The 144179-nt window shown below is 42.2% G+C and overlaps 2 protein-coding genes and 2 long non-coding RNA genes across 8 annotated transcripts; 1 reads left to right on the top strand and 3 right to left on the bottom strand.

Moving 5' to 3' along the window:
- Positions 1-15609: 15609 nt before the first annotated feature.
- On the bottom strand, positions 15610-21411 carry LOC133628051 (uncharacterized). Its single transcript, XR_009820497.1, has 3 exons — positions 21326-21411; positions 16367-16456; positions 15610-15675 (listed from the first exon to the last, which is right to left on the bottom strand). It is a non-coding gene; the product is annotated as an uncharacterized LOC133628051 (long non-coding RNA).
- A 7845-nt stretch (positions 21412-29256) lies between these two features.
- Positions 29257-38266, bottom strand: DLEU7 (deleted in lymphocytic leukemia 7). The gene is made up of 3 exons (XM_061994305.1): positions 38247-38266; positions 37978-38156; positions 29257-30078 (listed from the first exon to the last, which is right to left on the bottom strand). The coding sequence occupies exons 1-3, from the start codon at positions 38263-38265 to the stop codon at positions 29872-29874; spliced, it is 405 nt and encodes a 134-aa protein (XP_061850289.1). The 5' UTR covers position 38266; the 3' UTR covers positions 29257-29871.
- A 3410-nt stretch (positions 38267-41676) lies between these two features.
- Positions 41677-71966, bottom strand: LOC133625241 (uncharacterized). Its single transcript, XR_009818550.1, has 3 exons — positions 71848-71966; positions 55068-55244; positions 41677-42614 (listed from the first exon to the last, which is right to left on the bottom strand). It is a non-coding gene; the product is annotated as an uncharacterized LOC133625241 (long non-coding RNA).
- RNASEH2B (ribonuclease H2 subunit B) lies at positions 71112-115591 on the top strand. 5 transcript variants are annotated; one of them, XM_061994286.1, is made up of 11 exons: positions 71112-71259; positions 84026-84097; positions 86924-87031; positions 89281-89357; positions 92007-92124; positions 97056-97120; positions 98338-98443; positions 101393-101489; positions 102347-102389; positions 107663-107743; positions 113622-115591. In XM_061994286.1, exons 1-11 carry the CDS (start codon positions 71196-71198, stop codon positions 113652-113654), a joined length of 864 nt encoding a protein of 287 aa, XP_061850270.1. In that variant the 5' UTR covers positions 71112-71195; the 3' UTR covers positions 113655-115591. The 5 variants fall into 5 exon arrangements, with proteins under 5 accessions (XP_061850270.1, XP_061850279.1, XP_061850262.1 ...); XM_061994260.1 differs by lacking the exon at positions 113622-115591 and adding an exon at positions 109687-110429 and having other exon boundaries at positions 71113-71259; XM_010201597.2 differs by lacking the exon at positions 113622-115591 and adding an exon at positions 109687-110429 and having other exon boundaries at positions 71114-71259; positions 101411-101489.
- The last annotated feature ends 28588 nt before the right edge of the window (positions 115592-144179 follow it).

Below are 144179 nucleotides of genomic sequence, written 5' to 3'. Positions count from 1 at the left end.
AAGGTATTAGGAAAGACTTATTCACACATATGCTTCCTTTATTGATGAATGCAATTTTGCCTTCACCAATTTTTTCCCACGTTTCTGTTAAATGAAGGAACCTCTTATTACTTTTGTTTATAATTACTCATTTGCTTTCATGAATTCTCACACAAAGTCAACATCTCCTCCAACATCTGAAATTATCCTGATACATTCAAATCTCTTAAGCATCTCTTAAATATAAAGTCACTATGGCAAAGGTCACCTCAGATTTATCTTCCCATGGAGCAGGTGATTTTTAATAGTCTCTGTAGGTAAATTGCTCTGTAATACTCGGGTGAACAACATGTGCCTCCTTTTGCTGCTTGTGATGTGTCTCATGGAACGATTTATTTCAAACACTACTGGCTATGTATTTATGAGCAATTTTTCAATCTCTAAACACTGAAATTCCTGTAGCAGTCATGGGCCTTTTTTTCTTTTATGATCTGTACAGTACTACAAAGGAAAAACAGATATTTAATAGACCAATTTATTTCCTTACATCTTTATTTTCCTTATTGCTTTTCCACATTGTGTCTACATGATCTTTTTCCTGCCACATCTTATATATTGTCACTATTTTATTCCTAGTTACCTTCCCTTTCTGTTTTGTGGAATTTAAGTACTTTGCTCCATGCAGTAAATGTCTTCTAAAAAACTTTCTTTCTCACTATGATTTTTCTGCCTTTTCTTTCTGATCTCTGAAGTCTGCAAGAACCTGACTCCTGAGATAATTAAAACTATCCTAGTGTTTATTCTATATAAAAGGTATATTAAACATCATTTGCCTGGACACCTTGAACCACAGCTTTTTATTTTACACTACTAGCGTAACAGCACACAAAGCACATATAGTTCACAAATGTGAAAGGCTTAAGATAAAAAAACAAGGTATGAGAAAGACACACTAATTTCAAATGTCATTTTCTTCATACTGGCTTTCAGTGGTGATGATTTTGGTTTTTGCCTAAGCATGTAGTATCTAAGCAACTCATTGCAGTTGTTTAGGATGTCATCACTGTTCTGTGTCCATTCTTATCCCCTTTTGCTCTTGTGCTGACTGGTGAGATTCACAGACAAAGCTGCACAACTCATAGTCATATGCCCTTTTCGTTTTGAGCCTTGCTTAACATGCCACTGACATGGGAGTAGACAGCTGGCCTGAGAGCATGCTAGAAAAAAATAATAGTGTTACCTCTCAAGTGTGATTTAATTGCAGAGAGGAAGAGCACTCAAACAAAAGCTAATTTTATTGACACTGGTGGGGAAAGCTCTATTCTGTGGAGCTGAGTGTGTAAATGGTGGTTAAAGTAACCTCTAACAAGGAGGATCTTAGTACTTAAATAATGGGATCATGAGGTCACATGAAATCCCCTCTAAGAAGGCAGACTCTTTATATAAATCATGGGAGCATAATCTCTCTGAAAAGTACAAATAACAAAGAAGGCTCAGTACATAGATGGTGGGACCACAGGTCATTCAAGTTTAAGTCTCCTCTAAAAAAAGGGGGAATTCAATACCTAAATACTGAGAGAACGGTGTCGTTGTATACCATCATAACAATAAGGAAATTATTTTTAAGATGGAAAAAGCAACCCCTTTTGCTCCTCCATAGAAGTCTGTCATCAATTCTGTGACATGCATTTCTATACATATGTACAGCAAGAGCTGCCATGCCCACTCCCAGAGGCTGCCTGAGACGTTGAGACATTAACAACTTCTTTCTCTGTGTGAAGATGTATCCTTCTACTCAGGACTTACACAAGGCACGTGGTGTCCACGCTGTTTCACTGTTCCCCTGCTTTTTCGCATTCTCCCTCCCTGCTCATGTCACAGCCCTGTCTTGCTGCACTCAGCTTGCAACCTTTTACAAACAGTCCTGACTCCATCATGTGGCAGCTTTTATTTGTTCTGAAATACTGCTGGCTGCCCTGACTCAAGGCAGAGGGACTCCCAGAGCCTTCTCAGGATCATCACATTGCTTCCCAGTGAGATGCATAGCAGTAGACACTGTGGCAAAATAACGGCAGTTGTATGGGAGCCTTCCCATAGCACTTGATAGAATTAGCCATCTGTTCTCTAGACAGTAAGTCAAAGATCTGTCGTGGATGTGCCCTTTCTACAAGAGGAACACATTCTACATAACTTCTATACATTATGGTCCAAACTGCAAGGTGGCATCATGGGAGCCATGGAGCCTTGGGATCTTGATCCTGAGTCTTTCCCAAGAGATGCTGCCAAGATCTTGGGGAGTGATGTGCAAACCAGTGAGACCTGGGTCTGAATCCATCCACTGCATTTCTTTGGAGAGCTCAAGTCTGTTTTCAGATTATATTTGCAAGACCAAAGTGCTCGTCTTATCCTATGAATCATCTTGCTATGCAGACTATCACTTTGAAGTGAGAGCATTTATACTAAATTTGAAACATGTTATAATGTGAGAATAAGATTATGCACAAATATTCTCCTGTTGTGGTTTAGGCTGATTAAGGGACAAAAGACCATGACTGGCCTCAAGTACCGAGGACCTGAGAATTGCTAAAGGGCAGAGAGGGCTTAATTGCTGCTTATGGTCCAGGACAAAACAGACCAAGCTACTCAAGCATCCCCAAGCATCTTGGGGAAGAAAACAATTTAATCCAACACCAACTAAAGCATAACCATAAAACCCCAAAACATAACAAACACAAAACAACACAGAGTGATACAACGATGAAGAGTACAACCAGCCCTATAAGACCACCTTCTCCCCACCCCTCCTCTCTTCCTGGGCTCAGAGCCCCAATCTCAGTGTCTTTATCTCATCCCCTACTGAATGGCTCAGGGGGGCAGGGAATGGGGTTTCAGTCAGACTATTCCTGATGGCTTCTACCGCTTGTCTCTCCTCAGTGCAAATGGGCTCTGCACCAGCCCTCCCTGCAAGTCTGTGGGGTACCTCACACACACAGCAGCCCTGCCCGGGCTGCTCCAACATGCATTTATCCCAAAAGCTGCAGCTCCTCTCTGCCTCTCGTGTGGGGCTGCTCTGCAGCCTGCAGGCTCTCCAGCACGGCCTGGGCCATGGCCGTCTCCCCGCACAGTCCCTCGCCCGTCTGAGTGCACTCACACGGAGCTGCTGGTGGCTCTTAGTCCTGCCATGGCCCTGCATGGGTTGTAGGGCTACAGTCTGCGTTCTCACCACAGTTTGCAGAGGAGTCTCTGGTCTGGTGCTGCTCCTTCCTTCCTCCTTCTCTGACTGTGGGGTCCGTGTGGTCGCCTCCATCTTGTACCATTCTTACACCTCCTCCCAAGCACTTCAAATTCCCATCCCTAAATAGTGATGGCAGAGGTGCCAGATTGGCCCACCTGGGCTGGAGGTGGATCTGAACCCAAGAGATGGAGGAAAGTCCAAGAACTCTTTACAGAGTCTGCACTGCAACCCGCTGTCCCTGTTACCAAGCTCCTTGCTAAACCATGACACTTCCTATAAAATGAAGTCTAATTGTTTTATTGCATGTTCACAGGCAAAAATTATTACATTTTTATATGTAATGTAGTTACATCCACATGTTGCACTTAGGGAGAGATAAATCCCATTGTGAATGTACCTATGCATCTTCATCTCAAATGGGCTCACTTATAGAGATATAAATCCCACTGAGGAGCACAAGTTCTGACAGGTCTGTTATGTCTTCTGCAGAAGTGATTCTGTAAGGCCAAAGGGATGTCTTTTATCTTGAACAGAAGCTACATTGGTGTGAGAGTTAAAGTCCCTCTCTGCTTAACAGGGTTTCGTGTCATTTGAAGCACTTATCTACATATATTTCTGATGAAAATGCTGTCTTGGCTTGGTTCAGCAAAGACAGCTGCAGAGGAAAGAAGAGATTTCCATTGTTAAAATAATATTGACTCAAGCTTTGATCATATAACATGTTTTCACAACTTCAGCAAAATAGTAATAATATATGTGTATGCATGTATGGAGTATTTGTATGTATGTACATATGTAAATGGGCTTTACATACTCTTCAAATCTATGCTTTTAAAAGGAGACTGATCTATTAGTCCAAGATGCTGAGAACCTCTGAAAACACAGGCCACACATATCCTTTTTACATTTCCAGAACCCGCTGAGGCCTGATTGTGAATCCACTGAAACCAAGAGCAAAATGCTCAGTGACTTCCCAAGTACAGAATCAGGCCTCCTCTGCAACCGCAGCTGAAATATTTCAGTAAGCTTCACTGGAGCAGAAAAAAAGTGTGGCAGGCTGTCTGTGTGGGGGCGAATTTTCAAGTTAACTCCACGGTCACAGGAAAAAGTGCCGTTCTGGTTCAGAAAAGGGAAAATGCAGGCTTTGGTCCAGTGTGAGAGTGTGTGGGTAGCATCTCAGGGTGTCAGTCTTCACAGTGATTCCAGCACAGATCTTCAGATAGTTGTGTGTTTAAGTACTCTTTTGGACAGGGATTAATTGCTCCTGGTTTAAATCATATGAAATGGCCATGGGTACAAGGGTTTAATCCACAATTAAAGAGATTTGAGACTCTAACTAACAGTCCGGTGTTACTTCGACATCAGTTTTCACTTTCATTATATTCCATATTGTGGTGATTTAGCCAGATGTCCACCAAGTCATATCACTCCCTCTCCTGAACTGGACAGGAGAGAGAGAAATATAATGAGCAGTTTGTGAGTCGAGATAAGGACAGAGAGATCACAGTGAAGAAGTTTTTCCTTGTGTTTCTTTGAAACCTCTTATGTTCCAGCTTGTACCTGTTGCCGCTTGTCCTATCGTTGGACATCACTGAGAACAGCCTGGTTCCATCCTCCTGACACCCACCCTTTATGTATTTGTAAACATTAATGAGATCAGCCTTCTGTCTCCTCCAAGCTAAAGAGCCCCAGCTCCCTCAGCCTTTCATCATAAGGGAGATGCTCCACTCCTTTCATCGTCTTTGTGGCCCTGTGCTGAACTCCCTCCAGCAGCTCCCTGTCCCTCTTGAATTGAGGGGCCGAAAACTGGACACAATATCCCAGATGTGGTCTCACGAGGGCAGAGTAGAGGGGGAGGAGAACCTCTCTTGACCTACTGCCCACAGCCCTTCTAATACACCCCAGGATGCCACTAGTCCTCTTGGCCACAAGGGCACATTGCTGGCTCATGGTCATCCTGCTGTTCACTGGGACCCCAGGTCACTTTTCCCTACACTACTTTCTAAGAGTTCATTTCCCAATCAATATCGGTCAATATCATGGTTGTGTGTTGGTAGGAACTTTATTCCTTTCCAAAGAAGTTTAGAGAACACTTTGGATCTGGACTTGCTTGTGTGGCAGAAAGGTGAACCAGCTCTGCTCATATTGCCCCTATTTCTACTCCTGGAACAGGACATCTTGGCATGATGTGAGAAGTTCTAGTCCACTGGTGATTTTAGGGTGATGAGATGAAAAAAGCTGAGAGAATGCAGAGCTGACTCTCTAATCCAGGCAGCTGCAGGAATTACTTGTACAGCACTGAGTTTAAAGTATTTTTGTTGCTCATGTCTCCAACAGCTGATCAAGCTTATGAGTTTACTTTTCATTGTCCACATTGTGGTTTAACCCCAGCTGGCAACCAAGCAGCATGCTGTCACTTGCTCACTTTCCCCTCATTGGGATGGGGGAGAGAATTGTCAGAGCAAAGCTGAGGAAACCAGTGGGTTGAGATAAAAAGAGTTTAATAGATAAAGCAAAAGCTGCACATGCAAGGAAAGCAAAACAAGGAATTCATTCCCCACTTCCTCACTTCCCATGGGCAGGCAGGTGTTCAGCCATCCCCAGCACAGCGGGGCTCCATCACGCGTAACAGCGACTTGGGAAGACAAACACTGTAACTTTGAATGTCCCCCTTTTCCTTCTTCTTTCTCCAGTATTCTATGCTGAGCATGACATCCTATGGTATGGGGTATCCCTTGGGTCAGTTGGGGTCAGCCATCCCAGCCATGTCCCCTACCAGCTTCCTGTGCACCCCCAGCCCACTCACCGCTAGGGTGAAGTGAGAAGCAGAAAAGACCTTGACTCTCTGTGAGCACTGCTCAGCAATGATGAAAACATCCCTGTGTTATCAATACTGTTTCCAGCCCAAATCCAAAACACAGCCCCATAGTAGCTACTGTGAAGCAAATTAACTCTATCCCAGCCAAAACCAGCACAGTCCGTCATAGGCTCAGTCTCCAGTCTCGGGCTGAGTGCATAAAACACATCTCTTGGCAATCCCAAGCCATGGAATCCAACACCTTCCTCCACCCTCAGAAGTTTTAAAATATTGTTTAGAGTCTTTTAGTATTCTGTTTTCAATAGTTGCACGGTTTTTGGCATGTGACACCTCTATTGTTTCAAACTTACTTTTTACAAAGACATGCCTGTGATATACATAAAGGGCATTATATAGATTAACCTAAATCATAAATAATTTCAACAAAACATTTGCTCTTCAAGGCCAAATCAAACTCAAGAGAGGCTGACAGCATAAACAACCACAGAGGCACAAGGGGTGAATCACGTTCATCCTATAGGAGGCCATTACTGGTTTTCACCACCAGCCTGTGAGATATCAAGACCCACCAGACCTTTTTAATGAGCAGAGGAGCAACTGCCTCCAACTTTGGGCTCTCAAGCAACTTCTTGGCTGCATTTGCAGGATGTGGGTCAGCAGGTCTGAAGATACAAGAAGGAGCCCAACCTTGGCAGCACTGGGAGAGAGGCAGCATGTTGGCACAAGTTCTTCTGCCTCTCCCAATTGAATGTGCAACCTTCAGGCATAAAACTATTGTTTTGCTTGCTGGGCCTTCCACGGCAGCTGGGCCAAGCTTCCTTCTAAGGAGCCAGGATCTGTAAACTTATGGAAGTTGCAGGGCCCGGCAGGCTGTCAGTATTTTCAGCTGGATCAAGCCCAGAACAATTTTATTTTCATCAGAAATGTTCCCTGGCCCTACCACATGTGCAAGCCAATATGAAACCACCACGAAGGCTCCCTCCCCCAGCTATCTTACTTAGCTCAAATTCAGCTGCCCAGCAGAACTGTTTCTTATCCGAGCCCTTAGAGACAGGAGAGGAGTGCAGAGATTTAATTATAATCTTCCTCTCTCTCCACCTCCCACAGTACATTAATGCTTTTCATTAGCCAAAGCCAAAATCTTGCTTTATAAGCTGCGAGAGCTGTCTTTTAAAAATACGTCTAGCATTAAAAGAGTTCTGAATGGCAGTAACAGCAGTATAACCCCCACATTCACAGGTGTGGGAGATTCGCTAGAGGATTGCTGGTGGAGAGGCAAGTTTTATTTGAAAGACATCTGATTCCTATTTCTGTCCATTGGCTGATTATCCCTTGCATTACAGCACTTCTGTGCCCACTGACGATTTCACGTACCCGTCCAAATGAATGAGAGAGAAGCATCGAGATCCAGGAGCTCTGGATGATTTTTATAAGTATCCAGATGTTTAGATTTTTATCTGAAGCTTATCCAAAAAATATGAGGCCACTCCTAGCAGCAGTCTGACAAATATCCACAGCCATTTATTCCGTGTATAGGTCTAGAACATACACTCATATGGACACACCGCTGGAGTCAACATCTGTTGACCTCAGTGGTATAGAAATACAGGTAAATCAATTTTGCCTTACAATTACAATGCAATTTGAGCGACACAATTAAGTCATCATCTTGCATTGATGGAAAGGTTCTAGGGAAATATAAGGCACTGACTTAATTGTCATTGCCTTAGAGAATGCAGAAAATTATTTTAATCTCTGAAAAATTATAGCTTATTTCTGGTATTTCCCCAGAAGGAGACTACCCAAAGGTCAGAGGACACTATGAAAAAGATGGAGACTAGTTCCTCACTATATCTGGTTTTCTACTCTGTTTCTTTGTAAAGAAAATATTACTTTTCTCCTCATTCACTTGCCATCTGCCAGCTTTAATGACATAAATAGGCAAATGAACCTCAGCAAATCACTAGGGTGGCTTCAGGGGTATTTGGAATCTTCCAGCAGGCAGCTTCGTTGTGCCGGCTCTGTGCAAACATGTAGCATCTGGTAGGAAATCCTCATGTGTGAAGAGCTGACAGCCTGCTTGAAAGGAAGAACAACACAACAAGCAGCATAATAAATACCTGCCTCATCAATAGAAGATAAGTGAAAAGGCCATGGGATTACATGGATTACAGTTGTTGGTTACACAGATTAACCAGGCAATTAAAGGCAGCAGGAATAAGAAATATCCTTCCAAGAGAAGGAGCTGCCATTGGGCTGCAGGCTGAATGTAGCCGTTCCAGCTGTAAACCGTTTTTGCCGCAAACACAAAAGTACAAAAGCTGAAGGAGAGGGAGAAGGCATTGGAAGAAATCCCACAAACAGGACATGCTTTCCTCGATTCCTCGAGAAATTGTACACAGTTGACTGGGGTCTTTTTTATGTACATTTTGATGGTTTCTTATCTTACACTTTAATAGGAAATCTGTTGAATGTCTAAAATGCCTTTTGGCAGTCAGACCTTTTGTTGCTGATCTCTGAGACTTAAAAAGGGTTTAACTTATCAAGAAGCTTTGGTGTAGATCTGGTGCAGTGAGTAGGTTCATTTGGTTTTTAAATGCTTTCTTTTGGATCACTTTTAATCATCACTTACATTGCATATGGCCGTTTATGCATTGACAGGTTGATGGGGACTTTAATGTACGTAAAACTTTCTCTGTCAGGACTTATGCCTCTGTCAGATTTTATCCTGCAGTGGAGAGGGTTCATGTACAGTTGCTGACAGATAAAATAAGCTTCTCCAGCAGCTGCAGCTCTGCCTCCCACTGATTTTTTTTTTTTTCTGCTCTGATCCCGTGTCCCCAGCTAAATGCTGAGAAAGCACAGGCGGCACCGGGGGCTGTGCTGGGACAGGCAGAAGCACAGTGACAGACCTGCAAAAAGGAGGATGAGTTAGCCTCACCATGGACATCTCCTGTAGTCAAATACCAAATCGTGTGATGTTTCGTTTCTCTCTTTAGCTCCAGCTGCAGGAGATAGGCAACAGCAAAAAAAATCTTACTCTATTCTAAACAAAAGTGAAAATTTCCATCCCAGATTCCTGTGGAGAAAACTTAAAGGGCAAAAAAATTACTTAAAAAAAATTAAATTCACAAATCACATAAAACCTGAAAAAGCTCATGAATTTTAAGCCTGTCTCAAGATCTTAAGGAATGGAACCATGAATTTGAAACTCCCGGTTTGAATATAGGGACCTGCCCTGTGTCATAAGGGTTTTCACAAACCTGATGCAATCGCAGAGTTGAAGTATGCAGATATTATATCTAAGATGAAAAGGTGCCCAGCATCTGTCATTCCCAGAGAAGCCAATGGAAACTGCACTCAACTCTGAAGGATAAGGCCTTTAATCATTAATATGTTTCCAGATCTATAAAAAAATGTTTCCTAAATACTTTATTTCTGCAAGAAATTCCCCGTTGGCAAGAGAGTTTTCATAGCTCCTTAAAGACCTATAAGGAACTGTGGAAGAAATAAAGTGGGGCTTTACTTATGGAAATCAGACCTACTGGAGAGCAACTGGAAATGTTTTTTTATGAGTCTTTATAATGGAACTACAGTAGCAGTTCCATGTTGATTTTTATTCTAAGACCCTATATTTTTTTCTTCTTTTTTAAGCCAAATTTTTTCCCACCTGAAACTTCATGTGTGGTCTCTTGGCAAATAGGAATATTTTTGGAAACTTTAAGGCTTATCTGATAAGCCTTTTTTAAGTAAGGAGATTGGAAGACCTAGAGATATTTTACTTCTTAAAGATCTTCAAACCTTTCCTCGTTCATTTGGAAGTCAAAATCTGCTTGCACTAAAAAAAATTCCATTTTGTTTTTATATTTGCCCTTAATGAGATACAGCTCGTGAACATATTTTCAGTAATTTCAGTGGTACTGAAATGTTGGGGTTTATTAAGCTTTCTGCAAAGGTAACTTTGATAAGTAGAATAAAAATAACATTAAATATGAGAGACTATAGTGATAGAAGATCAAAATAGTACATATAGATGTGTCAACCATCACGAGGATGGGGAACAGCGTAGACAACACAGTGTAATGTATACTAGAATCTTTGAAATCATTAAGGTGTTCATGTGTATTAAAATTATGTTTAGCATTTTTGTAAATAATTTGTTTCAATTTTACCCGAACTACTGCTCATGTCTAATAACTGGTTTCCAACAGTAGCTGAGAACTGGTTTGTTCTATCACTGACTTGGTACGTTAGTGGCAGTTTTTGTAGGGACAAAATAAGAAAGGGTAGTTTCAGTAACAGCACCATACTGAATTTTTACACAGATCAATCAAAGTGGACAAAAATTGAAGCAGCTCATAGATGACACACTAGTGTAGTCACACTGTAGTGATACTTTGAGCTACCCTGAGTATCTCTGAAGAGAGCTTTGGGGCAGAGGAACTTTCTACCTGGACAAGTGTGGAAAAGAGTACGTAGCAGAGACACCTATTTTCCATTTTAAAATGTCTATGAGTACAATTCTAGCAAACAAGTAATGAGGTTTTGATAATGGGCACTTTTAACTCGTGATACATGACCTGATACCAGATCTGAGCTCTATTCACGACTGCTTGTTCCAGGCTTTCCTCCGTGGTCATGACTGTGGCTGTGTAAACTCTCAGGTGCACCTCTACTTCAGCATACTGGATTGCTGATTCTTCCTTCCCCTTCTTAACATCTTTGAAGGACATTTGAGCCCACAGAGATTTCACCTCAGTTTCCATTAAGGTTGCTTCTGGAGAAATTCTGTGGCTTTTTTGCTACTTCATTTTGTTCAAGACAAAAATGGTTGAAGATAGTGACTAATTTCATCTGTGGAAAAAAACAGCCTTTGTCTCAGCAGATAAATGCCACTTCTTCTTTCCAGGTGCTCTCTTCTCCTTCCTTCCTGTTCTCTCTTCCTTTTCCTCCTCCCACATTGATAAGCCCATGCCTATCTGTTTGCTTTACTTTCTTCAGTAAAGAACTTTTCCTTCCTCCCTCCCTTCCCTCCCTTCCTTCCTTCCCTCCCTTCCTTCCTTCCTTCCTTCCTTCCTTCCTTCCTTCCTTCCTTCCTTTCCTTCCTTTCCTTCCTTCCTTCCTTCCTTCCATTTTTAACGTCTTTTCTTAAACTTTTAGAGCAATTTATGTCCAGAAAGAAGGGGAAACATGGATCCCCTCTTCCAATTAGGCCATTACACCTATCATGCATACAGTAGAGTGTATATCCAGGTTGTGCAGCAAAATACTAATCCATCAAATTATTTACAATATGTAAATATGCTATGCTGAGTAGGAAAGGGATTGCTTGCTTGTGGACTGTAAACTTTTGTTGAGGTTTGGTGATGATGGAGTGTAGGGGACTCTGTCAGTCTGGCTCCCTGTCCAGCTCTTTGGTCACCATCATGGAGCTCTCCTCCTCTGTCCTCACTCTGTAAGGTGTGACTGAAGAGACCGGGGGCTGTAGCTGCTCAAATATGGCTCATTATAAATTCTGTCAGGTCAAAACTTCATTTCAATAAGAATGCAACTACTGTAATGGTGAGCTATTATACCCAGGGTAACAATAACTTCAGCAGCTCTGTAATTGTTTCAATGAAAGACGCTAACCACCAAAAATAAGAACAATGTCAGTCAGGCAGACCATATGTAGTAGGTTGGCTTCTGATACAAGGGTTAACTTCCAATCCTGATCTCAGTCAAATAAATTAGAAGTTTCACAGATGCTGAACAACAGCACTTTTTCCTTCTTATCCATCTTAGCATTTCTCATTTTAATGAAGACCTGTAGCAGAAGTTCCAGTGAGTAACGCAAAACTTTTTTTTGTTCCCAATCTTTCTGGTTCAAGTAGAGATGAAAAATGTGAGTAATCTCATCAGAGTCTATTTTCATATTTTTCATAAACATCTCAGCAGTATTCAATGCTTTTGGTGACTATATGACTCATGCTTGTGGAGATTCACCCTCCTTTGCTAATCACTATTTCTGGGATTTGATCTGTACACCTTGACACAGATTGAGATACCCTTTTCATGCTATGCTGCCAATGATAAGGCAAGGCCATACAACACATCCCATATAGCATCTTCTTAAATGTCTGCCATTGAATTTTGCTTTGAATTTTGCATCAATTTCATTGCATCAATTTCAGTGAGCTTGATACCAGGTCTTGGACAAGGGTTTGGAAGGCAGCACTGAGTTTATAGCTAGATGTCATGGTAATGACTATGACATTTGTGGTAGGAATTGATATGAGAATCCAGGTTTCCATGACAAAAGATAAATATGTCATCTTAGGTACAGGTAGGGCTTGGTGACAGAATGTATAAACTTACTCAGAAATCCTTCTACAAGTGTCTCATGAAAGGACTGGTGTGTTGCATATCATTTTAGCTCTCATGTCTGTACTTGTTTTCTGGAACAAATTTGGGGTATTTAAAGGCAAATTGTATGTGAGGATAAAGTGAATAAGTTCACTTTAGGTCAATAAGGTGCCTTTAGGTCAATATGCTGCATATTGGTGCCATCCAAGAATACTGAAGTCAAGTTTTGATGCTATGATGATCTAGATTGCTGATTTATAAGCTATTGATACACCCAATAAACAGAAGAGTATTGATGCAGAGGTAGTTTAGGTTATATATTCTATGAGGGATATCTGTTGTAGCTTGGAGAAAGGTATTTACTTAACAAGAGGTACTGAAGATGGTTCTGATAAATCCAGTAATTCTTCAGTACCCACCTCCTCGTCAGATATTATCAGCTTGCCAGGATTCCCTAATTTGTGTCTCTTGCTAGACGAACAACAGTGGATAAGATTCCGGGTTGTACAGCTTTTTTTACAGCTGTTTGGGAAGAAATTTGAGATTATTGTTGAACTCTAAGGTGAGGGGCCACATGGGATCATTCTTGACTTTCTTTTAGTCAGTAGCAGCAGACAGTTGTTCATTGTCTTCATTGCTACAGGTAGTTACCGAGGTTTAGAGTTATTCTATCTCCTCCTCTTGATTTTGGCTTAACCACAGGTAAGCCAGATATGGAGACCTAGTATTAAATGGCTACTCTTCTTCAAGAAAATAATACCATTGCATGTATTCTGTGGGGAATTCATCTCACCAACTTTAGCCATCAGATTTTAATTTCTACCATTCCAAAAGAGAGGCACAAAGTAAGTGGGACTATCTTCCCCCTTGTGAGTGCCTGCCTCTCTGGTTGACTCCAGAAGGAACCTAGAAAAGCAGCTGAGACCACCCTTTGGAAGCAGAAAGGGGATACCATCATGTCCTTCAGGGCATGGACATGGCAAACTGTCAATTCATTGTGGTTTAACAATTTATTCATCATCTACCATAGTAATTGATTGTGCGCATGTTTCCAGCCCACCCAAGTTAAGTGCTCACTTTAACCATTCACTAGAGACACTCATTAGGCTGTGGTAACTTAATCACCTGTCAGTGTCTATTCAGACGTTAATTTTTCAAAGCATATGGTCATATTCATAGAATCATAGAATGGTAGGGGTTGGAAATCAACTTTGTTCCAGAAAGCCATCTAAATATTGGTTAATACTACACACATAGAGACACAAAATCAGAAAAATGAGAGAAGGCATAGGGATACAGCTCCTCTTTGTATTCCAAGCAAACCTTTCAAGTAAGGAACAACACAAATGTACAAAAGTAATAGTATCTGGCTTTCCTTTTGGTGTAAAGTCACTTTCTGGAAGGAGAAATGCAATAAAGCTATTGAAATTTAAAAAATCATAACAGCCACATGACATTTTTATTTGTTTTCAAACAGGAGCTGTGTGGCTCTGGGAAGGGATAAACTGACCTTTCACTTCTGTGCTCTCCAGCTCCAGTGTTGCCACAGGCCTCAAGTGATTATTAGTCTATTGGTCTCATCCAAACCCCGGCACATGTTAGCCCACATTGCAAAACACCAGAGAATTTGGCACAATCGGCAGTTTCTGCTCAAGAGGGGCCCAGCACTGCAACAACAGAGGTGTTAGAGATCAGGACTTGGGAATGCTTGTTGAGTTATGTGGGAAAGCGAAGTGCTCGGTCTCTTGCTTTCATTGGGACTGCATTCACTTGCACAAAATAAACAGAATGTGTACAATACAACAAAAAATTATTTATGTCACACCAAACGATACTTACAAATAAAGCAAACAGCTCCTTCCTCGCCACCATTCATTCAAAGGTCACAGCCTGCTTTTTAAGCAGAAGTTTAGCTGTGCCGGTGAAGCACTGTAACATCATTCTTATTTTACAGATGGAAAAACTGAGGCACACAGACACCTTCCTATCCAAGACCGCACAGGAAATCTGTGGCAAGACCAGCATAGGCTCCTGATCACTGGAGTCTCCGTGTGTCAGCATGTGGGGAGGACCACGGAGCTCACATGCACTCACTTGCCTGTGGCCAAGCAGGAGATGAAGAGAACGCAAGCAAAAAGTCAGTGTGTCACTTCCCTGAGCCACAAAGCTCCAATTTGAATACAAACATAAAAGCAATGAGACTTTTCTGATTTTTTTTCCCAAATTTTAATAGTTTCTTGGCACCAGAAGTCAGTTTTACACACCGAAGAATTGTATGTTACATGCTCTCATTTCCATTAATTTGCACTGTCTCTAATGTGGAAGGTTTAATAAGAAAAGCTGTAGATCACAAGAGTCTCAGGCTGATGTTGTTCTCTTAGCACCATGTGATGTCAAACTGTTCTAGCTGAAATGAGTGAATGTCCTTTCTGCCACTTTTTTGCAGGTTATTATTTTTTCCTGAACTGATACTCACCTTACTTCCTCTTTAGAGCGTCTGAGCTGTAAACCAAGTTAGACATTGTTCTGGGTCCCAGGCTTTTGGCTACAAATGCAGTTGCTTTGAGAAAAACCAGGCGTCCAGTAGAAACGAACCCAGATGAAGCAATGTTGGTGTGCTGTGACACAAATGGCTTGCATGGGAGTGAACCCAGAGGAAAACTGGTCATTCCATGACTGAGCACCTCCCTGAGCCTTCCACAAGGCTGAGGACATTGCAACAGGTCCCCAGACTATCACTCCTACAAGCCATTCTTGCCCCTCTTTCCCAGATGTCTGATCAAATGTGTCAGGCTGCTTTTAGGGACACCAGTCTCCTCCTCCACACCTTTCACGCTTTGAGGGCTGTCTACTAATTTGCTGTTTGCTCTCTGTAGAAACGCTGTTGTGAGTCATTAGATCCCATGTGTTAAAAAGAATGACTTGGATGCCTGCCACCCAGTTACCCTGCATTATAATGAGCCCCATTAAGAGGGATTACTGGCTGAGGACACAGCCACGCTCACTGAGCACTAATCTGGTGTTTGCAGCAGCATGGAGCTGCAGGACTTCTCAGGGCTTCCAAGCAGTTCGACAGTCTTTGGCAAGGGGACTGTCCACTGGGGGACAGAAAGATGCGCTTATCCTTAGAAATTGTACTGGACACCATATCTCAATGATGTACCTTCTATGAGCTTTCTGCCTGTGAGAAACGGGACAGGAAGCAAAAGGATGTCACTGAGGACTTGGAGCAGCAAACAGGCTGCCTGAAGAGTGGGTTGGGTCTCCAGCATGTCCAGGTAACTGTAGTAGCTCTGTCCTGCAATGTGAAGAACAGAATCACAGAATCACACAATGGTAGGGATTGGAAGGGACCTTTAGAGATCTTCTAGTCCAAGCCCCCTGCTAAAGCAGGTTCACCTAGATCAAGTCACACAGGAAGGTGTCCAGGTGGGTTTTGAAAACCTCCAGAGAAGAAAACTCGACACTCTCCCTGGGCAGCCTGTGCCAGGGCTCCCTCACCGTCACAGTAAAATAGGTTTTCCTTATGTTTAAATTTTGTGTTCCAGCTTATTTCCATTACCCCTTGTCCTGTTACTATATACTACAGAAACAAGTGATGCCCCAGTCTCCTGACATCAATCATTTGGACATTTGTAAATATTGATGTGATCCCTCTTCTCCAGACTAAACAGGCCCAGTTCCTGCAGCCTTTCCTCATAAAGAAGATGTTCCAGTCCCCTGACCATCTTGGTGGCACTGCATTGGACTCTCTCCAGAAGTTCCCTGTCCCCCTTGAGCCGAGGAGCCCGGAACTGGACACAGGACTCCAGATGAGACCTCACCAGGGCAGAGTAGAGGGGGAGGAGAACCTCCCTCGACCTGCTGCCCACACTCTTCTTGAGCACCAGCAGAAAATATTATGGGAGGAGAGAGCGTCCAGGAAAAAAACAAGTCAGAGAAAAGTCACTCTGCGACAAAGTTTCTTAGTGCTGAAACACCTTACTCACTTTTAAAGCCAAAGCACAGTGGTAGTGTTAATGTTGCTTGGGTTAAATATGTCACCTTCTTCAGACAACCCTGAGCAAATGAAACGCAGTCTGAAATGAGAAAAGTTTCCCAAAGGTGAGTTCAGAGATCACAAAACATGGAGATGGAAAGAATCTATTCAATCATCTATCCCATCTTTCTGCCAGTTCAGAATTACTCCCCATGATGTTTTTAACATAGCTGCTTTTCTCATTAAAAAGAAAGAAAAAAAAAAAAGGTAGGGGAAGAAATACCTAGAAATGGTCTATGAGATTTTCTATCAAAAACTGTTTGATTCCTTGATTAATTCTACTGTGTGCTGTTGCTCTCTTCAGATGAGTTCAGCATGTGAAAAGATGAAGAGTGAACCAATATTTTCTGGAGCAACTCTTCCACCATCTGCAACATCCAGCAATTGGAAAAATCTTCCCAATATTTGGGTTGCATCTGCGTTTTCTTAACTGTATTCATTTTTTCCTCCCTTTTCATGAAACTGAGGAGTTGTTCTTCCACTATTCTATGTGGTTATGGACTAGCCAACATGGAAAGTGCTAGAGGTCTCCTCTATTTCAAATATTACATGCAGGCTGAGACACACCTTTGCTAAAATAATGGAAATGAGCCATGAATCTAAAAAGTGGTTTGGATGGTGTAGTTATGAAAGAAATCATCCTGTTACACTGGAGGGAAGAGGCAGACAAAGACTGTTTTTCACCTCTAAGAGAGGATTCTGTGAGTCTGACCGTATTTTTTCCCCCATTTTAATTTATGTCCTTATGTTGCAGAGCCTGCATCTCTTTTAAAATGTCTGCTTTGGTACTGCAGTGTGTTTCAATCCTAGCACAAGTTTCCTGTTGCTCTCTCAGAGTCTAGATGTCCCAAGGCACTTGCAGGGCTCCTTGATGATGCAGATATTTGGGACAACACTGTTCATGCAAAACCAGAAAAGTTCAGGAAAATTATGACACCACACTGTCATGGTTTGACATGACAGCCTTTTCTGGTAAGGGGGAAGGGGCTGCAAAGATGGCTCCTGCAAGAAGTTGCTCACAACTCTCCCCAGCTCAGAAAAGGCTCACTTCTGGGGCTGAGCCAATTAGACGCCTCCACGATCACTTTTTAAGAAGAAGCCGGAAGGGGAGGTGTCTTCCTCCATCTTCTTTCTTTCTTCTGCCCCTTTTTCTCTTCTTCTGGCTGGTGGTGGTGCAAGGAGTAGGAACGGTGAGAGAAACAACCATGCGGACTCCAAGGTCAGTGATGAAAGGGAGGAGATGTACTGTAGCAGAGACTCCCCTGCATTCTATGGAGAGAACTGGTGAAGCTGAGATTTATTTTCATTTCTTTAAAGACCCCACATCAGCGGGAGAGACTCATTTTGATAATGAGCCCGCATCAGGGGCAAAGACTCATTTTGCTAAAGCTGACCCCGGACCAGGGGCAGCAATTCACTTCATTAAAGGCCCCGAGCCAGGGACAGTGATTTTGGCCGGAAGAGGCCTTGTCCCGAAGGAGGGGCCCTTTATCACTATGGCCGGAGCAGGCCCTGTCCCGAGGAAGGGACCCAATATCCACAACTGCAACTGTGGGGAGGAACCCACGACAAAGCAGCTCATTAAACTTATGCCCAGAAGAGGCCTTGTCCCAAGAGAGGGACCTTGCAACTGCAGAAACTGCAACCGCGGTGAAGAATCCACGCCAGAGATATTCACCAAGGACTGTGTCCCGTGTGAGGGAACCTGTATCGGCAGAAGCCACAGCTGCTGGGAACAACCCACACCAGAGAAGTTTGTTAAGGACTGTGTTCCGGGGGAGGAACCCCGTGTTGGAGCAGGGGAAGAATGCCAGGAGTCATCCTCATCTGAGAAGACAGAAGCGGCAAAGCCCATCTGTGAGAGACTGACCACATCCCCCACTCCCTGCCCCCCTGAGCTGTTGCGGGGGGAGGAGGTAGAGATATCGGGAGCAGTGAGCTGGGCCCGGGAAGAAAGGAGGGATGGGGGAGGGAGATCTTAAAGTGCTGGTTGTAATTTTCTCATCATCCTACTCCCTTTTTGCTTTTATTCCGTTCTGTTTCTTGTAGAATAAACTTTCCTACTTTCCTCTCTAAGTCGAGTACTGGAGTCTGTTTTGCCCAGAACCATAATTGGCAGTGAGCCCTCCCTGCCCTTGTCTCAATCCACAACAATCTTGCTTATCTTTTTACTCCCATTTCACTGGGTCCTCCGCCATCTTAACGAGGGTGGGGGTGAATGGGGGCATCGAGCAAGAAACTGTCGTGGTGCTGTTGTGCTAGCTGGGCCAAACCACGACATTATTGGCGCCCAACGTGGGGCCCCGAGTCTGTGGGACTTGGAGCATTACAGATTAAATTTGAGACAAGGATACTAATTGGGAGTGGTAACGGGCAAAACATGAACTGTACTGCTGACTATTGAGGTTTTAAGTGGTTCTACCTTTGGTGAAGGGACGAGGGGTGGATTTTTAACACCTCCTTAAAAAGCAATTCGTGAAGGCGAGGGGTGGAATGTCATGGTTTGACATGACAGCCTTTTCTGGTAAGGGGGAAGGGGCTGCAAAGATGGCTCCTGCAAGAAGTTGCTCACAACTCTCCCCAGCTCAGAAAAGGCTCACTTCTGGGGCTGAGCCAATTAGACGCCTCCACGATCACTTTTTAAGAAGAAGCCGGAAGGGGAGGTGTCTTCCTCCATCTTCTTTCTTTCTTCTGCCCCTTTTTCTCTTCTTCTGGCTGGTGGTGGTGCAAGGAGTAGGAACGGTGAGAGAAACAACCATGCGGACTCCAAGGTCAGTGATGAAAGGGAGGAGATGTACTGTAGCAGAGACTCCCCTGCATTCTATGGAGAGAACTGGTGAAGCTGAGATTTATTTTCATTTCTTTAAAGACCCCACATCAGCGGGAGAGACTCATTTTGATAATGAGCCCGCATCAGGGGCAAAGACTCATTTTGCTAAAGCTGACCCCGGACCAGGGGCAGCAATTCACTTCATTAAAGGCCCCGAGCCAGGGACAGTGATTTTGGCCGGAAGAGGCCTTGTCCCGAAGGAGGGGCCCTTTATCACTATGGCCGGAGCAGGCCCTGTCCCGAGGAAGGGACCCAATATCCACAACTGCAACTGTGGGGAGGAACCCACGACAAAGCAGCTCATTAAACTTATGCCCAGAAGAGGCCTTGTCCCAAGAGAGGGACCTTGCAACTGCAGAAACTGCAACCGCGGTGAAGAATCCACGCCAGAGATATTCACCAAGGACTGTGTCCCGTGTGAGGGAACCTGTATCGGCAGAAGCCACAGCTGCTGGGAACAACCCACACCAGAGAAGTTTGTTAAGGACTGTGTTCCGGGGGAGGAACCCCGTGTTGGAGCAGGGGAAGAATGCCAGGAGTCATCCTCATCTGAGAAGACAGAAGCGGCAAAGCCCATCTGTGAGAGACTGACCACATCCCCCACTCCCTGCCCCCCTGAGCTGTTGCGGGGGGAGGAGGTAGAGATATCGGGAGCAGTGAGCTGGGCCCGGGAAGAAAGGAGGGATGGGGGAGGGAGATCTTAAAGTGCTGGTTGTAATTTTCTCATCATCCTACTCCCTTTTTGCTTTTATTCCGTTCTGTTTCTTGTAGAATAAACTTTCCTACTTTCCTCTCTAAGTCGAGTACTGGAGTCTGTTTTGCCCAGAACCATAATTGGCAGTGAGCCCTCCCTGCCCTTGTCTCAATCCACAACAATCTTGCTTATCTTTTTACTCCCATTTCACTGGGTCCTCCGCCATCTTAACGAGGGTGGGGGTGAATGGGGGCATCGAGCAAGAAACTGTCGTGGTGCTGTTGTGCTAGCTGGGCCAAACCACGACACACACGTATTACTCAAAATATCCTGTTAGCATATGTAAATGATAACCTGTGCAGGGCACAAGTGCTCTCCATGTTCACTCTGACAGTGGGGCAGGTGTCAGCAAGGGCCTGACTTCTTACAGAGTCTTTGAGACACCTGAGCCCATGCTACAGGTACCAAAGCCACTTTCATGCTGGTGAGGTGTGAAGCACTTGATTGTCAGTGTGACATCAGAACCAACAAAGTTGTATTTTGTCTACTTACAGTAACAAAAATCAAAAGCTTCTTGCTCTGCACATCTCTTGCATTCCTTTCAGTGAAGTGAAAGAATGTGTACAGAGTCGTGCAACAAGCTGTCTTATCAGCTTCAAAAGCAATGGCCCACACAAGCAAATTTCCCTATGACACAGCCTTGGTGTTTAATCAAAGGTGGAAGAAAACAAGAGGTGTTTTGAGGGTTTTTTTTCCTCCAAAGAAAGCGCTTCAGCCACTTCCAGAATGGGTCTGAGTTTTGACAGCAGCATCTACCCACAGACAGAAGGTATGAATTGCTTAATTATCTGTGAAGATTATGAGAGCCATGTCATGTCTGACTCACCAGCAGTTATTTAAAGAGGAAAATCAAAATGATTAGCAGCTTCTTTTGGAGAGTAGGCTATTCTAGCTTTCTGTCACATACACATGGGTATTGCTATGGTTCTCCTGACAGTACTGTTGCACATCCTCGCTGGTGTTCAATAGTCGGGGGCCAAACAAAACCTAGGGCTTGGGCATCATAGTTCTACCAGTCTTCCAAAGGACAATGTAAAGAAATAGAGGAAAATCTGGAAAATGAGAACTACGGAAAAAAACACAGAATCAAAAAACCCAAACCAAACACAATCCAAGCAAGCAAATAAAGTATTTAAGTTAAAGACAGTTATTATAGCACTATTCATCTTTCCTTCACGTGATTTTGTGTGTAAAGCTTTCAGCATTTGCAGACTTGCCATGAAAATGAGCAAGGCCAGCAAGGCCAAATGATACTCCATTTTGTGTAGTCTCATACTGCTGACAAGCAATGAGCTCATTAGTGTGACTCTGAACACAAAACTTACCTGTTGGATGTCATAGGAGAGCGTAAGTAGCACAGTCTTGCTGAGGAGCCTGCAGCTTTGCACCAGTTGTAAGGCTCCTCTTCATTGGTTTGATAACTTCCTGCTAAGTAGAGGTAGATCATAGAATCATAGAATGGTAGGTGTTGGAAGGGATCTTTAGAGATCATCTAGTCCAACCCCCCTGCAGAAGCAGGGTCACCTAGATCAGGTCGCATAGGAACACATCCAGGTGGGTCTTGAAGACCTCCAAGGAAGGAGACTCCACAACCCCTCTGCTGTACTGGTACATGTTACCACTAGCTATACTTGTGGTGCCACCAAATTAACTATGTGATTAAAAAAAAACCAGAAACCTGTCTCTTGACATAGTTTTAATGGTTAAAAAAAAAAAAATCCTATTTATAGAGGGGGCATAATTCAAAAACCGGGCTGAAAGCCTCAGACAACACCTTCCAGTGCTTTGAGAGTTTTGAATACATTGTATTTGAAAACAGACTTCCTGTAGTGTTTGAGCCCCTCCCTTTTCAATCCCAGCTGGTAAGAGTGGAAGTGGGCAGAAATTTAATTGCGATTAAAAATGTCAATAGTTGACTTGATAGTTTTGATATTCCGAAAAAGGGCGAGGGGGGGTAGGGGGGGAGCAGAGTGCAGAGAAGTTTCCTCCTTTTATTTGTTTGTCCGTCTGCCTTTCTCACACACCCCCTGTCTCCTCCCTCCTCTCTTTCACCCGCCTCCTTCCATAACCCCGTGCCCCAACCCCGCCTCCCCCACGCCCTAGCGCAATGTCCTTCTCTGTCCTCAAGGCCGCAACGCTCTTTCTTCTTTCTATTCCTCCCACCTTTTCATCCCTCCGCCCCTAATTTTTCACCCGCCGCACCGGCAGCTCCCCGCCGTCCCCATCCCCATCGCCACCCCCATCCCCATCGCCACCCCCATCCTCCCTTCCCTCCGCCGCCGCTCCCCGCCCGCCAGAGCGAGGCCCCCGCGCAGCGCCCGCGCAGCTCCCGTGCCCCGACGGTAACTCGCCAGCGCCCCCCGCCGTGCGCCCGCCGCAACGGCGCCCCCGCGCCGCTCCACGCAGCTCCCGCGCCGCCGCGTTTTCGGGCAGACAAGCGCCAAGGCGCCGAGGGGCCGCGTTCCTCCCCTGGGCTGCTCCGCACAGAGCAGGGTCTGGCTCGGACAGCCCAATAGACAGCGGTATTGCCGGCGTGCGCTCCGCGACCCCTGCCCGCCTCCCCGGGGGATGCAGCCACACGCTACACAGCGCGGTGCAAAGGACATCGGAAAGGACGCTGGTGAGATTCCTGGGCTGGCTGTTCGCATCGGCTGCTGAGCCCAGGCCCACAGGATGGGAGGGATCGGCCCAGGGGCTCGGCTTGCGGCGCGGGAGGCGGCTGAGGTACTCTCAGGCCGGTTTCATCGAACGGGTAGCAGCTGTAAGTTGCCGTCTCTGCGTGCAGCAGCTCCTCCTCTGCAGAAGAGCAACACCTCCTACCGTCTCCCCGGCGCAAAGCAGCGGGCGGCAAACACGGAGCCGCGTGCTCCACAAAATAGCACCAGAGCTGCTCGTTCGGTGAACGTTGCCTGTTCTGTGCATGTAGTGGAGCAGGAGCCTTCAGATAAAGTTTGTAATCATGGAAGAAAAAATGTGCAAAAGAATATGAAGGAAAAACCCTTTCCTGTGAGGGTGAGGGAGCCCTGGCACAGGTGCCCAGTGAGGATGTGGCGTCTCCTTCTCTGGAGGTTTTCCAAACCCACCTGGACACGTTCCTGTGTGACCTTACGAGGTAGACCTGCTTTAGCAGGGGGTTGGACTAGATGATCTCTAGAGGTCTCTCCCAACCCCTACCATTTCTGTGATTCTGTGAATCAAAGTCTGGCAGGAAAACTTACTGCTGACATCTCTTCTTGTCATCACTTGCTTGATGGCACTGCTGTAATAGTGCTCTTTGCACACTGTCTTTCTGTAATGGCCACACAGCTAAAGGACAAACCAGAATGTACTGTGGTGGGCTGCAATTTGTAGCACATAACTAAAAAAATTAGCAACCTCCACATTGTCTGGAGTGGCCTAAAGTGACAGTTGCTTTTAAGCAATGAGACATTCAGCTAAAAATTGTTAAAAATATTCAATTTCTAGCAGTAGAAATTTAGCCGGGCATGAATCTACAACCCAGTATTTGGAGTTGGCTGTGAAGTTTAATGTTTGACACAAAAAAACCAGCTGTGCTTGTTAGAAGACGGTCATCAATTTGGAAGCCTAAAGCAGTCTTGGTGTGGGGATTCACAATTGCAGGTGCACTGCTCAAAGCTGAGTGACAGATCAAATTTATTACAGGGATATAAAAAGATTACCTAGATGATGGTAGGGTGAGGGAGCCCTGGCATGGGCTGCCCAGCAAGGGTGTGAAGTTTCCTTCTCTGGAGGTCTTCAAAACCTACCTGGATGTGTTCCTGTGTGACCTAATCTAGGCTGACCTGCTTTTGGAGGGGGTTGGGACTAGATGATCTCTAAAGGTTCCTGCCATTCTATGATTCCATGACAGGACTGGTCAAAGCAAAAACTAACATCTTCTGGAAAAAAAAATGTCCCAGACTTTTCTGATTTAAATCTCATTCTATTTCAAGCAGCTAAAATAAAATGCAGGGCAGTTAAAATGAGTTTTATTTAGGAAAACATATTTACTGAAAAATCATTAACCTCTTTTATCATTTATTTTTTCAGTCTTGAAAAATCATCAATATTTAGATTGTGGAAATAAAATGCAAGTAGTTCTACACCTGCAATAAAAAGGGAGTGTGTGTATATTTTTATTGCGTTACTATATACGTTTTCTATTTTCCTGGACAAGTGCTTTGCCCCATGTGTTAACTTGAGCCTCGTGTGCTGAGTATAATAGGAAAATACTTTAATCATACAGAATCATTGGTACATTCATGCTCAGCGCCACTTTGCCCATTCATCTTCTTATTCACTAATTTCCTGATGTAGCAAATGTGTCTTGTGCTTGAAACCTGGCACACTGGTGGGAAACATCCCAATCCACTTAGACGCTGCTGTAGGAAGACCCAGTTGAAGCAACAGAGTATACATTCAAAGGCTGCTCACGTGAGTAGGGATTTGAGTCATCGAAGCCCAAAAGGATTGGTAAGGAGGAGGAATCTATTTTATCAGATGCCTGGTAGCAGGAGATGTAAATACCTAACCCAGATGAACAGACTGACTTTGTGGATGATATGCACAGCACTTGTGCTAAATTGGGTGGTGTTGCTTGGAAAGCACAACAGCAAGGAGAAGACACATATGGAAAGCTCTGAAACGTAGGTGCTCCAGAGAAGAATGTTGGGATGGGTACATGAAATCGCAGAGGTGCAAACAGTGTTCATTCTCCATCTGAACCCAAAGTGGAGTATGAAAAAATAAGCTTTTTCAGGTGTTGGCAGCGGTGTGTGTGACACACGAGCTGGTGACATAGCCGCCATGGAGCGAAGGCAGCAGGTTCCCTTGCTTCCTGTGTTGGAGACAGGAAGATACATTTCAAGCTGTTCTCTCTGATGCTCTGATTTTTGTCTGCTGCATGGCCAACATGACACTCTGAGGAGAGCAGCTCACACTCTGGCTCAAGGGCTGTTTGCCATGGCAGCAGTTGGTCAACCTGCCCAGGCCACAAACTGTGAATCCCTACCCCAAGGGCATGTTGGATGCTCATCTCTTCTATCACACTTCACCTCTATTAAGTTGTCATCAACATTCTCTAGGAACCTCCTGGACTGTGTGTGCTCAGCCGAGTGGCTTAGATGTCATCTACCTTGATTTCAGCAAGGCTTTTGACACCATCTCCCATTATATCCTTGTGGAAAAGCTCAGGCAGTGTGGGTTGGATGAGTGGATGGTAAGGTGGATCCAGAACTGGCTGAAGGACAGAGCCCACAGGGTGGCGATCAACGAAGCCAAATCAAGTTGGAGGCTTGGGGCCAGTAGAGTTCCACAAGGATCAGTTCCGGGGCCAGTCTTGTTCAACATCTTCATCAATAACCTGGATGAGAGGACAGAGTGTACCCTCAGCAAGTTGGCTGATGACACCAAACTGGGAGGACTGGCTGATTCCCCAGAAGGCTGTGCTGCCATTCAGTGGGATCTCGACCGGCTTGAGAATTGAGCAGAAAGGAACCTCATGAGGTTCAACAAGGACAAGTGCAGAGTCCGGCATTTGGGACGGAACAACCCCATGCACCAGTACAGGCTGGGGGTCGAACTGCTGAAGAGCAGCTCTGCAGAGAGAGACCTGGGAGTCCTGACTGATAATAAGCTGACCATGAGCCAGCAATGTGCCGTCGTGGCCAAGAAGGCCAATGGCATCCTGGGATGCATCAAGAAGAGTGTGGCCAGCAGTTCAAGACAGGTTCTTCTGCCCCTCTCCTCTGCCCTGGTGAGGCCTCATCTGGAGTCCCGTGTCCAGTTCTGGGCTCCTCAGCTCAAGAGGGACAGGGAAATGCTGGAGAGAATCCAGCACAGGGCCAGCAAGAAGATCAGGGGACTGGAACATCTTTCATACAAGGAAAGGCTGCAGGAACTGGGGCAGTTCAGCCTGGAGAGTAAGTGACTGTGGGGGGATCTCATTAACACAAGTATTTATAAGGTGGATGTCAGGAGGATGGAGAGACACTTTTTCTGTCATGTCCAATGATGGAACAAAGGGTAATGGACAAAAGCTGGAACATAAGAGGTTCCACTTAAGGGAAAACTTTGCTGTAAGAGTGAGGAAGCCCTGACACAGGCTGCCCAGGGGGGGAGTGGAATCTCCTTCTCGGGAGGTTTTTGAAACCCACCTGGGTATGTTCCTATGTGACCTGATGGAGGTGAACTTGCTTTGGCAGGGGGATTGGATTGGACTGGATGATCTTTAGAGGTCCCTTCCAACCCTTACCATTTTGTGATTCTGTGATTCTATTAAGGTATGGTGAAATGGCGCTTAGAGTCTCAAACATACCAAGGGGTAACTTGATGTAAATGTGCAGCTGCACTGATCTCCTGAAATGGGGTGTGTTGTGTGTTTTGCAATTAGAGTGAGCTAATTGTATGTGTGCAGGCAGTTGCCACAGCTCAGCTGATGGGTGGTAACTTATTAAACCACAGTAATGTGAGGACTTTGAGTCATGAAACCATACCCAAAGTGTTTGCAGACTCAGTACCTGAGAACCCATTGCTTTCCCGTTCCATTGCACTGTCAAGGAGGTGAATTGAAAACCTGTACTGTACAGTCCATTGCAAGATGAAGTTTCCCCAAGGGATTCTCAAATTTCTAGCTGGAATTTCAAAGAATTTAACAATGTTTTCTTTTTAAATGACCTCGAATCAAAATATTCATTTTAAGTGGGAATGTTTGGGAAAGAAAGAGTTCTGGAAATTTTCAGCATAAACACTAATTCTTGTAAAAACCCATGAAGAGTCATATTCAGAAGACTTGAGTTTCCCCTAAGTCTCCAGGTCTTGTGTTTTTTACCTACTAGAGATCTCTGCAGGCCTAGAGCCACGTGCAAGGGAACCTTTTCAATTTGGTGGAACTGTGGCTGGAGTATTTTTGGGGATGTAATGCACTTTTTAATCTGTAGCACTTGCTAGTTTCTTAGAAGCTTGAAGAGAACATTACCTGCTAAATGCTTTCGTTCCTCTGCACTCAGTCATTCATTTTGTGTGCACATGAACATGATTGGGCAAAGAGAGTCTAAATCATAGAATCACATAATGGTAGGGGTTGGAAGGGAACTTTGGAGATCATCTAGTCCAACCCCCCTGCAAAAGCATGTTCACCTAGATCAGGTCACATAGGAACATGTCCAGGCGGGTCTTGGAGACCTCCAAGGAAGGAGACTCCACAACCCCTCTGGGCAGCCTGTGCCAGGGCTCCCTCACCTGAACAGTCAAATAGTTTTTTCTGATGTTTAAGTGGACCTTTTGTGCTCCAGCTTCATCCCATTACCCCTTGTCCTGTTGCTAGCTACTATAGAAAAAAGGGATGTCCCAGCCTCCTGACACCCACCCTTTAGATATTTATAAATGTTAATAAGATCACCCCTCAGTCAGGATTCAGGATGAGTTGTTCCATCGCTTTTCCAGGGATGGAGGTGAGGCTGACCGGCCTGTAGTTTCCTTGGTCATTCTTGCCCTTTTTGAAGACTGGAGTGACATTGGCCTTTCTCCAGTTCTCAGGCACTTCACCTGTCCTCCATGATTGCTCAAAAATGATAGAGAAAGGCTTAGCAATCACATCAGCCAGCTCTCTATAATTTTTGAACAAAAATCAGCCTGTTGTTTTGGTTTTTTTTTTTCAGAGCCCACCCAATGCCAACCCTGTTAGCAACACTGATGGTGGGAGCTTTGACCTGGAGAGTGTAGCTCAGATTCTGGCCCTAGTGAAGCCAAGGAGATCTTGCTTTTGATCTTCAGACCAAGGTTTCAGTGCATTGAACTGAATACTAGTGAGAGGTATAGAGAGTGCCCAGGGAAGCTTTTCTTTTAAATTACTTTTTAATTAAACTGGAGATAAATCCCTTTGTGCTGACGGTTAATGCCCTGCTGAAGGAACTGGAACACATAAGATGGTGCTTGTGTGTGAAAGCAGATTGAGTAAACTAATAGAAACAACTGTAGAAAGCCAGGGAGCAACCTCTCTAAATGGTAGGAAATAACAGAATGGCCCTTGGCAGCCAGGACAAGAGGTGTCTGAGCTGCAGCGGGAGGCTGTCATGTCAAAACCAGGGTGAGGGTAAGGAAGTGATGGCACTGCTTTGCATGCTGCAAAGCGAGGGGACTTCGGAGCTGCAGCTGCAGCTACCTTCACCCAGGTTTCCTCCCCTAGTCTCTCTGTTGCCCACACGTCTCTCCTCCAAGGGAATAACATTAGAAAAATAGCCAAAATACTCCTTTCACAGGACTTCTGCAGGCCTCTATCCCTTCACAGTGAAAGGTGATGCCAGTGACAGTAGATACACACTCCCCTGTACCGCTGTAGGTATGCGTGTAACCCCTTTGTGTGCATGCCCTGTTTGTTTGCTGTGTGCTGTCATGCTCAGCGTTGCCCTGGAGATCACAACATTCTGGCAAACACCAGGGTGTTCTGCTCCCAGCAGAGCACTTTTCCCTCTTTGCTTGAGGGAGGGAGTCACACTTTAAAAAAAAAAACACCAAAAACCAAGGAAATATCTGGTGCTGGCCTGACCTTCATGGTTTATTTCTCCCCATTTCTAAATGCATTCGAAGCTGAGACATCTCATGCACAATTTCAACCCAGGGCAGCTGTCTGCATTCACTCTAAGAGCCAGTGAATAAGCGTTTTGAGGTAGCCTTAATTATAGCTGTGAGTGTGACACCAGCGTAACATTTAAAGTGTGAACATAAAATATGGCAAATCAATCAGAGTACGGAATCATGCTCGGAAAGTATTCAGCTGATGATCTTCATGATCACACACTAAAAAAAAAGAAAGCAAAAAATAATCACATGTGGAAATTCACTCCTCCAGCCAATGGAAAGAGATACTTTTCTATCTCATGGTCTACAAAATTCCCTCACCTACTACCCAAATCGCAGTTAAAAGGAGCTTAATTTATCCCTTTAAAAAAAAAAGAAAGGGTTTTACAAGCCGTTATTCCTGCTCAGCAATCACACAGACATTAAATCTTATTGCAAAAAGAGGGGGTGAATGCCTCTTCTCAGCATTACAGCTGCAGCTGTTTGACAGAAGTAAGTGACTTCATAAACCCTCTTGATTTGGCAGTAGGAGAGCAGAGTTTTATGCTGTCTGCTGCACAGTCACAGGGGCTGAGAAAGCTTTGCAAAGCAGTCTTCACAAATGTTTCACCTCAGTTTATAAATACCTTTGCTTCGCCGTGTTAATGCCTCTTTTGCTTTGCTTTCCATTCACCTCCACTGGATCATCTACCAGGACCTTTTATTGCTTTAAAGTGATTGATCCCACTGGTCCCACATATTTTTCTTCTTTTTTTTTCTCTTTTCTTAAGGGAGATACAGCACTTTCACCTTTCCACTGCTTTCTTGGCTTATTATGGCAAAATACAGAAAAGATGTAACAGACTGTCTTTGTGGCGTAATCAGACTGTATACCTTCTCGTGAAAGAGCCCATACTTAAGCACTGTATTTTCTCTGCCCTCTCAAGTGTCCACTCCATAATGAATTACTTGAAAACACATTTTTTTTTCTGAGCTGTGATGAAAACAGAGAGATTTGGGATGACTGTCTTCTCGCCCTTCACATTTTCTGTGTTCATTTTGAGACCTTACTATTTCGTAAGGAATATCGGTTCCTCCAGAGCAAGTTCTGGAGATGTTCCCAGCTCCCACTGGCGTGACTTTGGTATGAGTTTGTTACGAGAAGGCTGTTCAGTAGTTTGCAGGAACACCATCTTCCTTGGGAAGTCTTCACTGATGTAAAGTCAGTGGGAAATCTTGCTACTGTAAAGACTCCAGGATGCACCTTTCCAGATATCTGTTATTTTTATAGGACCAGCACAGCTCGCAGGCTGTTTTACATTGCCAGGAGGTTTCGCAGAATTTGTCTCAGAGCAGATCGGACGGGGATGTAAGATTCTAGGGGGAAAGCTTCCAATGAACAAATGAGTTTCCCAATGATGGTCTTCAAACACTGGTGGGCTTCATGTAAGTCACTCTCAAATTGTTGACTGTCTCTTTGTAAAGCCATATGAGTACAGATATTTCTAAACTCAATGCTATCCTAAAAGTAAAAGCAAAAAAAATTGAGTGAAAAATAATGCTCGTCTAGTTTTCTAGGTGTGGTTCCTAAACAGAGACTTCCTAGTCATGAATGTTCAACTCTGATTTAATGTGAAACACCTTCAGTTTTGAGATGCATGTAGTGCTACCATTAAAAACCTCCATGAGCTGTCTTGGCAGGCAGCCTTGCGTAGCAGTTTCACCTACTCACTTTTAAGGGGTGCTTTCTTCCCCAGGCATCAATAAATACTTTTTTAAAAGACTGTTTCTACCAGGCAGACGTTTTGTAGCCATCCTCATGCAATTCAGCTCCCCCTACCGGGTAGAAAGGTAAGACCTCAGGGGAATATTGTTATCCAGACATCTCGGAGAGTTCCCAGTGACTCCCAAGGGCATTTTGTGATGGCAACCCTCACTGATGCATCATTTCCATGAGCTGTCCTTCATCTGTGACATAACTGGGGTCATGACAGCTCTGTCTGTTGTCCACTGTAACAAGTGAGGAAGACTTCCCAGTCCCCTAGATGTGGCACGGCCTGCAGCATAAGGAGCACTGCCCTAAGACTTGCAAAACCATGACATGAAGGGGTATCTTATTGTTTACAAGTATCTAAATGGTGGGTGTCAGGAGGTTGGGACACCCCTTTTTTCTATTGTAGCTAGCAACAGGACAAGGGGTAATGGGATGAAGCTGGAACACAAAAAGTTCCACTCAAATATAAGAAAAAACTATTTGACTGTTCAGGTGAGGGAGCCCTGGCACAGGCTGCCCAGAGGGGTTGTGGAGTCTCCTTCCTTAGAGGTCTTCAAGACCCACCAGTTCATGTTCCTATGCGACCTGATCTAGGCTGACCTGCTTCTGCAGGGGGGTTGGACTAGATGATCTCTAAAGGTCCCTTCCAACCCCTACCATTCTATGATTCTATGATGATTCTATGGCATCGTGCTGGGGAAAACCACAACACTGTGCTAGGCAAATGCTCTACAAGGGGCAGATGCATTCCTTTATTCAGTCAAAGCAACATCATTGTTTGCCATTCATGGAAACCCCTACCTGCTGTGTTTAGGAAAAAAAAAAACTAATTGGAGCCAGTTTTCCCCTAAGGAGATGAAGTGCTGCTGGCTGTAGTGCCTTGCAACCTTCTGCTTGCCATTGAGCTGGGCCAGCACTGGTTTGAGAGCACTGTGTGGAGGTGCACATTGAACATGTACATTTACACAACTACTGAAAGAAAACATTCTCCCCATCTACTCCTACCCTGAGGGTAGAATCAGAGCTTTAACTTGCAGTGGTTCCCCAGCCTAATTTGCTCTAGGAAAGGGCTGTGTCAGCACAAAGGTTAGGAAGACCTGAGTGCTGGGAATGAGCATTTGGAGGTGAAGAGCCTCCTTCTTCTGACAGCAGGATCAGCCTCTGTCATGCTAAAATTTATGTGCAAACGTGAGCTCAGTCACAGCCTATGCCTTCATGAGATCTCATGAGCAATGAATGCTCCAGGACAAGCTGTAGGGGACAGGGGAACCTTTCCCTGTAGCACATGGTAAACAGTAGATTTTGGCACCTCTTACCTTGTTCACTTGATGTGTTTACTCTTTTAGTTACTCCCAACTTCTGTTTTTAGCTGGGAGGAAATTGAGTTTCAATGTTATTCTTAAAAGCATGGAGGTTCAGACTTACTGTGGGTTTTACCTTTGCCTAGGCAACCCCAGCTTCACAACAGTAACAGCAAAAAGGATTTGCAGTTGAAGAACTAAAATGCGAGTTAACATCAAAACTAGTGCTGAATGACTGTCCCAGACAGCAAATAGAAGGCATTCATTATGGAAATACAACAACTAGCCATCCAACACCATTCTTGGGCCCTTAGGTATTGTATGATAGTGGTTGTGGGTTCTGCTGCGGCAAGGTGAACTAACTGCTCTGGTATGCCTCAGTGCCGAAAAGCTAGGGAGTCCTGAGTCAGGAGGTTAGCTGAAAAGCAGCCTTTTTCACATATATTTCCAAAGTTTCCCTTTTCAGAAAGATTTTGATGTTTCCTTTGAAGGTCACCTTTCAAATCTGTTCTGTAAAGTTGCCTTAGGTATAAAATCCTTACTCAAATATATTAAAAGGTCAAATAAATTGCACTAAGTAAACAAGCTAGCTTTGCTAGCTTTTGCAGGTGTCCAGCACATGGGAGATTTAGGATACTTGACGGAGAATAAAAACTTTACTTATCTCTCTCCTTTCAGTAAAAGCGGGCAGTAACTAACTGAAGGAAAAGAAAATGCTTCAGATGAAAAATTCTTTCCGTTTTAACTTCAGCAAATAGGGCCCTTGTGAACTGAATAGATAGAGAGCAACAGCTCCTGCAGTACTTTGCCATTTAAGAGAAGGTAACAGGAGTATTTGCAGTGATTTTATTGTAAGTGTTCTCAACTGCAGGACAGGAGCAGATCCTCCCTGCAGCTTTCATTTGTCAAGATCCATATGCTTAGACAGATGAGTTCATAAAGAACCTCTCCAGAATCAAAACAGCATGGCCTACTAGTTTCAAAGCTCTCTAATTTATGACTTAAAATTTTCCACTGCTCTGGGTCTGTTTCATGCAGTTGTCACTCAGTGGCAGGCTGCAGTTTCAGGATGTTTCTGATGGCCCAGCTTTTATTTTTGAACCTTAACATAAAACTGATACCGTCCACGTGAGTTGCTTTGCATTTGTGAGGAGGTCACTTTTTATAAAGGCTTCCTTAGAGAAGATGCTTTCTTACATCTTTTATTTTACTCAGAGGTGCCAATCTGACCCATCAAACAGATTCCTACAGCTGGCTTTTACAGACAGCTGCCTTTTTCTTCAGCACGCTCAATTTTTAGACCCCGGCCTGCTGCCAACCCTCAACATTTTTTCTTAATCTCCACACACTCTGGAAGACAAAATTTCCACTGAAGGCAGAGTGGCAGCGGTGGTGCCCTGGTCCAGGCGCTGGATGCTCTCCATGATCATCAAGCCAAAATCTGGAAGTAGGGGCTGGAGTGCCAAAGCTCCTAATGTCCATTCCTGGTAACTCAGTGCCTCCACCCCTACTGACCTATTTTATATTTTTCCAGTATAAATTCTCAGGTTAGCTCAGCTTCTGGAGGAATAAAATGGTCGCTTTAGAAAGTGCTTCCTATGGCATTCCTTAGATGCATGAAAATCTAAGCCGGGGCTGTATGTGGGGTCAGTGGGAAGCATTAGGAACAGTTTATTTGATGGCTGCTGTAGGATGAACTGAACCTGGAGTGCCTCTTTCCCTCTGACAACCTTAAAGGGAAGACAGCTTGAGCAGCTGTCTTTGGGATAACTCTGTGTGGCAGAGAAGCCTCACCTCCAGTCTATATCCATCTCACTTGATGTTTTCTGAAACAGTTGCATTTGGAAGATATAATAATTTCCTGTAAAGTTACTATTCCCGTGGAAAAAAAAATTCCCCCAAGCCCCTAATGTGTGTAGTTCATTCTGTGGTTTGCTGCTGCAGAGCCTCTTTCTAACACAGTAGGTGCAGATGCATGTGGAGTGCAGCACTATCATATTAATAATATGGAACTGCCTAAGCATATTTCTTCTGGGCTTCCAGAAAGATCTTGGAGGCAATTCCTCCCCTGAAGAATTCCAAATTGTCCATTTGTCAGTATTTTAAAAACAGCCACACAAGTGAGAGTATTGATGCCTACGGTTTGCAAAGAACTTTATCAAGGGCGAGGCAATTTTTTTTCCAGGATCGCTCTTCATATTAATTACTTTAAAGAAATGAACATTCAAAGCTATTAAGTCCAGGAACAACTTCATAATATCAGCGTCTGCAGAATGAAAAACGTGCATGCTGGCACATTTGTTCAACTCGTGGTGGCAAGCGGGGACTCTGCTGCTGTTTTATGCGAATTCTAATGAAAGCAATTTATTTCTTTTCCATCACCCCTAAGCCTTTATTTATGAATCAGTCTTCAGCTCTCTCCCATAAAGAAGAACGAGTCATTTTGGTACTGAGAACTAATCTCTGATTCACATCAGGAAATCAGCAACCTGAAAACAGGGTTATTAACTACCGTTAGAAATACCATCTAACAACAGCCACATGTTCTGTATTTCTCCCTCAAAGTGTACGAATTCCCTGTGTGAAGAGCCTTGGGCTTAATGCTGGGCTGAGCAGGTGGCAGAGATGCCTGACTGCACCAGCCCTCACTGCTTTTCTTCTGAGGAGCAGGACATGAGGAAGAACTTTTTCACGGAGAGGGCTATTAAGCATTGGAATGGGCTGCCCAGGGAGGTGGTGGAGTCACCGTCCCTGGAGATATTCAAAAGATGCATAGATGAGATGCTGAGGGATATGGTTTAGTTTAGTGATGGGCTTGGCACTGTGAGGTTAGTGGATGGACTTGATCTTAAAGGTCTTTTCCAATCGTAATGATTCTATGATGTCCAGGTCTTCCCTTGTGTCCAAAGTCATTGATGCTTGATGCTGTGCTGTTGTTTATCCTGCAATAAACTTGTGGTTTCTCTTTCGTTCCCCAGGGAGGAGTTTCAATATCTAGCAGAAAAACAAAGCCCATGGCTGGCACCACTGTGGGCAGGCTTAGAAGAGACAATGCACCATCAGCCCTGATTGCCTGTGGAAAGCCTGGCAGTATTCATACCATCTTTTGAGTCCCAGTGTTGTCACTTGCTCTCAGTACAAATTAAGTGCCACTGGGCTGACTTCATGGCAACTGCACTGTTTCACCCTGACAGGAGATCCAGGACAGGGGAACTACAGGTGGATCTGCACGTCTGATGATGCTGCTCCTTTTAGCTAGATGTGCCAAGCCTGATGCCTCAACCTTCTCCTCCACACTGGGCAGGCACCACAGCAGCTTAGGCATTGAGCAGTGGCACTATAGCACAGGGGCAGGAGAAACTTGCACAGTCAGAACTGTTTTTACTATCCCGCCCTGCCGATCTGGCACCTTTTAAGGGCACTATTTTCATTCCCCCCTTAAAGAAAATACCATGGCTGTTTTGCAAATGGGATGGCTATTTTAACTTCTTAGCGTGATTTGTATTCCATTCCCCGCTGGCTGCTTCAAGATCGGCTCAATCCAATCCACTACACATTTCTGATTTAGTGCTGTCCCTGCGACCCCTCGGTAACTCCAGCACAGGAGACAGGATGTTATCAAAAAGCTGGAGTAATGCATAGCTGCACCTGAGCACAGCCAGGGCAAGCCACACGCTGCTATTTCGGGAAGCTTTCATACCTTGTATTTTTCCTTTTCAAATGCACTCACATTGCTGCTTAAAATACAGAATCTCAGTTGAAAAAAAGAAAGGGAAAAAAAGAACGTTCTGTTCACCTTGGTAGTGTGTAATTACAGGAGGGAGAAAACATGGACATTAGTATAGGATGCCTTTGTGGAGGCAGGAGGTGTGAGGAGTTTGCTTGTGGGTGCAAATGCCAGTAAGCAGCTGGTTAGGCAGCAGGGCAACGTGATCACCTGAGTCTCGGGACTGGGGAAAGAGGCCTGTTGCCCTTCCTCACCTTCATGCAGATCTTTCGTCCATGTAGTCTTTTTGCAGTTGTACTACAGGTAAAATCAGTAAGAATGCTGTTGCTGTCACTAGCAACGCATTTGCTCAAAATTCTCGTGAGGATGTCAGTTTTGGTCAGAAATTAACACCCACCTTTTTACTGCTGAGGACTAGCACTGGTTTTCTCAGTACCTACAGGAAATGGGATGTTTCAGGGTTGTCCTTCCCATTCCTTGAATCTATTTTTTCTTCTAGCCTATGTTTATCTGTTAGGGAACGTTTTTATAGAGTTATTTTTTGAACCAGTTCAGCTGGTAAACCAGTATGGATACCATAACATAGTAAAAGGAAAACAAGGAACAAGTCCAAAACAAAGGGAAAAGGAGAAGGTCAGGATTGTCAAGAAGGAAATGAAAGAGACCAAACTGTAGGAATAAATGAGAAGGACCAAATACTGGTTACCAGCATGAGTGAGTGTCTCTGAGACGTAAACCCAGAGTTTTCCTTCAAAAACAGTGAATGGAAGGGCATGCTACCAAGGGCTGCATTTTGAAGGGACTTTGGCTAACTCATTGCCTTAGAGCTTATTTTCAAGGGCTTGTTCATGTGAATTTATGAACAGGTTATAATATAAATGGATCTCTTGGAATCCAATTTACTTCAAATCTGGAGCAGTGAAACTACTTGCAACTAACGGGGTCGATTATCCGTGACACAGGTTCTGAGAAAACCTAGTGCAAAATTTATGTGACCTCTCTGGAGAAGGGAAGGAGAGAAAGTCCTGGAGTTCAATGGGTCATGATAATGTGAAAAAAGTGACCTAACCTAGCTTCAAGCAGAATAGGAAAATCAGAACCCAAAGTAAACTGTATTCCCAGTGGTATCTGAACACATGCTTTCATACAATTAGATATTAAAGTAGTTCTCAGAAAGAAGAGGAAGAAAATAAAACCTTCATTGGGGAGGCCATATTTCATCAAGCTAGCATTTGTACAAAACCCAAATGTCATTAGCCGTGTTTGTTTTAAATTACAAGCAATGAAGAAGTCTTACTGGAAAACTGGTATTGCAAAAGCCCAACCTATCACTGTGCTCTCATTTTGGAAGAATATTGTCTAACAATTTCATTTGATTTTTAACACTTTCTATGTCATGCATAGCTTCCAACATTTCCCCTTCCTTCTCTAGGTTTCTTTATTCCCAATGGACTCTTGTATATTCCTGGAGAGTGACCGAAATGTTCAAAGGTTCCTTCTGATTCTTGGTGACTGAGTTTATGAGTGAGCTGTATCTTGACTTGAGACAGCTTGGGTTTGAATTTTAACAAACCATGAGCAATCACAAAGCTGGCTGTACTCAGTACATGTGAAAATATTATCTTGCAAAATCTCCAATTCGTCACAAAGATACTGAGAAACCAGAAGTCACAACAAAACATTGTTCACAAACATTTGTACACCAGATGAGACTTTAAGTGGCTATATCTTTGCTGCTAGGGGATACCCAGCTTCCAACATTGTGCTGATTTGTGTTGGGAAGGTTGGCATAAAAGCAAATGAGCAGATTCTAGCTTTAGCTCAGCTGGCCCAACAATTGGTGTTTACTACTAATGGGGTTTCTGTGGCATGCACCTTTGATAGTGAAAATCAGATAAGAACTTCCATCTTGTTCTAGATGTTGCACCCAAGATGCACTTTAAGGTAAAGGCCTTTTGGGTAATGCCAATGTAAACTGACTTGGAACGAGACACAGGAGACATATTGGAGTTCAACAACTAAATCCATGAATTGCAGGCCCTTACATGGGCTTTTTTCTTAGACTTCTTCCTGGGGCAATATCCATATCCATTGTATTTATTGTAAAATTCAGGATTTCTTCAGGTATACGTTCATTGGGGCTCATTTGCTGGATTTATAATGTGTCAAATGGAGCAGCCATGGGCTCTGTCAGTTTGCCATGTTTCACCTGCAGGTTACCAGTCATATCCTGCATCTCCAGTTGGATTTTGGCTCTTTTAGAACTGGAGAATAGCTTTATAGTTTAAGACTTTATGTACGGTTATAGAAATCTAGACATATAAAGCTGGCTTCTGAAAAAGCTCTAAATAATCTTTCCAGGCTACTCAGCGTGTCAGTAAGCCTTCATCCTGCCAAAGAGTGTTTTTATCCCCTAAACCCCCATGATGCAACTACACTGAACTGTCAGTAGCTTTCTGTTGTGCAGGCTGAAGGCTTAAATTACTTAACTGAAAACTAATGTAAATGAAACTCTTCCAGTCCTCATAGTAAAACACAGCACATGCAATTATGGGTGCAGTCCACTGCCCTTCTGCCAAAAGCCCAAGATACATGTATTTCTGTCTCTCACTTACTTACTTTTGGGTGGAGAGGAAGAGGATTCTGCTCTAGGAGAGGGAGCAGGAGAGTCTGTTCTACTTGTACGAGCTGGGAAGTTGCTTCTACTAGTCGGGACATCTTGCTGTGCAGAGCCATCTCTCGGAGTGTCTCACGCCTTGTCAGCCTTGGCCATGCCAACCTCTCTGGCCTGGCCTCACCTGAGCACAGAGGAGATAGATCTTCACTCTCTTCTCCCTTAGGGCTTTTCCTTGGGGTTTTTCTCTCTTCCCCCAGCTCCTGAGCCTCACCATGCTCGGATATCTCCATCTCCTCTCCCAGGCTGTGCCAAGCAGGGCCAGACCTGCCAGTGGTGAAGCTTTGATAGTGGGAAGGCTGCAAGGGACTGTGAGGAGGATGGGGGGATGCAGCAGCCTGGAGGCTGCTAAGAGCCCATGCCTGATACCTGATAGATGCAAGTAGAGAGGTTGGACTGGCCATTATTCTTCTGACCTCTCTTTCCACTACAGACTTGGCTTTTTAAACCTGGTTCAGCCACTTCCCTCCCTCTTCCCTCTTATCTTTGGCCCCACGGTGTGTGGCCGCCCGCCCCACCTGCCTCTCCAGACCCTCTGTAGAAACAGAGGCGAGCAGATGAGTGCAGAGCTCAGAGCTGCTGAACTTTTTGCACAAGGTGGTGTAAATCCTCCCGTGGTCCCTCTTGGGAGTGGGCTTGCCAAGGCTGGCGCATTCAAGGGGGTGCGGTATGCCTAGAGTCAGCCCTCAGGAGGTTGTGTTATAAAGCTTGGTGCTGAAGGATTTAACAATGTGTTTCTATGTGTAATTTAAAAGGAGAGCAAGGGCGAGGACCGAAACCTTTTGTTCCAAACCCCTCCTGGTTTTGAGGATGTTCATCGTGGATCTGGTTGATGATTCTGCATCCAGTGCCAGGTGCCTCCCAGTGACACCCACATCAAGAGGCAGAGAACCCTGAAAACACCCACCCGGGTCCATTCATCAGGGTTTCTACCAAAAGCCTACAGCTCCTGATAAGTCAAAACTTATCAGCCTAGCCTCGTTTATTATTATTATTATTATTATTATTATTATTATTATTGCTGCTGTTGTTGTTGTTGTTACTATTCACAGCCTCAAAATGCATCAGATGCATCCAAACCTGTCAAGCTGACAGTACCATGCTTGGAGCATGGAAAAAAGAAGCAAAAAAAAATGTCAAGTAGGAAAACAGTGGGTTGGAAACGGGAAGGCTGAATGAACCCCACCTGAAATAACTCAAAAAAAAGGCATTTCTGGCTTTGGTAAGTCAGCCAGAAGGATCCTATATGTTTTTGTATATGGTTCCCAGAGGATTTAAAACTGTAAGATTTGATGCTAAACCTATTTCTGTGCTGTGAAACCAGGGACAGCTGTACAAATATTTGCTGTTTTTAATTAAACCTAACATTGCTACTTCCTTCATTTAAGTTAGGTCAAAGGACTGGCAATTTTATGCTTTGATAGATGAAGAAAAACAGTTGTGGGTGTTGTGTTTTAGAAATATGTTATAAAATAAGAAGTCTGAGGGAAAAGGCCTTAGAAGCTGTAATAGCTCTACCCTTGTGCTTTCTTCTCGGAGATGTTTTCCTTGTCAAATGTTTTGCCTTATCCATAGAGCAACTGCTTCTGCTGTAATTGGGATCGTTATGTTTCCTTGAAAGACTTTTATCTAGAGTTTCCATTTGCTTCCTAGTTAATCTTCTGGTAGCTTTGTGTTCTATATATGTAGGTACATCTGCTTTGTTAGGGAGAAGTGAAGAGGGACATGTCTGGTCCCGCTCTCTTTGGATTGCCGCTAAATTGCCCGAGTCACTCGGTGGAACATCTCACATCAGTTCCCTCAGGAGAGTTGTTGATCTTTCTCCTGCTCCTCAGAGCAGAGCTTCACTGCCACTGTGTCTTGCAAAATTCGGGATATAAACCTCATCTCAGGACTGGAGATAAAATATCAGTTCAGAGAAGTGGGTACAAGACCGTGCAGAACGCACAGGTTTGTGGTTTATCAGCTTGCTCACTTTCCAAGTGCTAGAAATATGGTCTTCTTAGGTGGTCTGAAGTTTTGGGGTGGATTAACATTTTTTAAAACATTTTTTTAATACAGAAACACAGAAACCTCCAAACCCTCTAACAAACCCTTATCAGGAATTTTCTTAGAGAAACGTTACACATGGACAACTGCAAAAGCAAGAAGTGGAAGTCTGTCTTTTTTTCCAACATCTGCCTCACTAATTGTTCATTGTTTATATATGCACCACATGGAGCCCTGAAGGCACTGAGCCATCAGTCAAGTAGAGAGTAAACCTAAAGGAGATGTATCACAACTCAGTACTAAAGAAATTGTATGCTGTGACATCTACTTTAATTACCGCTAGTACCTCTCCCATCATAACTAAAATCATGGCAGAATGAGTCTGTTAACTGTTTTTAACAGGATTCCAGCGTGTGTCCATAAATACAGACATTCTCTTCCTGATGCTGCTGCTGTCCCACCTGCTTGGCTGAGTATGTCTGAAGGGGCAGAAGTGGATGGAGGAACTTTTGCCCCCCGCTCCAGGATATATGAGAAAAGGCCAAGTTTTTCCCTACTGTACTTCTGCTATAATTGAATGTACTTTTACAGTCAATGAGTTTTTCTCAATGAGTTAACCATCCTTTCAGAAGAAAAAAAACCCCAAGATGAATAGCTGCTTATTTTAATCTGGCAGCACTTTGAGCAAATACAGCATTTTTTCTGTCTCATGTAGCTCAGGGCTAAAAACGCAAAGAGCAAGAAAACTCCCCCCCTGCTCCTCGCTGCCAAAATGAAAGTCAAGGTTTTGTGGAATTCAGCACAATCCATGGGATTTATGTTGCACCTGTTGAATTCTCACAAGAAATATCAATTAAAATATTGTGACTTTGGAAGGAACATAGGAAATCTGCAGGGAGACTCGATCTCCCTGGCTTTTCTGCACCTGCAGCGGTCTGCCGTCCCAGCTCGGTGCCTCTTGGGCAAGGAGGGGCTGTCGGGCTGGTGCCACGTGCCACTCCGTCTTCATTTCCCCCATCTGCTTCATGCTCACTGTTTCTTGTTTGAGTTGGCACCCATCAACAGTATTGGGATGATGAGGCCTTGCAGATGCAGTTCTGCAGCATTTGGTGGTGTGCTCTTGGGATGCTCTCGCTGCCCTCCAGCGTCTGGACTGCGAGGGGGAAAGGGGAAGCCAAGATCCTGTAGCAGTTAGCTCCAAAGCCAAATCAAACCTGATAATCATTTTTAAAAAGCTTGAGTGGCTGCAAGTCCATAAACCTTTGTCCCCAGTTGGTGCTAGTGGGATTTACCAGGAGTCATGGGCTGGGTTCTGCTGTTGCCGTTTGCATGTTACAGTGCTGGTGGAATGGGCCTGGTGGAGCAGGGCCTCAGGGAGTACCCAGGCTTGGGAGTGACCACATGTCCAGGAAACATGCTACATGTGTTCCCAGAATGTGTTGATCTAATTTGAACTTGATTAGGTTGTCCTAATTACATCTTTTTCTTTTTTGTTTTTACTTTTAAATGTGAATGTTATTAAAAAGAACTCTGGACTGTTGTGGCGATAGAATAAACACTTATAAAAGATGTGAGCCCTTCAGCTTCAAGATAAAATCCAACCAGAATATTATGACAATTGGGAAGAAACTTATCTCTGCAGAGAATGCAATTGCATAGTGTTACTTCATTGTACACTCTGCACTCTGCTCTGGTGCTTAATATGGGCAAAGGCTGTGTGGTCAGATCCCCCAGATCCATTAAATTATCTGGGTTATGGAATTCACTGCTACAATACGTAGTTTTAGGACAAGCCTAGCTCTTACTCACCGTAGTGGAGAAAGGGTTTCAACTCCTGCCGGAGAGCAGCTCTGCAGAGAGGAACCTGGGAGCCCTAGTTGATGATAAACTAAACATGAGCCAGCAATGTGCCCTCGTGGCCAAGAAGGCCAATGGTGTCTGGGATGCACCAAGAGTGTAGCCAGCAGGTTGAGGGAGGTTCTGTTCCCCCTCTACTCTGCACTGGTGAGGCCTCATCTGGAGTCCTGTGTCCGATTCTGGGCTCAAGAGGAACAGAGAACTTCTGGAGAGAGTTCAGCGCAGGGCTGGACTCTTGGTCCTTGGGCTGGACTCTCGGGCTGGACTTTCAGTCCACAAAACAGGCAACTCATCTGTCTGAGTTGTGGCAATGGGGGGCCATATTCATCGTCTCTCTTTGTAGCCCATTGATCTTTTACTGAAAGGGACAAGTGAATAGTCACTCCTTCTCCACAGTGGCCAGCATTTTGCAGACCTCTATCCTATTTTTCCTATAGTACTCCTTTCCACCTTCTTCCCATTCTCCTGGTACAGGTTAGTGTCCCCTCAGAGGGCCAGCTGGGATTGTCCCTTGCCCTGACAGTGTAGGGTCAGCCCCATTCACTTACAAAATGACAACCAACTGAATTAATATGGGTGGTTTAGCACTTGTTTGGGGAAGACAACCTCTGTATCTGGTTCAGTTGGCTCAGCTCTGGAGTCAGGACTCTGCAGACAAGGGCCAGGGTGCTGCAGCCTCTTCCACCAGCGTGGCTCTTCCTGTGGTGAACACTTGAACAAACTTAGGTGTATGTTCCTAGGATATAAATACAAAAATATTTTCACTCTTGTACGTGTCATTCCGGGGAGATGTTTTGCCCCTCAAAACCAACCTTTTTACATAACACCAACTAAATACACATTGCACCTAAGTGGAGATACTCTGTTAGAAGTAAATGTGCTTATAAGCATTTGGAAGTGTAAAGGTGATATTTATAAAGTGACCAGAACACCCACTATGTGCTGCATAAGCCAGTGAAAATAACAGCTGCTGAGTTTTATCAGCTTTAGAGCACCACAGGAGCAGCACACAGAGCGGTTCATCTGCGACGTGTAAGTCCTGAGCACAGCTCACTAATGCTCTGCTGTAGCTAAAGGCAGGGTAATCATATAGAGGCTATAAGTAGATGATAAAATGAGTAGCAGTTTTATGGCTTTTCAAAAGTTTTCTCCTAATATCCACATCTGTACTGTATTTGTGAGAGTGAAAGCAATGAAAATTCCTGCAGGTCAAAATAACTTTATTCTTAAGAGTATACCTAGGGTGTTGTCTTCCCTCCGGCCCAGTGGTAAACATGTTGATGTTGGAGTAAAGAAAGGGCTGGTATTTTTCCTGAATGAGTGAAACACAGCTTTATCATTCTGCATTAACTGTTTCGGGTGCTGTATACATCTTTTTTTAAGCAGTACCTGAATTCTTGTGTGTTTTAAGTCATAAAAGCTTTTTTTCAAAAAGAAGTTCAGAAACCACTATGAGCTACACAGAAAATCTGGGGAGTAAAACCTGACAGGAACTGAAGAAAAGAGTCCTGAAACTCAGGAGGAACAACCCCATGTACCAGTACGGGCTAGGGATTGACTTGTTGGGAAGCATTCTGTGATGCATCAAGAAGATTGCGGCCAGCAGTTCAAGACAGGTTCTGCTCCCCCTCTACTCTGCCCTGGTGAGGCCTCATCTGGAGTCCTGTGTCCAGTTCTGGGCTTCCCAGCTCAAAAGATACAGAGAACTTCTGGGGAGAGTCCAGCGCAGGGCCACCAAGATGATCAGGGGACTGGAGCATCTTCCTTATGAGGAAAGGCTGTGGGAACTGGGGCTGTTTAGTCTAGAGAAGAGGAGACTGAGGGGAGATCTCATTAATATATAAAAGTGTCTAAATGGTGGGTCTCAGGAGGTTGGGAAGTCTCCTTCTCTGGAGGTCTTCAAGACCTGCCTGGACATGTTCCTGTGCGACCTGATCTAGGTTGACCTCCTTCTGCAGAGGGGTTGGACTAGATGATCTCTAAAGGTCACTTCCAACCCCTAATGTTCTATGATTCTATGGTTCTAGGGCCTCATTGAGCTGAAAAGCTCTTTGGGGAAATGTTGTATCCCTTACCTTCAATGCCTCTTTAGGGAAAAAGCCTGCTGCCGGGAACATTATTTTGTAGTCCTACTATTTTGGGAAATGCAGGTGCTGGGTTCCTGGCTTTTCTATGAAAATTTAATCACCTGGAGTGATAGTTCTGTTCTCAGAACAATTTCTACCACAGAATGGCATTATTTTAAAAACTCTTCTGGGTGTCTAAGGAAAATTTGCATTTTCCTTAGAGGCAACATCATGTTAACTAATCAAAGCTGCAGTTCAATGGACATGAAGATCTATAAAGTGACATGAGTGCTAAAAGATATAGTCCCACTTTCTTTCAGTCTCACCTCACATTCCTGTTTCTGCATCACCTCCTGCTTTGTAGTTGTGCAGAGAATTGGAGTGAGAAGCTGATCTCGGTTTAAACATACCCATCAAAAACCTAACCTTGAGATGGACTCCGTCCCCAGGGAAACTCATTTTGCAGACATGCAGGCTGCTTTGCTTGCACAGGGAGAGATGCTGTGAGGCAGGAACAAGTGATGGGAGATCAGTGACTACTTTTCTTAGCAGTCCTTTACAGTGTTCATCAGACTGCTGGCACAACTAACCTAACATCAGCAATAATAATGTCAGCCAGGAATGAAATTAGCCATTCATTTATTTAATCAAAACTACCAATAAATACAGTCTTTTGTCTTTAGAAACAGGGCTATGAGGATGGTTTACATTTTTCTGAAAGCCTAAATACACATTGTTTGGTGTGGAAGGGAGTTGCAACAGGTTCAGCCTCACCTGTGCAAGCTACAGTTCACTTCACATATGTGCTGAGGGATGGTTCACATGTTAAGAGCAAGTGACTCATAACTGGACCTTCTGGGAAACACTACAGGTTCACCTAAATTCAGCAAGGAGTTCAGACAGGAAAGCTTAGAAGAGCTGAGGGACTTGAGCTTGTGCTGCACACCGGATATCAGGTGGCAGAAGGAGAAACTGACTAGGACCAGAGGGGCCTGGAAAGGAGCCTGGCTTTGTAGGGACAGACCTGCAAGGCTCCTAGTGAGGATGTGAGCTCGCTAGGAAGGTGGGAGGAAGTCTCTGGATAATTTTGAACTTTGCATTAATGAAGCTGGCTTCCAAAGGGGGAATGTTCTTGGGAAAACAGGAAGAGAAAGAGGTTGAAGCTGAGCCAAAAGTTAGGCTGGGCGAAGAGCAGGATTCATAAATTTGTGCACAGCTTTTTACCCGCTCTAGTAAGATTTTGGTCATGAAAGAAAACCAAACTTTCACATTTGGAATCTGCATATCAATATGTGAGGAGTTCATATGAGTAAATGCTCATCTGAGCAGTCAAAGGAGATATTGGCTGTTGGTTATGAGTTAGCAATTGCAAACAGCAAGCTGTTACAGTCACAGGAGGAAAATGGCATACAAATATTCCACCGTTAAAGAAACAAGGTTGGGTCAGGTGGATAAGATGGATAGACATTTTTTGTCTAACAAAGGAAGCAGGAGTCAGGCCTTCAGAGTGAGGTGTGGATGAAGCTACATAAACACTAATAAATCCTGCTGTCAGTATTGTACAGTTGCTTGCTGTTTATGCATATGGGCTGGGTAAGGGGTCTACTGAGTACACACTTAGCAGTAGATTCCTAACTTTAAACAAAGCACATTAAACAGAGTCGTGTGGTTTTCCTGTTGTCAATGGATAAAGAAGAAACCTCACAGGGTGACATATTCTGTTGTCAAAGTGCTATAAATTATATGTCTAGAAGGATGTCTCAGACCAGGTACCTGTTTTCTAGGTGGCTGAGGTCAGGTAAACGAATCCCAACCACAGAATCTACTTTTCTTCAAAGTCTTCGTGGAGTTTTCAAAGTGCAAAATGAATGTCTGAGAAGCTGAATGTAGCTAATATTGATCTGTAAGCACATTTCCATCTCCTCAAAAAGGATTTCTTTCTGCTTCTACACATCTTGCACATTTGTGATGGCAGCTCCCATTAGATTTGGCCAAAAAGGTATTGTTTTGCCATTGGTGCTCCCACGGTACATGAGTTCATCTGAGACTGATGTTTGAAACAAGATTATGAGGGGTCAATTCATTGAGTACAATTTGTTCCAGATCTTTGCAGAAATATATGATGCTCTTGAGCCCATACAGATGTGGAGCCAACAGGGAGCTGTCTGGCTATGCAAGGTTTTATATATTTTTCAACTAAATCAGAAATCCAAATGCAAAAGTCAGCACTCAGGGATGTCTGCATGGATTTGTGACTCTCTTGTCTGAGTTCTAAGGTTATAAACCAATGAACGGATTAAACTCACATGTACCCTTTTTTTTTCTTTATGTGACAGATGTAAGAGGAATAACATTGCTCATTTACAGAATGAGAGAACACTTCCATGAAAAAGGTTTCTTCAAACCATTGAGGTAAAATCCTGGGCTTTTTGAAGGTAATTTTAGGCTGGTTATGATAGCACTCGGTGTGACCATTTTTCACAGGAAGTCATCTCTTCTGCCAACTCTTATGGCAGAAGAGTATTTTATAGGCCCTCATCCACTCCAGCTTAAAAATACCTAGAAATGGGATACATGCTGGCAATCTTGGAAAAAAAAAGCTGTTTAATAAAACTGTTAATATAATTCAGTTTATTCAGTTCTTTCAGAAAGCCATGTGTGAAAGAAATGGAAGACAATAGAAAAGTGATGCTCTTGGCAGTGAGTACGCAAACACTGTGTTTGCTTGAATCCACAGAAATGGGTTCAAGGAAGATTATATAGTTCCATATACGTGTACATTAAGCTCCTGAATCCTGTCATCCCCATCCCTCTGACCCTAGTGCTGCCCTCATCAGAGGTGAAAATCAAAATCACCAAAAGCTGATCAGGTACTCAGCCAAATACATGTGGGTTCTGTCTCACTTGCAGCCAAGGCCTTGTGCCAGAAAGAGGGGGCACAGACTTGCAGCAGGCACATCCTAGGGAAGCAGAAGCCTTATCAGCAGGAAGAGGAGAACAAGCCTGGACCTCTGGCCCTGGGGAACGTGGGCCAGTGGTAGATACCTTACTACTCATACTTGCAATTGCAGTTGCAGGAAGAAGAAAATGCCAAATTACTGTGTCCCACTCTACCTCTGCTCTTGCTGCTGAAGAACTGCTCTGAGCTGAAAGAGCAGCACAGGGCACTTGGCAGGCAGCGTAAGCTCTCTTCATGTCTGCGTACAAGCAGCACAGCTTAAATTTATCAGTGGTGTGGAACATTTGGCCCAATGTCACTTACAAGCAGACTCTGTTTGCCTGCAGATGTTAAGTAGAGGCAGCAGACACAAGTTGTGCAGTGCCGGCTCTGTGGTGCCAAGGAGAGGAGGACCAGGAGTGAGCTCCAGTACTGAGTCCTCTATTACCCTCACTGCTTACTGGTTTATTTTCTTCCTGGCTCTATTTTGGACTTCTTCAAATAGGTCTGTCCAAAACAGTGCCCAAACATAGTTTTAGTCAAGCCTGTGCCACCTTTTCTTCTCTCCATTCCCTATATCATTCCCTGATGATATTTCAGCAGGTTTTTCATCCTCAAGCACCCTCACATGCTTTTACACTATAGTCCCAAGCATCAAACATGAACCTCACAGTCTTGCTGTAAAAACATTACTCTGATGGACTGCAGACTTGGCCTGCATTATTTTAGAAACTTTAATATTAAAGGGTTACACAGAACAATGATGACACCTGAGGGCAAGGCACATCACATGAGGCCTGCAGGAGATCTTGAGCCAAGGTGCTATGATTACAGTTTGCTCAAGAGGAGGCTTGTCCCATGCGGTGTGGATGAAACTCAGGTAGTGTCTGCTACATGGGCTCTATAAAACCAGGCAGACCTTGTCCCAGGGTTCCAGACTGACAGAAATTGGATAAGGTGACATTTATTCCGGCTTTCAGATGGTGCCCTGAATTCCCTTTAGCCTCGGTGCTCTCTTTAGTCTAGAGTGCCTTTCAAGTGAACCCCAGGTTTTCTTGGCGTTGTGGTTGTTGTCACTGCTGGGAATGTGTCACCGCTGGGAATGTATCACAGACCCTACAGCTGGGCCAATGCTGGTGAACACTGTATAGGCCTCTGGAGTCCACACTGGGGAAGCTCCATAAAATAAAGTCCCTGAACTCTAGGGTCTCATCAGCATCTAATCACAGAAGAAGGAAAGCTGTATCTTTTACAAATGGCTGGGAGAATCCAGGATGAAAATGTGAGGCAAAAATAGGGTCAGCCTGAGAGAAAAGTCTTATATTTGGAATTAGTTTTTCAGTATTAGGAAGAAGTGATGACAGCCTGTTCACTTCCATCCAAATCCCTCTGTCATCTAGTCCTGGGAGAGGAGCAGGGTCTCTACATGGGGCACACTGTATTTTTAATCCAATTATAATATGGCTCATTCCCTTTCCTACAGCTCAAGCTGAAGCATGAATACAATTAGACAGGAACTGAGTTGAACAGTCAGAGCCATAAACTTGATGGTTTGGATAATTTAGATGGGAGTTTCCTTGGGGATTTGCTGGAAATGTTGAAATTCATGTTTTGGTTTTTGTTTTTTCTTCCAAAGATAAAAATGAAGACTACAGCTTTTTTCCAAAGGCAGTAAATACAGAGCTAATTTCTCAAGAAAGAAGAGCATGGTGCAGGGTGGTGCATGGTCTTATCTTGCCAACTGCGGTTTGCAGGACCAGATGATCTCTAAAGATTCTTTCCAACCCCTACCATTCTGTGATATGCCCTAGACCCATGAAAGTGCCCCAAGTCTAGCATTACCTGTTTTCACATGGCATTTTTCAATCAAGTGTGTTACAATCAAAAGTGCAATTTCTACAGACAAATTGAAGAATGTGAATACAAAAACAAAGCCCACTAAACCCACAACCAACACAAAACTGTTGAACTGTTGAAAGTCAAGCGTGTGCTAAGGGCAAAGCCGTTAAGTCTGTCCTGCTGTCACTAACACTGGCCAGAGGAGTAGCATGACATGGCAGTATTTGTGTAGCTACATTGCTGGACCCTACTCAGATCAGAGCTATATCTGACCCTGACAGAACCTCACAATATAGTCCTTGAATTAGAAAACAACAACCAAAAAATCCCTCAATTGCTGGCAACTTCCCAGTGCTTGCTGTGAGTGATTTGCTTTTTAATGTTGTTATAAATTAACATCCCGTTACTATAATATGAAAAGAAACCCAAATTTAATTTTCTTTTTGCTGCCCTGTTAATTTAATGTAATATGTTTTGGGCAGATGAGCATTTAAAAAACATAATTCAACTAAAATGCCACAGTTAAGGCATGTCCCTGACCAAAGAGTTTCTTAGTACAGAAATCTAGACAAAACACAATGTCTCAATATTATTCTATGATTCTATTAAGTCAGCATGCCTAAAAATATTTGGGTCCTATTAGATGTGGTAACAGGGTTGGTAAAGCACGTATGAATGCTTTGGTACTCTTCATATAGGCAAGATGTTGTTGTTTTCTTAAATAGTTGGAGGAAGTGGTTAATTTTCCTATGTAGATCTTCATTTACACATTTGAAGTTGCAATGGCTTATTGGACCTTTTACAATGAATCCTCTGTATCTTCACTCACTTGAATGCCCTATGGTCAAACTGAAAGTTAGTTGGAGGAAGTAAAAAGTCCAAGGGTGTAATTTTCTACTTTCCATTACAGGAAAAAAAAAGGGGGGGGGGGGGGGGGGCAGAGGGAAACTTTAGGTTCTGGCAGACTTTATTTGAACCATTTCTAATTTTACTTACCTATAGATTCATACCAGGTGGTGCGTTATTTAGAGTTTATATTATGGATGGTTATACTTACTTAATGCAAGAACATTTGTAAAAAAGCCTTGCACTGGAAATAATACCCAGTCTATCTCTTCCCAAGTAGAAAAAAAACTTGCAGAACTCTTCCCCCCGCCCCGTCCCTTCCAAAGATCTGGGACTTTGTCCAGGTATCTGTCTGCTTTTGCTCTGAATTTTCCATCCAGAGCTTGTAAATATATGTAAAGCTAATTGTGTAGGTCATTCTCATGGCAGAGCTAGAGCCAGTTACCAAACCAGACTGGGCAGTTAGCTGAGCAGGTAAATGGGAAACCAGACAGAACAGTCAGACAGATGCCAGATTTGTCTGACTTCATCTTTGACTGCCACAGAACATACATTGGTGAATGAGTTCCAGTTCTGGGCCTCAAAAAGGTGGGGAGGAAGAAACGGCCTGAGTCAACTGCACCCTCCAAGAACGTTGTAGTGCTGTGAAATATCCAAAGACATTCACATAGGGTTGACAGATGAGACACAGGGCTACCTATGGCAGACCAGTGCACATCTCAGACAACACAGCACAGTTACATTTAAACAACAGCGTGGACTCTTTACTCTTTTCTTACAGTGACTTGTAATTAAATTTTCCAGGAGAGTTTAAATAACTCCTAACTAGCTAAATAAATAAACTCAAATTAAATATTTAATTAGAATTTCCCAAACAGAAATGTATTTTTCTTTCTTTTTTTTAAACAAAATCAGTGTTTTCCAGTCTTGGTTTTGCATAGAGTACCTTTACTTGTCTGGAAGGTCAGCCCAAGCATAAAATTCCCAACCAGTCCTAGGTTTAAAAAAGTGAGACCCTGAGAAGTACAGGCCGTGGCTTTTCACAGTATTTCATACTGACTTGTTTGTCTCACTGTTTATGTAGATAGGGGGCTGCTAAGAAGTCTTTTCTAGGCATTCCCATCTCAAATGTCTGGGACGTTTCTGACTCCTTCGTTTTGAAATCAGAGTGAAAGGATCCTTTCTGCTCTCTTTTCAGTTCTTATCATCATGCCAAAAGCTGTCTTGAATTATGCAGCTTTCATAAAACTCCTTGAAATGTGTTTATATAAGGACAAACCGTAAAAATTGAAGTGAAAGGACCAAATCCTGTGCTGCACTTACTCTCCGTTGACGAGGTACACAGGGAAAGCCTGAATGGCAGCATGTGAATAAGGGCAAAACAGAGATTAAATTATTCTCTAGGGGAGTAGAGGCACCATGGGCAGGCAATGCAGATTCCTAACATACTCCTCCATGGATTCCATATGTAAAGGTAGAAAGATGGTTTATTCAGGATATTTACACAAAATAAGCCTCGAACTTCTCACCTGTTTAGCTGACAGTGTTTTCACAGCAGTCAGAAAATTTGTATTCTGGTAAACAAAATCCATTTTTCTTCTCTTTAACAACTACTTTCCTCCTGGCTAGTGCATTAGTACTGCCCAATATGTCATGCATGCTGGGCCATGGCTGGGGAAGATATTGTGTGAGATTAAGTCCCCTGTGTGGGAGCTTTATCTTCCTGGGAGATAAAAACACACAGGCTTGTGAATGCCCTCCACAACTGCAAGTCTTGAAGACCACCAAAGTTCTTTTTCTCTAATGCTTTTGGCATTCTCATTGACAACTAAGTTATAAGCATATTTTAGTATATTTTTTTAAGCTAAAGTCTCTGCCCTCTGACCAAAGCCACTGAGACTCCTCCCCTTTTACTGGGGCATGGGTAACAAAGAATGTGAGGTGTTGAAAACATAAACCCCAGAGACTTAGGATCTCCCCAGAGAGGACAGATATTCTAATTGCTCCACCATTAAAACTTTTACACTTATCTTATAAAATGTGGGGCAGATCCACTATTTATGGAAGCTTGCAAAAGCATCTGTGGGAATTCATGCCAGAGGAGGGGCTGGGTCTAGAATTTGAGATGTTTTAAAGAGATCCTTAACAAAACAGAACTCAGCTCATGCTTCCAGGCATGAAAAACTACGTATATGAAACTTCAAATACTCATTTTGATAAACATTTAATTTATTATTGTATCAGAACTAATCAGTAATTTTGTGGAGGTGGGCTTTTGGTCACATTTGATGTTCTGTTTACTCTAAAGAAACTCAGAGGTCATTTTTGTAGGAAATTTTTTATACTAGGAAGCATAAATGTGGCACAACAGACTTTCCAAGGCTGGAACTGCCTATCCTCTGAATCTCTCTTATGAAATGAAAGCTCAGTCATACAATTTATACAGTTCCTCAGGCTTTCCAGGCATTTTTAGGAAAAGTTATAAGTCCATGTTTCACTCAAGAGAGTTTATCACAGAATCTCGAGAGTTGGAAGGGATCTCAAAAGATCATCTAGTCCAAACACCCTGCCAGAGCAGGACCTCCTAGAGTAGGTCACACAAGAACTCATCAAGGTGGGTTTTGAATGTCTCCAGAGAAGGACACTCAACAACCCATCTGGGCAGCCTGTTCCAGTGCTCCCTCACCCTCCCAGTGAAGAAGTTTTTCCTTATGATTCTTTGGAACCTCTTATGTTCCAGCTTATACCCAATTGCCCCTTGTCCTATCATTAGACATCATTGAGAACAGCCTGGCTCCATCCTCCTGACACTCTTGACATCTGCCCTTTATGTATTTGTAAACATTAATGAGGTCACTCCTCAGTCTCCTCTTGTCCAAGCTAAAGAGCCCCAGCTCCCTCAGCCTTTCATCATACGGGAGATGGTCCACTCTCTTCATCTTGGTGGCCCTGCAATTAACTCTCTCCAGCAGCTCCCTGTCCTTCTTGAACTGAAGGGCCCAGAACTGGACATAATATTCCAGGTGTGGTCTCAAGAGGGCAGAAAAGAGGGGGAGGAGAACCTCTGTCAACCTACCGCCCGCAGCCCTTCTAATACACCCCAGGAAACCATTGACCTTGTGGCCATGAGGGTACATTGCTGGCTCATGCTCATCCTGCTGCTCACCAGGACCCCCAGGTCCCTTTTCCCTACACTGCTCTCTAAGAGTTCATTCCCCAGCCTGCACTGGTACGTGAGATGATTCTTTCCCAGATGAAAGACTCTACAGTTGCCCTTGTTGAATTCCATCACATTTCTCCCTGCTCAACCCTCCAGCCTGTCCAGGTCTCGTTGAATGGCAGCACAGCCTTCTGCTGTGTCAGCAACTCCCCTCAGTTTAGTATCATCAGCAAACTTGCTGGCAGTGCCCTCTGTGCCCCCATCAATGTCATTAATGAATAGAGTGAACAGTACTGGTCCCAGCACTGACCCCTGAGGGACTCCACTAGATGCAGGCCTCCAACTAGACCCTGCCCCATTGATAACCACTCTCTGCCTTCTTCCCTTCAACCAGTTAACAATCCGCCTCACTACCTGATCGTCCAGACCACACTGTCTCAGTTTTGCTGCAAGGATGCTGTGGGAGATGGTGTCAAATGCTTAACTGAAATCCAGATAAACCACCTCCCCTGCACTACCACCGTTATAGCACAAAAAGATGTGGCACTAGCCACATCTCTACCCTCCCGCTCTACCTGTGGGTAATTGTACTGTAGAGGAGAACAGAGAGACCTTGCTGGCTCCAAGATCCTCTCTTGTAGAAACCATGAGGAGCACCTGGAAGACGTGGCACTCCCCAGCCACACCTGCCTGGCCTTTGTTCATCCTCCACTCTCACCCCAAGGCCACAGAAAGGGGATTATAAGGATCCTCAACTCTCTGCAGGGAAAGAGATTGGAACAGAAAAAGGCTGTGTGACTTTTTTGCCCTCCCTCATATCTGTTCATTTCCACTGCATCACCACAACACAGCACCAGCACAGGACTGACCTCCCCCCGCCCCATGGGGCTTCTCCCCTCCCACACAGAGTTGCTCTGTGCAGTGATAAGAAGCTTCTCTGCTTCTTTCTGTCTTATAAACAGAGGATAAAGCTTGGCCTTACGAATGTGACTTTCCCTGATTTTTGAGATACTGACACAATGCATATTTGCAAAAACTGTTCCTTCCTCTGGCCATCTGAATAGAGTGTTTGAGAGAATATTTATATTTGGAGATGGGAGATCAAAGATTTAGGCAAACAAAGGCTTCAACAGAAAAATAATAAATAGAAGACACTTGTAAGAGCTGAACACAGTTGAAAGCACAATGAATATGAGAATAAATACAGGTTCCTGTGCAGCTGCATGCTCAAAGGAAGAGACAAGATATCAATGCAGCAGTTAAGCACAAAGGCAATATGCTACAAACTGTTTATAAATCCATGCTTGTCAGGGTTTGCATGAGGCAGGATCTGAACTGAGTACTATCAAAATCTACTCATAGATGATCTCAGCCAGCACTCATTAAAAAAAGCAGGAAAAAAAGGAGCCCTCAGAAAATTCCTACTGAGGTTTGGAAGGACCTGGAACAAGCCCCAAAGACCAGAGATTATGTTTTTCCCAACCTTACACAGTTACCACAAGCACTTTGCCAGTCTGCTGGCTCAGCAAAGCCTTTCCCCTTTGGTACCAAGGACTATTGACCTATTGACCTGTCTTTGACTGAGTGGCAAGAGGTTTCAAAGGACGTCTTTTCTGCAAGGCAAGAGAACACACAGAGGTACCGAGAGATGAGGTGTCACTGGATTTGCAGCTAATATTTACATACTGGCTCTTCCCCATGGTAGTTTACTTCTGTCTCAGTAGGGTGTAGTTGCAATGCAATTAAACATAAAATCAGTTTGAGGAAAAATCCTTCCCAATCCCCTACACATATGCTCTCCCTCTGCTACCTCTCAACTTAGACTACTGCTGCATTCTTTATGGGGAAAAAAAAGCCTAGCAGTTTCATTCTCACATTTTGTTTCCTGCTCAGCCTTCCAAATCATTTATCCCAGAAAAGAAAAAACCCTTTGCTTTAGCTGTAAGTAAATATTTGGGATGTACATTCATCCTAAACTGGTTTTCTGAAATCTCTACTGATGTACCTGGTAAATTCTAGACAATAGCTTAATGTGGCATTAAATTAAAAAGACAGGTAGAGAAATGCTTGAATTCATGCTCATAAAGAGGTGGGACAAACAATGTTACCAGAACTCATAACGCCGACAGCTGTAACTACGTTCACAAAGCAAAGTAATGGAAATACAGGAACTAGGCACACGTGCAGACAGAGAAATTACTGCCTGAACCAACACAGAGCACAGCAAACAAGGCCTCTCGTAAGATACACACAAAAATTAAGATGAGCAGAAAACAGAGGAACTGACATACTGCAGGAATTGCATATTTTCCAGCACAGGATCCCATGCAGGTCACGTACCTGGGGGCCACGTTCTTTACAGGAATCTGACAGTTTAGTGCCTTGGCGCTGACGGTTCTTATCTACACACTGTTGGAATGCCTGGTGGTTCTGCTTTGCAGTTCATAAAAGCAGCAACACTGACAGCAACATTTTATTTGTGAGCCATTGTGTTCCAGTTTTCCCACTGAAAAAAGACTAAAAATACATTGTGTCATTTTTTGAGGGGGAGGAATTTTAATAGCTCATCCCTTTTATGTATATTCATTACCTTTTCTTACTGTTTCTCTCAGGTATCTTTTGTTAAATGAAAAATAACAACAAAATACAATTTAACAAATATTATTAAATATGCAGATAAAAAACCCAGTTATTATACAGTTAAGCATTAGATAGACAGCATAGAAACCCTTAAGAAATCCTGAGAGAAGCTTAAATTCTGATTCTTTAGGCTGAGTAAGGCTGGATTACTACGTAGATTTGAGAGCCTGGGCTCATACAGCATGGCCTTCTCACAATTTCCTTTTAAACATTAAGGATATAGGATATGTATCTCTGCAGTGGAGACAAGTGGATGAACATACTGTTCTTTAAAAGCGTTCAAAACTTCCAGAAAACTTCTGACTTGCTGCTGGAGGCAGGATTTGGCTCCTGTAGGTGCCTATATGTAAGTGTTTATCTGAGTGCATGTTGTGTAAGCTGCTGCTGTAGTAAGCTGAAATCTGTTTAGTAGAGTTAATAGAGCTCATTCAGGTGCCTGAATATAGGTTTCTGGTTGGGCTTCCCTAGTACCATACAGGGCTGTCAGATATGATCAGGCTTACAGCAAACCCAAACCCTGCAGCAGCAGTAGTGGGATGCTACAGAAATACCCTTTACTATCTAAAACAACTCTTGACGGTGTTTCAGCAACTTGGTGAAGTCCAGTGACTTCTGGATGAGGCTTTATACTTTTTATTGTGTAGGGCCTTTATTGAGTCACCTGGGCTCAATCCTGACATGATAGTTTAGGAGAAGCTGTACATAGGATTTTTAAAGGCTTTTTAAAGGATTTTTAATGGTACTCTGTGATAGACAGCAATCAAAAGATTTTTTTTTTTTTTTGCAACCTTCCTTCAGACTAAAAGCTGCTCTAGCACTGATAGTGATCCTCCTTTGAGAGGGGCGTTGGATTGGATGACCAGGCAACTTCCAGACATCTCTTCCAACTGACACCTCTATGGGCCTAGCTTATTCAGTCCTACACAACACAGCATCTTTCTAATCTCTTCGTGGGTCTGCCCCATTCTTGAGTTGAAACATCAGCCTTTATTTACATTTTTCATGGCTTCTCCAGGTAGATTTGAGTTGGTTCAACAATTCCACGTGCCACAGACTGTGTCTATATTTCTATTTGTAAAGAATCCAGCACAGGCTCTGTGCCATGCAAAAAAAAAATCTCAAGAGACAGCAACTGTTTAACTGTGTCTAATTATACGGATGACTTAAATCAAGAAATATCTAACCGACTTAAGGAATAGCTAAGTGTGAACTTTCAGCTGATCATATATTGAAGTGGTTTTCTGAACATAGATAATAAAAAAACACAGCAAGTATTCATTTTAACCAAATCAAGGCTTTTGCTCTATGAGCAACAAAGCCTTTCTGGTTATAACAATTCATTGAATTTATACAATTTCATGACGTGTTTGAGCTGTCCAATGATAGGACAAGTGGTACAATCTGGAACATAAAAGGTTCCAGAGAATCATAAGGAAAAACTTCTTCACTGTGAGAGTGACAGAGCACTGGAACAGGCTGCCCAGATGGGTTGAGGAGTCTCCTTCTCTGGAGTCATTCAAAACCCACTTGGACAAGTTCCGGTGTGACCTACTCTAGGTGGTCCTGCTCTGGCAGGGGGTTTGGACTGGATGATCTTTCGAGGTCCCTTCCAACCCTTAAGATTCTGTGATGCTGTGATTACAATAGCTGCATCAGCAGTAATACAACTGAAACGCCCAAAATAGGACATAGGACAAGAGGAAATGGCCTCAAGTTGCCCTAGGGGAGGTTTAGATTGGATATTGGGAAAAATTTCTTCACCAAAGCATTGGAACAGGTTTCCCAGGGAAATGGTTGAGTCACAGTCCCTGGAGCATTCAAAATACTTGTAGATGTGTTGCTTAGGGACATGGTTTAGTGGTGAACATGGTAGTGCTGAGTTAATGGTTGGGCTCGATGGCCATAAGGTCTTTTCCAATCTAAATGATTCTATGATTCATCTGTCATTTATTCTTTTCACCTGAGATACTAATTTTAGAACAGAATGAAATAACTGGATGTAATTGAACAGACATCCAGCTTCATACTTGTCTTTATGTTACCTGATAACTATTTTTTTTTTTTGAGAACACAGTGTTCGATTCTCAGTTGACTCATTCATTGCACAAGTATCTATTAGGTTTCCAACCACTAAGATTTATTTCTTTTCATTAAAAGTCCACATTACTGTTTCTATGGTCAAGAACATAAGTAACGTTGGGAAAAATAAGTATTAGAGCCTAAGAAAAAATATTCAAGGCAATAATAACAGAATAAAAATATGTAGTACATATTCAAAATGAAAACAATTGTTATAAATATAATGGCCTTGAATGTTTGCTTTTATGTGACAGATGTTTTTAACAAAATGTCTGTGTTGGCAGTTTGAGCACACTTATGATTTTAATTTGTGTAATATTCCCTTTTAGTATTGATGTCTATTTACAACATCTGTGAAGGGTCTGTAACCTGAATGTGACAGGGAAAAACTAACAGACTGCTATTGGAATCTTTCCACTGGGTCCATGTAACAGACTATTAACAAAAATCTTAAATAGCTATTCTAATCATCAACAGCAATCTTACGCAAATTATATCAGACCCAAAGGACCCGATTAACTTTAAAATGCCTTACAGACCTGAAACATAAATTTTACTCCTCCTGCCTTCCTCTGTACAGTCGAATGGGATCATATCACAGGCACTGATTTTAGCTAGGCACACAAAATCAGTAAGGGAGGCAGGCTGCAGACACACAGGCAGGGTTCCACTTTCATGAAAAGGAAAGCACAATTCTGAGTATTGAAATTAAATGTAATCCCCCCTGAGTTTTGGGTTTTCTTCCCTTCGTTCCCCCCCCCTCCGTTGCTCTTCTATAAATCTCCAACTGGAATTCCCATTCTGTAACAACTCTTTTAACCAGCTGGAACTTGGACAACAGCCTGGCACAGGGAGGCATTAATATGTCAAAATGCTGCTGTTAAAGTGACACCACTGATAGAGACAGATACAGGTATTCTGCTTGAGGAAAGCCAAGGCTTACTCATCAAGATGGTTTCAGAGCATAGGAAAGTGTGAAAAAGAGAAGATGAGCTGTCCTTTGGTATTAATTGATTTATATTTGCATCAAAACTTGAAACATTAACTATTATTGTTATGTCCCAGAGGTCTTTTCCACAGAGTTCTTGGTTGTTCACGCCTTCTAAATCAGGAGCCAAGATTCCCCCCACCTTTTGCCACTTAGGCCCTCTCTTCCCCTCCTCTCCCACACATACCCTTTGTTTGACCCCATCTATACTACAATAACTATTTAATTAACAACAGTTGTTAAATATGTTTATGGCCTGACCTTATAACACAGTTTGGCTGGCCAGTTAGGATGGAGCCAAACTGTTTTATATCTAGGTTAAGAAAAAAAGCTTAGGTATAGACCCAAGCGAAAGAGGTTTTTTGGGTTTTTTTTTTTTCTAATAAAAGATTAAAACCAAAACACAGCAAAAATAAAGTCATTGCATTTATATCACCCTTTGGCCTCATCCACTGTGGCTGTTCAGACTTCGTTATAACCAAGTCCTAACAGCCTTTCTTAAAGTTTGCTATTTTTCTTATGGTAGAGGAGAAAAGGAGACACTCCTTTGAAAGTTTTTACTTAAGATGAAACTTTTTACTTCAGGCAAAAAGCTCTTTTCATCTCTGCCCCTGTTTTCCTTGGCATTTGGAACTTGGGTTCTGTTTCTGGCAAGGGAGCCCCAGGGTTCCTGACAAATCTATGTCTCTGTTGGGTACAGCTGCTTCCTTCTGAGCCACTAATGTCGTCCCATGGGTAGGAAATTTCAAGTGTTCCCTGCAGTTAGGGTTTTCTTCTCTCTCACTAGACAGATTTCAGCTCTCTTTTTCTTTCTGTATCTTTTTATCCTTCTCCACCAAAATCTCCCTTGTTTCTTGTGTTTTTATTTCTAATTCCTTTTTCCTTCTTTTACTTTTTGTCCTTCAGGATTTCCACATGAAATCACATAAAAGTAGAGCATGAAACTCTTAGTTTAACAAGAAAAAGGTGTTAGCTTTTGTTTACTGTTACACTTCTAAGTGCATTGAATGTGGAAACTTTGTGAGGCAGAACTAAGATACCCTCCTAAGGATTGGTACTGTTCTATTTAATTCACAAACTACATATTGCACAAATAACACCAGGGATGTTTTCCATATCACTTTGGTGTTCTTTTCTCTCAGAAATATTCTGATAATGTTTTTAGTACTTTAGTATCTTTAGTATCTAAGTGGAAATACCTCTCTGAGTTCAGGATGGTTTCCCAAGCATTTTGATGCTTAAGCAAAACTGACTTGGAAAGTTTATTTCATATCTGTGAAGGGAAATGTGACTGCAGATGGGTCAAGAGCCAGACCATGGCAGACTGAGTGTATTTGCACATGGGAGAAGATGCAAAGCCTCCATGCATGTGAGTGGAAGAAGCTGAAGGAAACCAACCACATGCCCTCTGAAGGGAAGATAGTTATTGATAGCAGAGAGAGCTGCTCTTCATTGTGCCGATGTCACTGCTCATAGAAGAGGATTCAGCACTGCAGTAGATACTGATTTGAGACAAAGTGATCAGACATTCATTAGCACTTTCCACAAACGCATATCCTCATCAAATTGTCACCTACAAAACTATTTTTAAAAAATGAACACAAGTGGACAAACAGACTAACATTCCATACTTGAATTTCAGGTTCTGAGAGTAAGACCTGTGAGATTTCTTCCTGTGAGATTTCATCCACTTCCCAGTAGCGTTTGCAGTTGAGATAGCACAGCAGTGGAAGTGCTATCAGATTTTCTCATTCCAGCTTTACCTCAAACACAGCATGAAGGCACAAAACTGAATTTCATAGTGTATTCTTTGTTCAAATATGAAAAAGTTTTTAGCTTGAAATGGGTTAGATTTTTTAATATAAGCACAGCCTGTTACTTATTTTATTCAAATTGACTTATTTCGTGTTCTGTTACTGTCCTTTTGAACTAGCTGTTATCCTGCTCTCTTAGTGTAATGAGCTGTACGTGTTCCAAAACAGTTGAGTGAAGTTAAATCATAAAACAATGGATCTCTGCTGAGCTTGAGTGTCAAGGAAAAATTGAAAACATATTTTGGAGAAAGGTTAAGGAATCACATCAGCCACTAGTCTGGGTACATTCAGAAGACTCAGAAATATTAATAAACCTCAGTTAAACTGGTAATGTATAGCTTTTCTACAAAAGTTTGTGTTCAAAAATTCTAGCCTTCTAGTCAAGTCAAGATGTATGTAGCAGAATCAATTCCCTTACCAGATATGAAATCTTGGAATAAACTCTTCTATGCTTTTCCAGGTAGAGACTAATTTTGGACTAGTATTGACCTATTCATAAAAAAATTTAATGGAACTAAATGAAAATTTATTGTATTCTTTGCAATATTTTTCTACATTATCTACAACAACTCTAAAGCAGATAAGCACATGATCTCTAATTGCTTATTTTTGCCCGGTTTCCTGTAATTCCTGCATCAGGAAAGTCTGCCTATCCTCCTCTCTTGACCTGCATAAGCAATTTCAATCAAATTAGAAAGATGGTCAAACTGGAATCTTGTCTTCAGTTCTTAACTTGAACAAACAGTTCAGGGCACTGGAGAAGAAGCCCTCTTAGAGCAAGACTCCCCTGTACAGTCAGTGGAGACAGGCAAATGCCTTTGGACCTTTTCTGCAAAATTTAGAAGCCTAGTATCAGCAAGGCAGTGATGATCTTCTGTTGCTTGTGGTAGGAGCAGAAACACTGAAAGAAGGCTGGCTTCCTAGCTTTCTTGAGTTTAACTCAACTTAGGCAGGCTTGATCCCATCTTAGGCATCAATGAAGTTTTAGATCTTCTGGAGGACAGAGAACAGAGAATTTGCCCTCACTGAGACAGAAGCCTGCTGAGCTCAGCTATCATATGGTTTGTCTGGCTGTGGCCAGGGGGGCATCCAGCACCCCTACAGCTCTAGGTAAGCTGCAGCAGGTGATGAATCTCAAATGGCTGAAATAGTGAAGAGGACCTGGGCAGGGGAGCAAGGATTGTGACAGAGGAGGCTGAAGAACAGAGATGGAAATCCCTAAAAAACTTTTTTCCTTTCAGAATTTGTTTGCATTCATCAGTTCTACTGCTCACAAAACAACTTGTTCAAGTATGTCAAATGCTTTTCTTTACTCTTGTAAATGCCAAATGCATTCCAAATTCAACTGCTGGAGTAAGGGGCAAGCCTGTCCTTACTGTATCAGTTGCTTTTCCAGGACATCAAATGCAAATCTTGTGCTGTAGGAATATATCTTTTGTGGGAGGATTTGCTGATATTGCAGTCCAAATGCCTAACTCTTACAGGAACAACCATTGCACTGACTGTTGCTTACATTTTTAATCTTTCTTTGGCCCCTGGCCATTTTCTAAATAAGGGAAACATGCCTGTATTGTTCTGTCCAGCAGACAAATGATTAAAAGTCTGTTTCAGACTATAGGCAAGTCAGTCTTCAGCCAGTCACTTCTAAAGATATGGAACAAGTACAGCAGTCTTTAAGTTTAATACTACCCTTTCACATTTTAAATCAATTTACAATCTTTCTTTGTAATCAGTTTGGTTGCTTCCCAAATCCAGCACAGGGGATGTTTTATTGCCAATTCTTCATTTCTGGTATGATGTTCTTGATAAGGGTTATGTCAAAGACAACACTTCTTGATCTATACAGAATGTTTGATACAGTATCTCACACAGGCCCTTTTGTTTCGATAAAGCTATGGATGGTACATGTACCTTAACAAATCATTTTTCTAACGGTATTCTTTGAAGGTCACAAAATACTGTTAATGATGTTCCAAATAACAAGGACCCTTTGCCTTCTGGAATACCCCTTGAGAACATACTTGGCTGAAATTAATTTTTATGTGTATTAACAATATAAGCTCTTTGCAGTGCTCACAAAAATAATAGACTTACTTGCATTAGTGAAGACACAACACTTCATATGCCAATATATAATTCAACTGAGAATTCTGATTTTTAGTCTGATTTAAAAGTAACCTTAGAATATAGCTAGCTTTAACATGATTATCACATATAGCAAGCTAAGAACCCAACACATACCTAATTACCAGCAAGATTCTTTTTGTGCACGAATTCAAAAGACTTTAATAGAGAAATGAAAAACTGTTGTGAAATTAAAAGTTGTATACAGTATGGGAGCTGAAACCATTAACTCAGAAGCAACTGAAAATCTTAAATTCTTAGGTATAAAAAAGAAATCTTAGGTATATCTGCAAATTTCCACAGAAAAGACCTCTCTTTCCACCTCAGAATTTTGTATTGTCAGGAAAAGAAAAACATTTGTCAAGGATTCCTGCATGTCTGCCTGTCCATTTGGAGCCACGGCAATAGCTTTGCCTGGGCTGTCAGTTCTAGGCAAATGGTCACAGTGCATGCACCACTACCTGCACTCACCTGCAGTTGTTATACAGTCTATTTGCACATATTACAGATGCAGATGTACAGTATATTTTCTGCATGTGCCATAAACCCTGTACTTCCAGAAGTGCCATGCTCATAGTGCATGAACTGGACATCTCTACACAATTTTCACCCACAATTCACAGAAACAGATGAGCCTCGTAAGATTGAGTATTGATGTCCTGTGCCTGCTTGCAATAGACTTGTTTGGCAAAAAATGGTCACTGGCCACATTGTGAGCCATAATGAAGCAAGGTGGTGCTTCTACTTGTAAACAAATCAGGCCAGGGTACCTTCCATGGCGCTAAGGGAAAAAGTATGATGATGACTCTTTTCCCAAAACAGGGTGGTCCTGTTCATATTGGTCATTTGGAACAGTGTTCTTGTCCCTTACATTGTTCTGGGGCATTGTCCAGCAGCTTAACAGCCAGCACAGGACAGTGACAGGAGTAGCTACCAGTTAGGAAATACAAATAGTTTCTGGTCAGTGTTTGAGATCATGCTCTAATCCTGTTTATTTTACTTCCCCTGGTCACTCACAGTTACAGTACAGAAGTCACAACCAGGAATTACAGAAGAGGCGGGGCAAGCAATCTGTGTCCTAGGGGACTGGGCCACTTTAACAATGGAAATACCAAATACTGGCCTCAGAACTGCATGGAACCAAATGACGAACCAATAACTTGTTTTACATACTTTTCATTGCCTGTGAGGGCAATGTGTTCTGCTTTGCATGAGTCTCCTTGCACTTAAAACTCAGGTGTCTTGAACTGCTATAGACCTGGTTGTTCCTTCTAAATCTGCTCATACAAGTGCCCTCTGCCCTCAGATCACCCTGCTTCCACCCATTGGCAAGGTTCAGCTCTCTCACGGCAACTACATGCAGCCCACATTTCTGGCCCTGTGGAAGTATTTTGATGCATAGCCACAGATGGGATACAAGCAGAGAAGCAGATCACCCTTTGTAATAGATTTGGCTTATAGAATAACACCAAGAAAACAATAGTTCCATAGCTGATTGAACTTTCCTTTGAATTATGTCACAAGCTCAAATTCTTATTAGACATCAGATAATCCATGCAGTGGCTAGCCATTTTATGAATGCTATCATAGCCAGGAAACCTTCAGGAATATTCACACCTAGTTTAACATAAAAGAATTCTTAGAGGAGAGAAATCTTGGCTATAATGTTGATACCGCACTGCCTTGTGGGGCCTAAACATGAAAATACTCATAGCTAAGGCATTCAGAATTTGTGTTTCTTCATCTCACAATTTTCTTCTCTACCAGGAAGGTCGCTAATATCCTTTAAGGTACCTTAAACTATCAGACACATGCATGTGGAGACATAGAATATGACAAAAGACCTATGGGAGACCAGTGCCCCACTGGTCAGAAGCGGGTGGTCAGGTGTTCCCACTCTGCAACCAAATCAAGCCTGCACCAAATAAATGCCATAGATTTTAAAGAGCTGTGGAGCTGTCCAGAGATGGGCATTTGTTTTAAGAGGAGCTGCATGTCATCTGAAGGATGTTTCACTCCTCAACTTAGATGTTTATGCTCATTAAATATGAACTTGCATCAAAGGTGGCTGATGACCTTGACTTCAGCAAGGCTTTTGAAACTGTCTCCCATAACACCCTCATCAGAAAGCTCAGGTAGTGTGGCTTGGATGAGTGGACAGTGAGGTGGATCGAGAGCTGGCTGAATGACAGAGCCCAGAGGATGGTGATCAATGGCACAGAGTTGAGTTGGAGGCCTGTGGCCAGTGGAGTTCCACAGGGATCTGTTCTGGGGCCAATCTTGTTCAACATCTTCACCAATGATCTGGATGAGGGGACAGAGTGTACCCTCAGCAAGTTGGCTGATGACACCAAACTGGGAGTACTGGTTGATTTCCCAGAAGACTGTGCTGCCATTCAGCGGGATCTCAATCAGCTTGAGAGTTGGGCAGAGAGGAACCTCATGAGGTTCAACAAGGACAAGTGCAGGTTGTTTCAGAGAGAATTCCTCAAAGAGAAAAAATGGGAACACAGAAGATCGAAGGGAATTATAGCTGTTTAAAGATAGATAAGGTGAAGAAGAGGTGAGTTCTGGACTACATAGACAGCATTCTAGGATAAATAATACTGATTTGTCTGAGAAATCTAGACTTCTGTTCTTCGGTAACAAAGGGATGAAGCCTCAGGTCTCATACACCAGCACACAGACTTCTGAAACATTTTGTTCCACAGAACACTACACAGATACACATATACATATTTTTTATGAAAAGTATCTATATGTATTTTTAATAGTTGTGCCTGTGTCCACAAATGTATCTGTATCTGTACCTGCATCTGTATCTGTATGTGTGAACATAAATATACGTAAAAAGATCTTTTTTCTGGGTTTTTTACCTTACATTTTTAACCCTTGATACTGCAAAAGGAAAGAGCAGCATCAAGACTGACAAAGTATTCTGGAGGAGGAGAATAATAATAATACCACCACCACCATCACATGGCACTTCTAAGATTCACTGTAACATTCAGACTCAAGTATTGCTTTCTTTTTTGTATTGTCTTTGGTCTTCTTTGTGTGACCTGATCTAGGTGTGCCTGTTTTAGCAGAAGGATTGGACTAGATGATCACTAAAGGTCTCCTCCAACCCTTACCATTCTGTGATTCTTACCAATCTGGGCATTTTGTTTGCACAAGGGTTTTTTTGGTTTTGTTTAAATACTCTTCTTTTCCAGTGAACACTTTGTTTTCTGTGACTGTCCTGATGAGGCTGAGAAACTCGTTGAAATCTACAGTATGGGAAGGCAAGGTTAAGGTGGCTACTACAACAATTTTGATGCAACAACTCTTAATCTGAAAATGTTCAGAAAAGCCTCCATGTTTGGTTGGGTTATTTTAAAAAATATGTTAGTATCTTTTTTTTTTTTTTTGCCAGTGTCTGAGTCATAATCTGGAGGTTATTTTGCAGTAACATACTGCTGTGGATGAATGCATCATGCACATTAAAAAAGTGTTGCTACTGTTCATTTTAAGCCAGCTCACAATCTGTGTACTCATTCAACTTTTTTTCTCCAAACGGTATATGTCATTCTGAGCAGCTTCTATAAACAGATCAAGTTCTGCTTGCTATAGCAACACACCTCCAATAAGTGAATTTTCTGGTTGATTAAACAGAGGAAAAAAAAGAATATTACTTAGGTGCTGTGAATGAAAACTGGGAGTTCCAGCATACTTGGTTCAATAAATACTGGCTTGTGCTAACTCCACGATAAGGTCTTTATCCAGCCTTAAGGTGTGATGAGTGCACAAAAGATGGAGGGGGAAAAAGTTAGAGATAATGATAGCAACTGTGTGTGAACTGAGGTCTGTCCCAGTGCAGAAAAAAGGAAATGGAGAAAGGTTTATACCTGCTCACCCAAGGTACCTGCAGTTTGGATGTCTGCCTCTAGACAGATAGGCTAACTCTGAGACAAACTTGCAAAGTAGGTCAGATCAATGCTACTCTGTTTCTCTACATTAACTATAAAAGACAATGACCTGCTTGAAGTCAGATATTTACAGTATAAAATGAGGCAACATGAATCCCATGGTTTCTGTGGGCGTGCCTATATTTCCCCCTTGTCATTCTGATTTCTTTTCTCTCTCTCACTCCCATTTGAGCAGACATACAGGCAAACTTTGGAACCCAGCAGATTACTTTTGCTAAGGGGAAAACTGTAATTGTTACCTATAGGTGTGACACAGCTTTGTTTAGTGCAAAGGATAACGAGATCTCTGCTCAGAGCTGGTTAGAATCCTGTTCATAATTTCTCAAATGCGCTTTTTTTTAATGTTATTTTCCTTGAAATGGACTATTTGTAATCAGAGAAGTCCCGGGGGTTGGACTAGATGATTTTTCGAGGTCCCTTCCCATCCTTCAGATTCTCTGATTCTGTGTAATACTGTCATGAAGAGCTACTTAAAATAAGTATCTTCCAGCTTGAAGAATTGACTTGGAATTAATTTCACTTAGAAATACAAACATGATTTTGAGAGTTGTTTTGTAGATTTGTAATGCCTGTGTGTGTCCTTTCTGGTAAATGCTATCTCTCTGTCAGACCTCCACATACTGAGTCACAGCAAAACCTTCTTAGGGGACTAGGATTTAAATATAGGGATTAGCCAGCTCTTCAGTATTTTTGAATTTTTTTAAAAATACAAGATTAAGAAACCATATTGTGAGGCAAGCAAACCTTATCCTCCAGGAGATGAAAGCACACCTGGACCTATTCCCTCCTACATGCCAGCAGGTGTGTGTTTTATTTGACCAAAATGGCATTTTTTTCCTGCCACACAGAATGAGTGTGCCAAGGCTCATGAGCCTATTAGTTGGACTGAGGCAGGTGCACGTCTCATTTCAGCCAAACCAGGGAGCATTTTTGGTCACCTAGTGAGGAAGAACTGTGATTTGCTGTGGTTGCTCAGAGCACAGATACTTCATCACTGGTTTATGTTCTGTTAAAGTAGGCTAAGAATATACCATTTGTCATTTAAATGAGCTTATTTTAATGTATAATGAAGCATGATTCATGTTTCCTTATACAGTTTTATTAGCCTTTTCAGTTTTCATGTTTATTTGTTGTTTTTCTTTTTCTATGTGTATTCACAATTAGTCATGAGGATAAAGAGGTGTCACTCTTGACTAATAGGAAGAATAATAAGGGAGGGGGAACCACTAAACAAGATATTTTCAATTTGATTCAATGCTACACACACATTGTTTCAAACAAAACCAAACCAAACAAAAATTTGACCTGTGATTAACAGAATGTTTCAAAGTAGATAACTTAAAATGAATCATAATTGTTAAAGTTACATGTATTGACAGGCCTTTTACTGGCATGGCACATAACACTTGCATGCGTACAGCTGACCCTTCAATGTGCAGATCAAGGGATTTAAAGTTATGTGTGTAAATATTCAAACCACTGAAGCATAAAATAGATAAACTTGGCCCATAAATATAATCTGTGTGTTGAAACACTGTAAAATGAAATGTAGTCACAAGTGGAAACTTTTTTTGCCTTTTAACTGACAACCTTGACTTAACAATGAATCCCACTTCTTTCTAAACATTGCTTTGTTTCTTGCTCTAAGCACGATTTAAAAGTCACTTCACTTAAAGCTGGTGTAGGGGAGGAGGAAGGGGTAAATTCCACAGCTGAAAGTGGGTAAAGGTAGAGTTTCATTGGCAGAACAAAGTAAGCATTTTTCGTTTGTCAGAAGGGGGTGCTTGCATTTGCACAGACATTTGGATTATGAGAAGTAGCCCTAGCAGAAATGAGCAAAGGGGCAGAGCACAGGTGAAGTCTGAATGCACATCAAACGGCTCTGAGATGTGTAACATGATTGTCCTCAGATAGGATGCAGTCCCATCTTGCAGGCATTTAGCTTTCTGGATGTGATGAGTCATACGGACCCAAGTGAGAGTGCCCATGTGTATAAAATTAGGATTTGAGTATTTACAATGATATCACCACAGCAGTTCAGATCAGTCTAGTGTTTTAAACATTTTCTTTCTGGGAGATATCACTAAGGTTTATAAGTGCTGGCAAGCCTGGAAGGAAAGTATTTCATTCTTAAGCAAGTAAGATTTTAGTATCATCAGCTCCTGACAGAAATCACTAATTAATATCTCTTTTGTTTGTAAGGATATAGTATAACCTCGGCTTATAAAGACAGATAGTGTATCTCCAATGTGCACGAGTAACAACAGAAAGTTTTAAATATCCATTATATATAAATTATTGCATTATTTTTATTCCAAAACTGATGTCATTCTAGAGCCTTATTCAGGACCATTTGAGAATTTCCATTTGGGACATTTTGGAGTATCTGAGAAAAACATTTCAATCTGAAAGTTCCTGGAAAAGGACATTATAGATCCCAAGGCCACTATGCATCTCGAGATTGTGGAAGACTCTCATTAATCAAAAGAAACGAACAGCTGGAACATCCATCTGATTCAATTGATGCTAGAAGTACTCAGCACCTCTGAAAATTAGCTAGCTTGCTTACCAGGTGCCTAAATATGGATGGGTTGATGCTTTGAAAAATGTAAGCTTAATAAGTCAGCTTTGTAAATTCACAACGTTTCCTACAACATTTCCACCATATGCTACCATCAGGAAGGAAATAAGATGCATGGAGCAACTGCAGGCTATGCCTCTGGACCTGACTGACATACGCTGCATTTGGAGGCTTGGGGGGTTGGATTCCCAGCTTTTCCAGAGCTCTGTTAAGCTCAGTGGTGCACAACAGCCTGCAGCTCTTTGTCATTTTCAGGACTAGGGGCCAAATCAATGTTATTTACGGAGAACCTGTTCTCTATATGGAAGGTTTCCTTCTAGGAAGGTTTCAAACTGTAACCAGCTCTGTTCCACACTTCCAATGCTCTTGTCTAGATTAGAGTGGAACAGTAGGGAGCCTTTGCCTCGCTCTGCTAACAGAAGTACCGAGTAAAACCAAGGAGGGTTTTACAAGACCCACCAGTGAATGTTGCAACCCAGGCATATGCTATGGCAAACTGCAGTCACTTTGAATGCAAGTGATTTCAGCGGGGACTTCTTCAAAACACATGGTGTGGTGTGGTCTTTGGCACTTAGATCTCGCCCTAATTCAAGCAGGGAATAAAGTCAGGAAAATTAAAATAAAATCAACTTAGATTAATGTAATCTCAGAGTTATTAATGTATATGCTCTAACTTCAGGAAATTGTTTTTCAGTCTTACATCAACTCAGCTGTTTTGCATATGTTGGCCTTAATTAGTTCTGCTCTTTTTTGGGGCATAGATGCTAGTATGTTTTTAATATTTGTTTCATATCTCTGAGATTTACAATTGATATGTATTTAGTACTTTTGATAACGTATAATATTTGTCTCCTAAATCTCTGTGACAGCAGCCATCAAATCATTCTTGTGTTGGCAAAGCTAAGTTTATGTACATATGTACATGCCTACAAAAACATGCTTTAGCGTAGATCTTATTTTGTGACTACGGCTCCTTGGTGTGATCTGTAGGTATACGACCTAACTAACAGGATCGTTATTATACACCAGGGAGGATGACTGCTACAAAAGGACTCTAGTTCTGCTCATGCCCAGGCTTAGAGGACCAAAGTTCCACAGAACAGCAGAGGCTGGTCAATGCCCCTGGAGATGGGCTAAGTCGAGTTTCCTGTTAAGGGCTAGGAGAGCCACAACAGGTGCTCAGGGCAATGCCCAGTTGGGTTTTTAACATCTCCATGGATGGAGACTACAGAGTCCTTCAGGACAACCTGCTCCACTGTTTGACTACCCACACACTAAAGGCACTTTTGTTTACGTTTAAATGGCACTTTGTATTTCAGTTTGTGCTCTTTGCCTCAAGCTTCATCAGTTGGCACCACTGAGAAGAGCCTGGCTCCATCCTCTTTACTCCCCTCATGAGGTATTTACATACAAAGACTAAGATCCCCCTCAGGCCTTCCCTCCTCTGAGCTCCTGAGCCCCAGCTTTCAGCCTTTCCTTATGTCAGATGTTCAAATCCGTTAGTCGCTCCTTGGCCTCGCATTTCTGCCTCACTGTCCACTCCCATTGCATCTAATCAAAGTTGCACCCCTCCTAATACAAAGCTTTTGGCAGAGGCGCTGCCTCCTGCTAGGACTTGGCAGGGCGATGGGGCAACGGCAGGCACCGCTCAGCTCTGACGGCCAAAACGGCCCCCGGTGCGGCCGGGTTCAAGGGAAGCCTTTGCGTGCCAGTCCTCAGGCTGTGAGGGGGAAAACCTGTATGGGAATACAGCCCTATTGCCTATCTGCTTCCGGGCCATGAGCGGGAGAGGGGACGGGACGGGACGGGACGGGACGGGACGGGACGGGACGGGACGGGACGGGACGGGACGGGACGGGACGGGCTCGGCGGCGCTGTCCGCTCGCCGTTTCCCGCCCCGCACCTTCAGCTGCCTCCACATCACCGCCACCGTGACAGAAGACAGGCTTTGCCGTTCCCTGTCCCGCCCGCCATGGCTTGTACCATTCCCTCCACATGGCGGGGGGAGAAGAGGCGAAGCTGCAGCGCAGCACCAACCATCTCAATGTCTTGCTGCCAGCTGCCCCCCTCTCCCGCCTGCGGAGTGGCGCCGTCGTGCCGCCAGGCGCGGGGCTGCGCGGCGCGCGGGCGCTGGGCACGCCGCGGCGCCTCTTTGCGCCTCTCCGCCTCCTGCCCCGGGCGGCCCTGCCCGGCTCCGCCCCGCCTCGGCCGCCATGTTGCGGCGGCGGCGGGAGCTGCGGTGGGAGAGTGGGGGACGGCCAGCGCGTACGGAGCATGCACGGCGCGGAGCAGCGTCCCACGGACGCGCACCCTGGCCAGTGGGTGCTCATTGCACCAGGTAACCCAGCGGGGCTCCGAGGTGGGACAGGCTCCGCCGCAGCGCCTACCTCTCGTTCTGCACCGCACCCTACTGCCTGGCCATGGCGGTGCTCCTCCGCAGTCGCATCGCGGCGGGGCCGGGCCGTCGCTCGGGCACAGGCGGGTGCCTTTCTCCGAGGGTTGGGGCTGGCAGCACACAGCAGCCCGGAGACTTGCCCCAGCCCTGGTGTGCCAAGGACACTTTGCGACACAGCCTTGAAAGGCAAGGCCGTACATGATACCCCCCTGCTCTCCAGGGACCCTGCTTCCTTCACTGTAACTGCGGTTTACTTTTGCCTGTTACTAGGTTTTCCAAAGGGTACCTCTCCCCTGGTTTGCAAAAAGAGTGATGAACCCTGAGGAGAGGAGCTGTAGAAAAGAGGTCTTGTTACCAAAGTCCCTGCTAGAGCCTTGCAGTTGTCTCCCTGCTGCCGGCAGCCCACCTTCCCTCCATCCCCGTAATCCACTCCCACGTTTTTTAAAGGAAACAGTTTAGTGCCTTAAGCCTCAGCTTTAAAACTACTTAGAAGCCATAAGTCCTAAGCCAGAGAGAAATGTCAGCTTTTACCTCTCTATAGGCTAAATGAAGCAGACCTCCACATGGCAGCAGTGCAGATGCAGTCTTCACCAGGCCTTAAACTTCTTGTAGGCTTAGTTTTGCTCACATAGTGCTGAGTAAATGGGAAGAGAACATTCCTTCTTCACATTTATTTCTACCTAGTATCAGGTTTTAAAGCTTTAAATTTAAAGATCACAAAATCTTTCTGTATTAAAGAGCATGAGTAAAACAGAATGTGCGCAAGCTTCGACACACTGAGAGGAAGGAAGCGTTTCATAAGTGCTTTTTAAAGTTTAATTTCCTAAGGAAATGTAACTTCCACAGTTATCTGTGAATCAGCTTTGTGTTGTGCCTGTTTCTTACCCAAAAATTTTTGAGCATTAATTTTAACCAAACCTGATAAAAAGAAGGAGTCCTCTGGAGTAATTTTATAAGCTTTTTGAAAATGGCTGTGATGATGTGAGAAATGCTATAAATGGCACCACTGAAAGAAAGATATAGCAAGAGCTTAGTTCAGCAAAGATTGAAAACAAGGCAGGAGCTCAGTCTTGAGACATGCATCCATGACTTCTCTAGCTACATGAGATGTAACAACCAACTGTTACGATTGTATTGATTCATTTCTTCCTCTGGTTTTTCACTTTTCAGTTCCACCCTTTGGTATCTGACCGTCTTCAGGATGGTCAGTTAGCTGAAGCTATCTTCAGCTTGATGCTGAAGAAAGGACTTTATAAGTGAGGAATTGCTTTTTTTTTTTTTTTTTTTTAATATTTACTCAATGTGGACTGGGATTTAAAGCTGAATCTTGTATTAGATGACTGCCTATGCCAACAGATGTCCATGCTGTGCAAATATTTACAAATATGCTTAACTTATGCATGAGTAGTCAGTCCTCTGCAGTAAGTTAAATTCTTCAGTAAGTGTTTGCAGGATTGGAGCCAGAGCTTGTAACTTTCATGAAGCCAGACAGTTTGTATTACCAATTATGCCAGTACAACTCTGACAAAATTTATATAGTACTCCAGACCTGTAAGAAAGTTTATTAAGAGTTAGTAGAACCTCAAAGCACGTAGTGATTTTTAGAAAAGTCTGCAGATGATAATTTTAGAACTCTGTGGCTGATGAGACTTGCCAATTTTATGAATAGGACTGTTGAAATGAAATATATTTAATGGTTTTATTTTGGTTTAAACATTTTCATCAGAAAATAGGGTTTAAGTTACTGTCTATAATTTTACATTTCTGAACTGCTTTGTTGAATGGATCTCAGAAGTTCTTCATTGGCCATTGAGCAGAACTGGTAGTAGGAAGACATGATTACTTTTAGAAATTAGGATGAATGCAGTTGGATTTATAACAAAAAAATGCTATTTCTTTGACTGTGTTGAATTTTATTCATATGGCAGTGCATATCTTCATATTACCCACATGGCATTATGCTACATATATACATAAAACCAATTGGCTAATAAATGCAGGATCTGATTCTGGTTGTGAATTTAATAGCGTTTATTAATAAGTCTGCCAACAACTTCTAGGTGTAAATAGCCGATTTATCATCTTTTATCTGTGGCCATTATCCTGTGCATCATGGGAGGAAGGAGCAAGGTGTGTTTTAATTCAGTGCAGGAAGCTCCAAAATGTTTAATAAAGGTACTTTCTAAGGTCTCAATTTCAAGTGTTTTAGTTTGAATGACTCAGCTGGGTAGTCTGCCTCCTGGAACAGCTTATAAGGTTACTAATGTATGTTGTCTTACACAGCCTAGTAGCGGCCCCACTTAGATATATACCGTATACCAAGTATAGAAGCAATACAATGAAGAACGGAAACTTGCTTTCTTAAGTACCGCTATTTTTCAATCATTCAGACTTCTAGAGGTTAAACAGTGGCTTCCTAGAACAAGGCAAGTTCTGAAAGATGATACATGTATTACTCCTTAGTTCTTATATCATTCTAAGAATCTGTCTGACCTTGTTCAAGTCTCTGACTGTGGTTTTGCTGCTTATGTGACACATAGAAACACTTAACTGTAAGAGAAAGGTGAGACTCTTTCTTATTTGAATTTCAACAATTGACAATGTTGGATTGATACCTGGAACAGAGCAGCTAAAGAGCAGGCAGATTTAGTTTTCTAATTACCATAGAAAGTGAACAAATTGTTTTGTGACCATGCTTGTCTGCTTTAGTATTGAAGGTTAAAATTGTTACTAATTTTGGTACACATTTATACACTCTGTTATATTACAGGAAAAAAAAAATGATCCTCTGCTGTTCAGAGCATGTTTGATGACCGAGGAGATAAATTTCAATTGTATTTCTGGTTTCATAATTTTGATATTCATTTTGGTGTTCTAGAAATAGTTCAGAAGCAAGCAATCCCCTCTCTCAGGTCAAACTGCCCATGTCCTCTGTTGAGGTAACAATTATGTATAGAGTAAAGCAGTTGGAAGTGTTTGTTTTGCCAATGTTGTGTGTTAGCCTTCTTGAAGTGTTCTAGAGGGACAGACTGTCACATTCTGTTGCAAGTGGTTAACTCTGGATCATTTTATTTCCTGTACCGTAAAACTTTATTAGTGTCCGTGTTATGCCTACATATCATAGGGCAGAGCTACAAATCACACAGCGTAGCAGGTGTTTTGCCTGGATTGTAAAGGTGGGTTTAAGTGGGAAGGGGGAGAATTACCTGAGCCAAGAGACAGGGTTAACGTTCAGACAGCAGGCCAGTCGCCCAGTGCTTCATTTCAACCAGTCTTTGCCTACCCTCATTCTTTTTCCTATGGCGTGATTTCCTCCTTCACTGTTCTAAGCAGCAGCCTGATGGCAGTCTTTGCTCTCACCAGCCCTTTGCCATACCATTCAAGACATTCAAGCTGTTTGGAATGGGACAGTCACACAAGAGAAGTTCAAGTAGGAAGGGGATCCTCAGACAGTTATATCTGAGCTGGCTGGTATGCAACTTCTAGGTGAGGTGGCAGATTTTACCTTTGGAAATGGCAGCCTGCCCTTGTCCTGGTGAGAGCTCATGTAATGGTGCTTCTGCTGATGTGTATTTTTTTCCTTAGAGGCAGCATGATTTGATATGCCAATACAATAATATTTTTGGTTTGTTTTTTATAAGCATAATTGTTCCTTTTTCAGGGAACACCAAAAGCGGAACAAAGCGGGAAGCCAGAAATCGGGACAAAGGGAGCTAGTAAATATTAGTCTGGTGGAGAAGGTAGGATGAGGAGAGGGTGGTAACCATAGTAATCGCTCTCATTGATGCTGATGAGCATTGTGCACCCTTATCTTGGACCATTTGAAGGTTAAGAAATGGGTGTGAATATTTGAGCGAGAAAATGGTGAACAAAGAGGAAGAGGGTAGATGGAGGGATTGGTAATGTGGAGGGAGATGATGAGAACAGGAAACTTGGGCATGTGGGCAGAGGTAGAGCTGTGCATGCTGGGCTCAAACTAGTGTCAACTCTTTGGGGCAGTTTCTTCAGTTTCAGATTATGCTGTGGATATACAGGCACCAGATTTGGCGTAGAGCAGACTCAACTCTGCACTAACAGTTTATTAGTTCAAGTGCTGTGCCATGTTAACACATCTCTGCTATGTCCAGGACCAGCTTTGCAGTGCAGCTGCTTTCAGACAGTGTCTGAACTAATAAGTCCTGATGGAGCCAAGCTGGCTCTGTGCAGGCCCACTTGTGTGTTTCCATGCTGTATTCTGCGTTCCAGGGGATTTTATTAGCTTGGCTGAAAATCCATATCTGAACTTGGTTTGTGCAGAGTAGTTGATGTTGATGGCCGCACTGGTTTTGGCTGGGGTAGAGTTAATTTTCTTCACAGTAGCTAGTATAGGGCTGTTTTGGATTTGTGCTGGAAACAATGTTGATAACACAGAATTGTGTTTGTGTAAGCATTGCTGACAGTGTCAAGGCCTTTTTTGCCTCTCACCCCACCCACTGGGGATACACAAGAAGCTGGGAAGAGACACAACAAGGACAACTAACTGAAACTGACCCATGGGATATTCCATACTATAAGACATCATGCTCAGCATGGAAAGCTGGGGGAAGGAGTCAGGGGTGAGGTTGATGGGACACGATGGTTGGAGTGATGGCGTTTGTCATCGCTGTTACTCGTGATGGAGGCTGGCTGTGCTGGGGATGGCTGAATACCTGCTTGCCTATGGGAAGTGAGGAATTAATTCCTTGCTTTTCTTTGCTTTGCTTGCACACGTGGCTTTTGCTGTCAACCCACAATTTTTCTCATTTTTAGCCTTCCAATTCTCTTTCTCATCCCACTCCAATGGTCAGGACAGTGATTAGGACCTGAATCTGAAGTTCTAGAGGAATCATGGTACAGAGACACAAAGTACTAGTAAGTCCTGAATGACCCACATATATTTCCTTAGTGGGTGACTGAGTTTCCAGATTGTGCTTTTCTGGGTTTGTCATAGTAGCTGGATAATCAGGAATGTTCTGTTATCCATGTGTCTGAGCTACCCTTTACCCTTGAGAATGCATAGCTTGCTATACAGGCATCCTGTTGTATTGGTCTAGCTATTGAACAGCTACAAGGGAAAAGAAGAGGCTCCTGAGGATTAAAACCTGTCCATTTCCCAGCTAGAAGGTTGCCAATGGTGTGTTTACTGAGTATTCATGTACGTTTGTAAAAAGTCCTATTACCTGAACCAGTGAGATCATTTTTTTTTTTATGTATGTATGTAGGATATTTCCGTTGACTTTATGAGTTTTGTCATGGAACCACTGTTTTTAATATTCTCTCTGCAAATCATAAGAACTAGAAATTATTTTCTAGATGGAGAGACCCCACCTAATTTCCAGGGCTCTGGAAAACCCTCAAATACTGTGATAAAGTCAGTGAACGTGACATCTGGGCTCTGGATAACCAATAAACATTCTTACGTAATGGCTTCAAACGGGTCTTACCTATATCAACCAAAATCGCATGAGCTGCTTAACAGACAGGGTGTGAAGGGCAGTCTCTTTTCAGTACACTTTCTCAAGGATGGATGTTGCGTCACAACTGGAACTGTTTATATCCTTCATTGGTTTTAGCAAAGAGGTAGGAAGCTGAAGGCAATTTTCTGAGTCTGGTATTCCACTCGACAGCTAAAGTTAAGACTTCTGTATTTCATTTGTTCTGTGTTTGTCCGTTTCGTGAAAAGTAGGGGTTAGCTGCAGGCTGAAAGTGATTTTCAGCCTTTACTTTTCTGAACTAGACAAATTTAGTTGTGACTACATTTTTTCAATGTGGTGGTTTTTTAAACTAAATTGATTAGCTTTTTTATTGTGGTATGGGAGCTGGCATATGAATAGCACTGGAAGGATTGCAAGGGAGGAGGGAAATTTAACAATCCTATTATTTTTAGGGATTACATTTTTAAAAATAAAAGGAGCAGTTACACATTAGATTTGGCAAGTTGTTTGAACAAATCTCATATATGCCAAAAGTCAGATGGAGGCAGAAATAAATGGACTGTGATGCCAACCACAGGGCATCAGCACACATTAAATTAATCCTTCGTTCTTTCAAATGAGACTAAGGGACTTTTGTCTCTGTGCAACAGCAGAGGAAGCATTTGACTTGAAAATTTTGGGTGATATTGAGAGAAGATGTCATAGCAAAAGAAGCTGTGGAATACTTAATGCATAAAAGTAGTTTGGTTTAAAACCTGAAGGTTTTGTTTTGTTCTTTTTTTCCCCATTGTTGCATCTTACACTTAATGTGGGTGCTTTTGTTTAGTATTTAAACCCCATTGCATTTATCTGCTACAAAATAGTCCACACTGCTGAGTTGTTAGGGAGCTTGATTCAGAAGTTGTAATGAATGACAAAATTGATCAGGATACTTGAATGTTAATCCTTCCAGAATAATTGAGATAAAGAGTTTGGAAACAATGTTTACAATAAACAAATGTGTGTGTTTTTTAAAAGCTGACTTCAAACATTAGGAAGAGTACATAAAGTATATGCACATATTTATATACCTTTTAATAAGATGAATGTGAATATGTGAATATGTTTATTTTAGAAGTTAGCACTGTGAGCATATTCTACATCACTTCCCCCTAAATTGGCATTTGTATCTCCCTAACAAAGCCTTTTGCCTGCACGTAATATGCACCATCTCTTATATGTCATCTCTTAAAAGGCATACTGAACTCAGCTGTGTATAAAGCAGATATAACTGGCAAACTAAGGAGCTAGAAGGAAGCGCAGTAAATAACTGAAAAGAGATGTTTTAATGTGTAACACCATCTCCTACTTCTGCTTTCTGCCATCTGGCTTGAAAGAGACCAACTTATGCCAACTTAGGCCTCTCTGCATGTGGGAATAGGGCTGACTCAGCCAGTAATACAGCTGTACCAGTGTTGACCCTATAAATATTAAGAAGAGAAGTCTGAAGTTTTTATCCTTTCAAGTGATAACCTGTTCTTGAACTTACCAAGATTGACCTCTCCTTCATTCAGCTCAAAACTCTGCATGATCTGCCTAGCATCTAGATTTCAGTAAAGGATTATTTAGTACCGTCCATTGGTGCCAGTGAGTTCATGAACATTGTTTTTTTGGTAGAAGAAGTGAACTGTGTCAGCATAAGAGGAAGCCAGAAGATGCTCTCCAGTAGAAGTCTGGATATTTAGCTGTATTGCATATTTGGAGCATAAGAACACTCCAACCATCTAGTAGCTTTTCTACATGGAATTTTGCTTAACACTGCTGTTTTTAGATATCATTGCATATGATCGTAAGATTTTCAGGTAAAGTGAGAACCAGAAAGACTTTAAGGAATATAAATTATCACACATTGTCTCCTTAGGGCACCAAATAGTAAATGCTGTGATTACCAAACTCATCACCTTTCCGTCTTTTACAAGAAGCCTTATAGGAAAAGCCTTGTCACTGAGGCCAGTACTATGTGTGGTCAAGGAGGTGAGGTAACAGCAAGTTAACATAACTGAGTAACAACTAAGAAAGTAATCCCAAAAATCAAGTGTATGCAAGTGCAAAGCCATACCTTATATCTGAGCACCTATAAAAGAGGCTGTTGGCAGAGCTAAATCGAGCAGTGTGACATTTAGTATTCCTTGAGAGTATTGTGAACCAGGGAAGCAACAAAGTAGTCTTGTGTCTCATCTCTGGCTTTCTCACCTCTGTCAAGTCACACATGATCTACTTTTCTATTTAGCTTATGCTGCCAAAGACCCCAGTGTCATCTCCTCCTGCCATGGGTTCTGTCCCTTTTTTTCTGGTGATCGTGTAGCTATATGGTGAATGACAGCAGCTTTACCCTTTGGGGTGAAAATTAATACTTCCATCTTATGACTGGTAATTTCTCAGCTGGATCTGTGAATTGAGCTGACTTCGTGTGTGGCCACGAGGTTGCTTGTTGTGATGGAAAGAAAGCAGCAAAGTTGAGCAAAAGGGAGGGAGCAGAGGTTGGGACCTGAGGACTGTGCTTTTCAATGCCTAGTGAGCTTTTGCTATTTGAAGTCATTCATGCAACTGTATCCTCAGTCTGTGCATGCCTGAATTAATTCATTATGCTAATATTTAATTACCTTGTAACTTAGAAATATTGTCGAAAGTTTGAGTGATACAAAGTACTATATTAATGAAGCTTCACTGGGCTTTTTTCAGGGAGTGCTGCCGGACATTGGACACAAGCACTGAATTAAGACCATTTTTACTCCAAGGCTGACTAATTCTAAAAAGAACATAAATAAAATGATTGTTAGATCTAACATATCCATACCCTTGAGGTACATACTTTAAACTCTACCATAAAATGTCCATTTAATGGGCTCCATCATAATGTCTCCATCTGACACACCTTTCATGCATGGTTAGAAGTTAAGAAGGGAATGGAAAAGACTTGTGTAGGTGACGTATGTTTTAATATCTGTTTTTAAATGAAATCTTGACTTTATATTTCCAGACTTAAATAATCCTTTTTTTTTTTTTTTTGCAGGGTGATGGTGGTAGGGAAATTTGTGCTCTCAGAGGGGTTTTTCCTCTTACGCAATTGACAGATATTTACAACCTTTTTTCTTGCTTGGCTGACAGCTTTTTGCATGGGAATTCCATATAACTTGATATGAGTCTGTTATATATGGTATTCTCAAAGCAATTTTTTTTTTTTTTGCAAAAGAAAAAAGGTGAATAGACCTTGCATCATCCATAACAGTTGCATAGATCTTAGTGGGAGTTTTGTGTTCTTTTCAACTTTATTCATGTTGCTGTACCAGCTAATACTTGTGGGGTTTTTTTAATGGCCAGATTCATTCGTGCCTTATATCTATCAATTGTGGAAGAAATTATTACCAGGAATCCTTTGACAGATGGTTCGTTTTCACTTTGTTCTGTTTATGTATTTTATAGAATTTGCCTGGTTGTATGTTTGACCTCCATGAAATTTGATAGGCTTTTCTCCTTTTCTGTAATGGAAGAGTTTGTTTAAGCTTTTATAGTCTCTTTTGCTCAGACTTCTGAGATTCCATCTGTAGACTCCAGTATAACTGATTGATAGATCATCCACATTTTTAGATAGACTTTGTGTGATTTGGTTAATAGTGAATAAACAGTAGACTGTAACTTAAGTAAAGAAAACATACTTATCAGCCCAGTGTTGGCATTTAATTTTCCTCTATTGTGTTGACCTCAGAACTCTGTCTTCTGGTATAGTAGTAGCGGTACTGCATCTGGGTTTGTTCTGCATGCTGGAGGTGTCTGTAAGCTCGTCTGTCTTCTCTGTCAGTTTAGAGCGGCTTGCTAATTGAGATTTTTTTGTATCTTTGTAGTAAGGGCAGTCCTATGAGAATAGTGTGCTATACTGGCATATCTATTAGTAAACCTACTTGTGCTGACTGCGTTACCTGCAGCTCACAGGTGCGGGACAGCTGGTAGAGAACAGAATATTCAGTCAGAAAGGTCTGGTCTTACCTTTCTCACTTGTTATTCTTGTAGATGAACAAGTTTCTCAGGGCTGAGCTATGAAAACTGATGTAGTAAGTGTAGTGGCAATCATCTGATATTTTCCATAAGATTGAACAAAAAAGCTCTTCCTGTAATATCCTATTTACTTACTTTCTGTAAGATTATTTCTTACATGGATGTGAATCTTAAAACTAAAAGAAAAAAAGACCTGGTTTAGCTCTTAGTTTTGCTAGAAAATTGCTGCAGCACTGCTTTTAAGAAGTCTTTATTTAGCTAGAAGAGATCCTTTCACAAATATAAGAATTGATAAATGTAATGACATTAAAGAAATCCAGTTACCTTTCCTGGCTAAAGGCCATAACACACATAAGTTAGGTTTGGACACCTAAATTAAAAAATCCCTTGCTCAGCAGTTTCATAGTCATGAAGTGTTTAAGTTCCAATAAATAGGGCCTTCTTCACTCTTAAGGCCGTGTTAATATTGCATCCAGTTTTCCAAGCAGGCATTTTGCCAATTGTTCCTTTTTATCTGCCGACTTGACATCTAGTAGAGCCAAAATAACAAAATATACCTCAAATGCCCCTGGAAATGAAGTGGGGTATTGGCTACATTTTTAAACTGAAGCAAAAAAAAACTCAAAAGAAACCAATTTTGTCTTTGCCCACTTCCTCTAGCATATGTGCACGTGTGTGTATCTTTTCTGGTAAACTATCTTCTGTAGCAGCTGTGTAGAGAATGTGATGTGTGCACTGTTCCCATCAGTGTAAGACTGAAGTCTGAAAGTCATACCGTTTATTAGGGTATGATCACTGCTGTCCTCTGTTTAGGGATGAACCCACCAGGGCTTGGGAAGGACCAAAGAACTGTACAAGCAGGCATGTGCTGCTCTTCATGTAGGGAAATGCCACCGGCTCAACCGAGGCAGTTACAGGGCCAGGCTGTGTATCCTATAGGGCAGAGCAGAGCGTGCTGAGCCTGGGTAGCTTGTGGCAAGCCTTAGTGACAGAGAGTGGTTATCTAGGTTGGCAAGGTAAAGGATTGTTGAGGAAGAGACAGGACTCACTGTCCCTTGGGTTTGTAACTCTGAGAGCTTCCTATATGCAGGTATCTCACAGGCTTAGCGGGGGTGGATAAATTCTATGTGTTACTAGAAGGTTAGGAAAAGAATATATCTACTAAATAAAGATGTGAGGTTCATTAAAAACAGTTACATTAGGAAGGATTGTGTGAACTTAATTGTTCACGTTATACAAGATGCAACTTAGGGCTCAGCTGGACGCATTCCCAGTGTTCATAAATCTGCATGAAGAAAGCAGAGCAAGTGAGTCCTGAAAGTTCTTTGTTTTTTTTTTTTGTTTTGCATTTTGTTTTAAATTTTTAAACTCACATTTAGTGTGTATATTTTAACATGTTCATGTGAAACACATCAAAGTAAACACATTCAGTGTGTTTCTTTCACTGTCATTAATCACTGTAGTGTTTTTAAAAGTATCAAAAAATACACTAACTTTAAACTGTGGTCAAGTATTGAAATATACACAGCTCTAGAAAGTTGAAGTTTTCCTTTGCCAGGGCAAATGTAGCTTGACAACCGTGTGTGTTTATGTATCAGCATATGAGGCAAGTCTGGTTTGCAAATACGGACTTTTTCCATTAAAAATCCTCAACTTATATCAAAATGTCTTAAAGCACTTTTTCAAACCACCTGAAGACAGCTAAAAATTCAAGGAAACAAAATGACTAAATTCTGTGAACTGCTCCAAGAAATATTATCCAGCAACACTTAATAACAAAACACAGTTGTTTTTTAAGTCCTGCTTATCTCTTTCTCTGGGCAATTTCTGTTTGTGACACAACCAAGGAACTAGGAATGGGTGTGGAAGATGAGAGTTATTTGGGGTGCTCCCTTGTCACTGAAATGCCAGTGAACGGCCTGTGAGAGGTTCACCTGTCCTTTCTGAGTGTGTTGGGAAGAGGCTTTCAGTCAGATTAGAGGACAGCTATTTTTGGTTGTACTTGAAGTTCCTACTTCCCTGTTTTCCATAAAAGAGAACTATGTTATCTCCCTCTCGTCAAACCTTCTGGATGCTACTGAAAGGGTTAGGAAGATGTGGCACTTCTGCTCCTTCTAACAGCCTCCCCTGTGAATAGCTATGCAGCCTGCCTCTGCTGCTCCACTCCGCTTCCCTCAGGAGCACCATAACACAAACATCAACCTGATCCCTGTCAGGCCATTCTCTGGGGTCTGGATACTGGTTATGTGTGTGAAATGCTTTAGTAATTTTCCTTGCTCTGATGAATGCCTGTGTAAAAGGAATTGGGACAGAACTGGCAGTGTGCAAGCTAAGAATGATGATGCTGTCATGTTGTTTTTCACTCAGATGTGGTAAGTTGTTTTCATAAATATGTTAGACTTTCCCTATAAAGAGAACTTGGATAAAATATAATTAACAGGGGCTCCTTATAGATGTGTTTTTCAGATTTGAATCAGCATCCTTGGAGGACCTGTTTCCTTTCTCTTTTTTTTCTTTTTGTAGAGAAATCATACTTTCATGTTGCTGTTTTTTGTCTTTTTTTGCTTAAAGACAGAAAAGAGAACAACTGTTGGAGCTTTAAGCCAGAGGTGCTGTATTCTCTCAGCCTCTTTTACTTGAGGGGGAATTAAATGCACTCTTTATTTTTCAAGATTGTATGTAACAGATAAACAAGTATGCGTATTTTTCACAGAAGCAACAGCCACTCAGACAATTCCTGCCCCATGTTTTTGACTTCCTGAAAGCTTTAGAGGACCACTGTTTCTTCCCACAAATATTTTACCTTTTGCACTTTCAACTTTCTCATGGCCAAACTGTGTTTGACCTAACTTACCAAAGCATTCTCATTGGCTTTGTGCATAATCGGGACAACATATTGGTTCATCTTACTTAACTGAGATGTCAAACTTAGGAGCTCTCTTGCCTGGAGGTTTCTAGGGGGAAGTGTTTTTCAAAATCTAAATAATCCCCAGATGCATATCTTTCCTGTGGCAGATGAAAAGTTCCAGAAGTCTGGAATCATAATTTAAGTGCCTTGATCAGGTAGGATAAATTTGGAATGAGGCATTTAACTTTTAGGCAGAAAATAGGTGAGTTTTCAAGAAGTGTCAATCCAGTTAATTCTGAACGTCTTGGAGAACCGTGGCAAAATGTGAAATACTTCTCAATTTACAAGTTCATAACTTTTTCCTCTCTCACTACAGAGGCTGTTACTGACCCCTCTAAGACACCTGACAGCGAACCTTTGTTTACAAAACTGCGCAATCCAAGCACAGGCAAGTTTTGGAATTGTGAGATGAACCTGTTAATGTTCTGGTTGATTCCCTCCACCACCAAAAGACTCATATTTTGCAAGTTGAAGTAATGACGATGGGATCATTCTTAGTGCCAAAGTTACTACTGGTGATGCCAGATAGTTAATGCTGTGCAAACATTTAGGATTTCTTTTATAATTTTAATTGGTTGGACTGTTTATTCATCAGAAATATTGGCAGCACAAAAAAGAGGTGTAATTTAAGTTCTGTTTTTCAGTGCATTCATTTTAGGGAGCTTACAGTGTTGGGTATTGAGCCTGGGCTTTTTTTAAATCCAAATTTAGGCTTCATAGCATTCATCTTTTGCTGTAAAATAAACAAAGTTGGAAGAAGTGGTTCAGTTATACTTACCAAGCTTTCTGAGTCTTTTCATTTTCAAATCTAATTTTCTTCTTTCCTTGTTTTCCAAGGGGTGGTATTTCTGCTCTCGTTCATAGATTATGAGGCACTTTGAATTCAAAGAAAAGACCAGCAAATGCAGACAATATAATGACACCACCATCCAACAGTTACTTTCTTCTAGTCAGATTATTCTTTTTGTTAGGGGTTTATTATTTTTATATGAGTAATGCAATAATTGGACTTTGAGATACTGCAATAGAAACTTGCAGTAAGCCTTTGTTAGGATTGATATATTTTGTTTGAAAAACATTTTTTATGCTATTTCTTTTTGTCTTTCATAAGCTCATTTGTTTTCTATAGATTTAAGTTGCATGATTTTGTTTTGAAATTCACTGATTTTTTCTATGTGTTTGTAGCTAGAATCTTCAGGTACATTTTCATAACACAATACAGTAATTGCTACTTGCTCTTGAAAGAAAAAACTAATTAAAAGGAGTAGGTACAGAATGTGAAGTCACTTGCTTCTTGTCATACCTGTTTTTTTATTACTATGGGTATATAGAGACACAGTTATTTTCCACCTACTGTATTATGTTTGTTTTCTAACTTGTTGTGATTTAAAAGCACAAATATTTATTTGCTTTTCTCCATGGAGAAGCAGTTGGGAAACGTTTCTGGGGAAAACCTGAAGTACAATGATTGCCTGGGTGTGTTCTTTAAGAATTTACAGGAGCTTATTTATAGACCTGCATAAACTTTCAGTTTTGTAACCTATTGCAAGTGTAGGGTCTGAAAATGGGAGGACTGAGAGCAGCCTATTAATGTCTTTTCCTTGCTTTTAGGTCTAACAGACCAGGTATTATATAAATACACACTGAAGGACTCAGCACCCTATAGAATTCATGCTAACCACTTTATTAAATTAAAGCATGCATGGTCTTTTTTTATAGTTAGGTAAAAAGGACAACATTTCTACCCCTTACAAAGACTGCAATCCAGAAGTACCACCAGAACAATACCACAAGATTTAAACAAGTAATACAAGTGGTAAAGTTGTGAGCAAAGCTGCCTAGGTTCTGTCTCCAGTGACACTGTTGGGAACCTGTGGTGACTGTCCTTCTAACATAAGCAAATAAACTAAGGAGCTGGAATTAGGCAACAGTTAGGAATAGTCCTTTTCCCAACGTTTTGTAACTCTCCACTGCATTTGACCAGTGCACTCTCTGGTAGGGCTCTTAAGTTGTTCAACGTGCACCTCTGAGAGTAGTTTGATGTCTGGCACTGATCAAACTATGGTGTAGGCCGTTGCTGAGAAGCACATGGTAATGACTGAGACCTCTGTTCCCCCTAATGTCTCCTCTTCACTCTTCTTCTTCACTCTCCAAAAGAAAAAAATATCAGAGAACTGAAACTATATCCTTAGGTGAGGTTAAACATCTGGTCAGCCTTTTGAATAAAGGGGGAAAAAATGCATTACCAGTCATTTTTGGGAAGAGATGTGTCTGCCTGTTTTAGCTGACCTCCATCCGCACCTAGGGAGCTCTGCAGACTGAAAACAGCAGTGCTGACATCAGCTTGCAAGGGCTTACATTGAGACTTTTTTGAGCCAGCCCATGATCTGCAAGTCCGTGCAGCTTTGTGATTTATGTGTTTTGAGCAGAACTGCCATGTTGTAGTTGCTCATGTCTCTTAAAGATGGATTGATAATCAAGGCAGGACCAGTCCAGGCAACAGTTGACCAAATTTCAGTGGCCCCTTCTGTAATTCTGACAACTTTTTTGTCTAGATATAAAAAATGCCAATCCCCATTGCAACATACTCATCACCCTTTTATTATAACCCAGAACTGATGTGAAACAGCAGGGCTGTGCCATAGCTCATTTTTGGGGTGGCCTAAAACAAAGCTTTCCTTTCTGGTGGACATATCTAAGCAACTTCTTTTAGCTTCCTTGTTCGCCTCACTTGTCTACCCACGCTCAGTCGTTGGTGATCCATTTTGATGCAGGGAAAAATAAATAAATGAATAACATTAGAATTGTCACTTGAAGGTTTGGGACTTCTGTTTTCCTAACCCAGAGTCTGATATCTTGGAGATGAACCAGACAGAAGGAGAGGAAATTTTCTTGTTTTCCACCTTCCCCCTTCAGTACAGACAAAAGCTGATTTTTTGAGTGATTTGGATTTGGATCAAAGGCTTTGGGTTGTAAGATGAACTATTCACACGTCTTATTTATTGATTCAAATTCAGTTTGGTTTATAGAACTGGTAAATGAACATCTGTATATAATAGTTTTCTTTGTCTGAGCTTTCTTTGTAGTGAGTTTATGTAGAATGTGTGTATGTTTGTGTGTCTGTATGTATATAAGGCACATTCTTCAGATGTATTGGGTATTCTTTTGATTTTTGTGAAAGCTTACAAACACAAACCAGATTTCTTATCAACAGGGGAAGCAACTCTTTACTTATTCAATAGTGGTGCACAGCAGCTGTTTGAAGTAAAAGCTTTTCATGAGGAACATCGTTCCTGGTTTATCGATGACACTGTGCAACAAGGTGAGTAATGTAATGTATCCTTCCCCTAACTGTAACTGATGTTCATATACAAACCTTTCCTCTCTCTTCTAGTAAATTTACAGGTGTTTTTCCTAGTTGTTTGAGGCATGCTGCATCACGTCCCCACCTTCTGACACACTCATTTGCCATCTGGATTTAACCAGGGCTGGGGGCTTTGTGGTCTCTTTAAAAGGCTGCCTTTGGCAGCCTCAATTAGACAGATGTTCATTTGTCTTTGAGAATGGGGGGGGTGGGTGGGAAGTCATTCAATTGTATTTAGAGACATAAAATAGAAGAGCCATAAAATACTTAGCTGCCTTGTCAATCAGACCAACAAGTCCTCAGTGCAAGTAAAATATGTGTTATCCTACAAGAGGGAAAAAAGGGCTGGAAGGCCTTAGCTAGCTAAGCAGAGCAGTATGTTAGAGCTCTGAGCAGTGGAATGTATAGTCTCGCTTTCTTTTAATTACCTCTGTAGTCACCCCGTGGGAGGGTGCCATTTCAGTGTTTTGTCTGAAGTAAGCTCATCTGTACCATCCCAGCCACTCCCAGATCCTAGCTCGCCTTTCTGCAAATGAGGAGGAAACTTATGTAACTGCTTATGACAGCTTTCACATCCCTTTATCAGCAAGGACATCATTGGAGTAGTGTTTCTCTATCGGCATGTCCATAGATGAAGCAGTAAGTATTAATTCAAGGGATGAAGGTATATTTGTTTTGTCCTTTTTTAAGTAGAAAAAAGACCATTTATAGTAATACATAAAAGCAACCCCACTAGACATATGTCTTCTTTAATGGTAATATCCCAACGCATGTGTTAACTTTTAAACATCCTCTGCAGGTGCATATAGCAATGTAAGCAGTGTGTCTGTGAACTTTTCCTTGCTCCATCTGGGGCTGAGCCAAAAGACTGGGTCTGCTCCTTGCTCCCAATTATGTCCATAATGTATTTTCCTCCTCGCTTTCTAACCTCTATTTTGGCCCTTGGGAAACAGTTGCCTTAAGGAATCATCACCTCAGTTTTCTTTAAAAGATACAAGGGGGAAAATTGTTCATGAATGTTAAGGCTGCTGCGTCTCTGAAACGGTCAGGGGAAGAACAACACAAAGAAGCTGTGTGTTTGCAGTTAAAGCAAATTATCTTCTTATCTGCAGAGCCAGAGGTCTTTATACACATACAGTGTGTCTGAACACTTCATAACAAGTAAAAATACCTCTTCCTGGAGCTACAGTGGAAAGCATTTAAGTAGTAGCTTTGAGAAAGTGGCTAGAGGCTTTTTTCTGCTGCAGTTTTATTATCAAAGCCTTCATGTTTGTAAGTAGTTCTGATGTTTGCTTTGCCCCGTGCAGTGCATTGAGTGCATTGTATTACTAATACAGATGTTGCATTGGGTATCAGCTTTGTCCAAACCATGTTCTTCCCACCCTGTCTTTTGTTTTAGGGCCATCTCAATAGGATTTCATTTTCTTTAGTTATCTTAATCATGTGATTTAAAACAAAGAAAAAAGTATTTATTTGCTTTTGATTTCCTAGTTAATGTCAAATTGTCATCAATTATTTTGTCTCATTAGTGAATTTCCTTGATGTTACATTGTTTACAATTATCTGGAATTATACAAAAAGCCTGACTAAGCCATTGTCCTGCAATGAGCTCCATATGGGCAGGGATGTCTCTTTCAGTAGGAGACCTTGTTCTTCCTTTGTGTGTAACTTTGAATACAACATACAGAGCCTTGTTTTTTGATCTATTTAAGGTTATTTTATTCTATTAGGAGAATGCATGCAGTTTCCTTACAGAAGACAAGCAGCTCTAACTTAACAAGCTCTTGGAATTCTTTCTTGCCCTGCCTACCTCATCTGCCAGCTCAGTGTTGCCTTGCCCAGTGTTTGAGGTGGAGCAAACCAGATATAGCTGGTGTCTCCAAACAAGTTTCTATTACACCCAAAACTGACAATAGAGGGCAGCTTCAATTTTGCCGATTTCAATATAGTCCAGAAAAAAAGGCTAAACTAAGGGTACTTGAAGCCAGCAGACCTGCCATGTAGCTTGTGCTTTGGTTTGGCGAGGTTAAGAATTGAGTTTCCCCTGTATTTTTAATTAAGAAAATCACAAATAGTATTTTCCTGCCCAAGTGGAATATTTACTGAACAAAAAAAAAAGATTCTCTTCTTGCCCACACTCCTGAGAAACATCCTAAAGAAAAAGTCAGTATTGATACTAAGCTTACTCTTACATATCTCTCACTCAGATGGGCGCCTGCTGTTTGTTACACCAATGGATCCTTTATTTCTGATACTTTACTACCTCATGAAGGCAGACAAGGAGGTAAGCCTGCTTTATTTCTTTCACTGGAATTCTCAGGAGAAAACGTTATTTCTGACTTAATTTTCTGCAAAAGTTATATTAATTTTACAAAGCAGGACTTCCATAATAATAGTGGAAATTTAACTTGCATTTAAAGCAGAGACATCTACCCTAGAAGTATTTTTCTTTGTGTCAAGTTTTTTGGTCAGTAAAATGTATTCCAGGAGTCAGCTTGCAATCTTGACAAACCCTAATTGCCTCCTTTAAGAGAAACAGAGAATCTCTTTTGTCCTTTTGTGAGAGCTTATCCCAGAACTATTGAATTTAAACCGATGAGATGTCATCAGAGTAAAACAAACTTAGTGCCCTTTCTGAGGCATCAGTAGATGAGTTGTTTTGGGAGAGAACGGGAAAAGAAAAGAAGAATTTGGATGCTATGGGAGAGGAAGAAGGAACATTTTTGTGACAGTTTGAACTTGAAAGGAAATATTACACTTCTAGAAGCAGCGTTTGTAGAGATATATCATACAACAGCAATGGGAGGACCAAGTATCCAGTTGATAAGTGGTTTAATCAATCTATCATGGTTGTGTCAAAACCTCATTTTAGTATCTGAAATGTATCAAAAGGCATAGGTAAAGTTATTGATTTATTGTTTGGAATCTACATGTGGAAAAAAGGCATAAAATAAAATTGTCAATGTTGACCCTTATTTTTTTGCTTCATGGAGGCAGTAATTTCCCTTTATTCATCCTGAGAGCTTTTGTTCTAAGAGCATTTCCTGTAATGTTACCTGGTATCTTCTGCTTTAGGTTGCAAGTAGAGAATGCAAGAGAAGAGTTTTTGTATGGTGAAGAAATAAAGTCCTACTACATATTCATAATGGTCACCTATTGTTCTGTAATTATTTTTAAATTATTTATGGTATATGGTATGCAAACATATTACAGAATCACAGAATCTTAAGGGTCGGAAGGGACCTCAAAAGATCTGTATTTCTGTGGTCTATTCCTGCTTCAAGATGGCTCATCAGAAAAAGTAATTTCAAAAGGAATAGTGGAGCTCATTTTCTAGGCACTGTACTCTGTTAGAGTTGAAAGCTGTATCCCTTCCAACCCTTAAGATTCTGCGACACCAAACCTAAATTAGGGAAATAGTAAATCTCCTCTGTCTGTGTGATAGAATTTTGAGGTAACCTGAGTAAAGAACAACTGCTGCTGCTGGTTTTGTGCATGGGAAGCATCCTGTACTGCTTTTTACTTTCTCAGTACATTGTTTTCCAGGTTTTCTGGTTTTCTAGACTAGGCACAATGCATAGGTAAATGCATAGAGACCTGTTTTGGGCTCTAAATCAGGGCAAATTTCTGCAGTGCTCTGCCTAAATAAGCGTATTCTTCAATAAAGAGAAGTCTTGAGGATTGTGTTGCAAATCCCTCATGTGTGGCCTCTCCCATGCAGCATAATCACTTCTGACTTGAACGAATGAGTTTCAGGGTACCCACTGGGGTACCTTTGCATCCTGCTTTGCACCATCCTTTAATTTTCATAGTGTGATGGCAGGGTTGCTTAATGTGTCTTCTGAGCAGAGCCATCTCCTATCCAGCAGGCTTTTTTGACTCAGACTCTGTGCCCCTGCACAGTGTAAATGCAGCTCTTGCTTTGGGGCACAAGCGGGTTTGTACAGGTAAGTTATCTATAGGAAACAGTTTATTGCAACTTTATTTCTGCATCTCATAACGTTTTTGCCATTGTGGTTGTGCCTTTTCTTTAAACTTTAAAGCCTTGCTGGGTTTTTTTGTTGGTGGTGTTTTGGGTTTTTCTTTTAATTGTGACTTAACAATGGATGATTACTTTTATTAAGCCTCTGACTCTCTAACAAGAGGATTAATTAATAATGATAACAGTATACCCAAGTGGATTTTTTTTCATGCAGACCGCTCTAATGACTTCAACTTTGGCTCCTGAGACCATGCAGTCTCTCAGGATAGAGAGCTTACTGAGACTTTGTACTGATGCGCTACAGGATCTTTCCAAAGGGAAGGCTGCCAGTTGTGCCAAACCATGCTGAATGATTATGCATTGTTTGGCAACGGCAAAATTTGTTTGATGGTTCTGTCATGTGTGGGACTATTTAAGTTGTGCCAAAATCACTTTATATACGTATTCTGGCCAAACTGGAATCGACTTTGCAGAGGTGAAAGGTTAATACTGTGTTCCAGAAGCTGCCATGCTCCTTGGAGATTTATCTTTATGGAAGGAAAAGCAAAATTTGAATGGAAGTTATGACACTGGATTTAATCCAACAAATTTTGGTTTAAAATGCTATTGGCACACACTGACTACCGTGTCTTATGTCATCTTCCAAAAAATCCCACTGTACTTCACATTAGTTTCTCCCCATGTTGTTTTAGATTCAGTCTTTTAAGTGCAGTAATTGAAGAGTTCAACATTTTGCAGGTATTTACGAGTTTGAAATAAATATTTATAGCTTGCTTTGTAATCAGTTCCTGAACATGTCATGTGTTACCATTCAAGATATGTCCTTCTCAAAAGCCTTTATTTTAAAGTTATGGCCTTGTATGCATATATATTTCTATGTATATGTGGTGTATATATGTGTCTTAACAGTATAGTAATGCTTTTATAATCCTTTTGATATATTTTCAACAGCAAGGAAAGTTCCAGCTACTCGATCAAGTTGTGCTAGACTCAGAGTACCCTAACTGCCCATTGCTGCTGAAGTGTGCAGATGTTAAACAGTACATACATCACGTAACAGAAGAAAAAGGTAAAAAACAGGGTCTGAGGGGCAAAAAAACCCCCCAAGACTGCATTTGTTGTTGTTACTTGATTACAAGGCAGATTTAAGCATTGGATTTTGCTTTACCACACACACAAGGTTCTGGATGAAACTGTGGTTAAAAAACAGAAGTTTAGGCTTGGAAGTCATCTTTGCAGTATTGTGAATAGTAATGCATGGATCTCAGGTTATCTGCTGTAGCACTATAATGCTTGTGCAGTTGCAAGGTGTCATAAAAATGAGAAACTGATCTGAGCTGCCCTCGCATTATTGTATGTGTTGTGAATTTTCTTTGCCTTTTGATGAAAGTTTTACATCTCTCTAAATTCTTTATTTAGTGTAGGATGATCTTGTGTGGAAGAAGTGAAGCATTGTCCATTTGACTTTTTTTTCTCTTTGTTGCAGAATATTCAAACAGTAGGTAGGAAAAAAGTGGAAAATATGCTGCTGAGGAAAGAGAGCACAAGTTTTCTAGCTTTGCATAATTTAATGTTGTGGATTTAAATTCAAAGACTGTTTTTTTGAAAATACAAAGCTTGATTGGGATGCATAAGTGTATGAGAGAGAAAACCTAAATGGAATGAATTAGCAAAGTACCGATTCTGTATATAGTTTCCTCACGCTTTACACAGAATTCCCATCCATATGGGTACTTTTATTTGAGAAAGATAAAGGCTTTCTAGGGAAGAGGAAGAAGTATTACATAATTTTCACAGCTTGGCAGACCTGGAAAAGATGCCAGACCTCAGTTTTTATGTTCAATCCTTTAAAGAGCGTTCTCCTTAATGCTTACTGACTTCCTGATAGTGAATGGAGATTTACCTACATGCAGATGGAGATCTACAGGACTCTGCAGAGCACAGAGTCTACCACTGAATGCAAAACAACTAAGCTGTCTGACCCTTATGCATGTAGAGCATAAGAGGTCTCCTCCAAAGACTTGAGGTACACAGATGAAAAGCCAGAAATGCTAGGACTTTGCTTTCACAAAGCATTCCACCCTGGTTGTTCCTCACTTTCTCTATATAAGAAGAAATATTTAGGTGAGTTAATTGTAAAGTGGCTAAGGGAAAGTGATGGAAGAATGAAAACTCTGCTAAGAAGTAAAACAACAGACCTCTTTATTGCTGTACAGTACATCTTGGGGGGATCAAGGGGAGGGGCTGTGAGTTTTTCCTCAAAGATTTAGATGCAGAAGTTTAAGTGTTTACGGTATAGTATGTTGCATATGCAGTAACATAGAGCAGTTGCTTCCCCCAGAAGTAGGACATGTTTCCATTGAAAATGGTCACTTAAACTAGAGAGCAGGACGTCTGGGCAGCAGTGCTGTTGTTATATTCTTTGTGGGACTGGGATACCTGGAATTATGTGCTGGTGTGATACTTTTGGATTTCTGAGAGAATCTCCAGAAAATGTTTAGTTTCATTCAGTATCATTGGGAGCCAGCAACCACGTTCTTTGGGTGAGTTCTGCCATTCAAGGCTTCTTTAGAACAGGTGCATGTGAACTGCAAAACCGCTTTTGCCTTCTCATGAAGTGATGAATACCTAGAACTTCTCTAACACTGGTAAAGGAGCCAGGACTGAGAGAAAGGCTTCTAATCTGTGCACCCATCTAAGAAATTGTGCCCAATTCTCTTGACTATCAAACTAAAGACATCTGTATAGGCATGTAGGACAAGGTCTGCATTGCACTTTGCAAAGAGGTTATTCCTTTAAACAACACTACTGCCTTTGTTTTTAATAACATGTTATGTACACCCATAAGTTTGTGTCATTTTGCCTACAAGTGATATCAGCTGATAAAAGAAGTTACGTTCACCTCCTGGATTTTATTTTAAAATGCAAGATAAAAATTGCCTTTGTCGTTAAAGCTGTACACACACCAGCTGCGTGTAATGTTCTTGGGTGTCTCTAGGCATGTACCTGCTGCTGCTTTTCTCCTTCAGGTTTGGATTGGGTTGAAAGTAGCAGTGGGACTTGATTTCTTTCCTTTTTTAGAATGCCAAGTGTGTTGTTGAGCAACAGACAGGTTGGCACTTGCTTGCCAGCCATGCACAGGTCACCTGTCTGTTCAATCTACTTCTATGTGTTTCATATTCTCATGTCACTTATTGCCTGTAAAAAATACCAATATTATGACTAAGGTACTCTTTTCTAGCTCTAAGGCCTGTTGTCCTCTTTTTGTAGCCTTCTCATTTAAGGAGCAGGGCTTTAGGGCAAGAAGTGTCTGTTGTGTTGAGTCTTCTGCAGCTCTGATCTATCTGGCAGAACCTAACAATGTAATTATTTTGCTCTTAATTTAATCTTAAGGCATTTAACATCTGTCTAACAAATTCTTACCCTCGAGCAATCACAGTTTACACTTACTGAACTAGCAGAAAATCCACCTTCTCTGGCCTCAGTGTTGAAGGGTGGCGAAAATTCATTTTGCTAGATTAAATTCCCGGTTACCTGCTTTTAGTAGTTGGGGAAAAGGTGTGTTTCAGCTCGCTAAATCTGAGTGAGGCAGGTTGTTTGATAATAAATTCAAACATCAGATGCAAAGTACAATAGAGAAAGTTTAAGAAGGGGTTATAAATTCCAGTTCTAGAGTGTTACTCTTTGTTTCATTTTGCAAGGCAAAAACTGCACTGTGATCTTGTCTGATGTGATTAACATGAAGAGCCAAGAAAACTTACCTGATTAGAGTAACCAAGTAATATTGCCAAGCTTGTATTCCCAGAAGGTAGGAAAAAAGGGGCCATATGAGTTTCAGAGTTATGGAAAACACTGAGAAAATGGATGTTAAAATGTGCTTTAGGCAGTTTGCTCAACAATACATCAGGGAAACTTCCAAGTCTACATAGCGATTACCCGATCGCTGAACATATTATTTAATTGTAGAACCACTTATATTCCATCTGTATTTCTCAAACCCAATCTTTCCAGATGTCTCAGACCAGTTTTATAGGCACCAGACACATTAGGGAACAAAAGGCTTTCCAATATATACTCATATTATCAAACATAGTCGCTAACTCTCACCAATATCAAATGTGCATCACATGTTAAATCCACGTTCCAATATTGAATCCTTTTGTCAGCAGTTTGTGACTTTCATAACTCACTTTAATTCTTCAGAGGTCTAAAATATTGTCAGTTTCTGGAGTTTAATACTCAAAACTGTCAAGCACACAAAATATTTTCAAACAAAGTGATCTCTGAAGGGTTCAGTGTAATTATTTTTCACGTGTTTTAATGAAAAGGGCTTCACAGTTCTACGTTTCCTTTCCCTAACTGAGTCACTCTGCATCATGCTGTTGTGGGGGAGTCTGCCTGAGAATCCAGACTAGAATTACTTTTCAACATGGACTGGGGGATGGTGGCCGGAGGATGCCCCTTCCTCGAACTTTCTTAGATAAGAGAGGAATCCACAAATTGTACTCATTGTACTTGGACCCAAACCTTGTTAGCTCTTTGAGAAGCAGGTTCAAGTATCCAAAGTGTCTTCCTCATTTTCTGCTGCTTTTCTTTCAGACCCATTTGGAAGCTTCTAAGCCTTAAAAGCTTAGAAGCCAGCAATGTCACAGCTAATTACTTTATACCTGCAACTCATCAACTTCAAGTGTATATTAGTGTTATTTTCCCTTTTTGCTCTGAAGAATTTTCGTGTCTTGCTCATCTACAGCTATCGAGACAGATATAAACTTTATCTTGTAAACAGCTTTACTTGACCTCTCTGTACTCCCTACCACGCATACAGAGAGCACATAGTAGTTTTCTCTTTCAAATTGCATACAAATAGCTAAGATAAACCCCAAAGAAGGAAATGCTGAAGGAATAAATAATATGTTGCCATTTGCAAGGAGCGAAGGAAACTCCATGAACTGACTGATGAAATATAATACTGGATCAGTAAATGACATGAAACAGATGTAGGTATTTATGGGAATGGTATATAAAGTCATTATATGAAACTCATTGAAATACCTGTAAATAAAAAGACTAAAGCACAGTGGGCTCTAAAACTTCCCGTGAAATCTTATTAGGCATTTTGTTCTATTTCCAAAATATAGCTTTCTGTGAATTTTTGTATTGAAATTTCCATCATCCTTTGTAATTTTCTCTCTCCTTTGCCTCAGCTGCGTGATCTCTCATATCTCCAGATAACTAATCACATGTGAACAGCAAGTGTTCATGATACCCCAGTTATCATGGGGGGAAACACTTTCTGAAATTCTTACATCATTGAGTTAATTCATGTTGCTCAATAAATCATAAATGAATGAGGTAGTTTCTCCCACAAGGAGTGTGTTTCACTATTTTGGATTCTGGGTTTTGTTTTGACACTAAAAAGGGAATAGAAAACTTCTGCTTTAGTCACCCTGTGAAGTAAGAGAAGTGAGAGGAGTGATAGGAAAAGGGTTTATTGAAAGGGTGGATGGTTTGTCTTCACTAAACCAACTCTCTCTCCTGGCTCCTTACTAGGTGCTGGAATTCAATAAGTAAAGATTTAAGACACTGTGTTGGGTTAAAAAAAATAAGCAGCAGCAGTTGTGGAACCAACATTTTTGTCTTGTGAACTATGTAGTTAAAATGACCAGTCTGGTGCCACAGGGCAGTGAAGGTTTGGCAGACTGCAAGGGCTCAAGAAGAGTCTTAGTTAATTCAGGCAGTCCAGGATTACACATCAATAAAATATGTGCTTTTCTGGATTAGGGCCTAATTAAAGAATTGTCAAGTTGTTCAGATTTGTGCATATCAACTCAGTCTGTTTATTTTTCCACATTTGTAGTATTTCTGAAATTTACTGCCCTGATATCAAACACATGCAAGCTGCAAATTAACTTTCATGCTATATCTATAGCTTCAAATATTTAAAATGTATTGGAAATGCAGTCCAGTCATGACTTTTCCCCTTACTTGTTTTTTTCTCAGCAATTGGCAGTCAGAAATTCTACAAATACAGCCAAGAGAAGACACTGAAATGGTTAAAGAAAAAGGTATTGCGTTACTCTTTTGCTTTCAAAATTGCTTTGTGTTTGGAATGAAAACACTTCTTAGCTTGTACATACCTGCGTTTCAGCCATGTGTTGTGCCTCAGTTCAAGGTATGTGTCCTATCCAAGAACAGATACTATGGTAAAGTTGTTGCACTTGGAAATGTGATGGGGTATTAGAGAAATTTTAAAGTTACATTGTTTTTTCTGAGGGAACTGTCATGAGGGGAGATTCACGGAGTATGGAGAGACAGAAGAAGCAACTGAAATCCAACATATTGCTTTGTTCTGTAGACTTTGCACAAGTTGAGGGGCTTGTCTTTTGCTTCATCCACTTCACAGATGGGCTAGAGGAGTGCTTTGCAGCGTTGTTGCAGCTTCTAAATTCTGCCGTGCTCTAAAGCTGGACAGAAATACCTTGGTTTTGTGCTACAGATGGATTTTCCCCTAAAGTTTTGACAGTCTCTCAGAACGGTCATGGTGTGATTGTTGCTACTTTTCCGATCATGCTGTACAGTATGTAGAAAATAAACTAGTGTTATAGCTAAGCTTGGTGGGATCTGGGTTTTGGTATGAAGCAAGCAAATCTCATAATCACGCATGCCCCTACTCTTACTCCACTTTGTAGAAAATGATTGTGTGCATCATGTGTTAACAAGGAAGCCGTGTTATTTAAGTTAGTCAATGCAAGCAGAAAATCTGGTCTGCTTTTTTCAATGATGAGGCATGAGGATATGTGTTTTGCAGTGAATACCTGAATATTTACATTTGAACAAGTACCTGTTTGTGGTGCTAAAAATATGTTCTTCTACTGGTTATCTGTCTGTTAGATCCAGTATAGCAGCACCCGATGAAGTCCTTAATCTTTGATTTCCATCAGGACTGCCTTTATAACCCAGCTGAGCTTAGGCTTTCTGTGTTCTCTAAGCAGGTGTATTGCTCACCTGTGTAATCATGGCTGTTGCATCTGAATAGCTCAGCTCATCTTAGGGTGCTGCAAAGCTGGTGCTGTGTTGCCAAGGCAACATGTTCAAAGTCATGCCAATTTCTTTGGATTTTTTGAGCTCATGTGCTAGTCATTACAAATGTATATTAAATTTCACCACAGTCCATAACTTGAGTGTTTTATACGCTTGAAACAAAATTACAAGAGCTTTGTCACTGCATTAACATGTGCATAACAACACTGATACAGGCATTTCATTCTGTGGTTTCCTATAGGTCAATCAAACAGTGAAAGCACTTAAAAGCAACAATATATCTGTAGGTGAAAGGGTGCATGCAGCTACATGTATCAGCGATGAACAGATCACAGATACTAAAGAAGGTAAGAAAAGTAAATATTGTCATGAATACGTTTCTATTAAATCCCAGACATGAAGATAGAACACATGATTAGGATTTTAAATGTTTTGAAATTGGCTTTTTCAGTAAATCTACTCCTTGTATAGAAAATTCTGTATGTGTTGTGACCATGTGCCTTGACTTTTCTAAGTTCTTTGGTATCTTCATCAATTGGCAATGTAAGAAACAGTAGGTCTCAAACTTGTAGTTTCTCCGTAGTTCAAGGTGAAGACGTTTTTCTCAGTGGGATATATGCTAAAGTCTTTTTACTGGGCTGAGACTATTTTGGACAAGATTATAATATATATGAGTTTCCACCCAATAAGAGTCTCTGCATTAGAACAGATATACCTTTTAATTATTATTTCTATTAGCATGCAAATATTCTTCATAGGAATCTCCAAAAAGAGAAGGGATCTTAGGAAGTCATAGTGATAAAGTAAAAACTCTTGGTCCAAACACTAATAATGTATGTATTAAATTGCCCATAAATCCTGGTACCAAAAAATCTGGAGTGATCCTATTTACTTCTAATCACCTTTTGCCTGGGGAGGACAATGTCCTGAGTGTTACTGGGATATGAAGTTGTGTAGAGAAACCTGAAAATGGACTTGGAACAAATTCTTTGAATGTTAATGAAAATGAAGAACAGCTTAAAACAAGATGAACTAAAGCAAATAGTTTCTTATTACAAAGACATTCAGAAGTCTGCATGCTGCTGAAAAATAAGGAGAAACAAAGCAACTTGCTGACGAAGTGGAAAATGAGTTACCAAGTAGTGATATCAAAGGAAACAACATAAATGGGATTTAAGAGGCAACTGGACAGTTTTATAGAACAGAGATTGTAATATATGGTTCTTAAAGAGAGGCAAAGCTGCAAAACTTCTGAGTGACTTTAACTTTACAGTAGCTTTTCATCCTTTTCCCCACTCCCTTTTTTCTAAAAGAAAGGGAAAATTATTCTGACAGCAACTGTTTGAGTATGCTTAAATACTTTATCTCTGAAATTTGTAATTAAATAGCTCATCTGCACTGTTTTTTCCATCTTTCTCTTTACTTACAGTAACATGGATATAATAGTATTTTTTAAAGCCTTTTTTTAGATTTAAAAGAGCAACATCAAAATAGTAAGGAATTCTGGGGGTTAAAATTAGGTAAGTTTTGGAGGCAGTCATAGTCCATGTAGCAAAGTGAGTGACAGGAAGCCAAACAGACCTTACACAACACTTATTTTTAATGACTAATTTACTTATCTCATCCTTTCATTGCCATGACAGTGCAATTTTTTTTTTTGTCCCGTGGAGAATTGCTTTCATGGGGTATTATGACATTTTAGTACCTTCTAAATAGATGCGTATGTGTGGGTAGCATCTACAGATGTCATGGGGCAAAAGTCAGACAGGATAGAACGAGCGCAGATGGGGAAGGACAGGAAGTTTAATGTGTGAGAGCTGAATAATTCATTCAGAAGACAAAGAGGGGAGGTGCACAAGTGTTTTTGATGTTTGACAGGAGGTTAATAACAAAACAAGGCTAGGGTAAGAACACAGACTCCCTAGAAAGCAAACAGTGGTATTTAAAAATTGGTAAAGGAAGTTAGTGAAGATTGCTTCAAGGTAGAAATGCAAAGAGAATGGATTTTGTATTTAGTATAAAATAATAGCAGTTGACTTGGACTCACTGTTCAGTGTCATAATGCAAAGAGTAAAATGACTGGAATGTTTTTCTTAAGTGATAAATTGGACATATGAAGCACTGAGGTGAAATTATCTTTAATTGGACTTATTTCTTGTTCTTTTCTGACCCTAAAGTGGGCTTAGGGAGTGACAGATCCATGATGAATCTAGACGGTAGAGGAAGAAGAAGTGCAGATAGGAAATACTAAAAATTTTATGTCAGTATAGTTGAAATGCATATGCTGGTGTCAGTTTGTTATGATTTCTGCTTCAGTGCCAGTTTGCACTGGGCTTTTTAGATTAAAAAAGGTTAAAATGAGGAAACTATCCCTGGCACAGAAGAAACAGTTCTTTACCACTCTTAGAGTAGTTTACCACATATTTCTGAGTTCTCTAAGTGTGTAGGTATATGAACGTATACAGCTGGCCTTTTGTAGGTGGAATTCAGAGGTGAGATTTTAGCTTAATGCCTGTCTGGCAAATAATTCCTGTACTGGAGCGCAATTACTCCCTAGCAGCCCTAACAACTGCACATTTAAAAGATCCAGCCCGTGATCAGTAAGTGCTTGTGTAAAACGTGACCAGAGAAGATCTGGTTTAGGACTTCATGTTATGAAAGGGTCACTCTTTTTTTTTTTCACAGTTTCTCAGAAAAACATTTACAGCAGGAGTGTCCTGTACTGAAAACAGCTTCTAGTAGTTCATATTTCCACAGATAATTATCCCATCTTGCCAGTGATGTTTAGATAGGCCTTGGCATTTTCCGTAAAGTACTGAAATGAAGTACAAGACTTTGAAATAGACTCATTGTCTCATCTAATTGTTTTCAGTTGAAGCCAGGAAGTGTACTTTAGTACTGAAGCTCTTGCCAAATAATTGTAAGATCCAGATGCTTTAAAATTAATGATTGCATGTTCTGTTGAGTCAGCTTTTTACTTTTGCAGGTTTTTAAAATTTAATTTATTCGGGAAAAATACATGATATCTAGTACTCTCAGAAAGTGAACAGCTTTTGTAAAGTACATGCAGCAGATATTAATAACATGTGCTGACAAAATGAGTGTAGTAAGTCTTTACTTTTTAAATAAACCTACAAGTGTCATGTAACATAAACTACTCAACGCAGAGAACCATCACAGTGTATCCATTAGAAGTCTCTTACTATTAATTTAACCTTATGATTTATGGTAACACATGCAACATGGCTAAGGCAACGTATGTAACGCAAATGTTCTTTTCCTTCTTCTTCCCGCTGACTGCCCTGTTCCTGGAGACTATGTACGGTATGCCCATGGGTTAATATCAGAATATATTCCTGAAGATCTGAGTAAGGAGTTGTTAAAATACTTAGGGTAAGTATTGTTCCAGCTAGCTGCCAGTCTTATATGGCATGCATTAATGTCCTTCAGGTCATTTCGTTTGAATACTGAGGTTTGTTCATCAAGGTTGCAGTGAATGACACAATGAGATTATATTTGCCACACTTTAAAAGTTATTTTTTCAGATATAGGTTATGCCTTTCTGTTGTTCCCACAATGCTAAGGACCATGGGCTGGAGGAAAGATGTGATATGTCTGTTATGACAGTTTCTTCATGAAACTGCGAGCAACATATTCCGTTTTTAAAGCACGTCAGGGAAGGAAATCCAAAGCGTTAAATTGTCCAGAGTTGTCAAGGACAAGCAGTAGAACCAGGAGTAATATCCTCGTGCCCAGTCCTCTTTTCGTTGCCCTGCTCACTCACTGTTCCTTGGGTTTTACTTCACATATCTAACTTGTGTTAGTTTATATTTAACTAATCTGAGCCAGAATCCTCATCCTGGTATTCAGTTCTGTTCAGAGGGCTAGGATGACCTAGGAAAACTCTGCAATTTGCAGCCTGAAGGTCCCATAGCGTAACAGTTTCGTGTTAGCTGCTTTATAATACCATCTTACCAATAGCTGAGATTTTCAAAAGTAGAGGTGGAGTTCTTCTGTTTAGGTTGCCAGATCTAAGAATTTTTTAAGGAGCCTATGTTTTATGTGTGGTGCCTGGCTCTGCTTTAGTTATCTAAGTCCAAAATAGAGCCCATGAGCCGCTTTTTTTTTTTTGCAAACGCATGCCATGTGTGAGCAGCTGATAACCAAAGCAGCCTTTGTGAGGAATTATAAACTTGAGGTTGTACAATCCAACTGTCTTACTTTATAACTCAAAATCTTTTGTTCTACAGGCTCCCAGAACTTAAAAGCCCAGTACCAGAGCCACCACTGAAGGTAGGAGGACATTAAGATATTGACAGATACATTTTGTTGTAAGCTAATTTCTCCAAACTATTATCAAAACTAGGCTAGGCCTAGCACTGGGTACAACAAAGTAAGTAAGCTGGCCTTGTGAAAATCCTGTCTGAAATAAGGCAAGAAATTTTAACAGGTAGTTTGTATTTTTTAATAAGGGCTTTTTTCATTTGGTTTTCCCATTTAAACAAGGGGAGGGGGATGTATTTTATCACTTTGTTCAGCAGTCTTTCATACTTGTTTTGCTTATTTAGTTTTATTGAGGTTGAAGAGACAATATGACCTCATAGGTTTCCTTTCATATGTAATTTATGAGGGCGCTGAAAGGGACCTCCTGGGTCACAGATTTTTAGACAACCATGTTGGATAATCTCTCATGCACTGACCATTCTTCACTGCAAGTCTCTTTAGGATTTTTTATTTCCATTACTTCTCTTGGAAGACTGTTCTATAACCTCATTCCTCTGATGCTCAGAAACCTTCCTGTAAATTCCACCTTGAATTTATTCATGGCCAATTTTTTCCCCTGCACTTTTGTGCTAACGTTATCATTGGGATTTTTTCAATTGAAATGGCTCTTTTCCCTCCCTGACATTAGTTCTCTCAGTGTGTAAAGGGAAAACATATATCCTTTCTGTTTTCATTTTATGAAGCCAAACTTGGTTCTGTAAGATGGATTCTCCATTCAGTGGTTGCAAAGTAGATGACCAGTATCATATATAATTATTGATGGTAAAACTTTTACAGAATCACAGAATTATAGGGGTTGGAAGGAACTTTTAGAGATCATCCAGTCCAACCCCCTGCTAAAGCAGGTTCACCTCAACTAGATCACACAGGAATATGTCCAGGCGAGTTTGGAAACCTCCAGATGAAGAGACTTCACACCCTCCCTGGGCAGCCTGTGCCAGGGCTCCCTCACCCTCACAGGAAAGAAGTTTCTCTTCATGTTCAAGTGGAACGTCCTGTGTTCTATTACTCCTTGTCCTGACACTGGGTGCTACTGAAAAAAGACCCACCCCATGCTTTTGACATCAGCACTTTTGGTATTTATGACTGTTGATGAAGTCCTCCCCCAGTCTCCTTATCTAGACTAAACAATCCCCGTTTCCTCATAAGGAAGCCTTTCCTCATAAAGAAGATGCTCCAGTCCCCTGATCATCTTGGTGGCCCTGCACTGGAGTCTCTCTAGAATTTCTCTGTCCCTCTTGAGCTGGGGAGTCCAGAACTGGACACAGGACTCCAGATGAGGCCTCACCAGGGCAGAGTAGAGAAGGAGAAGAACCTCCCTTGACCTGCTGGCCACACTCTTCTTGATGCATCCCAGGATGCCATTGGCCTTCTTGGCCACGAGGGCACATTGCTGGCTCATGTTTAGCTTATTATCAACTAGGGCTCCCAGGTCCCTCTCTGCAGAGCTGCTCTTCAGCAGTTCGACCCCCAGCCTGTACTGGTGCGTGGGATTGTTCCTTCCCAGATGCAGGACTCTGCACTTGTCCTTGTTGAACCTCACGAGGTTCCTCTCTGCCCAACTCTCAAGCAGGTCGAGATCTTCTATTACTGTGTGATGTGCCAGGTAGCTCACCATGTACTTCTGTACGTTTCGTGTGGTTTTAATGTTTCCAGTCTTCGAGGTTCTGTGGCTTTTCCTTCACAGTGTTAAAAGCTCTTCAGGTATTCATAATGCTGCTCAGTGGTATACATTCAGCAAATGTTGGCATGCTGTTATCTTTAACAATTAATGAACATTTTGAATAAATACTGTTTATGGCATTCCACTAGTAATCATCCGATTCAATTACACCCCTTTCTGCATTATTTGCCTTTGTTTCCCTTTTACCCAGTTTCTTATCTACCTTAAAATTCTTCCACAATCTTTATTTTCTGTAATTGTAGTTGCTTAAGTGGTATCTTGTCAAGTTCTCTGTCAGCTTCATGTTTCTGTCACTAAGAAAATGTGTTATCTTTGAGGGGGAAAAAAAAAAAGCTAAGTCAGTAGACATTTCCTCTGTTTAGTTTTCATTTACTCTATGTCTTTAATTATTCTTCTTTCTTTCACTCTTTTCTCCCCCTTTCATTCTGCTGAGGCATACTACCACTTTTTCTTCCTCCATATATATAGATGAGTGTTTGCAAGATTGTGTCAGCAATATGGTTCCTAACTGATAGAAGGGGTTTTGTCTCTGGACTTGTGATTTCCGAGGCGGTCTCCCAGCAGTGTGAGCATATTGAGTTTTAGGTTTATCTTCAGTGATTTCTGTTTTGGTTTGTTTGGTTTTTTTTTTTTTTTTTGTCTCTGTGTTTAACCTGTTCAACTTTATTGAAAACAGTTCACTGAAGCAAAGGATTTTTGGGGCATTTTGGGGCTGCACATAGTTTAACTTTACTATCTATCCAGTCCTTACTGTATAGCAGCTTCACTTTCTATTTTGATCCCCTTTTTGCCTTTGTAGCTAAACAACCTTTTACTGTTTGGTGGAATTTCCTTTCCAAGGGCTGACTTTTTGGCAGTTCTCACTTTATCCCAGAATTACCTAACCCCAAAACAAGTGTTTTCTTTTATTTTCTTTTTTTTGATGGAGGGGGGCAGTCTTCTTGTCCTTGTTCATTGAAGAATTCTGTTTACTCCTAGTATCTTTGGGTGGTGGGAGGAGTGGAATATGTGTACATCAAGTGTGAGCAAGGAAGAGCATGGAACGTTCATATAGTTTAGTCTGAGAAGCTCTGTCTTTGAAGATTTTTCACCTTGTTTGAAGTAAAAGATCCAAAAATCACCTTTTCCATCTTTTTCTTATATATTGCAAGTGTCCTCACACATCAAGTCCCTTTGCTTTGGCTCAGAGCATTGAGGTATATGATTTGCAGAGTTTCCCCCTCTAGGATGAAGAACCCCTCTTTTGATTATCCTTTCCATTTAATTTAAACTGAGGCACCCTATGTCTACTGAAACTAGATTACTTACTACACCAACCTTTCCTGCAACGTGCCTGCTACTTGCTGAAACAAAAGTCTAAAATAACCTCATTTCTGGCAGTTCAGTGACTGTTCTGTTAAGCACTATGTCAGCTAGCACATGCAGGAATAATTGGGCCCTACTGTTATTAATAGCATTTGTTCTCCAATGTATATCCATGGATATAAGTTATTTCCATGTGGTTGGACAGTTGTTCTGGCTGCACAGTTACTTGGCCCTTTGATTCAGTTAAGAATTATCTTGATGCATTGTAAGAAATATTAAATGCACACCAGGAGCCAACTGATATTCATTAGCCATATAAGCATGTTACAACAACTATATTAAACTGCATGTGATGTACATTACGTATTATGTATGAATAGCTTTTATACCATTGGGATAGTTCTGAGAATCTATTTTTAAAAATAGTTTTATTTCAGCAGTTTGGTTACAGAGGAAATGAGGCTTAGAACTGTTCAGTTGTTGGGCAGTGAAATCTTGCTGAGGATCTGATTAATTTCCAGAGCACTGACCAAGGTGTGTGTGATGCTTCTGTGTTTAAGTCTTTGCAACTTCAGAAATTAAAACACTCCTTTATTTCAGAGTCTCAGAGGAGCAAGGCAGATTTGCACATCAGAGCCTATGGTCTCCATCAGACCATTTTTATTCCTTTGCAGTGACATTCCTCTTCATGAGGGCAAGACGAATTGACAGACGTAGTACAGGATTGTTGCAAATAAAGAAGGTTCTAGCATGTACTGCTTATTCTGGTAAAATATTTGCATGTTAAGAAGTGATGTTGAGACAAATTCGGAAGGGTGGAGAGATTTAGAAACGTCAGTGGTTAACAGAAATTTTAGGACAGACTCTCCCGTGTAGTATGAGAGTAAACTGGGTATAGTCTACACTCTGTGATTTAATGATTAAGTCAAAATTCTGTGTTCTTTGTATTAATTGTAAGCCATTGATCTTGTGTTGTGATTGTCATACTGTCCAGTTTGTCAGCAAAGAATGTCTGCCCATTGGCAGATGATGACAGACATCTACAAAGAACATGTAGGTTTTGCAACAAGTAAACAGCAAATGTTTTACTGAAGTGCAAGCATTTTGTTGCAAGTTTTAAAAACTTGTTTTATCAGATTCCCAAAAGAGGAGAATAGTAATTATTAATTAGATTGTCATTTGAAAATGTAATCACAGCACAGTAAACAGCCTCCTAGAGAGGCTGATCCAGATCCCGTTGAAATCAAACGAAAAGGCTGCTGTTGGATCTGGTTCTAAGAGCTGAGAAATCTAAGCTGCAGAACTGGCTTCTGTGCCAAAGAGAGAGGGGAGGGGGAAGAGTGAGAGATCACAAGCACCATAAACAAAATGAATAAAACAGGATCTTAAAAAGTATGGTACCATCCAAGTTGCTTGCAAAATCACTCTGTTTGGCACAAAAAGTAGGAAGGCCACAGTTTAGATTTCACAGGATATTAAGGACAGGGTAGTAATATCAGATATATAATAATAATAAAAATACACTGTTGTAAAATACCATATACTCTTTTTTTTCTCCTTCTGGAAACATACCAGGAAGTTTTCACCTTTAAACTAAACACATGCTCACAGTTTATGGAAAGAAATATTCATTCTTACAGCCTGATCATGTGAAGTGTCGAAAACCATTCACTTGCATTATTTCTGAAGTTAGAAGGCATCCAGCACACGTAGAATCAACCTTCTTAACGCACTGTTGGATTCAAGGGATGCAGCAGTCAGCAGAACTGTGTCAGCATTTCCCTGTTGACAAACTGTAGGAGCTAATTACTTCTAAAGGTTGTGCACAAACAAATACCAGACTAGAGGATGATCTGCTCGTTGTTGGTAGGTAGCAGTAACACTGGAGCTGCTGCACAGTTCCATGAGACCATGGGGACCAGAGCCTGAGTTCCCTGGCCGTTTCACACTAACTTCCAACAGCTGCTCCAGAAAGGTTCTCCAAATAGACTGACACCAAAGTCACAGTCATGGAAGTGATTTCTAAAAGCCATTCTTCAGAAGGGGCTAGCAAGAGGAAAGCGCTTCCCATGACACTGAATGGTCTCTTCTGAGTACTGTAGAGGTGGTGTGTATTCACACATAAAGAAGATATTTACAGAGAGAAATCTTCCACTGTTACTGCAGATTCTTCAGTTGACTGCCAGTCCAATTTTGGTGCTATGGTTACGTAATAAAGCCAAAGCTTTAATCTTCCATGTGTGTACATCATAAAAGTGGTTGACAGAGCAACTTCCTCACTCTAACATTTCAGAAAAGGAAATTGTCAGATGCCCCTGTGGAAGCAGAAGACGGCTATACTAAATTTAACAGCAGCAATCTGAAAACCAAAAAGGTAAGCAAGCCTCACATTCCTGCACGTTTTGCTAAAGCATAAGTTAATTTCCAACGTTGGTACAGCGTGCCTATTTTTCTCCTCTAAAATACATCAGAAAAACAAATACAAAATTCTAGAATGTCTGTAGTTAAATCTCCTTGACCTTTTAATTCAGGTTTAATTTGACTTTTGACACTCCTAATGTCCCATTCTGGACTTTTCTGTATTGTCAGCATTTGACTGTATTTCAGCAATGAGCATTCCAGTGAACCTCACAGACTTTGACACATGTGCTAAAGTGCTCAGCTAATGTTTGCAGAGCGCTGTGAGATCTTTAGGTAAGAAATCCTATGGCTTAGTGATAGCAACGGTTAAATTTCAGTTATTTGAAAAAGAAACAAAGATAGCAACGTTCACTTAAATTCCAAGGGATGCTAAGACAGACTCTAGAAATATCACTTGTGCACTTACTTATGTCAGCTTTATGAAGTTGAATCAACACGGAGCCTGCTGATTGCCAGCTCCAGCAAAAGTTTGGAGGCCAATTCAAATCTGAAGCCAGTGATGCCTGCCACTGTACTATTCCTAGGAGAGCAAGAGAGATGTGAAAAGAAATAGATTCTGTCCATGTGTGCCAAGGTTGTGAGGCTTGCACTGGCTTATTTCTCTGAACATTGAAAGAAAATGAACCCTTCTCCAGGCCGTTGGGATCCAAAAAGGCCCTCGGTGCTGGTCTTGTGACTTTCAGACTAACGCTGGCTACTCTTTATCCCTTTGCAAAGAGAAGCAGCTGGTAACAGATACATTCCTTCCTATCCCCAAAACACCCAGAATCTTTTGTGCTTGGGGCACATGCTAGTTTTGAAGGAGACGATCGCCTCCTAAGTGAAGGTGATAAATAGTTTAAAATATGCATGTTTCCCTCCTTCCCCCATTATGTGCCTATATCTTTTGAACTGGGTATAAAGACAGAAATAAACTGAGGAGAAGAGATAATTCATTTTAACATTAAAAATGATTTACTTCTGAAATAATGAAGCACGTTGGTGAGAGAATCTGGGAAAGAAAAGATAATAGGTCTTGGATGCTGTACAGTATACGACTTATTTTAAATACTTTGGCAGTGTTTGTGTTTGTATAGTAACACAGACGGTCATGCTGTTGCTGTAGATCTCCATCCTATCCATAACCTTCTAGCTGATCCCAAGTACTGTAATTGCAAAGTCCTGCAGACTGAGGAGTGTCATAAAGAAAAGTCAATGCAAAGTTTTCTTAATAGGGAGAACAGCTAGAGATTTAAAACGTAACTTTTTAAAATGTAAGAGAAGAGGTCAGCTCTGTAAAATGTGGCTCATAAGATGTGTTTTAGGTGTAAAAGTCTGGGAAGTTGTCCCAGTGGCCTTGAAGTGCTTTGCAAATGCTAGTTACCTTCTTCATTCTTAGTTTTTCTGTTTCTTTTCCCTTTATGTCACTGCGCATGGAGTCTTTGATAATAAATCAGTGTGAATTATTCATCATCTCTAAATGCAAGGCTGTAATTCAGCCTTCTGACAGCATAATCATGAGATTGAAGCGGAGGGTACAGTATGCATCTGTTATATTGCACACATTATTCCTTTTAATGTACACTCAGGGATTATCCCAAAGTAAACGTCTGAGTTGGGATACCGCATTCTGCAGAAAGGAAAGATGTTTCACCTCCTTGTCCTTGTAACTGATTCTGTGTCTTTGTCTGAGGTTAAGTAATTCTTGACAAAGTATCTTTCTGCCTGAATAATCTCAAATTTGTTTTGTAAGGTTTTTCTCCTACAATTTAAGGCTTGCGTAACATTATCTTTAATGCTGTATACTAAAAGAGCAGTTCAACTTCTTGCTTGACTTCTGTGTTTAGGAGTTGATAGCTTACACTTACTTCCTGTGAAGATGCTGCTTAACTTTTTCTGTTACCATTTCACTACCAGGCAAACAGCAAGATGTCAGCAGCACAGAAGGCTCTGGCCAAAGTTGATAAGAGTGGAATGAAATCCATTTCCGCTTTCTTCGGATCCAAACCTAAAGCATCAAAATAAAGACTTGTTGTTGAAAGAGTTTTATGCGGCAGTTATTTTTGGTTTTTTCTGTTGAGCTAAAGAGGTCTCCTGGGGTTTTTTGTTAGTACAGTATATGCAGGGCACGTCTGTGTACACATGGTGGAGTGTGATGGAAGAGGTCTGTGAGCTAGTATGGGACAGAGTTGTTGCAACGCAGTACCATGCAGATCTTCCAGCCTGGGTCAAGAAGACAGCCTAGCTGCATTCACACGGTCCAGGCAACTGAGAAGAAAGGCCTAACGTGGTACTGTACTGCTCGTTGTTCCAGTGCAAGCTCAGGGCCACCATGGAGTCTTTTCCACTGCACTCCATTCCTGTCTGGAAAGATGCCCACCTTTGAGTTTTTAAGGAGAGGTTTTTTTCATTCATGGGGAGCATTATTTTTTTAAACTTTGAGGGATTTTTACCCAGTATAACACCAGAGCAGGATGGTATTGTTAGATTTTTATGTAGACCCAAATCTAAGTGCTGATGCAAGCAGGCATTGTTGGTGGCAGTTTATCAAGGCAAAGGCAGTGTCTATACTGGGATTTGGGTTGTTTTGAAAATGCTAGAAACAAATTGCAATAAATGTCAATGTGCATGTAACGCAATAAAGTGCTTTGTGTAACAGATTTGTGCTCGTCGTATTTGCTGTATGTTTAGGTTGGGCTTCGGGACATTTCTTAATGGGTTTTGGTGTTTTGCTGTGCATAAAGTTTAATCCTTAAAGAATTACAGCATCACTTTGGGCTTACATGATAAATCTCTTAACACGTAGCAATATAGGGTTATTTTTATGTTCAGTTCCAAGGTCAATGGGTCCTTATGAAAATAATTAGGGAAAGATGTATTTAAAGGCAAAACTGGGGGTTTTTAAAGAGCCTGTTCGGAGATGGAGTCAAAAGTCTTGAAGTACGAGTGCCTTAGGTAAGATTTCATTTTACAGAGTGTCTCACAAGGTCAGACTGTTGCTTAAAACCCAGTGAGCACTCTTGGATGTGTTCTTTCCTCAATCCAGAGTGTTCCTGTAGCTTCAGAGGGATAGGTCTCTGCCATGTTGCAGCTTCTCTGATTCACAGAATTGAAAAAGATACAGAGTCACTGGAATCATTTGTATAGGTCTTGCCAGTTGTGCACAGCACTCATACTTTCACCCAGCAATTGTTCCATCATGTCGTCACTCTGGATCAGCTACCCTCCGCTTTAGAAAGACACTCATAAAACAGGATGTTCTTTGCTACTCCAGGTCAGCAGAGAATCTGCTCGTGTCCCTTCTTAATGGGGAGTTTCGGTGAACTCAGGTGTATCATCATTTTTAGTAACTGTGCCATTTTTCCACTTCAGACATACTTGCTGCCGTTCACAACCCTTGGATTGCATTGGTGTCTGTCAGATTAAAGAGCTCCATGGCATTCTCTTTCCAACCAGAAGTAAATGCGAAGCCTTGATGTGTGTTGTGTGCAGTTTTGCAGTTGTTGCTGGGGTTTGAATGCCTTTCAAAAACTGGGGTTCTTTCAAAGTTTGAGATGTAGTTTGTCACTATGACTGAAATTCCAGATAGAGGAAAATATTTGGAAATCTATGGAATTGGTATCTCTGATTATTGAAAGATTTATTTAAAGAACATGGATGGCCTCCCAATAGCATACAATTAACATTACTAGTTTTAAAAACATTAGTCTGAAGTGAATCATCTAGACCTGAAATGAAGGGCTGTAGAAAAAAATGATTTTCAGGCATTCTGATGAATCGCTACTGTCAGTCTTCCTTATCTTTGAAAATCAGCCCATAGTATTAGCGTTTGAATGTAAATTGGGCAGTGTGCAATTCACCTGGAGAGATTTCATTGATTTTTTTTAACTTAGAATCATTTTCCCAAGTCATTTGGTACTTTAATAAAACTCCACTCATCAGTGTCAACTTTCTGAACCAATGGAAGGGGATTGGGAGCAGCAGGGGACACAAAAGAAACCAACCAGGAATTGCTGTGTGAGAGCTACAGAGAAATGCTTTTAGAGAAATTCCTGTTATCCACATGCCTTGTTGTTCAACTGCCTTTAGCAGAATTTCACCAGCCCTATTAGTAAGGTTTTCTTTTCTTATCAGACAAATATCAGGACTGCTTTTAGAGTTGCCATCTTGCTTTTTTCCTACCTTGTGTAGACAGAAAGTAAAGACCAGGCCTGCAGCAGCACGTATTGGTTTATCTGATGGGTCTTTGCTGTGACTGGAAAGAACTAATGTTTGATGAGCTCAGAATGGGTGCTTGTGATCATCAGCTGGAAGGGTTAGATTCTGAAAAACATCCAGCCTGGACCAGCAATTTATTTGACAGTCAAAGAAACCCCCCAGCTTCATGTCAGTTGGAGAAGGGATTCATCAGTGATGACAACTAAAAACCGCTCCAAAGCATGGGATAGTGTTATGAAACAAAAAGGAACAGGTGCATACTGTCACGATAAAGGAGAAGTTTTGTACAATAAGCAGCATCTTTGGGAGTATTTTGGTAAATGAGAGAAAAGGAATTGTGTATCTATTAATGGAAAGCCAGTTCCAAGCACTGGAAGATGTCAAGAAAGTAGACAAGCGTAGGATGGGAGAGTTACACTAGAAACAGTAACTGTAGGTTAGGACAAATAACACCGTAGAAGCTGCTAGTTTTAGGGGTTCAGGTGTTAAGACGTTAAAGATTTTGTGAAATAAGTTCACAAATGTGTCTTCATTGACTGAACCGTTCAAAAGTCCCAGTTTCTCTGGTCAGGATTTCAGACTGAAGGAGGATAAAGGATAAAAAGGATAAAGGATAAAAAAACCCTGAATTCTGATAAAGATGGAAGGCCTTTGTGCTGACTTCTGATCTGGGGTGCCGATTTTTCTTTTTTCATTCTCCATCCACGACTTTTACATCTGCCGCAGGGCTTAAGGACTGAGCCCCGAGTTCTTCCTCTGTGTGCACATACCTTGTGTCACATCTCGACTTCAGCTGACAGCTGTGCTGTAACTTGCAACAATAGTAATTTTATTGGGGTCTGTGCTTTCAGTTGAGCAGGAATTTGTGCGTGACCAAAAAAAACCCCAAGCCATTTCCAAAAGCCATGAGAGCTTTCACGTGAAAACAAAAACTTTTCCCTTTAGGAGACGATGAAATACATTTAGTAACTTTGAAACTTCCTCGACATCTAGCTGCAAGAAGTTATGAAGAGCATATGGTGCCAGATACATAAAACAATATTTCCTACCACAACAAGGATTTAAATATATTTCCTCTGCCTGGCCAGCAGTAGCTGTAGGTCATTATGAAGTGCTGCTCCACTGTTTCTTGCTTGGTTAGCTTAGTATGAAACAATATGCCAGCACCATTATAGAAATGTGGTCTTACTTTGTTTCTTTTTCTGGATGAGTGTACCCTCTCTACACATTCATGGAAATATCTAATGAGTTGTGATACTTCTCTAGTTGTTGTTTTGGGTTGAAGCATCTCTTATGTTTCTGCTCTTCTAGACTTCCCATTTGTGGGTGTGGAAAGCTTCATCTGGAAGCACGTTTTTAGGGACGTGTAAGGATAGGACTTGCACATCATTTTCAGTCTTGGGTATTAAGCATAGTTTTATTTGTAGATGTGACAGATGTTGATTTGAATATTTTCTGTGGAAAAGGCAGTGTAGTTGGCAGAATTTACATCGTGACTTGTAATCTAGGAAGAGTTCAGTGATGCTTGTTGTCAGGTCTTCAGTTGAACCTGACAATGTTTTTTAGAGAGAAACTAAATGGTATGGATGCTTATTCGAATAGATCATCACTAGTGTTTTCTCTTTCCTTTTTAGATGCCTGTGCAACGGCGTGCAAGGAAGAAATGAGAGGAGCATAAAGGAGACTCGCTAATATTATTTTAACTTGCCATAATCTCAAAGCAACTTTTAAAGGCTTTTTTTACACACTTTCTGAAAATAAATGCTTGAAGTTAGACATGCCCTGTTCCAAGAAAAAGCAAATCTCAGCAGATTAACGTTGTTAACTATGCAGTGTGTTAAACATACACTGCTTCAAATTTTATAGTTTATACACTATTGGTCTGTCGGGCCCTTCCAGGAAAGCACTTACGAGCATGCCTAATGTTAAGCACATGAGCAGTGGTCTTGAAGTCAGCAGCATTGTTCATGTGGGTAAGTGCTTTGCTGGATCAGCGCCTAAAGTCCTGTTAGGTGTTGAGCATCCTGATCCATATCCAGCAAAGCACTTACGTCCATGCTTATCTTGAAGTGGAAGAGAAGTATCAGCCGAACTGATATTTGTGCATTAGTGTTCACCATAAAATCTCTCTTGGCACAGTGACCCACATGCTTAATATTAAGCACCTGCCTAAGTATTTTGCAAGGTCAGACCAACAGCACCCTTGAGCAAGCCTGAAGTATTTGCTTGCTTTTGTATGAATTTTCTTCTTTGTTGGACTCGTCGGTTTTTAGCAGCGTATGTGATTGTAGTGGCCATGATTACAAGTTTTAGAAGCTGTATAGCAAAATATGTTGTGTGCAACTTTCTCCTTTCTTTTTCAACATCTAGCCAAATTCAGCAAGATGGCCTTTTGGGACTGGAAGCCCAATGTTCAGGCGTAGAAAAATGAAAAAAAATGAAAAAAAAAATGAAGAAAACTCTGTTTTTTAGGACACTTACATTGTATGGAATCGTTTCATTGTGTTTGATTTACATGGCTTTGCCCAACCCTGACCTGTTACCCAGATGTCACCTAGCTCTGATTGTATGCACAGGATGACTCAAAGTGCTAAAGCTTAAGGTGGGACGTATGTTCGGGAGGGCAGATGGAAAAGTTGTATTTTTGTTCTACTTCTTTTATTCTAAGGGATTGAAACCTTGGAAACGTGTATAAAATAACACATACATTTTCTGTTGAGAGCTAAACTAAAACTGATGTTAATCATCCAGGTAAAGAAGACCTAATTATTTATTTAACGTTTGTTCTTATTTAAGAGACACTTTCTGTGGAGTGGACTGCAACCAAGATATCAACCTGAGTCTACATAAAAAAACGCAGAAAAGGGATAGTGAAACCCCTAAGTGATCTGTATCAGATGCTGTCTCACTTTTTTAACTTCAATACCTGTTTATCAAACTAATAGTAGTGTCTAAATTTTTGCTACAAAACTTTTTTAAATAATAATTGACAGGATTTTTAACATAACGAATGTGTACCACTGGTAATTTTAACTATGACCCCAGGTCACAGACACCTACGTCGAGTGGCCAAAATGTTCTGTAAACCTGGAATATATTTGAAGGGTTCTAGATAAGGAGTAAAAAAAATATTTTGCTTCTACTCTGACAATTGCTGCCTAACTTCAAATCAAACAAGAGCTCCAGGAAGACTTTATTAGGACGTTGCTGAAAACTAAATGCCAAGACAAAGAGGCAATAGCTTATGCAACTTTCTTTTCAACTGATTCTGATTGGCTCTGTTTCAGAACATGAAAAACCTGAACTGTTAACCATTTAGAAATCAGGTGTGCAAGGAAAAGTAATCAGAATGCTTAGAAATTTGCACTGGATTCTTTTTGGTGCTTGTACGCTTCGCTGGTTAAGCAATGTGCACTGTCCCTTTTCAAGGAAAAAACCCTATTTATGTTAATGTAGTTCTCTAGGCAGTTTCTGCACAATATGGGTCCAAGATGGAATTTCTATTTTTCTAGCTTACATTAAAGAAAATGCTTGGTGGATGAATAAGATTATATATTTCAGTAAAATGTGGTTCCTTTTTTTGTAAGATTTTATTTTTGTTTTATGTGCAAGAAATAAATAACTTTGGAATAATTTGTTGATTAATACTTCATCAATTTCACAGTCATACAAAGAATATACTAAAACACTGCTAGCCTGCAAAAGGTGGTCAGTGATTCTTAGACTGAGTTGAAGGAGACCATGAGTCAAGAGTCAGATCGGAGTCTTAGAAGTTCATTAAGACAGATTAACCCCTACTATTTTATGATTCTGTGAACTAGGCTGCTCCTTGAGGACCTTACTGTACAGATGTTCTAGTGAAAACCCGTTTGTCTCTACATACAGTTGTTTGCTTATGTACTCTGGATGTTTTGATTTTCATGAACATGGTGGTGAACCTCCTTGTGGTGGTGGGATGAGGAGAGTGGAAGTGATGAGAATAATGTGATACTCATGTAATTTGTACATATTTTCCTTTCTTTGCCATTCCATATGTAGTATGTAGATGCTTCATCACAGACTTCCACAGAACTGAGAGACAATTCTTTTCCATGGGTTTTTTGGGGTTTTTTTTGTAGCAGATAGTTGGAGGTATCTATCAACAGGACAAGGGGTAATGGGATAAAGCTGGAACACAAAAAGTTCCGTTTAAACGTAAGAAAAACCTATTTCACTGTTCAGGTGAGGGAGCCCTGGCACAGGCTGCCCAGGGAGGTTGTGGAGTCTCCTTCCTTGGAGGTCTTCAAGACCCACCTGGACATGTTCCTATGCGACCTGATCTAGGTGAACCTGCTTCTGCAGGGGGGTTGGACTAGATGATCTCTAAAGGTCCCTTCCAACCCCTACCATTCTATCATTCTGTGATCTTTCGAGGTCCCTTCCAGCCCTTGAGATTCTGTGATTCTGTGACAGTTAGTCAAAAATAAGTGGAAAGCTGTTCCTCTGTCAAAACTATCCTTTGTCAAAACCATGCTGTGCTAAGTGCTGTTAGGAGTATTATTGCCATTTCATTTGTAAAATCCACAGAAGAAGGGGCAAAGCAAAGATGGTGGGTTTTTTATTTTGCAGTTGAGTTGTTTCATTGGTTCTAAGGAGAATTAAGCAAGAAAAGCAATAACATTTGTATCATTTCATAAAGCCATTAGTCACCAGCACTCATCTGTAGAAACAGAATTGTCAGTGCTAACTAAGGCAGCTTCTATTTAAATATGAAGCAGCATTAAATATGAAGCAGCATTTACACTGCATAGCTCAATAAAGTCAATCCACCCAATAACGCAAAGACTAAAGAAAATGGCACATTGCTTTCTGTCTTTGAAGAACTGCTGTAGCTCAAGAGTATAACCTTCTGTGTGCACAACTGTTAACATCTCTTAGAGCCTGCCACATTGCAAGTTGTCCTGATTTTACCAAAGCTCTCTTTTAAAGTGCATTTGATGCCCTGAGATAGCAGCAGAGTCGTAGGTAAAACAATGCCCAAGTGAAGCTCATCTGTTTTTTAAGAGGGAAGCTAATAGGAAAGTGAAAACCTGTGCTTTAAAATCTTGACTTCTCGTTTGGGGTTGTGTTCATTGTTGTGTTCACCCTTTGTCTTTCCACACTGACTCTTTTTCAAAAGATGCTAACTTGGTACAGCCCCACCTCCTCCTGACTTCAGGCCAACCAAGCAAACTGTTTCAGAGCAGGCCCCTGCATTCACAAAGACAGCCAAAATCAAAGCTTTCTGCAACCCTACGAATGAGTGAAGCTGCTCTTGATGGTGAGTGGAACCACCAGCCGCTTCCTCTTGAATTCCCTGTGCAGCTGGCATTGCTAGAGGTTCTTCATAAACAGTTCAAATTTGGTTTAGTAGGAGTGAAAGTAGCAAAATAGCCTGTAGACTTTCTGATCTTGCAGCCAGTTCCATCTCAGAGAAACTGAGCAGAGTGGTTACAGAGGTTGGTAGCTAGGGTTAACTGAAGCCTCCTTGAAGGAAGTCACTAAGGACTCATTCCACCTCATCTTAACCCAATGAAAGTTAGGTCTATATGCACATCTGCACAACCTCTGTTAGTAACAGAGAGGTTATAGAGAGTAATATAGAGCATTCTGAAAAGATGACTTCTGTATTCCAGGAGGAATCATCCACTGGAGCTGTGGCTTTTTCTCATGCACAGTGAGATGATCCTTGACGCTGTCTGTGCCTGCATACAGAATCTGTAGATGGCTGTCTTCAGTGTGACTGTAGTGCCTCTGAGAACTGGGTGCAGTCCCATACTTGAGGAATCAAATTTAGCCTCCAGGCTAGACAAGATAGGTCAGGCTCTTAAGATCTCTTTAGCTTTCTCATAAATGTTGTTTTTGTCTCTCCTCATTTTATAAATACCTAATAAACTTAATTTTTAACCTGTTTTGTTGGGAGGGGAAACCTGTTTCCACCCTACAGATTATACCCTGCTGTGTTGCCAGATTGTTTCTCCTTGCAGCCCACTGAAACAATCATGGAAAGTCTGCCCTATTATCACCCACCCCACCCCACTCCCAAGCTGCTGTTCTGTGTTTGAGAGGGCAAAATTTGTAATAATTTTTCAGTCCACTCTCTGATGCTGAAAGCATTCCCACCAGCCCACAAGGAAGCACCGAGAAATTGGACTGGACTATCTGCTCTAAGTGCAAGCAATGAAAGTAGGTAAGTTGATCTACACACATACACACACACACACATACACACACACTTTTCCAGATGTACTCTTGTGACTGATTTTAAGGAGTTTTAGCCCCTTAATTTCCAGTTATTGTTTCTCAGCTGTTAACTGCCCCCTGCCCCTTTGGCTGTGATGCTGTGACTTATTGTGCAAGGCACATTCAGCCTTTCAGTGTGAATTAAAACAGCAACCAACAGCCAGAGGATCGTAACTTGTTTAAGCTGTTAAGGCTCAGCTGAAAGAGTATATCCCAGTGTACTTCACCTCTCTGTCCCACAGCCTTCAATCTACAAACTATGAATTATATCCCCCTACCTCATCACAGTAAGTTGTGACAGTTACCAGCTCATGGGATTACAGTTTCAATAAAAATGCATTTAAAACCAAATCCAATGAACTTGACCTGAACTTCTTGGAGTTGCCATATCCCTGCCACAAGCAGGAATACCTCTTTGGAGACCAGAGCTACACTGAGACAGTGACTTGCTACAATTTTAGGAAAAGCAAGGTGAGGTTACCACTCGGTTGCCAACACCATGTGAGACAGAAAACCTGCAGCAGAATAACTAGGCCCTTATCCGGGCTCCCAAATCTTGATGGAGGGAAGTTTTTCTCTAGATACAGATCATGAGTTGTTGGTTTAGGCCAGGCTTTGTGGAATAGAAGCTTTGTGGAGTATTTAATGCTGCTGTTTGTTCCCACAGACAAAAGCCTCTGCATTTTTGTGCTGCTTTGGTATGATTTTGCCCTTAAGAAGCACAAGTTGTAACTTCTGGCCTTCCTGGAGTCTCATCATACCATCAGCCTAGAATAAAAACACCTTTGTGCGGTTTTAGCATGATGGTTGCTCCCAGAATAACTTACCGAATGACAGGTTATTTGGGCAACTTGTAAGACCTGTGAAGACAAGGAGACATTCCCCATGCACAGCCCTCCCAGGCAGAGGAGGATTTTAACCTTTGTGATTGCTCCACACCCAGCAGAGGCATAAGGAAGTGCTCTGCTCCAGCTCTAAGCAGATGGAGCAGTGACAGAACCAGAGTGAAATTGAAATGAGGAAAGAAGTTTGAACGTAGTGGGGGAATCTAGCAGAGATAGAGACACATTCATCCCACTCTGCTCAGCATTTGTCAGGATGCACCTGGAGAGCTGTGTCCGGTTCTGGTGCCCACAATTGAAGAAAGACATGGACAGACTGGAGAGAGTCCAAAGGAGGGCCACATGGATGGTCAAAGGGCTGGAGAACCCGTCCTACGAGAAAAGACTAAAGGAGTTAAGTCTTTTCTCCCTGGAAAAGAGAAGGCTCTGGAGGAATGTCATCACTGTATTCCTGTAGTTAAAGGACAGCTAATAAAGAGAAGTGAGGCTCGTTCTTTACAAGGAGTCACATGAAGATGACAAGGGTCAACAGGTATAAATTGCACTGGGAAGGGTTTTAGTCTCTACATAAGAAAGAATTTTTTTACAGTAGGAGCAGTCATTCACTGGAACAACCTCTCCAGGGATGTGGTAGTCCCCATTGCTGGAGGTTTCCGATTGGGCAAGGTGCTAGATCATCCCATCTAGGCTCCCTTTCCTGCAAAAGATTGGACCAGATGATCTTTTGAGGTCCCTTCCAACCTGGATTGCTCTATAATTCCATGCAATCTGTAATAGGTGTGCTGCTGCAGAACTGCAGCAAGTGTGCTATGTCCTTTTTTCCCAGCCAGTCAGTTAGAGAGTGTAGCTTTGGCAGAGAGGAGACCTTCAGGGAGGATTGTTTGCTGTGGTTTTTATTTCCAAGGCAAGTTGTCCCTGTGTTTACATGTGGGGCTCAAAGAGATCAACATTTCCCTTCCAAGGCTACTGCACAGTGACCGGCAGCATGGACCAAATGACCTTCTACAGCCATTAGGGTATTTTTTTACAGGAAGTTATGGGCAAAGAAAGGCTCAAGGTGAGAAATAAGGGAGCAGAGGTAAAGGCAGAGGGGAGAGAGAGAGAGCTTGGACAGCACAGGAGAGCAGAGAGGACCATGGTCCAGCACTTTTCCATCCTCTCATTTTGTCTGTAAGTGGTGCAGTAAATGTTCTTTACTTGTGCCAGTGGTATGTGTAAACCACTAGGTAACAGGCAACTACTAAACAGCAGTAACTCATTAGAATGGACATGCCACTCCATAACAAGAAGAAAATGTTACTGGATCTTTTTAAGGGAAAACCACCACAGAAATGAGTTTGCCAGTAGCACTTACAAGGATCAGAGGGATTCTGGGTCTAGAGTTTTCCAGGGCCTTTTTCAGAAGTTATGGAAGAGTGTTTATTTTTACAGTGTACAAAAAATCCCTACTTGTCTTCAAAGACCACTGAGAGATGAGGTATCTGTCACAAAGCACTTATAGACTAACTGTAAACAGTGACATTCTCAGATATCCTCATACTTGTGTCCATGTGTTCTAGTCTATATGTGTGCGAGTATTTTCATCTCTGCCAAAGTGTAAACACACAAATCCTACTGAGCAGAATAATAGTTGTGTAGCTAAATTCTGTTCTGGGGTTTGGAAGCATCCAGTTTAAATGAACAGCGTGTACTAATACATCTGTTTATAGGCTGGCAGAGCCTGGGCCATTATGCTCACAAGACCTGGTCTTCAGGAGTGAAGGCGAGGGCTTGGGAAGGAATAGATAGCTCTGGTGGATCAACACCTGTTTGCACACCTGATGCCAAGAGGAACTGAGCATCTACCAGCATGAGACCCACTCTGAGGATTGAGGCCTGTTAGGGAGAGATGGGATCCACCTGACACAGTGGAGAAAAAGCATCTTCACCAATACGCCGCCAGACCTGATAAGGAGAGTTGAACTAGGAAGGACAAGGGAGGCAGCGGTGATGACTCAGTGAAGTGAGGTAGCAGTGTACAGGGTCAAGAGCAGAGGCTGCAGTGTGTTGGATGATAGAAAGACTTTGTAAATGATAAAACAGGGCAAAGAAATGCTTGCCTCGAGAATGATTACACAAACACAGACTGGGGAACAAGTATGAACTACTTCGTAAATGATAAAGCAGGGCAAAGAAATGCTTGCCTCAAGAATGATTACACAAACACAGACTGGGGAACAAGTATGAACTACAGCTCTGTATGCAGCCATAACACACACCACTACAACACCATAATAGACATAGCAGGACACTGCCCAAGTGGTGAGCTGTGGTGGACTGGTACAAGCTCAGGAAAGAGGTGGGGAAGATGAAGAGAGGGACTGTTGTCTATGTGAAGAAGTAGTTTGGATGTAGGGATCCTCTCTACATGCCCAATAGCCTGGTGGAGAGCTTGTGGGATGGGACCAGAAGAGAAGACTGTGAGTGGGACATCATGGTGTGATTGTGTCCCAGATCAGGGTGAGGAAGACTATGAAGTCTTTAAACAGTTTGAGAAAGTCTCTGAATCACAGACTCTGGTTGTCAAAGGGACCTATGTAACGTCTGCTGGAAGGGCAACTCAGCTGTACACAGCCAGTCAAGAAGATTGTTGGATGGTGTCAGCGATAAGTCTTTTGCTCAGGACACACCAACTAGGAGTGATACATAGCTGGCTCTGCTGTTCTCTAACAAGGAAGAACTCGGGGGACGTGGTAATGGCAGCCTTAGCTATAATGACCTTGAAATAGTGAAGCTTAAGATCTTGATGTGACTGGTGACAGCAAGTAGCAGAATGCAGACTCTGGACTTCAGGTGAGTAGAATTCAGCTTAGTCAAGTTCTTGCGGTTTAGGCCCATGCAGAAACAAAGGGCCATGAGATGTTCCAGTTCCCTGATCATCTTGGTGGCCCTCCACTGGACTCTTTCTGGAAATTCCCTACCTCTCTTGAACTGGGGGGCGCAGAACTGGATGCAGTACTTCAGATGTGGCTTTACCATCATCTCCCTCTGTCTCAGCCTTGTTTGACAGAAGCCCTGTTGATCCTGATCCTGATGTCCTTTGTGTGCTTGCACGGAGTTCCATCATCTGGGATTTTCTGTTTGTTCATTTTACCTGATCTGTGGGATGTTGATTTTTATCTCTTGTTGAAGAAGGTGTTTTTCCACTGGTGTTACGGCAGCACTTGTTTGTCAGGTGACCTTTAATCTCCTCAAGGAGTTCTTTCATGTTTCATGTGATTTGTCTTCTGCAAGGTGCTGAGAATTAAATTAATGAGTCAGGAGGAAGGATCAAGAGGGGAGCATCTTAATGAACAAGTGATGCCTTCCTTAGGTGACCAGGGAAATAATTAAAAACCAAGCCTGCAACCAGAGTCAGTGAATAGGTAGGAAAAATGAGCAGGGAGCCGCAGAAGAAAGGGACAGAAGGGTTCATGTCCTGAAGCCGATGATATCATTAATTCCCTATCTGAGCGCTTGGGGTGTCAGTAAGCACAGTTTCCCAGTGAGGTTCCTTGGGCTGCAGGGATGAGGAAGGACCTTCTCGTGTTCAGCAGATGTGTCCAGGTGCTAACAGGTGCTTCTGCTCTGCATCTCTAGGAGACCAGACACTGGACATCTGCACCCATCTGGACCCAAACTAACATCTGTGGGTTTTATTCCCTTCTCATACAGGTAAAGGTGACCTGATTGATTAGAGGAGGAGCTTAGAAACCCAGACTGGCATCTGAGCAGTCTGGTTTTGGCTTGCTCCACTGAAATGTGCAGTGAGATATATACCTTTACTTTTCTCCTCCTGGAGGGGCATGGAGAATAGAAATCTCAGTTTTTCCCCTTATCAGTGTGTTTGTGATGCCTGGTGTTTTTAATGTGAGCTCCTTCAGGCAAAGCCCATTTCCTTAGCCATGTTCATGTGCCTCTCAACTTAGAGAAGTTAAGACAGCTGATCTTCAGCTGTCCCTCTATAATATCAATCATAAGATTTTTGCCATAGTGAAGACCACAGCATTTTCCCACCTAAGTTATCCATTAAACAAATAAATTATCCCTGAACAGTCCTAAGTGCTTTTTGATTTTGTCTAGAAACCCATTTAACTGGATACTTCGTTTTTGATATACACTGCTGTACTCCTTTACAGCCCTTGCTGTAAATCGTGTGTTTACTGGTGAATATTTAATTGAAACATTTTTAAAATAATTATTTTTTACTCTCTTTCTCGGGCCCCAGATTCCTGTTGATTTCAGTTGGGCATGAGTACAGTCCTTTGCCTGTGCTCACTGGCTGCTGGCTTTGGGCTGCTATTGGTCTATTACACCCAGGGGAGTAGTATGAAGCTAATGACCAAGGGCAGAGGAGAGTTAGACAAAAGACTGCTCAATAAAGCCTGTAACAACTCAAAAATAACTGGTGGAAGGTGAGGGGGAGGGAAGGCGGGTTGTGCTGTGAGAGTCTCCAGGCCTCTGCTGTGTGTTGCATTACAACGATGGAGGGGAGTGTCGGAGGTGGAACCAAAGGTGTCTGACTTTCTTTCTTGCCCGGTGACAACCTGCAGCACGGGGTTTTAGCCAGGAGAAGGATCGATGAGCTCCCTGCCTCAAGGACACCTCACCTGGCCAACTTGATTCAAGGGCTGATGTTAAGGGAACTGGAAACCAGCACGACTCTTTGCTCCTACAGCACTTGTCCCGGTGGCTACTTAAACCAGTTCCTAAATCAAGGGTGCAAATAGCAAACACGCAGTAGCATCCCGGCTTAACCAGTCTGGAGGTGACGATAGGGTTGAAAGCATTTATTTGTGTTTCAAAAGGCTACTGGAAACCTCCTTTTCAAGGATGAGTTAAGTAGCCTCGTTGTCATGTCATTACCGCATTTTGAAGTTAAACAGCTCCGTGATCTATGAACTCGAATCACACAGTTAATTACCCCGAGTTCCCCCTCCTTACTCCCCTCCCCTTCCCGCTTCGCTCTTGAAATACATTATGTTTCTTTGACAGTCGGCCGAGAACAATGTCTGCTTTTGTGACAGCGACGTTGCCAGTGGTGTAAAAATCTATGCGTCTGTCAGGTTTCCCCATGTGAAACATAATTGCTTAATTTCCATTTGAAAGTACATCCCTGACATTAGAACAACGTAGACACACCAAGGATAACAATGATTTCCTGACACCTACAATGGGGCATAATGCGGTAATAAATACGTGTGCGAAATGAATGCTCCGCACACAGAGGGAGCAGGTCTGAATTTACAGCTGCAGATGAAGTGTTCCTGGGTAAGAAAAAAAAAAGGGGAAAAAAAGAAAAAAAATAGTAAAAAGAAAGAAACCAACAGATTAGCATCAGTGTGAGTCTATGTCAACCAGATGGCTTGCTATGGAAAAAGAGCTTCCCTGCTTTATTCCAGTAACCCTGGCTAGCAGGCTGAATGTCTGAGATGAGAAAAATGATCTCACTCGCTTTGGGTTGGGTTTTTTTTTCCTTTCTTTCTTGCATATATACAGCTTGAACTGGATCAGCATAAAATCTCTGAAAAGAACACAGAAGTTGTCCCCTAACAGTAGTGTGTGATGGACCAGGAGAGCTCACAGACGTGCAGAGAGCATAGTGATTGCAGAGCACTGCCAGCTGGGAGGAGGGGAGCCCCTGGGACTGATGCTGCTGCTAGCCAGGCACCCAACACTGCACATTAAAAGGATGTTGTCCTTTCTCCTTTGACTTCTCCTTTCCTTGTGTGGCCCCTAAAATGTTTGGAGCAGAGGTCACCCTTCTGTTTCCTAGCATCCTTAGACTGGGCTGCCGGTCATGGCCAGACGGCTTGATCCCAACCTGTCCATGGACTTGGCAATAAAGCACACAGGCAGTTCATGTGGAGGCAGCTACGTGGGGCTACTGCTTGGTCCAAGTCACCTCACCTCATTTTAGATATTTAACTGGGCACTTTTTTAGGAGCAGTTTGCTCCAGAGTCACTGGAGACAGAAGCTTGTATTCATTTGAGTGCTGATGAAGGGTCTGGTGGTGCCTTTCTCTACACATTGTGGGAGAAAAAAAAATCCTGATGTAATAAGACTTTCAACTTAGCCTGAAGTGAAACAGGCTGAGTCCAGGCTCAGACGCCTACCTTCAGGGCAATGACTGCTCTCCTTTGCCAGAGCAGGTCAGTATGTCCTCGTCAGCAGACTATCTGAATCACACATCACTGCTCCCTGGAGATGCTGTAGTTTGACAGCTAAGTAAGGGACCTGTAACTGACAGTTTGAAGCATGCCAAGTGTGCTTATCTTTACAGACTTTTGAGACCCAATACTAGATTTATAGCAATGGCTTGCTGTTAAAGTACCATTTCAAAAACCCTCTTGTACAAAGGTTCCTAGGTCAGGCGTCTCCTTTGGACAAAGTGCTTCACGTGGCAGGCAATTGGCTTGGTGTTTCTGGATTCCAGGGAGAACTAAATGCATTTTAGTGACACTGTGATGAGAGTCATCCTGCAGAGAGGTTGTAAAAGTAATCGGGGTGATTTGACCCCTCTTATCTGCAACAAACAATGAGATGTGACTGTGCACCAAGAAATAAGAGATGAGAGTCCCCATTATCAGAGGAGAAGGTGTGACTCCGTCAAGTTCTGCTCTGAGGCTAAAGCTTGGTTTGTAGGGCAAGGGCTGAATAGTTATTTTTCATTTTTCTTTGTTTAAATTCTGTGCCCAATGGAAATTTCTCACAGTAAGAAGGGAGAAGGGTGCTTAACTTTGATTCGGTCTATGGTAGAATTAATGTGCATGGAATATCCAGTCCTTGATTCTTTACTTGTCTTTGGCAGTGAATGAATGCCTGTCATTGCAAATGTCTACAAAATTACTATTTTAATGACCTGTTTGCTTCAATTAAGGCCTGGCTATTATCTTTCCAAGAGGCAGAGGGTTGGGGAGGGAGAAACAGAACAGGGTAAAAAAAAAGCTGATCACTAGGATGTGTGAGCTGAACATTTAAGGGGCCAGCTGAAACCAAGAGTGGATTTGGAAAGGCTGTGTGATGAATCTGTGACATTGCAATATTTCAATCATCACATTTCAGATTCTGGTTCATGCATCATTTGCTATGAAAGTTTTGAGATTTTAATCAGTGTTTCAAGAGTAAATTGATACAGCCTAATCATTTAGAATCTCTGGCATAAGACCAAAGTGTATTATGTTAAGTGTATGTTATGTATTATAAAAGCTGCTTGCTGAAAATTAATTGAGTATTCCCGTGCTAGATAATGTTTCTCCATTCCCCAGAGCCCATCCCTTTGCGTGCGAGTGTTTTCCCAAGTGCAATGCAGATGCCAGAGAAAAGGTGAATATATAACATATGTAAAAGACTGTCTCAGTTAGACACAGCACAGTATCAAGCCTGCTAACCTCCCTGGCTAGATCGTGGGGCTGTTTATTTGTCTGCATGATGTGTAGGAGGAAAACTGACGGGTACAAAATGAAAAGAAAAAAAGAAAAGGAATTTTCCATAGAAGCAAAATATAAGAAAGCCAGTGGCGTGACTCTGATTCATGTTAAAGGTTGGAAATGGGTTTGCATTTCTCTTGATGACTTATGTGGACTTGGCAGAACAAGCAACCCAAGTAAACGGCACAGTTAGCAGCCAGTGAGTCTAGGTAACAAATGTGCCATCAACCTGGTACTCAAAGGCACAGTAAATTCCCATGTTATGCTCGTCCTTCATTTTGTACCTGTGGCAATGCTGATTAAAGGAATGCCTTCAGAGATGAGGAGTTCAGCACACCTTTAATTTGCCAAAAGCCAACCGTGGATGGCCATTAGCTTTATTTGTGCTCCCTGCTGACGTTTATGATACAAATCTTTTCCATCTAGATGGATTGTTTTCTCAGAGGGGTTTGGGCTCCTTTTGCAAAGAGGAGCTGTTTGAGGTGCTTCTCATAACTACCTAGTACACAGGCAACAGGTTCAACTACTTTTTGACCAGAATTCAAATACCACTGCTGCTTCAGCCATGGCTCTGGACCGTGGTTCCCCAACTGAATCTCCCCAACATCAGCATCTTCTCCCCAACATCCTGATTGAAACTGTCCTGACTCATTTGTGGTTTTCAGTCATTCTTAGTGTTGGGCACAAGAAGATGGGTGTTCACTGCCCATGGCTGAATCTCACATCCTTCAGCTCCAGCCTCAAGTCCTCTTCCTCACACGTTCGCTTCCTCTTACCCATAAAGTTCCCATATTTAGACAGTGGAACAACACCAACACCAACATCCATCGTCTCACCTGCTTATAATGTGCCAATGCAAGTCCATTAGTCTGAACTGAGCAGACCAAAGGTTTTAAGCCCTTTTGTACACATTCCAGGATGAGAGCTCCCCAATCACTATTGCTTAAGACCTTCAGCCTCAAACTAAGGAGAAAGGCAACATTTCTTTCAACTGCTTTGGCTCGGACACCTAGCCTCTCCCTTCGACTGTCTTTCTTTGCCTCTTTGCCTTTTTTAAAACTCCAAGGCAATGGGAGGAAAACATTTGTTTGGGGTCACTTCAAATGCTTCAGTCAGCCAGAATTAATCATTTCATTCTGCTGAATATTGGGATTTTAAAAATTTCTGTTTCAGTTCAATGCATTGTCTTTTCCCCAAAAGGAAAATCAGTAATTCTCAGTGGCCTTAATCAAAGCACGCTGATTAACAGGCCTTTTAAGGTCAGACATGGTCTACAGAGTGGAGGAGGGAGATAGTTGAAAGGAAGTCATCCCGCTCTCCCGAGGAGAGAACATCTCAATGTACTCCGGCAACACCTTTTCCCTCAGAAGATTTGTAGCTCCTTGCCTCCATACAAGGCCTGGTTTAAAACTATCCCAGAAGGGTCAAGAGTACATTTGCTGGATGCACACATACAGTATCTGTCTTACAGAGTGGACAAATCCCCTGTCTAGGGGGACTTTCCCCTCAGGGCATTGTCATTCTGCAGTCATCCAGCTGCAGTTCCACTCTGCAGTACTCTCTTTCAAAGGACAGCTAGCTGGGCTCATGTACCAGCAGCTTACTCATCACCCAGTACCACAAAACAACACAAAACCACAAAACAACCGACAGCAGTCCTGTCAGTGAGTCCCCTGCTCGAAAAGGAGTCCTACTGCAATCTAGGGCTGCAGTGGATATCATCGACCTTGACTTCAGCAAGGCTTTTGAAACTGTCTCCCATAACATCCTCATCAGAAAGCTCAGGCAGTGTGGCTTGGATGAGTGGACAGTGAGGTGGATCAAGAGCTGGCTGAATGACAGAGCCCACAGGGTGGTGATCAATGGCACAGAGTCGAGTTGGAGGCCTGTGGCCAGTGGAGTTCCACAGGGATCTGTTCTGGGGCCAGTCTTGTTCAATATCTTCATCAATGACCTGGATGAGGGGACAGAGTGTACCCTCAGCAAGTTGGCTGATGACACCAAACTGGGAGGACTGGCTGATTCCCCAGAAGGCTGTGCTGCCATTCAGTGGGATCTCGACCGGCTTGAGAGTTGGGCAGAGAGGAATCTCATGAGGTTCAACAAGGACAAGTGCAGAGTCCTGCATCTGGGAAAGAACAACCCCATGCACCAGTACAGGCTGGGGATTGACCTGCTGGAGAGCAGCTCTGCAGAGAGAGACCTGGGAGTCCTGATTGATAATAAGCTGACCATGAGCCAGCAATGTGCCCTCGTGGCCAAGAAGGCCAGTGGCATCCTGGGATACATCAAGAAGAGTGTGGCCAGCAGGTCAAGGGAGGTTCTTCTCCCCCTCTACTCTGCCCTGCCTGGTGAGGCCTCATCTGGAGTCCTGTGTCCAGTTCTGGGCTCCTCAGCTCAAGAGGGACAGGGAACTTCTGGAGAGAGTCCAGCGCAGGGCCACCAAGATGATCAGGGGACTGGAACATCTTTCGTATGAGGAAAGGCTGCGGGAACTGGGGCTGTTTAGTCTGGAGAAGAGGAGACTGAGGGGACATCTTATTAACATTTATAAATATCTAAAGGGTGGGTGTCAGGAGGTTGGGACATCCCTTCTTTCTATAGTAGCTAGTAACAGGACAAGGGGTAATGGGATGAAACTGGAACACAAAAAGTTCCACTTAAATATAAGAAAAACCTATTTCACTGTTCAGGTGAGGGAGCCCTGGCACAGGCTGCCCAGGGGGGTTGTGGAGTCTCCTTCCTTGGAGGTCTTCAAGACCTGCGTGGACATGTTCCTATGTGACCTGATCTAGGTGAACCTGCTTCTGTAGGGGGGTTGGACTAGATGATCTCTAAAGGTCCCTTCCAACCCCTACCATTCTATGATTCTATGATTCTATGATTCTATGAATCTCTGCCCTACCACCTCTCCATCTGACACGCTGCCTTTGATCACTGGAGAAGGTACTTGCGTGTCCTGGGAGAGAGGTTTCATGCTCAGGATCACAGGTGATTTGACACTGAAAGGAAATGCAGACTAGCTGCTCAGTCTTAAAATGAGCAGAAATAATCCAAGAATTTGATCACTAATTCTCTGTACATAGTGGCATCTTCTGGTAGGACAATGAATGGGAAATAGAAACGGCATGTCCAAGAAGGTAAAATGCCCCTAAGGTCCAAAACCAATGGGGATTTCAGCCCTGGGGTTGAAAATTATTTCCTTTAGGGAGAAGTGTGTCATTGAGTGACACAATATTCCTCTAAGGATAGGACGACAAGCTTTTTTTGGGTTGTTTTTTTCATAGATCATGAAGGAGCTTGAATAACTTCATTGGAATATCCTTCAGAAGTAAAGTAGTCTTAACACCAGATGCCAGAAGACATAAATGTTTCTGCTTCATTTAATACATATGTGAAATATCACAACCAGGCATAAAGCCTAACAAGGAGCTAGAAGTCTGGGGCTGCTAGAGCTGAACATCTCCTTCTTAAAGCTCAGAATTCATTTTTTCTTCTTGCTGGCTGCTTATACACCTATGACAATCCAACCACACTCTTCTTCCCAGAGAGAGCCTGTGAGGTGCGATAACATTGAGTAGCCATGAAGAATCCAAATGACGGACTAAATGGTCTGCACTGGGCTGTTTGGGGCATCTCAGAAAGACTCCTTCCAAACTCCTTCCTCCCTTGTCCCAGTTAGCTGGTCCGTAACATGGAAATTGTTATGATCCACTATAATGCTATTGAGAGGTCTCTTGTTTCCCCAGCCCCATCAAAGCCTGTAACTTTCCCTCCCACAACTGCCCCACTCCTCTCTCAGCTCATCTTATCTCTGCATCTCCCAGAAGCATGAAGAGATGTGATGGCATCAGGACTTTCCCCCTGTTCGCTGTTCTCTGTATCCTTCACCTGGGCCAGGAGAATGCTCTGCTGCTGAATGCCCAGCCTAGTGCAAGCCATGATATCCATGAGGGTACATCTACATGACCTGTTGAAGGCTGGAGCACCTGGCTCTGCACAGCACTGCCAAAGCACACAACTCTGGAATTTGTGTGAAAGTGATTAACACAGACAGCTAAAAGCCACGCCATAACAATAAACACAGCCCAGCACTGCTTTTACTTGTTTTCCAGTCAGGGAGGGTAGAAGTGCACTCGTAGGACAGTGTGAGTTAATGTTTGCCAGCTTTGCAAGAGCCATGAGCACTTTTGTGTTTTTCTGCCTCTCAGGGATGGGCTTTGGAGTGCTTGTGGGAGGTTTTCTATGGATGACCTAAGAGAAAGGAAGGGATTGTGGAGGATGAGAGCCCCAGATTTCTCTTGTTGACCTTTGCCAAGTCATTTTGTCTTTCTGTGTCTGCTTCCTCATGAGTGAAATCAAATAGTGCTTAAGCAGTTCAGTGAGGCATCTGATGCACCTACAATGAGGGGGCTAAACTGGGTCAGGGAGTAACCAACCTCACATGAGCTTTTTATGGGGTCTGAGCTTGAGAATGCCTGCAGCAGAAAAGGAAGGATTTGCACACAGGATATTTAGATGGGTCTGTGCAGATATCAAGGAGTGACAGAGACCATCACCGTGGCAATCAAGCAGATGTCAGGGCCAGAAATCACAGCTCTACTCAATTCTGGAAATTTGTGGCTTCCAAGTTTTTCCTTCTCTGTTTGCAGATCCCTGACAGCTTTTGTAAGGGAAAGTTGCATTTCTGTTTAGTGAACTTAAGTCTGCTAGCAAGAGGCGTTCCTGGTCTCCATAGGTCACAGAGACCCTGGGCTGAAAATATCTGCTATAGCTGTAAGTAATAACTCTTATGTACTTGTTGTTCCAGACCTTAGAGGACAACACAATCTCAGTTTCCTTGCCAAAGTGTTGCATGGGCCACCTACTACCGGATCTCTGTTTCCCCATGCTTAACTTTGTGCTGCGCTTCACTTGCTAATGAAATCAAGCATAGGGAGCCAAAGTCTTTGGTCAATGTTACCTCTGAATCTTCTGTATTGCACAGAGGACTTAAATTATGGCTCCAGATCCAGCTTGTAGATACCTGCCCTCATCCTGCATGTTTTCTATTAAAATACTCAGCAAATGTCATATTAGCAAATCAAAGTTGGGAGGCTCTTTCGTCTTTTAGCAAGCAGTCACTGTGTCATGGCATTACAGCATATCATCATCTTTATATTAGCAGCCAAAGAGAAAGGCTCTAGACAGTAACTGATTTTTTAACAAATAAGTAAGACAACTTCATGGGGTTTTTTCATCATAGTATTCAATAGCAAAAGAACCAAACACTTCTATTTACCTTTTTTATTACACAGTATTGGCATTCTTAAAGCCTGGACTGAAAACTCATAATCATTTTTCATTAAAAGTGCTCAATATCAGGCTTTATTGTTCTTTATTTTCCATGTATGATGACAAAACATCAGTCCTAGGATGTCCGCTGCCATGGCTAAAGCTCTGCATCCTTGTCTGATTGGAAAGCCACTCTGCATTGTTCCCTTTTGTACACTCTCCATTAAGCCAACTGGCTTCAGCTGCTGGCAGATAAGAAGTGAGAACAAAAAGAAATGTTAAAAAAAGCACTAGGAAAATCTCCAAGCAGTCCTCGGTGTGAACAGATCTAGCTTGTTAGCCACTCCAGGAGAAAATGCTGGTGATGTTTACAAGCTGCTTTCTTAGTTGCCTGTGCTGTCCCGTGGGACTCGCTCTCCTGGGCAGGGCTGGTGCATTGGTGTCCAGTTCTGACAGAGCTGCTGCTTCAGCTCCACTTTCTTTTGTCATCTGCCTTATCACAAGTTCTACAGGTCATGCAGCAAAAGCAGCAAAACTAAAAACCTACAACCAAAAGTGTGATAGAAACTTGCTTATGGAAAACAGAGGAAGATGGGTGAGGAGAAGCCCAACCAGGCACAGAAAATGCACATGAGGTGGCTTAAAGAAATGTATTAGACTAAAGGAGCAGAGTACAAAGTCCTGGGAAGAATCCCCTTCTGCTTCGTCACTGTTACCCAGCAGACCAGAGGTAAGGATGATGGGCTGAGGGAGCAATATGGTAGAAGGATGAGGTGTCTACATTCCTATATCCTTTTTTTTTTTTTGGCCTTGGAGTTGTACTGGTTCATCTACCTTCATTTCCCCATGAAGCCAGTAGCAATTTGACTATGTTCCTAAAAAGTTCCAAAGTCTCCAAAAACATTCTTGAAAATTCAGCGATGAAGCTGACTTGTGATTTTGAAGTGAGGCTGCTGCAGAGCAAATGATTATTGGAGAGGCAGGTAATTTGGCATAGCAGGTGATGGCTTGTTCTACACAAAGTAAATGATCCTCATAGTAACTCATCATCAACCCATAAAAGTGTGAACTCTGCTGTGACCAGACCAGCTTAGTACTGTATTTAATGGCAGCAGTGTTCAGTGTGAGTAAGGCCAAATCTGGTCATAAAACTGCTTCAACTGGTGTTAAAGAGTCTCACATAGTGCAAAATTGGAAATCTGTCTCTAAGCATGGCTTGCTGTGGTGGGAACCTGGTAGAACTGCCCTTTAGCTATGGCTGGGTTTTGCACTAACATAAATCCCTGCTGCCAAACCCTGTTGCTGCTGTGCAGTTCCACCAGGCTGGAGCGTAGCTTGCACTGGCACTGGCAGTGAGTCTTTGCCCTAGGAATAGCCAGGGATCAGGTGCAAACCCAGGTCAGCAAACAAAGTCACAGCTTCCAGCAGCAACAAGCAGAGGTAAACCGTTAAGGATGTGGTGGCTCCAGAACCAAGGCCAAAGGGGCAGATTTTAAAGGGACTCTCAAGACAACCAGAAAGAGCAGAGCACGCAAATGCTGTGGAAAAATATTCCGGCCCTCAAAGTGCTATTTGCTACAGCAACCAGATGAGGTATGACCTGGCTTTACTAGGCTCATCTGGATCATCTTCAGCCCACCTTCCCTGGTGTAAAATTAACTAACAGGACCATTTTAAAATGAGCCTTTGACGTAATCACTGCCAGCAGTGCCTCTTGCAGTGAGCAGCTGCTCATTGTCAGCATACGCCATAACACTAACCACCTTGCTGCTCAGGCTTCCTGCAGCATCTGCCTCCAGTAGGAGTTACAGGAGGAAGAAAGCATAGGTGGCAATACCCAGTGCCCTGAGAAGCCTGGAAACCAAGAGGAGTGGGAGGGAAGGAGGACTCTTAAGGTCCAGACTTTCTTACTCTTTTTAAATTTTCCTTTAACGAGTGCAGACTTGCTTGGGTCCTCACATCCTCACAAGGGGGGGTGTGTGTAGTTGCCAAGCTATATTTCTTTGTGTAGCCATCACAGAGCTATGGGATAATGGGTCCAAAAAGGGATTAGACAAATTCAGAGAGGGTAAGTCCGTGGTGGCTGTTAAACTTGGTGGTCTGGACACAACCCCAGGCCTAGAGAGGCTTTAAGTTGCTGGCTGCTGGGAGCCAGGAAAGAATGCCAAGCAGAGCCTCAGTCTCTGCATTTCCAGTCCTTAAGGGTCTTCCCTAAGGATTTTCTATTGGTCCCTGCTAGGATGCTGAGCTAGATGGGTCTTTATTCTGACTGTGCTCCTTCACCTTCCCATTGTTATTCCATACGTAATTTGGGCACAAAAGTGGAAAATGAGCTTAGCTGTCCTCCTCAATCCCATCACCATCCCCAGCATGCCCAGCACATGTAGGATTTGCACTCCTCACATGTGCTGGCTAAAGGCTGTTGGCTACATGCATGGAGAAGGAATTCATAAATCTGTTACTGTTTTCACACTCCTGAGGTTCAAAACATTGTCTTTGCCAGAAACAATAGCCTTTTCATCTTGCTAGATGGGAACTGAGATCCTGCTGACTTGCTTTCTGCCATGGATGCTCCTGTTCTGTCAATATCTCATGCTTTCTCTATGGTGAGGTCCCATTCCTGCATGGAGTGATACATGAGCCAACAAGCAGGCAAAGTATTTGCGTCTTGACTGTGGCTCATGAGCCACTTCATGGGTTCCTTGCTGACATTTGTTTTCTTTGTTTATTGCAAGGTAGGAGCATATACCCCATCCATGGGCATTTCAAAGGCAAGCAACTGAGAAGACTTTTCAATGCAGTCACCTCCCCTTGGGGGAAGAGGTGCATTAGTCACGGACTTTTTCTGGCTGCTGATGGCAGAATGTACGTTGGCACATGGAGAGATGACTTTTCTGTGCAAACACAGGCTGCCACATGTGAAGGTGAGGGGCAGCCCATATTCTGTGGCCCGGGGAAATTTTGTATGGAAACAAGGCTCAAAAACAGCCATTAGAATTATGCTTCTAAATTTAAATGAGCTCTCAAACTTGCCTCTCTTATGCCTCAGAGAAAGTTTCTGTTTGTGCTTCTGAGTTGTCACAATGCTCCTCCTTTGCTCCCTCATCCTTCAGCATGTCTATCTCCTGGTCTGTCCAGATCATTTCAAGAAGTGTTCCTCTATTCCTGCCTCTGGGTGCTTGTTTGCTCTCCTCTCCTCCTTCCACTGACACTGTCCTAAAATGCTAAGGTAACTGCATCAAAGACTTACCTGTTGCACCATTCAATATCCTATTCATGTCAGTTTTGTGTTGTGTCCTCCAGTTCCAAGTGCTCGGTCTCTTATCTATTTTGGGCCAGGACAGTGTTTTCCTTTTTTATGTGTATGGCTTCCCAAGCACAGGGAGGCATAGATCTAATTCTATGTCTACTGCTTAGATTTTCCTCTCCACCTGCTTTCAAAAGACATCCTGTTATCTCATTTTCATATCATCCAGTGTGCTCACTGACAGCCAACAGGGAAGGGCGAAAAACCAGTATGACTTTGATATAAATTGAATTTCTTGAAGGATATTTTGTGGGGCTTTAAATGAAGAATGGCTGAATTACTTGACACTTGAAAATATATTGAGTTTGCTACCTTTTCCCAGAATTCAGATCTATATTGTTTAATCTGCTTTATATTGAGCCAGTAACCCCCATGTACATATCTTTCTCCTCAGTCTGGCTGCAGTGAGTCTTTAATTTCTTCCTCTGTTGCATGCAGGTTCTTTCACAAAAAGCACGTGTCTCTTTTTCCCTTTTGCTTCCTCTTCAGCTTCTCTTCTTCCATCTGTTTTGAAGTTTTTTATCTGGCAGATCTCCGCACCGGAGAAAACATGGAAGTTAGGACAAGGAAACCTACAGCAACATGGGCACCAAGAATTATCAAAAGCAAATTAAAAAGCAAAATGATGGTGCAGAATCATTAGTTCATCATAAAGTACAGCACATGGGTCAGCAGCTAAACTGCATCGAGTTCTCTTGCCTCCTTCTCTGTACGTGGGGTAGAACTCAGTCCAGGCACGTCAAGTTGCAGGACTAGGGTTCAGTGAAGCCTTCTATTTAATTTAAATATCCAAAGGTCACACATCAAACAAAACAAGAAAACTGGAAAAATAAACCTATCAAATAAAGAGTATGAGGATCCATATTTATGCCTTCTGTTCTGATTTACTCACTTTTTAGCAGGAAATCTCTTTTTTCCCCATGAATGCCAGCTCTGCAACTGCTCGGCCTCTACTCTTTTCTGGCTCATGCATCATCATCAGAAACAAAAAGTCTTACAACTGGAACTTAACAATTCCGCTGTGAGGCATGAATCAGAAAGGAATACAGAGTTCTCTCCTACAGTTCCATTAGCTCTGCAGTGCTAATAAAAATTATTTGTAGCTAGCATTTTCTTTGAGTAGAAAAGAGATTTGCAAGACTTCTCAGAAAGGGATCTGCTTGCGGCATTCAAGACTTCATTTGCACACTTATTTTGTTGTTTGTTATTGCATTTTACAGTAGCTATGGGTGGCGTCAAATATGTGAAGGTGTTATATCCACAGCACAGTAAACAACATTTCGTGACTCCATATTTAATGAGTATTTCTGTCTGTTCTCATGGGATCATGTGTCAGTAAAGCACAATGCAAGTCAAGAAGGCTCTATGGAGGTCAACATTACAAGTGCATTACAGGAGCATTTTTTCTTGCTTTGTATAATGTGCCAAGGACTTGATCTCACAAACTCGGCATTGTTTCTCCTGCAGACAAAACCAAAACCATTCAGGGTTGCATGATATATGAAGTGAGGCCCAAAGTGACCAGGAAGTGGAATAATCAGGCAAGAACCTTGGTTTCACAGAAGGAGCAGAGCAGACGAGCTCCACCTCGCTGTGTCACTACTATGACAACTGTAGAGCCGATTTCAGAGTACTGAGGCAAAAGTCCCACTAACACCAACAGAAATTTTGCCTGAATACAGAATGCAGAGTAGGACTCTATTTGTTCGCTAGGGGAGGAAGTAATGCCACAGTAAGAAAGCTGTTCTTGTAAGTTATTTATTGCTGAGTTTGGGGTTGGTTAGGATTTGCGCCAGGCACTAAATCACTGCAGGTCATGGAAATTTTATTTTTAAGCGTTGCTCTTTTGGATGCCCCAAAAATTGCTATAGCTGTGAATTATTCTGAAAGACCATGACCAATAAAAATGTGCGAACCGTAAATTAGAGCCAACACATCCCTGCTGGAGAACTTGAGTGTAAAATGGGAATCCAGAATCAGGACTACTACGAGATCAGTTCCTTTTTCTTCTACAGGTATGGGTAAGCTTAAATATTAAGCCTGAGTTTTCAAAGGGGTTGCTTCAATTATTCCACACAATCTCTAGGCACCTCCAAAAAATGCCCACAGTTATATGCCTAATCAACTACTCTACATTCTCTACCTATTTTACTTTCTTGTCCCCTTTATGCTCTGCCTTCACTCCATTGCATGTCCACAGGGTCTGGTTCCAGCTTATTTGTCCCACATTTAGCACTGCTGTAAGGCATCGATCTTGCACAGCTCCTTCTGAGCAGCACTGGAGAGAACCAGACTGAGATGTTCAAGGACTTTCTAGATCTTGTGCAGCTTAACTTTCTCCAGGTAAAAGCCTAAATAAAAAGAGGAGGAGAGCCTGCCAGCAAAAAGAAGTCCAAACACGGAAGGCAGTGGATGTTATACCCTTTCCAAGTTATTACTTCACTCAGTACACCCTGTTGCTCTGAGAGGCCTTGAGCCCATGGAAATTTGTCCAGGCAGGGAAGCACGCTACTGCCGAGAGGTCTGGATCTGTCTGCCAACAATTGACTCTTGTGTGTGAGTGAAGCATTTGCTAGGATTTTTACAAGGTGAAGGTTAGGAGAATCTTGCTCCTCCATTTAAGCACGTGGATTTTAGAGGGTGAATGGAAATATTAAGTAATGTGAAAATAATCTTGTTCACATGATGTGTGTCTGTGGGTGGCACTGTTCACACCTCCACTTATAGCTTTCTTTGATATCTCTCTTAAGCACACTAACTCGTATCCCTGAAGCACATACCTTTTTCCACTGACTCACATGTTGATCTGACTGATCCTAGAGGCACTCTCCCAGACAAAATCTCCCATATACCCTGTTGTATACAATACCCAAATGTCCCCTATTGCATGACTGCTTTAGAGAGAAGTGATGGGGAAGAAAAGACTAGGTTTGGTTTGTTCCATTTGGCATTTCTTTTTCTCTATCTAAAAGCTGCTGAGCTGAAGTGGATGCTCCTGGGAAGACTGTGGCTCTCCTTAAGTGAAATTATGTTGACAGTGTCTCCAAACAAGTGGCACTTTGGCATTTCCTCATCAACAGCCCCAGCCAGCGTTGGTCCAGAGTGAATCTCAACTCTAATCGGCTGGTATGAGTCAAAAAGGAAGTATGATATTTCACATCAGGCTCTCAAAGTCACTAGCTGCAATATTTAGCAGAGTCCTTCTTGAACAACAATGCCATGCAGAACCTTGAACAAATTGATCCCTACCTCTCATTCTAGCAACTAAATAGCAGTTAATTCCTCTGCAGGAACAAAGATACAGCTTTGGTTTTACAACAGGGAGTGCATTGTTTGTAAGGAGGATGGTTATATGTAGCAGTTTAGCTACTTTCCTGTCTTCTGACTGTCACAATCGTGACAGTAATTGGCAGAAGAGAAGAAAGGATTACAGCCCCATTGTTCCCATGGTAAACATCACATTGGACACCTCTACACTGGCCTGTTCTCTCTTCCTCATTACCCAACACACTACAGTGTGAGGGAGTGAGAATGTGAGAATGCAAGAACATCTCTGCACACACCAAGGTCGGTGCAGAAAGAGGGAAGGAGACGCTCAGTCAATGGAGGAGAGATTTCCCTGTGACCTGTGGTGCAGCCCATGGTGAGGCCTTGCCTCTGTAGCCATTGAGGCCATGGGAGAGCAGAGATCCACCTGCAGACCAGGGAGGACCCCATACTGGAGCAGATGGATGCCCAAAGTAGGCTGTCATCCTGTGGGAGACTCACAATGGAGTAGTTCATTCCTGAAGGACTGTCCCCCTGTGAACGAGACCTACATTGGAACAGCTCCTGGAGAATTGTAGCTTGTAGGAAGGACCCATGTTGGAGAAGTTTGTGGAGGACTATCTCCCATGAGAAGGACCCCACACCGTAGCAGTGGGAAGTGTGAGGAGGCCTCCCCCTGAGAAGACACAGCAGTCAAGTCCATCTGTAATGAACTGACCATAACCCCCATCACCCTGAGCAGCTGGGGTGAGGAGGTAGAGATTTGGGAAGAAGAGAGGGATTAAGAGAGGTTTCTTAATAATCAGTTTTTATTTCTCGTTTCCCTGCTGTGATTTCATTGTTCATTAATAAATCAATTTCTCCCCAAGTTGAGTTTGTTTAGCCCATGCCAGGGCTCCCTCACCTGAACAGTGAAATAGCTTTTTCTTATGTTTAAGTGGAACTTTTTTTGCTCCAGCTTCATCCCATTACACCTTGTCCTGTTGCTAGATACAACAGAAAAAAGAGATGTTCCAACCTCCTGATACCCACTCTTTAGATATCTATAAATGTTAATAAGATCTTCCCTCAGTCTCCTCTTGTCCAGACTAAACAGCCCCAGTTCCTGCAGCCTTTCCTCATATGAAAGATGTTCCAGTCCCCTGATCATCTTGGTGGCCTTACACTGGACTTTCTCCAGAACTTCCCTGTCCCTCTTGAGCTGAGGAGCCCAGAACTGGACACAGGACTCCAGATGAGGCCTCACCAGGGCAGAGGAGAGGGGCAGAAGAACCTCCCTTGACCTGCTGGCCACACTCTTCTTGATGCATCCCAGGATGCCATTGGCCTTGGCCACGAGGGCACATTGCTGGCTCATGGTTAGTTTATTATCAATCAGGACTCCCAGGTCCCTCTCGGCAGAGCTGCTCTTCAGCAATTCAACCCCCAGCCTGTACTGGTGCATGGGGTTGTTCCTTCCCAGAGGCAGGACTCTGCACTTGTCCTTGTTGAACCTCATGAGGTTCCTCTCTGCCCAACTCTCAAGCTGGTCGATATCCTGCTGAATGGCAGCACAGCCTTCTGGGGAATCAGCCAGTCCTCCCAGTTTGGTGTCATACCTCAGCTTCTTTTCCACTCAGTGATTTTTACTGTCTACAGAAAGCAACAAGTTGGCAAGGGGAGACAAGGGAGATGGTGTATTGTAGATTTGTGAAGGGTGAGGGTATAGTTTTGCACCCATGAATTTAGGAGCACTTGTACCTCTCAATTTAGGTGTAATCAGAGAATCTCTCTGAATTCCTATTTTAAGTGAAGAACTGAAAGAGTAAATTTGCAGAAGTAACTCCAAATTCATGGTCATATTTTGTGCAGTCACACTCTGCAGCTCAGAATCTTAATGCAAATAAACACATGCAAAGTGGATAGCAAATTATGTCTGCCAAGTGAGGTGCAGTCAGATACCTGTAGCTGGAGTGACCCAAAAGCACTTGTTTAGCAAATGTTAGATAGGACTGTGCCGACTTGGTATAGTCCAGATTGAAGACCGAGCAATAAATGTTCTCCTTTCCTGCTGCAAACTACTTCTTCATAACATGGCTCTCTTTTAAAAAGCTTTGTATCAATGGTACTCAGGCATGAATTTACAATGCAACTCTCATAGCTGGAGTTCTCAAGCAAGGCCTGTTCTCCATGTGCAGCCATCTATTCCCCATCATCATAGCTGTGAGAGTCCCTGCTGATGCTTGTATGCTCTGGGTGTTGTAACTCACCACATAGAGAAGAAGGATACCTTGGGACTGTTCCAGTAAACACACCGTTACAAAGGGAGTTGCAAAGTTTAAGACCACACATTCTAGGAGAACTATAAGGAACCTCTTCCTGAAGTTCATTCCTGAAGCTTCCTTAAGCTGATGTCTTTTGGCAGCATGGCATACAGGAAACTCTCTTATATGCCTCCAAAATCTTAGACAAGATCCTGATTCTTCTTTTGTCCTCTCCATTTGATTTGAAAGCTCTGTCTCTGCCAGGTGCCACTGATTCATCAGGACAAAGCTCCTTGCCACTTCATGAGGTGCAATGTCAAGGAACTGCATCTTCATCTCTTCTAGTTACCTCAAGCAGCAGAGCTTGGGAGACCACAAGTACGTCATACATTGCACAAACTCCATCCAGATCGTACACCCTTTAAATAAAAGCATGGACCACTGACACTATCAATGCACATATTTTTCTCCTTTACATCTTCCCAACCCATGGATTATTCTATAATAGAAGCAACACAATCTATCTGTGGTTTAGCCCTGACTGGGTGCCAGATGTCCACCAAGGACAGGGAGATCATTCAGCAATTGGCATCATGGGCAAAACAGGTTGAACTTGGGGAGAAAAGGTTTACTTTATTAATGAACAACCAAGACAGAGTGAGGACATGAGAAATAAACTCAAATCTAAAAACACCTTCCTCCCATCCCTCCTTATTCCCAGGACTCTCCCTTCTTACCCCACAGCAACACAGGGGGATGGGGGGATGGGGGATGAGATATAGAGCCAGTCCATCATAGATGGGCTTTGCTGTTACTTCTCAGGGGGAGGCCTCCTCACACTTCCCACTCCTACACTATGGGGTCCTTCCCACAGGAGACAGTCCCTCACAAACTTCTCCAGTGTGGGTTCTTCATATGGACTACTGTTCCTCATGAACTGCTCCGGCATGGGGCCTCCTACGGGGGCAGCTCCTCACACCCTGCCCCAGTGTGGATCATCCACCGGAGAACAGTCCTTCAGGTACTGACTGCTCCAGCCTGGGTCCCTCACAGGATCACAAGTCCTGACAGCAAACCTGCTCTGGTGTGGGCTCCTCACTCCCTATGGGTTCCCAGGTCCAGCCAGGAATTTGCTGCAGGGTGAGCTTCCCACAGAGTCACAGCCTCCTTCAGGCATCCACCCGCACCAGTGTGGGCTCCTCCATGGGCTGCGAGTGGATCTCTGCTATGCCATGCTTCTCCATGGGCTGCAGGGCACAGCTGCCTCACCATGGGCTGCACCACAGGTCACAGGGGAGTCTTTCCTTCAGGGCCTAAGCACCCTCCTCCCCCTCCTTCTCCACTGACCTGGGTGTCTGTGGAGATGTTTTGACATTCTCAGTCCCTGTTGCTGCTGCAGTTTAGCAACTGCCCAGCAACTTCTTCCCCTTCTCAAATATGTTATTCACAGAGGTGTTACCCCAATCACTAATTGGCTAGGCCCGGGTCAGCTGCAGGGTCCATCTTAGAATTGACTGACATTAGCCAGGGCAAGAAGAAAGACCCAGGTAACTTCAGACTGGTCAGCCTCACCTCCATCCCTGGAAAGGTGATGGAACAACTTATCCTGGGTGCTGTCTCCAGGCATATAAAAGACAAGAGGGTCATTAGGAGCAGTTAGCATGGTTTTACCAAAGGAAAGTCATGTTGGGCAACCTGATAGCCTTTTACAAAGACATAACCAGGTGGATAGATGGTGGCAATGCAGTGGATGTGTAAAAGTAAAGCATTTGACACTGTCTCCCAGAGCATCCTCACAACAAAACTGAGAAATTGTGGGCTGGATGGTCAGGTAGTGAGCTGGATTGTTAACTGGTTGAAGGGAAGAAAGCAAGAGAGTGGTGATCAATGGGGTAGGGTCTAGCTGGAGGCCTGTGTCTAGTGGAGTCCCTCAGGGGTTGGTGCTGGAACCAGTAATGTTCAATATATTCGTTAATGATCTTGATGAGGGAACAGAGGCCACTGTAGGCAAGTTTGCTGACAATACTAAACTGACACACCAGAAGACTGTGCTGCCATTCAACAAGACCTGTACAGGCTGGAGAGTTGGGTGGGGAGACGTTTACAAATAAGTAAAGGGCAGGTGTCAGGAGGATGGAGCCAGGCTGTTCTCAATGATGTCCAATGACAGGACAAGGGGCAATGGGTTCGAGCTGGAACATAAGAGATTCCAAAGAAACACAAGGAAGAATTTCTTCCCTGTGAGGGTGACACAGCACTGGAACAGGCTGCTAGATGGATTGTGGAGTCTCCTTCTCTGGAGACATTTTCAAACCCACCTGGATGAGTTCCTGTGTGACTTACTCTAGGTGACCCTGCTCTGGCAGGGGAGATAGACGATTTTTTGAAGTCTCTTCCAACCCTTAAGATTCTGTGTTTCTGTGATTCTGTGATCTAGTAGTTCTTGTCCCAGCACACTGAGACACTTAAGAAGGGATGCTGCAATAATAGGCTAGTATATACAACTGAATAGGGCCATCTGCACAGGCTGAGATACAACCATGTCTTCTCCTCACACTTCCCCTCATCCATTGCAACACTATGTTCTCCCCTTGTTTCCGTGCTCTAGGTGTAGACAGTTATATCACTATGAATTTGGCTGCTGCATTTAGCCACAAAATAAGAGAAGACCATAACTAGCCATGTAGGAAAAAACTATGCACACCCAAAAGTCTTGCTAGGAAACGTATCCTGCCCTTGCTGCAACTCAGTGTCTGTAATCACTGCCATATGACACAACAAATGCACGGCTTGTTTCACGGAGGAGAATTAAAGACACTTGGAAGGGTTTCCCGACATTTAACAAAGATTTCCCGACATTTAACAAAAACCTGTCATCTTCTTGGAGACTCAGACAAGGTCTTTCAGAAGAAGCTGCTAGGAACAAGGACAGAGCTAACATCATTGTAATGGTGCATTAATGAAATGATTTTTTAATGTGTTCTTTGGCAACCCACCTTTGCTCCCACTGAAGTCGGAACTAAAGGTCTCACTGGGAGAAGCTATAACATTCTGATTACACCAGAACATATTTAGGATCTGGAGTGCCTAGGAATAGAGTGCACTAACAGGGAAAAAAAAAATCTCAAGGAGAACTAATATTCTATATTACACTTCTTTTTCTAGAAAACGTATTTTCACAAAATTTTAAGTTGCTCAATTTTTTGTTTGTTATTTTGGGGTTTGTTTGTTGGTTGGGTTGTTTTGGGTTTTTTTTAATCTTCTCCACCTGATTACATTTCACAAAGAAAGAAGTAAAAAGATATCTCAGCATAGGCTGTTTCCTCTATGATTTAGAAGAATTTTCTCCTTTTGCTTTGAGAATAAAAGTTGATGATATATTTCTTCCTGCTGAAAATGGGGAAGGTAACTAGTAGATGGATGATGGCAAAATATTTATCTAAACAGGTCCCTGGATTCCATATTCCTGACATGAACTTCTGAATATTCATATCTGCCTGCTTGGTCCACAGCTGAAAGAAAGAAGGGAAGTTATGAATAAAGATTTTA

The sequence above is a fragment of the Colius striatus genome, chromosome 1, assembly GCF_028858725.1.
Source record: "Colius striatus isolate bColStr4 chromosome 1, bColStr4.1.hap1, whole genome shotgun sequence".
Taxonomy (NCBI): domain Eukaryota; kingdom Metazoa; phylum Chordata; class Aves; order Coliiformes; family Coliidae; genus Colius; species Colius striatus.
This window is presented reverse-complemented; position numbering and strand designations above follow the sequence as displayed.

Excerpts from the sequence above, each read along its gene's own strand:
- RNASEH2B (XM_061994260.1), top strand. The coding sequence starts at position 71,196 with ATGCACGGCGCGGAGCAGCGTCCCACGGACGCGCACCCTGGCCAGTGG. Across the intron at positions 87,032-89,280 it reads CGATGACACTGTGCAACAAG|ATGGGCGCCTGCTGTTTGTT; the intron begins GTGAGTAATGTA and ends TCTCTCACTCAG. Across the intron at positions 89,358-92,006 it reads TCATGAAGGCAGACAAGGAG|CAAGGAAAGTTCCAGCTACT; the intron begins GTAAGCCTGCTT and ends TATTTTCAACAG.
- DLEU7 (XM_061994305.1), bottom strand. Across the intron at positions 30,079-37,977 it reads CTCTTCCTCTCCACCCAAAA|GATAGCATTGAGTTTAGAAA; the intron begins GTAAGTAAGTGA and ends TTTTACTTTTAG.